Below are 144,179 nucleotides of genomic sequence, written 5' to 3'. Positions count from 1 at the left end.
CCAAAGTGGGGTCCTGTAACTGCACGGTACCAAACATACACCCAAATCTGGGTGCACTAGCCTAGAGGAAGTTTCTCCCTCATCTCCCTCATCTCCCTCAATCAAGGTCTGCAATGGGAATTATTCCTCTTGGTCCTCCCCCATCATGACCTATGGGGGAGAGATTTTCCCCTCCTCAGAGGTCAACTCAAGCTTGAGACCTGAAAGATGTATTTGTATTTTCTGCAATGTCACTATCAGTGACAGGCATCTCGACATTATGGGTGTGTGTTGCGGTTCCATAGTCCAATAAACACCTGGCAGTCACGCCCCACTATGATGTCATGTATCAGACTTCTTACCACCTCTTGTGTCACTGAGGTACAGCCATAGAAAACAGTCGCCGGAACCAGTGTCACCATGCTACCGGAGTCCAGTAGAGCCCTGGCAGGAAGGTGGTTCATCCACACTTCACACTCAAACCATCCCGCAGCCAGATCAAGATGAGTGTCACAAGCAAAAAAAATAAAAAAATAAATAAAATATATATATTTTTTAAAACGCCCCTGTCCCCAGTAGCTCGTGCTCAGAAGAAAACACACACGTAAGCCCCACCCACATATGTAAATGCAGTTCAAACTACACATGTGAGGTATCGCCACATAAAACATTTTCAAAGCGTCACCTATGGATATTTTTAAGTACCGAAGATTGGCGCCATTCCATGACTGTAAAAGCAAGACATGTTAGGTATCTATTTACTCGGCATAGCATCATCTTTCACATTATAAAAATATTGGGCTAACTTTAGACTCCATTCACACAGGGGCAACTTTGGATCCGACTTCAAGTCACCCCAAGTCGTCCCTAGTCGCCTCAAGTCGCGCTACATGTAAAAATCAATGTAAGTGAATGAGAGCCACCCGGGGCATGCTGGGACTGTGACGTCATAAGGGGTGGGGTCACAATGTGACATCGCCCAGTGACCATGCCCCATACTTATATAAGTCGCCGCGCACGTCGCACAAGACATTACAGCGGAAGAGAGCGCCGTGTCAACATCAGAAAAAGAAAGAAGAGAGAAGAGGGAAGAAAGATGGAAGAGGCCAGGCTCCTCCGCTAGTAAAAGAGCTGCAAGAAGTTAGCGGAGGAGCCCTGGAGAAGACGCCAGAGAGCGGGAGACGACGCCGGAGAGCGAGAGAAGAGGCCAGACACCAGGAGAAGAGGCTGAACAGAGCGGAGAAGTCAGTTCATTTAATAAATTACTTTAAAAACCTGTGTTGTGGTTTTTTTTATTGACACTTTTTTCCCCAGGTGAATGGGTAGGGGTAGCAGTTTGGGCTTGCATCTTCACAACTGGTGTAGTGCTGCGTTTATGGTGGAGGGAGTCGCAAGCCTTCCTGAAGACGTTAACAACGAAACATACGTCGGAGCGGTACTTGGTCACGCTATTCAACGCCACTCAACGAACGCAATTAGAGTGAACAAAACAGTTGAAATTCAGCTGTTCAAATTCTGCGCCATGTGAAAAAAAAAACGAATGAAAATAAACAATAAAAAGCAGCTCCCTAGAAAAGTGAGAGAAACACCTATAGAATGATAACAGTGATTAGGGGCGCTCTACGAAAAAACATTACCTACACCCCTAATTTACAAAAACTGTGGAAAAAATATTTAAGACAATAAATAATCACTAGAGTGAAAATATGCACATATAATGATAACATTCATTACCCTAAAAAAGTAATAATAGTGAACATTGGTGAACCACCATAGATAATTCAAATAATTAGCAAAGTAAAGTCCAAAATGACGTGTCTGTACAATAAATTCTGCTGATCCAGAATATGGTAAACAAATATTGATCGTGAGAAAACAGAATGTCGGGAAAAAGGCTTGCGACTCCCTCCACCATAAACGCAGCACTACACCAGTTGTGAAGATGCAAGTCCAAACTGCTTACCACCAGATCCGTTTGACCACTTTAATTAAAAAGTAAGTCAAATAACGCTTGTACAGGATAATGCCTGCTCATATGGATAGTGATGCAAATGACAGTAGCTGGTACGTCTCTCTTCACAGACTCAAGCGGCAAATGTGGAAGAATACAAAAAGATCCATAGCATAACACTGGCTTTAATAAAAAATACGTAAAAAAAACACAGACAGCCAAAAGGCCCCTTACATGGTTATGTGCCCGACCTGGCACTGGGACTACTCGCTCTGACCAAAAGACTCACTCTTCGAATCATAGAAGAGGTCCTTCTGCATTCGATATTAGCGTGCGTTCCAGGCCTGCCGACCAACGAACCAGAGGGCCAGAAGTGGCGTTGAATAGCGTGACCAAGTACCGCTCCGACGTACGTTTCGTTGTTAACGTCTTCAGGAAGCCTTTTTCAAGCCTTTTTCCCGACTTTCTGTTTTCTCACGATCAATATTTGTTTACCATATTCTGGATCAGCAGAATTTATTGTAGAGACACGTCATTTTGGACGTTACTTTGCTAATTATTTGAATTATCTATGGTGGTTCACCAATGTTCACTATTATTACTTTTTTAGGGTAATGAATGTTATCATTATATGTGCATATTTTCACTCTAGTGATTATTTATTGTCTTAAATATTTTTTACACAGTTTTTGTAAATTAGTGGTGTAGGTAATGTTTTTTCGTAGAGCGCCCCTAATCACTGTTATCATTCTATAGGTGTTTCTCTCACTTTTCTAGGGAGCTGCTTTTTATCGTCTATTTTCATTAGTTTTTTTTTTTTCACATGGCGCGGAATTTGAACAGCTGAATTTCAACTGTTTTGTTCACTGAATGGGTAGGGGTACTCATTCACATAGGGTGGGGGGGTCAGGATCTGGGGCCCCCTTATTAAAGGGGGCTCCCAGATTCCTATAAGCCCCCCGCCCGCAGACCCTGATAATCAACGGCCAGATGTTGTCGGGAAGAGGCCCTTGTCCTCATCAACGTGGGGACAAGGTGCTTTGGGGTGGGGGGGGCCACAGGGCGTCCCCTTCCCCAAAGCACCCACCCCCCGATGTTGAGGGCATGCGGCCTGGTGCGGTTCAGGAGGGGGGGGCTCGTTCATCACCACTCCCTTTCTTGACCGGCCAGGCTGTGTGCTCGGATAAGGGTCTGGTATGGATTTTGGGGGGACCCCCATACCGTTTTTCCGGCGAAGGGGGTTCCCCTTAAAATCCATACCAGTCCTAAGGGCCTGGTATGCTCCTGGAGGGGGAACCCATGCTGGTTTTTTTTTAAAAATTTGGTGTGGAGTTCCCCCTCTAGAGTTGATTATTCTCTGATTGGCCACGCCAAAGTCGCCTGGCCTGGGGCGACTTAAAGTCGTGTTGTAAGTCCCCTCAAGTCATTTTGAAGTCACTCCAAGTCGCGCTGTTATTCATACTCAAGTCGTGTCCAAGTTGCCTCCAAAAGTCACGCTTGAAGTCGTGTTGCCCCTGCGTGAAACGTTTTTTATTAAAAAAAAAAGGCGTTTGAAAAATTATTGCGCAAATACCATGTAAGATTAAAAGTTGCAATGACCGCCATTTTATTCCCTAGGGCATCTGCTAAAAAAACATATATAATATTTGGAGGTTCTGAGTAATTTTCTAGCAAAAAAATTATGATTTTTACATGTAGAAAAGAAATGCCAGAATAGGTCCGGTGCCTCACACAGAGCACTTTACTTGGAATTATTTATAAACTTTACATGTTATATATATTTTTAGCACGGACATTTCTAGATACTGGATTTATTGATGTTAATTGTATTCAAATATATAGCGCTAACGAGTGAATCTTGAACTATTGTGATTCATAAGATATAATTGTTACTAGGGTTATTTTTTGTCTGACTATAGATCTGTGTTTATCTCAAGCGCGTTTAAATCCACTTACTGTTGATTGACTCTCTACCTCTGTTAGAAGTCTAATCCAAGCATCGCCTACTCTTTTGATAAAATGATACTTTCTAAGATTAGTTTTGAAGTTTCCTCTTTCTAGTTTGAGTTCATGTCCCCTGTGTTGGCTGAAATATCACAGTAGAAGAAAATTTAAATGTAAAGTTATCGTTTGAATGAGAATGAGATTTCCACTTTAAAGCACAAACTTTTGTTTGAGATTATATTTATTTTAAGTTTTATTATCCAAGGACACATTGTTATATTTGTTTAATGTTTTTTTTATTATTGACATTTTGTTCTGGCAGTGCTATACACATTGTATTTAATATTTGTTTTCAGTGTGTGTTCACTATTTATGTATAACAATCACAACATGTATTATGTAGAAAAAAGTGCAAAAATTGTTTTCATGCTCTATACACATGAATATGTTCTTGATATGGATATGCGGGTGATTTCAGCTACAAAAGTTCTGATTTTGCCATCAATTAAATTTTGCCAAAGCTGAAACATACTGTACTTAACCTACTTAGTGAAAATTTGCTGGAAAAAAAAAGTTTTTTAAAAAATATATATTTATTTATTTCGTTACTATAGTTAGTTTCATTCATTTTTTTTTCTTTTTTTTGGGGGGGGGGGGGGGGGGGGGAGGCATGAAAGGTAGTTTATTTTTTCAGCTAGTGTTCTTTGTATTATTGTTTTTTATCTTTTGATCATTTTTTGTGCTTTCAATTTTATTCTGTTATTTTTACTTTTTTCATTATCTGTTTTTTTTTTTCTGGCTAAAAAGTAAAAAAAAAAAAAAAAAAAAAAATAATGAGGCTCATAAAAAGTTCATGTTTTGGCACTTGAAAAAAACAGTCCATTGGAGTCCATCACAAACCACCTTAATTTACCTTCTGTATTCACTCCAATGCATTTTGTCGAAATGGAGATATTTCACTAAGCTCTTTGGCTTTTTAGCTGAAATTTAGAGGAAATGAAAAATCTCAGTTATGCTAAACTCTAGTTACTGACAATCAGCAATCTGATGTCTGGGTGGATCTGTGCCATCCCTGGCAGCCCTGTGCCATGAGCCACAGCATATGTTGCCTATAAAGGAATTGAGGTTTCCAGCCATGTGTCTACCAGGAAACAAACAGATCCATTAGAAATATTAACCCTGCAGTAGTTTCATTTAAATTCTCTAAAACGACAAATGTTTTACATTCTCTGATGAAATATTTCCTAAAAATTACATGTTAAGTATTAAGCTTTTTTAACAACCTGGGTCCCCAGTGCAGTTTTAGAACAAGGCTCAGTGAGTATCTATTTAAAATAGCACAGGAAATTATCCACTCTTGGCGAAAGTTCAGTAACAGCTGGCATCCAGCACTAAACCCAGACACTAAATTGATCAATGTAATCACTTCTGGGTTGTAGTGATTAAAAAGTGAGATCATGGCACTTTCTTTGAGTACAAAGTCTGGGCAAGAGGCAGTCCACCCTTTCCTTGCAGCAATAGGTCACTGTTATAGTGATCTATTGCTGACTAGTGATGGCCGAACGGTTCGCCCGGCGGTCGTTTCGCGGCGAATTTCGGCTGTTCGCGGTCCGCCCGCTCGGCGGACTATTGGCGCAGTTCGCCCGGCGGACTTCCGTGTTTACTGTGTAAAAGAACTTTGACCTATGATGACACATCCATCATGGGGTATAGGACAGCCAATTGAGACATTACAGTACATGGACATGTGGACATTCCCCCTAACTTATAAATACACCCGATCCGGCGGCCATTTTACATTCTTTCTTCTGTCACTATAGGGAGAGGTTGCTGTGTGGAGCAGGGCAAGATTACAGTGACACAAATCGCTAGCTATTTAGTACACAAAAGTTCTTTTCAGGACTGGTATAGGTGTTAGGTGTAGTTCAGGATAGGCAATGCTGTGCTAGTGATTGTTGCAGCAGCCTGAGTGTCTTTTGTCAGTTTAGAGAAAGGGACAGGATGGTGTGTGCTGCAGGGACAGCCAGTTTAGTCATTAGCTGTTACTATCAGGTCCACAAAAGTTCTATTTCAATTATTGTTCCAGTAGCCTCTGTTTTGTCAGTTTATATAGGGACAGGCAGGAAGCAGTGTGTGAGGCAGAGAGGGTCAGTTTAATCAGTAGCTGTTACTATTAGTTCCACAAAGGTTCTTTTCAGGACTGGTATCAGTGGTATGGTAATAGGCTTGTACACGTATAATATTCTTTCTTCCATATATAGAAAGAATATTATACTTGACTGCTGCCCTTCTGCTGCAGTCTGCTAATCATTCACAACCCACTTGTTCCACAAAGCTCCTTATAAGGACTGGTAACTTGGTCTGTCTAGGGTGCTACAGTACATAGGGTTGAGTGAGGTACAGTCTGCCATTCCATAAGGACTGGTATAGGTCCACAGTACATAGGGTTGAGGTGCACTACTGCTGACCGCTGCCCTATACAGTCCTTCATCGGTATAGGGACTGACGTACAGACTGCTAATCACTCACACACAACCTACTTGGTTCACAAAGGTCCTTATAAGGACTGGTAAGGTATAGGGTACTACAGTACATAGGGTTGAGTGAGGTACAGTCTGCCATTCTATAAGGACTGGTATCGGTCCACAATACATAGGGTTGAGGTGCACTACTGCTGACCGCTGCCCTATACTGCAGCAGTCCTTCATCGGTATAGGGACTGACGTACAGTTTGCTAATCACTCACACACAACCTACTTGGTCCACAAAGGTCCTTATAAGGACTGGTAAGGTATAGGGTACTACAGTACATAGGGTTGAGTGAGGTACAGTCTGCCATTCTATAAGGACTGGTATTGGTCCACAATACATAGGGTTGAGGTGCACTACTGCTGACCACTGCCCTATACTGCAGCAGTCCTTCATCGGTATAGGGACTGACGTACAGTCTGCTAATCACTCACACACAACCTACTTGGTCCACAAAGGTCCTTATAAGGACTGGTAAGGTATAGGGTACTACAGTACATAGGGTTGAGTGAGGTACAGTCTGCCATTCTATAAGGACTGGTATCGGTCCACAATACATAGGGTTGAGGTGCACTACTGCTGACCGCTGCCCTATACTGCAGCAGTCCTTCATCGGTATAGGGACTGAGAGTTTTGTCACAGGGTCATTTAAAAAATGACAGGCAGAGGAAGAGGCAGGCCCTTCCGCAGGGGTGGTAGGGGTAGTGCAGGAGCAACAGGCTTGAGCCAAAGTGGGAAGTTGCAGAAGGTGTGTTCAATTACTTTAAAGGACGCACCAGACTTGGTTGAGTGGCTTGCTCAGCCTTACTCTTCTGCACCCTCCTCATCCTCTCGATCTGCACCCTCTTCTTCACTCTCTGCTATGTGCACCCCCAAGGACACTACCACCAACACCACCACCCACCACCACCACCACCACCACCACATACCTTCCGCTTGAGTCACAGGAATTATTTTCCGATCCATATCAAGACATTTCTGATGCGCAGCCACTCTTGGTATTGGATCAGAAAGAGGAGGCAGCAAAAACCGCTACTCAGCAGTCTGACGACAGTACCCAGATCAGCCCAAGGAGGAGGTTGGTCCCCGGTGTTGCTGCCTACTCCGAGATCTCTACTTATAGCGGTGGGGAAGGTGACGTTGATGATGACGTGTCTAGTGATGTCACGTGGGTGCCCACAAGAGAGGAAGAGGAGGGGAGTTCAAAGGGAGATATGGACCAGCAGATAGGGTGGAGAAGCAGACTGCAAATGTATCAGGAGCGAGTCATCGACCATGTACGGTCACATCTGGCGCTCCAAGGACACCGGCACATGGCTCCGCAGTGTGGGCTTTTTTTAAAATGTGTGCGCTGCTGACAATAGCGTTGCTATCTGCAATATTTGCAGTCAACGCATTAGTCGCGGTAAGCCCAACACTCACCTAGGAACGACCGCCTTAAGAAGGCACATGAGCAGCCATCACCGAGCCGAGTGGGAGCAACGGAACACACAAAGCCACACTTCAGGCTCCCACCGTCCAGCCTCGTCTTCTACTTCTCCTTCTCCTCTCTCCTCACAATTGTCCTCCACTCCACCTTCCATCACGCCAAGCTCACGTTTTTCTGCAAAAAGGCAGGCTTCCTTGGGCCTAATGTTCGAGCGTAAAAAAATGATGACGCCGGATAACCCTCTTGCCCAACGGTTGACGGCTGGCTTGTCAGAACTCATAGCCTGCCAACTACTGCCATATAAACTGGTGGACTCGGAGGCCTTTCGCAAATTTGTGGCTATTGGAACACCACAATGGAAGGTCCCAGGAAGGAAGTATTTCTCAGAGAAGGGCATCCCAGAGCTATATGGCCATGTTCAGCGGCAAGTGAATGTATCTCTGGCACACAGTGTCGGTGCCAAGATACATCTGACCACAGACACGTGGTCTAGCAAACACGAGCAGGGAAGGTGTATCATTTTTACTGCCCACTGGGTGAACCTTTTGACGGCCGTCAAGCATGTAACCCGTGGCACCCGTGTAGATTTGGTTTTACCGCCACGAATTGCATGCAGGCCTGACTCTTCTTCTCCTCCTCCTCCTACTCCATCCTCCTCCCTCTCCTCCTCAGCTGACTCCTCCTTTTCCGCTGCTAGCGTCTCTTCCGCTGCGCCGCCCAAGCTCCCCAGAACCTATTCGACATGCCAGGTGAGACGTTGCCATGCCGTGCTGCGTCTGTTGTGCCTGGAAGCCAAGAGCCACACTGGCCCGGCACTCTTTTCAGCTTTGCATTCACAGGCAGATCAGTGGCTAACACTGCTCAATTTGACAGTTGGTAAAGTGGTGTGTGACAACGGTGCCAATCTGCTTAGCGCATTGAAACAAGGCAAAATCACGCACGTGCCATGCATGGCACACGTCTTAAACTTGGTCGTGCAGCGATTCCTTGTCAAATACCCTGGGGTCCAGGACATCTTGCGGCAGGCAAGGAAAATCTCGGCCCATTTCAGAAGATCTTACACGGCCATGGCTCGCCTTGCTGACATTCAGCGGCAACACAATCTGCCGGTCAGACGTCTTATTTGCGATTGCCCGACGCGATGGAACTCAACCTTATATATGCTTGATAGGCTGCTCCAGCAGAAACATGCAGTTAACATCTACCTGTATGAACTCTGCTGCAGAACTGGTTCTGGGGAGCTGGGTTTTTTTTCACCGCGCCAGTGGCTGCTCATGCGCGACGCATGCAGACTTCTGCACCCATTTGAGGAGATCACCAAACTGGTCAGTCGCAGCCTTGGAGCCATCAGTGACATGGTACCTTATGCCTTCTTTATGGAGCATGCATTGTGTCGTGTCATTGATCAAGCTGTGGAGGAGCAGGAGCGGGAAGATGAGGAAGTCGCAATGCAGATGTGTTGGTGACTTCGGATATGAGGTAATTCTTTCAGTCGACCCATCGATAGGTGTCATCCGGATCCAGCATCAGGGAACGCCTAGACCATCAGGTGTCCGACTACATTGGGTTAACGGCCGATGTGGACGCTCTGAGGAGTGATGAACCCCTGGACTACTGGGTGGGCAGGCTTGACCTCTGGCCAGAGCTTGCCCAATTTGCAATCGAACTGTTGGCTTGACCCTCATCCAGTGTCCTGTCCGAAAGGACGTTCAGCGCAGCAGGGGGGATCATGACCGATAAGCGTACTCGCCTAGCTCACGACAGTGTTAACTACCTCACATTTCTAAAAATGAATGGATCTCGGAGGAATTCAACACATGTGACCAGTAGACCATATATATGTCTATAAACAATTTTTTTTAATCGAGCCCAGAGACCTTCTTTCTTCATTTGGCTCACTTCCTTGTCCAAAAAAAAGCACACCTTACTATATGCCCGTACCCTCCTCTTTGAAGAGGTTGAGCGGTGTCATATTTCTACTGGGGCTGCTTATTATGAGGGGCTCCCACCATTCCTGTGCTGTGCTGACATCCTCCTGGGGCTGTACCTCTGCTGTGCATATTTTGAGGTGCTCCCACCATCCCTGTGCTATGCTCATTATGAGGGGCTCCCACCATCCCTGTGCTGTGCTGACTTACTCCTGGGGCTGCTTATTATGAGGTGCTCCCACCATCCCTGTGCTATGCTGACATCCTCCTGGGGCTGCTTATTATGAGGGGCTCCCACCATCCCTGTGCTATGCTGACATCCTCCTGGGGCTGCTTATTATGAGGGGCTCCCACCATCCCTGTGCTATGCTCATTATGAGGGGCTCCCACCATCCCTGTGCTATGCTGACTTCCTCCTGGGGCTGCTTACGGTGCAGGTGTCAGTGCTGTATATCACGGTGCTGATGTCAATGCTCTCTGTCACGGTGCTGCTGTCAGTGCTGTATATCACGGTGCTGGTGTGAGTGCTTTTGTGCCTTCATGCGCTCCACAGTCCTGAATTGTCACAACAATTTCCCATATAAAAAAAGAATGCTTGTAGTTGTCGATCCCAGATTCACCTCATACATGTGTTATGTCATTGGCCATGTGGTGGGACTATGTTTGCACAGCTATTAATTATTTTGTGGCTGCAAATTTGACCTGTATGTTTGCGAAGTTCGCCTCCCATTGAAGTCAATGGGGCCCGCCGCGAACGTTCCGGTTTGCGAACTATCGGCCGCGTTCGCGGTCTGCGTTCGCGAAACGTCCCGTGGGAAGTTTGTCCATTACTATTGCTGACATCTGATGATGTTGATGACATTTGCTTTTACCGCGTAAGCACCTATGCATAAGTTAGTGAACTGGACTTTTAGCAATTGCAAACCAGTAAAAAGTCCTTGTTGAGTTAACAGATGCCTTCGCCAACCCAACTTGAGCTTACCCTAAGTTACACGAAAGCTCACCTAAAGTAACAGGTGAGCTTTACCATTCTGCTACATTACCTAAAAGGTGCACTAATGTGTTATCATCTAAATCAACAGACTTTGTTATTTTTTAATGTAAATATATGGGGGTGCGCATAGGCGTGTGCAGGCGGTAATCACTGTGCAATGCTGATTCCCCCTACTGGCCAGGCTTCCCTGTGTTGTGAACCTCAGTGCTGCTGTCTTCCCTCCTCTTCCATGGCTGCTGTGGGGATGTTTCAGGATGGAGAGTGGCGGAAGGGACTAATCAATATGCCATTTATCGGCCCCTTCCTTTTCAAAATGAACATATTTACATAAAATAAAATCAATAAATGGTTCTGCTCTCTAAGTGATGGCAAACGTAAAATACTATAAAGTGCTAAGTAACTATTTATAAAGTGCTAAGTGTTCATAAATAATAAACTCCAAAAGTGTTCAAATTCATGAATGATAAACTCCAGAAAACACAATATAAATGCAAAATGATAGTAAACAATCTAAAGTGCTGGGGGCTCAAAAATACATAGGTGATGAACTTCCAATGTACAGTATAGGTGCAAATAATACAAAGGAATAACATCCACATCAATGTTGTCCTAAACCAGATAAAGTGCTAGTGCCAAGAACAAAGGAATAAAGTCCAAAGTGGGCATAAGTCTTCAGACAAATTCTGGTGAATATAGTGCAGAAAAGTAAAGTGCTGGGTTCCAACTGACACTGTGTGAGTGTGATGATGTGTATTAGTGATTTTTTCTTCAGTGCAGTCACACCTCAGTGTGCAAATTAAGGTAAAAGTAGCCAGTGGCAATCTGGAAATCCAGGATCCTGCAGTAGGTCACCCTAATGCCCCATACACACGATCGGATTTTCCAACAACAAAACCGTGAATTTTTGTTCGAAGGATGTTGGCTCAAACTTGTCTTGCATACACACGGTCACACAAATGTTGGCCCAAAATTACGAACGTGAGAACGCGGTGATGTACAACAGGTACAACGAGCCGTAAAAAAGGAAGTTCAATAACCAGTGCGGCTCCTTCTGCTTGATTCAAAGCATGCGTGAACTTTAGTGCGACGGGCTTGTGTACACACGATTGGACTTTCCAAAAACAAGTTTTGTTGTCAGAAAATTTGAGAACCTGCTCTCAAACATTTGTGTGCGGAAATTCCAACAGCAAATGTTCGATGGAGCATACACACAGTCGGATTTTCTGACAACAAGCTCACATTGAACATTTCCCAATGGAAAGTCAGATCGTGTGTAAGCGGTGTAAGGATTTCTTATGGATGGCAATATCTATGGAACCTGGTGTCTTGGTGGATGCTTCTCATTAGAAGAATATATCTACTTAATGTAGGTCAGTAGTGGTGGAAATCCTCCCAGATGGGCACATCAATTATATGGAGAAAGAGAACAGGGGACTCAAATCATGACGTATATAAAACTGGGTATTTCTTTAATTACAGCCAAGATTGGTACTCACATAAAAGCAGATTTGTCAAAATAAAACAAAACGAGCAATGAGCTTGTGGCCTGGCGTCACTTCTGGTGCCTGCCTATTCCAACGCATATCGTCACGATCACGTGACTTCATCAGGGAATGAATACTAGCACTGGAAGTATCCTTATATAGGTTTAACATTGTATCGAAACGAGCGGCCATTTTCTTGTGGTCCTATGGTTGAAAATAGTATAGTGGACATTTTCTAGTAGATGTTCATTTCAGTCTACAGCTGTGGCCATTTTCTACCATAGGTAAACAAAGTGGCGGCCATTTTCCAACTGATCTTGGGATAAGGCAGCTGGCAAAAAACAGTACATTCTGAACCTAAAGCCAGGGGTGATGAGATAAAATAAAATAAAATAAAAATGTGAATCTGATGTTCCACGATGCTGAAAAAAAACGCGCGTCACACACAACTAGGTGATAACAAATGGGCTGTAGAAAAATGTTTTTAAACTATAAAAACATATCTCTCTGAAATATAGATGATAACAAACAATAGAGTGTTGGGGACACTGGAAATTATGTCAGTAACCCAATGAATTTCACATATACAAAAAATGTAATATGGCTAACTAGATATAGTATATAATCAGTATGATTAATAAGACAAGTAGGGATGTAAGAGAAACTATAGTGCCCTGTACACACGACCAGTTTTCCCATTGGATTAAACTCTGAAGGTTATTCCAATGGAGTTCTGACGGAATTCCACTGAACCTGTCTTGCGTACACATGATCACACCAAAGTCCGATCATCTAGAACGTGGTGACGTACAACACGTACGACAGGACTAGTAAGAGGAAGTTCAATACCCAGTAGCCAATAGCTTCAGTCTTGTACTTGCTTCAGAGCATGTGTAGTTTTTGGTCTGTCGGAACAGCATACAGACGAACAGTTTTCCCGACAGGAATTGGTTCCGTCGGAAATATTTAGAACATGTTCTATTTCTAGGTCCATCAGAATTTTCGATGTAAAAAGTCCGATAGGGCAGACACACGATCGGAATATACGATGAAAAGCTTCCGTCTGACTTTTTCTGTCGGACATTACGCTCATGTGTACGGGGCATAAGGAAGGTAAAAGAGGTATCATATACAAGAAAACGGGGGGCGATATATTAATAAAATGAATAAAATTTAAAATATGGACCAAGCTAACATAGATGGAGAGAGTAAAAATTATTAAAACGGTTTCTGGGTAATTAAAAATCACTAATAAAACAATTGAGGTAAAATTCGATGTTCAATCCCCGAGGTGCAAAAGTGTCCAATATAAAAATCCATTTGGAGTCTAACTGGCTAAGGGTCCTCACTTTATGACTGCCCCACCAGTGGGCTGTATGAGGTATTTACTGACAGAAAAAAAATGCTTTACTATCCAAAGTTAAAACAACAAGGATTTAATAGATGGAAAGATGAAATAATGACTGAAGGTCCGCTTTAAGTCCAAAATCAAACCGTTTCCAATTTTCATTGTGTGACATTAGCTGCAAGGGCCAACTGATGCTGAGGGACCCCCTAAGGACTTTTTAATTTTAATGGAAGTTTTTACACCTGGATTAGTCATTATAATCATGCCTAATCTTTCACGGTAATGAAAGATAAAGATTTAATCACTCATTACGCTACAGTAGGAACTGATGATATGAAGCAGCCTAGGTGAATTAACCATTACTGAACGACATTTGCTGCTTAGGGTCATGGAAGCTTGGTTATCTGTTCCCGTCTCAGTGCTCATTTACACAGAGATAATGACTAGGCACGAGGAAGCTCTCCGTCACACTGCGCTGCCCAGTGACCCCCTAATCAGTTCTTTTTTAAATAGATATAAATAGAAGGGGTCACCAAAAAGACTGTGGCCTGAAGAGGAAGGGGGTGTGTCAGAAACCATGCTGCATGTTACTTTTCTACTGGAGACAACACACCGCTACCACCCATGTTCCAGTGAATTGGTCCCAGTGTATGTAAATCCTAACAATACACTTCTGTTACTCACTGAAACTCTGGAAGACCAGGCCATTTTTTTTTTTTTTTTTGCTATTGTGTTACTTTAACTGAAAATTGCGTGGTAGTTCAAAGCTGTACACAAATAAAGCATATGTCCTTTTTTTCCCCCACAAATAGAGATTTCTTTGGTACTTGATCACCTCCATGTTTGTTTGTTTTTTTTGCGCTAAATGACAATTTAAAAAAAAAAATTTTTTTCATTTCTGCTATAAAACATATCCAAAAAAATAAATAAAATCGAATTTCTTCTGTAATTTAGGCCAATATGTATTCTGCTGCATATATTTAGTAGAAAAAGACCCCAATAAGCGTATATTGATTGTTCTGCGCAAAGGTTATAGCATCTCCAATCTATGGGATAGATTTATGGATTTTTTTTTCGTTCTTTTTTTAATTTTTTTTTTTTTTACTAGTAATGGCGGTGATCAGTGGCATCACTAGGGGGTGGCTACTGCGGCTATAGCCCCGAATCTGGGGCCCATAGCCTTGAGTCTCTAAGGCAGGGGTCAGCAACCCATGGCCCTCGGGCTACACCCGGCCTGCGGACATTTTCGCAGCTGTCCTCTTAATTGGACAGCAGCAAGCGGCCTGTATCACAGGGCTGGATGGAGGCGGGAACTGCTGGCATTAACTTTTTACAATCCTAGCAACCAATCACCAGCCTGTTAATGTGAAAAGTTAACTTCAATAGTTCCCGCCCCCATTCAGCCCCGTGATGCCGATCTATGCTGCTCTGCTTGCGATACACCTGTGTAAGGTAGGAGAGTTCTACCTACCTTGTGGGGTGCAGGGGACAGAGGACACTACAGTGGGGGGGGGTGTGGGGCACAGAGGACACTACATTGGGGAGGGGGTGCAGGGGACAGAGGACAGAGGACACTACAGTGGGGGGTGCAGGGGACAGAGGACACTACAGTGGGGAGTGCAGGGGACAGAGGGCACTACAGTGTAGGAGGTTCAGGGGACAGAGGGCACTACAGTGGGGGTGCAGTGCTGGGCACTGGTGAGGCTGCATCCCTGGGCACTGGTGAGGCTACATTGCTGGGCACTGGTGAGGCTGCATTGCTGGGCACTGGTGAGGCTGAATTCCTGGGCACTGGTGAGGCTGAGATGTGGTCACAGTTGAGGCTGCATTGCTGGGCATTGGTGAGGCTACATTGGTGGGCACTGGTGAGGCTGCATTCCTGGGGACCCTGATGTAAGGGGGGCTCTCTGGGGACCCTAATGTAAGTAGGGAGGCTCTCCTGGGACCCTGATGTATGTGGGGGGCTCTCTGGGGGGGAGTAGAAAAAGCCAGCTTTCAGCTGCTGCAGAGAGAGCCATACAGGGGATTGGTTCCAGTAATTGCCCCCCTGCCACATTGATCACCCTCCGTGTCCACATCCGAATCACTCTGCTGTCTGATCCCCCCTGCTGGCCCGAGCCCCATACAGGAGGACTGGTGCTACCCCCTTATCTATAGCCCTGCATGGAGATAGTATTGAATCTAGCATTGAGTATAGAAGAAATACTCCCTGTGGCCGCACATCAAACCGATCCCATTAATCTGTAATGTGTGGCAACCTCTACCTGGGCTCCAACCAGGCCCCTCCCATTTAGCTCCACCCCTCAAAGCTTATTGATGATTAATTTCTTCTATACTCAGTGAGGGTAGGAGCTGGAACAACCTCCCTCCCAAGCCAGCACTCACAGCAGTGGATACCAAGGACTTGAACCACTGCTAAAGCCTTAGTGGCTCACATACCAGGTCTGTTTGGGTCACATTGGATCTAGCATGAGTAGAAGAGGAGCGAGTATACAGGGGGAAAAAATAAAGATCTTTGTGCCACAGTAACAGAATGAATCGATCAGCAGCTGCAGCCACAAAGCCATTCATTATGTGCCCATTTAAAAGTACTGAGATCTGGTCTTTCATCTTTTCCTGTTGTAAGGGGAAGGGGAGGCGTCAATACTGTAACTAGTACCATGTGATTACTGTGCTGTCCAATCACAGTAATCACATGGTGCCCAGTCCCTTGGGTTGTCTAGGTACAGAATAATGGTAGCCCTCAAAGGGCTAGTTGTAGTTGGGGTGTGCTATGTACAGATTGCAGTGTTGAAGAGTGTGTTATATACAGAGTGCAGAGTTCAGGAGTGTGTTATGTGCAAATTGCAGAGTTCAAAAGTGTGTTATGTACATTGTGTAGAGTTCAGGACTCAGGAGTGTATTATGTACAGAGTGCAGAGTTCAGGAGTGTCTTATGTACAGAGTGCAGAGTTCAGGAGTGTCTTATGTACAGAGTGCAGTGTTCAGGAATGTGTTATGTACAGAGTGCACAGTTCAGGAGTGTCTTATGTACAGAGTGAACAGTTCAGGAGTGTCTTATGTACAGATTGCAGAGTTCAGGAATGTGTTATGTACAGAGTGCAGAGTTCAGGAGTGTCTTATGTACAGATTGCAGAGTTCAGGAATGTGTTATGTACAGAGTGTTGAGTTCAGGAGTGTCTTATGTACAGAGTGCAGAGTTCAGGAGTGTGTTATGTGCAGAGTGCACAGTTCAGCAGTGTCTTATGTACACAGTGCAGAGCAGGGGCGGCTCTAGGATTTGTGAGGCCTTAGGCGAAACTTACACATGAGGCCCCAATCACGCCCATAATGGGAAAAAAATTCAAGCAATAAAAATGGCTGCAAAAAGATGCACAGATCTAGCACACAGTTCATCGGCACCACTTCCAGGGCACCCTCCTCACCCATCAGACATATGCAGCCATTAAAACATCTGAGGCCCACCAAGGTGGCAACCCCTCTAAGAATTTCCTGTGTCTTGGGAGAATGGGGAAGGGATGTCACTGAGCCATTCCCCATCCGCAGAGGAAGTAGAGTGGGGGGATCCCAGCACAGCGCAGGGGGAGCAAGAGAGGGGATGGGAGACAGAGAGGAGGGGAGAGAGAGGGGAGGGGGAGGGAGAGATTTTGAGAGATAGGGGGAGGGAAAGAGAGAGAGGGAGGGGAGTGAGAGGGGAGGGAGAGTGGGTGACCGAGAGGGAGGCAGAGAGGGGGAGAGGGGGATGAGAGAGGGGGGCAGAGAAAGGGTGCACAAAAGGGGGAGAGAGAGGTGGAGAGAGGAGAGGAGGGGAGGGGGAGAGAGAGGGAGGAGAGAGAGGGAGGGGTAGAGAAAGGGTGTGCAAAAGGGGTAGAGAGAGGGAGGGGAGAGAGGGAGAAAGAGGGAAGGTAGAGAGGGAGAGAGAGAAGGAAGGGAGGAGGGAGGGAGGGAAGGGAGGAGAGAGGGAGGGAGGAGAGAGGAAGGGAGGAGAGAGGAAGGGAGGAGAGAGGAAGGGAAGGAGGAGAGAGGAAGGGAGGGAGGGAAGGGAGAGAAGGGAGAGAGGGAGGGAGGGAGAGAGGCAGAGAGAAGGGAGGAGAGAGAGAGAGAAGGGAGGAGAGAGAGAAAGAGAGAGAGAGAAGGGAGGAGAGAGAGAGGGAAGGGAGGAGAGAGGGAGGGAAGGGAGGAGAGAGGGAAGGAAGAGAGAGAGGGAAGGAAGGGAGGAGAGAGGGAAGGAAGGGAGGAGAGGGAGGGAAGGAGAGAAGAGAGGGAGGGAAGGAGAGAAGCGAGGGAGGGAAGGATAGAAGAGAGGGAGGGAATAAGAGAAGAGAGGGAGGGAAGGAGAGAAGAGAGGGAGGGAAGAGAAAACAGAGGGAGGGAAGGGAGAAGAGAGGGAGAGAGGGAGGGAGGGAGAGAGAGGGAAGGAAGGGAGGGGATAGAGAGAGGGAAGGAAGGGAGGAGAGAGAGAGAGAGAAGGAAGGGAGGGGAGAGAGAGATGGAGGGGAGGAAGGGAAGGGAGAGAGAGAGGGAAGGAAGGGAGGGGAGAGAGAGGGAAGGAAGGGAGGGGAGAGAGGGAGGGAAGGGAGAAGAGAGGGAAGGGGGAGAGGGAGGGAAGGAAGGGAGAGAGGGAAGGAAGGGAGAGAGGGAAGGGATGGGGAGAGAGGGAGGGAAGCGGAGGGAGAGAGGGAGGTAAGGAAGGGAGAGAGGGAGGGAGATAGGGAGAGAAGGGAGCAAAGGGAGCGAGGGAGAGAAGGGAGGGAGGGAGAGAGGGAAGGGAGGGAAGGGAAGGGGGAGAGAGCGAGGGAAGGGAGAGAGCGAGGGAGGGGAGAGAGCGAGGGAGGGGAGAAAGCGAGGGAAGGGAGAAAGCGAGGGAAGGGAGAAAGCGAGGGAAGGGGGAGAGGGAGAGAGAGAGGGAGGGAAGGGAGAGAGGGAAGGAAGGGAGAGAGAGAGGGGTGGGAAGGGGTAAGAGAGAGGACTGTGGTGAGAGAGAGAGAGAGAGAGAGAGAGAGGGGGGGGAGAGAGAGGGGGAGAGAGAGGGGGAGGGAGAGAGAGGGGGAGGGAGGGAGAGAGGGGAGAGAGGGTAAGAGAGAGAGGGGGAGAGAGAGAAAGATAGAGGGGGAGAGAGGGGGTAAGAGAGAGAGAGGGGAGGTGAGAAAGAAGGGGGTGAGAGAAAGGGGGCGAGACAGATCTAGAGATCTGTCCCTGTCTGCAGCCCCTAGGGGGGCAAAGAGCAGGGAGGAGCTGCAGAGTGCTGGGGGGTGGGGATCGGAGAGTGCTGGGGATGGGGACTGGAGAGTGCTGGGGACCAGAGAATGCTGGGGGTGGGGGGCGGAGAGTGCTGGAGGCCAGAGAGTACTGGGGGGTGAGGGGTGGAGAGTGCTGGGGGCCAGAGAGTGCTGGGGGGTGGGGGCCAGAGAGTGCTGGGGGGTGGGGGCAGAGAGTGCTGGGGGCCAGAGAGTACTGGGGGGCAGAGAGTGCTGGAGGCAAAAGAGTACTAGGGGTGGGGGGCGGAGAGTGATGGGGGCCAGAGAGTGCTGGGGGCGGGGGCCGGAGAGTGCTGGGGACCAGAGAGTGCTGAGGGCTGGGGGCCAGAGAGTGCTGGGGGGTGGGGGCCAGAGAGTGCTGGGGGTGGAGAGTGCTGGGGGTGGAGGGTGGAGAGTGCTGGGGGTAAGAGAGAGCTAGGGGGTGTGGGGTGGAGAGTGCTGGGGGCCAGAGAGCACCGCAGGGGGTGTAGGGTGGAGACTGCTGGGGGCCAGATAGTGCTATGGGTGGGGGGTGGAGAGTGCTGGGGAGGAGCTAAGCTTAAGAGGGGAGGCCAAAAGAATTGGAGAGCAGGGGTGCTGGCGAAATGGGGGTGGAGCCAGGGAGGACAAGAATGGGCTGGAGAGCAGGAGGGGCGGAGCCAGGGAGCAAAGGGAGGGGCTGAAGAGCAGGAGGCGTGGAGAAAGGGAGTACAAAGGAGGGACGGAGCCAGGGAGCACAAGGAGGGGCTGGAGAGCAGGAGGGGTGCAGCCAGTGAGCACACGGAGGGGCTGGAGAGCAGGAGGGGCGGGGCCAGGGAGCGCACGGAGGGGCGGAGCCAAGGAGCACAAGGAGGGGTTGGAGAGTACGGGGGATGCAGAAAAAGTTAGATAGGAGGAGCAGTGGGGAGGCTGCACATAGATAGTGGAATTGATTTTTCCATATTCCTCCATGCAACCGCTGAATGATCACTTCTCCTCCTCTCCTCCCTGCAGACATTCAGCGGCTGTATGGAGTAATATGGAAAAATCAATTCCACTATGTGCAGTCTCCCCACCGCTCCTCCTATTCAGGCACACAGGGAAGGATGCTCACCTTTGCTCTGGTCGGCAGCATAAGAGTTCCTTCCTCTTCACACTGATGGTGGGACTATCCAGCTGGGTAGTTTTTCAGCAACCCACTCCAGAACCAAATAGGAGGCAGGTGCGGAGGAGAGGTCTGGCACAAGAGAGAAGCTCAAGTGAGGGTCCCACATGGACATGCCGCCCTCATGCCTCATGCCGTCTGTCATCCAGCCGCTGCGCCACCTAGAGGCCTCTACTGTCCCGCTCCCCGCACTTGCTGCCACCGGATTGATCACAGGCAAATTAGTCGATTGCAAGGCCCCTGAGACTGCGGGGCCTTAGGCAATCGCCTAATTTGCCTAATTAGAGAGCCGCCTCTGGTGCAGAGTTCAGGAATGTGTTATGTACCGATTGCAGAGTTCAGGAATGTGTTATGTACAGAGTGCAGAGTTCAGCAGTGTCTTATGTACAGATTGCAGAGTTCAGGAATGTGTTATGTACAGAGTGCAGAGTTCAGGAGTGTCTTATGTAGAGAGTGCAGAGTTCAGGATTGTCTTATTTACAGAGTGCAGAGTTCAGGAATGTGTTATGTACAGAGTGCACAGTTCAGGAGTGTCTTATGTGCAGAGTGCAGAGTTCAGGATTGTCTTATTTACAGAGTGCAGAGTTCAGGAATGTGTTATGTACAGAGTGCACAGTTCAGGAGTGTCTTATGTACAGAGTGCACAGTTTAGGAGTGTCTTATGTACAGATTGCAGAGTTCAGGAATGTGTTATGTACAGAGTGCAGAGTGCAGGAGTGTCTTATGTACAGATTGCAGAGTTCAGGAATATGTTATGTACAGAGTGCAGAGTTCAGGAGTGTCTTATGTACAGAGTGCAGAGTTCAGGAGTGTGTTATGTGCAGAGTTTAGGAGTGTGTCATGTACAGAGAGCAGAGTCCCGGATAACGCAATGTACTGAGTGCACATGGCAATTGTTTATAATACAAAGTGATTTAGCAAATAACTGTTATCCAGATATGGTTTATATCCATTTTCAAAGAAGAATGCATTTTTAAAGCCCCCCCCCCCCTCGCCCTGTTAAATATTATTGCCAGAATAATATGGAGACCTCAGATGCGGACACCAAGACCTGAGCCGTTGATGGACATTCTTTTAAGCCACCAGCATTAATTGCTTTTGCTTTGGCTCAGCAGCCTGTGTTGTTGACAGTATGTCAAGAGGCTTAACTGAATTCTTTAAATTATTAATTTTCTCTTCCTATTAACAAACATTATCGCAGGTACTTAAGCTTTTAGAGCAGGTGTTTCATTGCGTTAATGCTGCCATCCGGCATTTGCGTCTGTAATGCCATTTAAAGAACCAACACTGTTCTTATTTCTTTAAAGCCGAATTCCAGGCAGCTACATACACAGATAGAATATATATAAATTGTCAGCTTATCCTGCCAAAGAATTTCTATTTCTGTCTATCCAGTCCTAAGATTTACAAAGCCTAATCACACAGCACAGCCAGGTGTATGATACTACCTAAAGTGACAGAACCTCCACCCCAAGCATCTGCCTGGACAGGTGGCAGACTGATGAGGTCATCTCTCTGCTCACTGTACTCTCTCTACCTATCAGCATGTAATAATGTATTATATACAGAGCTGCATAATGTTTCTTTTACATCTGCCTGGAGTTCAGCTGCAGTTAGAATCAGTGCAAAGAGGCCAAACTGCGCACTCCCCCCTTTCCTTCAGGGTTAAGGTCAGGACACCCCCATCCTTGCACCCAGGGCAGCCGCCTCTTCTGCCCACTCCATGTCCTGGCCCTGATCAGAATTGAACCTTCAGATACATACATGGAAAGCATCCATACCCAGAAAGCACTGGTCAGAATATTATGGTCCCCCCATTCTCTTTTGTTGGTAATCCTATACTTTGAAAACTCCTTTTGGTTTACCTGGTTGTGGTTTCCAAAAGCTATTCCCAAGTGCACCATCTCCTCACTGCCATTTCCTTGCTGTGTCTTCTATAGTGACGGCTGAATGCATCAAAGTGTCTGACCTAACAAGGCCCATAAACTTCTGATGTATCAACATCAAACAATGGTTTCATAGACATCAAGAGGTAAGCAGTGCTCTCAGATGCTATTTGGTGTTCTTCATCTTGAAGGGAACATTGGTAATTAGTTTTCTAAGCCAACTGGGTTTGGACTCAAGTCTCATAGACTCAAAATCCATCAGTAATACATTGTGGAAATTGTGTGTATTGTCAGAAAATTCGGAACAGCAGATGCAATAGTGTCAGTGGTCCACCATAGGCTGCTCTTTAGCTCCCTTGTCACCTCCACCCATTCTCTCCTCCAGGACTTCTCCCAAAACCCATTCTCCCATCCTATGAAATTCCCTACCCCAATTAGTCCAACTATTTCCTACTCTGTCCACTTTTAAGTAATCCCTAAATACCTTGCCTCCACCTAACAACTGTACTTTTATTTTCTCCATCAGCTCACCCCCCCCCCCCCCACAGTTGTTACCCTTTGCCCTTTGTATCGCTTGACCCTCCCTTTTAGATTGTAAGCTCTAACAAACAGAGCCCCTGATTCCTCCTGTACAGAACTGTATTGTAACTGTACTGTCTGACCTTGGTTGTAAAGTGCAGCGCAAACCATTGGCGCGATATAAATCCTTATAATAATAATAATAATATAGCCAGAATCATACAGTAGAACTATGGCCAGGCCTTTCAAATATATTGTTTAAAGTATTCTTATCAAACAGTGAATAACCTTCAAAACATGGCCTTACTGACCCCTGTAGCTGCATGCACTCTGGAGCAATTCATCCTCAAAATTAATAAGAGAAGCAGTGATGTCCTTCATATCAGTCTCTTCCCTCCTTCCTGTGCACTTGCGCTGTGTTTACATTGGAGAGTAGAAGGCTGCCAGGCTGCAGAACCCAGTCACAAGTGTGACATTTGTTACCCTTGTAGTTTTGCCACTGGTGTCAGTAGTTTTTTATAATTTTTTTTACCATTCTATTTTATTTGACGTTTTACATATTTTTTAGGACCCCCATTTGAGAGCTTTGGTGAATTATCAGGAGTCTAAACAGATGTCTCACTTTTGAGATAAAGCACTTTTGAGACAGAGGTTGAGGACAAATTCATCAAATTGGTACCGAATCACTGATCCATTAAGACAAGGATGGGACAGGTCAGTGACAGATTTACCAGCCCCTTCCCTGCTCTCATCCTGACAGATCCCCCACAGCAGCCGGTGAGTGTCGGGAAGGGGAAACCTGGCAGCTCTGTGAGATGGGGCCAGGGAAACACCCTGGTGGAAGCAACAGGACAGGGATAGGGAGGTGACAGGAGCGGCTTCTGGAGGAGCAGCCACTGAATGTCTGTGGGAGGTAGAGGAGGAGAAGAAGGCATTCAGCAGCTAAATAAAATAATATATAAAATTCCCCTACATACCACTGCGCCTCTATCCAGGTGTACAGGGGGGCCACGCAAGCACCTGGAGCATGGGGCCAGGTCGCAATGGCAACCCCTGCGACCCCTGTATGTACACCCCTGGATGCTGGTGTTATCTAACCCAGAAGAATGAGAGTGTCTTGCAGTGAAATACTATGAAGTACTACGATGAATAGAAATACTGTGGATTAAAGGTGAATATTGTAACATAAGCTGCTTTTTCTCATCTGTCTGTGGACTTATCTACTGCTTGTTAATCACGTGTAAATATTTGAATATCCAGAGGCTGGTAAAGTCCTATTTTAAAGGAAATTTATACTGTTTTACCCTCCGATCCGTTGCCCAAAAATGCACTGCATTTGCAATCTGCCTTTGGGGTGGCGTTAACAATGTACCCAATGCACCCACAGCAGATCACAAAGGCGTTTTTATATTTTAATAGTTCTTTATTGAGATTTTGCATATACAAGTAATTAAGACAGTGTGTTGGCTACAAAACAGAAGTTCCGTCTGGAGTATAAACCACATTAGAATCAAACTAATTTGGCAGTTATAGGTCTTGAGCAAGGGCAACTCTGTGTAAAATATCCTTTCAGTCTCTTTTAGTTAGGTAAATATTTCATATAATTTTCTTAAATTTATTCTTTTGCAGCAATCAGGTGGTGAGTGCAAGTCTGGCTGAGATAGTTGGTTTTCCTGCTGTGCTGAACAAACCTGAATAGCAAGATTTTCAGTTTTAATGTGTATTTCCACTTTTGCAGCTAAATTGGGATGACATTTACGTTATCATTGTTACATAAATCTAATCACATAGCATAAATTTAAAAACAATTTGCGGCTTACATTTTATTTGCCCTTTTCTGAAAACTCCAAAACTGCAGCTTCCTATGCTAGTGTTGTCACGTATCTAATAAAAAGATCCCATCCCCCAAATTCTCACTAACATCACATAGCGGGTGTGTTCCTGTTTCACAACTTTGTGAATTGATTTGCTTGCAGTTTTGTCAGTCACATAGGGCCAGCCCATTCACTTGAATGGGCTGCCCTATGTGCTTTCATGGCCTGCAAAGAAGCTTCTGCTCCTTTTTCGGACATCGAGCTTCACACGATTTTGAAAAGCATGATTGCTGCGCGAAAACAAGCTATTTGAAATTGCAGGCAGGATTGCAGTAATTCCAAATTGCAAAGTGAGAATGCAGCCTTATCCTGCGTACACATGATCGGACTTTCCGGCGGACCAGAGTCCATCAGACAATTCAATCATGTGTGGGCTCCAGCTGACTTTTTCTTCCCAAAAGTCCAGCTGACCTAGAAATAAGACTGGCTTCAAATTTGTCCGCCGGACTCGGCTTTTAGCGGACAATCTGTTCATCTGTGTGCTAGTCCGACGGACTAAAACCGGCGCTAGGGCAGCTATCGGCTAAAGCTATGAACTTTCTTAAAACGTGCAAATAAAATGTATATATATACCGCGCTACCCCAATGTTAGCAGCCAGCACAAAAAGGTGTAAGTAAAATGCATATGTAAAGGGAAAAAGTGCAGCGCTAAATAAATCAATAATAAATAATACAGTAATTCAGTAACTCATACAAAAAAAAGTGACATATAGTGACATAAATAACACAGTCCAATGTGATTCACCAACTAAAATAAGAAATATTCTAAACTTGTGAAAAAAAGTCCAGAACCAATAAACGTTGTTCCAAAAAGTGTCCAAATAATTATGTGACATCAAAATATAAGTCACTATAAAACACAATAGTGGTTCCGTGAGAGTCCAACCCAATAAGCGATTCGTGCTGTCGGTGGTGGATCACGTTTGTCACTACTGGGTTGGACTCTCACGGAACCACTATTGTGTTTTATAGTCACTTATATTTTGATGTCACATATTCATTTGGACACTTTTTGGAACAACGTTTATTGGTTCTGGACTTTTTTTTACAAGTTTAGAATATTTCTTATTTTATTTGGTGATTCACATTGGATTATTTATGTCACTCTATGTCACTTTTTTTGTATGAGTTACTGGATTACTGGATTATTTATTATTGATTTATTTAGCGCTGTACTTTTTCCCTTTACATATGAACTTCCTTATTCTACATCATCACGCTAGAATCCGTCAGACTTTTGGAATGATCGTGTGTGGCCAAGTCCGTTGGTTTGAAAGTCCGGCGGACCTCAGCTGCAAAGTCCATCGGATTGTCCGCCGGACCAAGTCCGTCGAAAAGTGCGGTTGTGTGTACGCGCCATTAGCGTTAGCTAACACAAATGTGATTCACACACAAAAGAAAATCTAAATAAAACAAAACTAGTACAGCGCTCTATACTGTATATAGGCATAATCTGACAGATGTCCATATTCAACTTATGCCCTGTACACACGGTCGGACATTCCGACCACAAAATCCGTCGGATGAAAACTTGTGTTGCATACACACGGTCGCACAAAGTTGTTGATCATTCTGAACAAGGTGATGTCAAACACGTACGTCGGGAGTATAAACGGGGCAGTAGCCAATAGCTTTCGTCTCTTAGTTTATTCTGAGCATGCGTGGCACTTTGTCCATCGGAATTGTCTACACACGATCGGAATATATGCGATTGGATTTTGTTGTCAGAAAATTTTAGATCCTGCTCTCAAACTTTGTGCATTTATGGCATTTTTATTATTATTTTTTTTATTAGTAATAGCAGGGATTTGCGATTTTTAATGTGACTGCGACATTATGGAGGACACATCGGACACTTTTGACACTATTTTGGGACCATTGTCATTTATTCAGAGATCAGTGCTATAAAAATGCACTGATTACTTTGTAAATGACACTGGCAAGGAAGTGGTTAAACACTAGGGGGCGATCAAGGGTTTAAGTGTGTTCTAGAGAGTGATTATAACTGTGGGGGGAATTCCCTAACTAGAACATGGCAGAGATCACTGCTCCCGATGACAGGGAGCAGTGATCTCTGTCATGTCACAAGGCAGAATGGGGAAATGCCTTGTTTACATAGGCCCCCACAATGCCACGATTTAAAGGGGATGTACCTGTGCCCAGCTGTGCTATTGTGCTAACGTATATCGCACGATCGGAAATTCGGCCAGAAAAAGACCGATGACAGCTTTTCGTCGGAAAATGCAACCGTGTGTGTGCTCCATCGGACTTTTGCTGGCCGAATTTCTGCCAGCAAAAGATTGAGAGCATGTTCTCAATTTTTCCGACAGAAAAAGTTTCAATCGGAAATCGCGAACGTCTGTAGCAATTATGATGCGGAAAATTCCTATGCATGCTCAGAAATAATTTGACGCATGTTCGGAAGCATTAAACTTAATTTTCTCGGCTCGTCGTAGTGTTGTACGTCACCGCGTTCTTGACGGTCGAAAGTTCAGCGAACTTTTGTGTGAGTGTGTGTATGCAAGCCAAGCTTGAGGGGAATTCTGTCGGAAAACCATCATAGCTTTTTCCGACGAGAATTCCGATCGTGTGTACGCGGCATAAGAGTTTACTTCTGTATGTGGCCCCAAAGCATGCTTTATTATTTTCATAACCACTATGTACTGGATTCTCCACAGGAATATATGGAGAGTTCTCTTTCCCAGGGGCACAATAATTTGGTGTGTATATTCCTGAACTCTGTATGATGCAAATTGCTTGTAGAAATCGATATGACAATGACGACAGTATCAGCAAAAACTATATTTTATATGGGGATTTCGCCCTCTGGAAGCAACTGGTAGGTTGTGATCTGAGGTGCTCAGTTGGTGCTCTGAAACAGATAAATGGTTATGATAGTATAGAATAGTAAAAATTGTAATATGAAATGATAAAAAGGTCACAGTAAGCTACATGATAAATGATATTGTGAAAAGCATATCTCATGTAGAAGAGCAAATAGACCTCCTGATTAAGGACATTGAATAGGTTCATCAGATTGTGGGTGGGGCCTCACCCTGCACATTGGAATAACTTCCACATGTATGCACTCATCAAAATCCAGGACTGTGTTAGTGTGAAAGTCAAATATTATGGTGGTGCAGCATCTTAGAGATAAACCATACACTATGTGCTCTAGTTAATTGTATAGAGTTCCCCTGTAAGACATACCGTCCCATTTTACTACACATCCTTGCCATAGGTTGCATTTAGGAGGGATTCGCTGAGCCCGTGCCCTCTCCACCAGGGGTCCCATCGAGCAGCTAGTACAGACCTCATGCGTGCTTTCCAGTAACTCTTTTACTCTCCCATACCAGGCAACTAGGAATATGGGGTCTACGTACCGTGAGTTCGGACCCAATACTTTAGGGGAACCAGTCGCTAGGGAGAGACCGATCACTCACCCATTCACTACCAGAGGATCCCCCACCTTTGCCAGGTACCATGCTTCATGCCCAACTGCTGTTCATTCCCACCAGTTCAGGGTTACTCGTGGCAACTATGCTCCATCTCATCTTCCGAGTTATCCCTTTGTAGTGGCCTTCCTCCTCTACCCCTTGTGTGTGTTTCACAGGCCCTGTTCTTCTGATACACCAAATACCAACATGCACCCCTTAGAATAATTTCAGACCAGGCTCAAGACAGGTTTAAGTGCTTTACTGCAACTCTTGTAGTGCAAATAAGATAGTCACATCAAACATGTTTACAGAACCCTAACTATCTATCATGTGTTGCCTAGGTGTACCTTAACAGGAAGAGTCCTATGTGTGGAGGAGTCTTTGCAGGTGAAAAGTTTACATAGTTACATAGTAGGTGAGGTCGAAAAAAGACACAAGTTCATCAAGTCCAACCTATGTGTGTGATTATATGTCAGTATTACCTTGCATATCCCTGTATGTTGTGGTCGTTCAGGTGCTCATCTAATAGTTTCTTGAAACTATCGATGCCCCACTCTGAGACCACATCCTTGCCGCTCTTACAGTAAAGAACCCTCTAGGTAGTTTATGGTTAAACCACTTTTCTTCTAATTTTAATGAGTGGCCAAGAGTCTTGTTAAACTCCCTTCCGCAAAAACGTTTTATCCCTATTGTAGGGTCACCAGTATGGTATTTGTAAATTGAAATCATATCCCCTCTCAAGCGTCTCTTCTCCAGAGAGAATAAGTTCAGTGCTCGCAACCTTTCCTCATAACTAATATCCTTCAGACCCTTTGTACTCGCTCCATTTTCAGTACATCCTTCCTGAGGACTGGTGCCCAGAACTACACAGCATACTCTAGGTGCAGCCAGACCAGAGTCTTGTAGAGCAAGAGAATTATCGTTTTATCTGTGGAATGAATCCCCTTTTTAATGAATGCCAATATTTGGTTTGCTTTGTTAGCAGCAGCTTGGCATTCCAATGCTGAGCCTATCATCTGCTAGGACCCCCAGGCCCTTTTCCACCCTAGATTCCCCCAAAGGTTCTCCCCCCAGTGTATAGATTGCATTCATATTTTTGCCACCCAAATGCATTGTTTTACATTTTTCTACATTGAACCTCATTTGCCATGTAGTTGCCACCCCATTAATTTTTTCAGATCTTTTTGCAAGGTTTCCACATCCTGCGGAGAAGTTATTGCCCTCCTTAGCTTAGTATCGTCCGCAAATACAGAGATTGAACTGTTTACTCCATCCTCCAGGTCGTTTACGGACAGATTAAACAGGATTGGTCCCAGCACAGAACCCTGGAGGACCCCACTACCCACCCCTGCATGGCTCGACATCTTTCCTGGATATGGACCTCCTTGCTTCCCACATGGTCCTCTCTCTGAGCCTGGCTTTCCCCAATGTATATACAGTATATACCCTGCTCAGCATAAATGAGTACACCCCAACAGATTTGCCAGAAAACCTTTACTTTCCTTTCAGAATCTACATTTTCTGTGGGACACTATACCACAAAATACTCCCACAAATGCGGGCCATTGATTGCAACCAAGATTTGTTCATTCGCACACACAAAAAAGAATTTTTCCTAACAAATTCATTCAAGACCTTGCTGCAAAAATGAATACATACCAATGAAAGTCTTAAAAGTGAAGCTAAATTTTAGACACCAAAATCCTAATTAACATGAATTCAACTACAGGTGAGTCTAATTATTTATTAAACAGTTGTCCAGCAGACAGTTGATAATAAAGGGACATTACTTAACCTCCCTGGCGGTATGATTATTTCAGATTTTTGATGCTCAAAGCGGTACAATTCTTTTGCATAGAAATTTGGCATTTTATATTGCAGGCCTGTAATTCTTAGGAATACCACACTTAAATATGTCCAAACAAGAGTCTAGTAGACATCCCGGGTATGATATAGTTTGAAACACTAAATCATAAATTATAATATACAGTAATAAATAACTATAAATAATTATAACAAATAATAATATAATAATAATAAAAATTATTCAGTAACGCAATCAAATCAAAAACACTGAAATTTGCTCAGTTGCAGAATTATCGCTATCATTACTTTCAGTGTTTGATGACAGATTTCCCCACAAATTACTATCGCTCAATTCCACAAATGATTCTAATTTATTATCGCTGTTTTCTAGCTGGTCTATAATCGCTTTTGATGTAAAGGGATGGTTTTGCTTGCTATGGACAATCTCCAGTTTCCACAAAGAACAGTATTTATAATATAAAACTGCATGCAGGGCATTGGACAAACCACAAGACCACTAAGGACAAAAGGGATGTGAAATAATTTCATACAGTAATGTAATCTGTAAGATTACAATGTATTATGTGTGTTTCACTTTTTGAATTTAGCACTGTTCTCCATCCCCATGCTTCGCAATGCTCGCAGGGAATGGAGCTCGGCTCTGCGATAAATCGAACAGAGACACAGCCGCCGCACACAGTGGGAGGACATCGCAGGATCCTGAGGACAAGGTAAGTAAGCCGTACCCGGATACTGCGATGCGATACCAAGTGTGGCTCAGGGTTACCGCTTTTGGTACTGAAAATCCCCCTCGAGCCACACCCGGGAATACCATCAGGGCAGTTAATGAAAACCCTTCTCATTTCCTGCTGTTAGCAATGGCACCACATGCAAGAGAAATGTCACAAGGCCTGAGAAAGAAAATAATTTCTTTACACAAGAAAGGTGAAGGCTACAAGAAGATCAGCAAAGCTTTACTTATCAGTCAGAATAATGTAGCAAAAGTGATACAAAAATCTAACAAAGATTGAAATGCAACCATCTCACAGAGACGTCCAGGCTGTCAATGGAAGTTAACACCTTGACAGAAGCATTTTCTCATGAGAAGGGTTGAAGAAAATCGCCATGCAAATACACTGCGGTTAGCTAAAGAAGTAGAAAACCAAACTGGGGTGATTTCTTCCTGTGACACAATATGGCGTACGCTGCAGTAGAATGGCATGCATGGGTGTCGTCCATGAAGGAAGTTTCTCCTAAAGCCCATATACGAAAAAGCCTGCCTAGAATTTGCTAGGGCCCATGCTGAAAAAGAAGAAGACTACTGGGACTCTGTACTCTGGAGTGTTGAGACCAAGATAAATGTTTTTGGAACTGATGGCTTCAAAACTGTATGGCATCGCAAAGGTGAGGAGTATAAAGAAAAATACATGGTGCCTACAGTGAAACATGATGGTGGCAGTGTCGTTCTGCAGGGCTGCATGAGTGCTGGTGTCATTGAACTGCATTTCATTGATGGCATCATGAATTCACAGATGTCCTGCTCTACTATCACTCCGTGCCCTTGGTGGTCGTGCACTTTTCTAACATGACAATAAACCAAAACACACATTTAAGGCCACTGCATTTCTGAAGAACAAGGTGAAAGGGATTCAAGTGTGGGCAAGTATGTCTCCTGACCTGAACCCAATCGAGCATCTATGGGGAATTCTGAAGAGACAAGTTGAGCATTACTCTCCATCCAGCATCCAGGCCCTAAAAAAGGTTGTTTATGAAGAATGGAAAAAGGTATATGTTGCAATATAACTTGTTCATTCCATGCCTAGAAGACTTGGTGCTGTCCTTACAAATCATAGAGGTCATACAAAATACTAGATGTAGTCGTTTTTGTTGTGGGGTGTATTCATTTTTGCATCCACTAATTAAAAAAAAATGAAGATTTTATCATTTAAGTTTATATTATTGACCTTCCTTTCATGCAAAGAGCTAAATAAATATTCTATAAAACTCAGTTTTGTCAACATTTTGGAAATTGTTCTTGTGTTCATTGAGATATTGATTAAAATCGTACTTTTAAAAAGGGATGTAGTCATCTATTCTGAGCACAATATATATACTGTATATATATATATATATATATATATATATATATATATATATATATATATATAATCAGTGTGGAGAGCAGAACAAAAAAGCCTGGGAAACCGGCAGATCCCAGTTTAACCCTCTCCCGACCTGAGTAGACTAGAACTAACTATAACAATAATCCCATATAAATATGAACCTGCCTACACACTTGTCGCACAGACATAATAAAGAATTTTCAATGGTATTTTCTAACAGATCATAAAGTAGCAAAAAAGAGAGTTCACATACATTTTAACTGTCAGGTAAATTAAACTGGAATGGCTAAAATTAGCAAGCAATTGCCCTGCTCTTGGACCTCTCCTGTCTACTTTTGATTGCTGTTTACTTATGCTACCGACCTTGGCCTAGACTTTTGACCAAGATTCTGTTTATCGACTTGGTACTGCACTGCCTTCACCTTGCCAGTCTCTGCTTTTTCATGACCTAGATTCTGTCTACAATCTGAAACTTGGTGCTTCCTTGGTGCATTACCAGCTGTACTTCTGCACATCGCCCTGAGTTACAGGCACCAGTTTCAGTACCCATGCACTCGTGCCCTTCCATCGCTCTTGTAGTATTAATGTCTAGAAGAGGCCACCATTTTCCTCATACAGATGTAGGATAAACCCATCACATATGCTCCTGAAAACGGTCCAAAGCAAATGGGTGCCGTAGCAACTATGAGCTGGAAACCAGTGCCAGCACAAGTCAAAACATATATCGCCAGCACACCATGGATTGCCAACACGTTCAGTAAAGTGACATCACAGCAACGTTTCAGAGCCACACAGGTACCCTTCATCAGGCATGTGATGTGATCACTTTAGTAAATATTAGCCTGCTATTATGACGGTCCATGGCGTGCTGGCGATATAGGTTTCAATGAGGAAGGAAAAGTAGTCCCTGGAGCCGCACATCACACAAAACCCTCATGTAAAGCAGCCTCAGCCTAGATTCTGTCCAGGCCATTACCCCAACATGTTTTGCCCTCCCCCCATGGGAGCCTGAAGGGGCACCCTTAATTTCTTTGTATAGCGATATATGTTTTGATTTGTCCTCCTCATACAGCTACATGACATTTACTATTTTACCATGTTGGTATTTATTTATTTTGTGTGCAGTTGACTATAAAGCAAAAAAATAAAAGGTAAACTTGAATTTGACTCATGATCATCTCTGGAAATATAGAGTTAAATAACAATTACCATCAATTTTTTGCTAGGGCCAAGTATAGAAGTTCAGTCCTCTGCACACTGCTAGTACAGCTATAAATGTTTACTTGCATTAAAATGCCAAGTCTCTGTGCATTTAGGCAGTTGTATTGCTTCTGCACCGAAATCCACCGGGGACTCTCAGATTAGAACTGCTGAATATGGTGAATTGAGCTTTATACAGAAGGAGCAGTGTCCTTGCTTGATCTAAACCTGAAATGCCTGCACGGGGCAGATAGTGGAGTTTGACCTTGGAAAGTTTGGAAAGCCTTGAAAAATACTTATTTATATATGCATAGAAAGTGGATTGTGTTATTTGCAGGGAAATATGGCTGTCCACAAACTGGGGGAACCCTTATTAAGAATGATTGCCAGTAAGAGATTAGCACTGCTGACAACTACTGTCACTCTTAAGCCTGGTACACACTATGAGTTTTTTTTCGAGCAAAGAAAAACTGTTAACTCCGGTCGGAGCCACTGTACTAACTATGTGAGGTTAGTTCAGTGATCTCCCCTGCTAAGCTGTTGTGTTCTGACAGGGGGACAGCCTACTATTGGCTAAGAGCACTGATTGGGAATTGGTCAGCTGATGGTTTTCCACATGCTCATCCAACTGACCGACTTACCAATGGTCCAAATATCGGACGTTTTTTGTTAGGCCCATGTCTCCTGACATTCGGCCTGTGTGTACCAGGCTTTAGCCCAAATGCACACATGTGAATAGAGTGTTATCTTTTCTGTGGAGAAAAGGAATATGGTCATTGGCTTCCTGTTAGATTTTATGCATATGATAACAAGATCCTTTAACTCTTGTAGGCCTTTGTTCTCTCTTTGAGAGTTAAAAAGCTAAGAACTAAAGGCAAAACATTTCTCATTTTTGATATAACAAGGGAGGGTTGTAAACCTTGTCAGTTTATTTTTTTTGCCATCTGTTTCCAATTTGAGCGATTTCCTTTCATTTGGGTGGCACAGTGGTGTAGTGTTTAGCACTCTCACCTAGCAGTAAAAGGGGTCGCTGGTTCAAATCCTAACCATGACACTACCTGCCTGGAGTTTGCATGTTCTCCCTGTGTCTGTGTGGGTTTCCTCCGGGTACTCCGGTTTCCTCCAACACTCCAAAGACATGCTGGTAGGTTAATTGGCTTCTGTCCAAAATTGGCCCTAGTATATGAATGGGGACCTTGGATTGTGGGCTACTTGAGGGTAGGGACCGATGTGAGTGTATAGGGATTAGTGATGGACGAACTTCCGACGGGACGTTTCGCGAACGCGAAATGCGAACGGACCCAAACGTTCGCGAAACCGAACGTTCGCCGCGGGCCCCATTGACTTCAATGGGAGGCGAACTTTGCAAACCTTCATGTCGAATTTGCGGCCACGTGGTAATTATTAGGGGGTAAAACGTAGTCCCACCATCTGGACAATGACATAATACATGTATGAGGTGAATTTGGGATCGATAACTACAAGCATTTTTATTTTATTTGGGAAATTGTTCTAACAATTCAGGACTATGGAGCTAATGAAGGCAATGGAGGAGAGGGAAGGTCAGGGACCAGGGTAGGCAAAGAAGAGGGTGCAGGAGATGATCACCAGCAGCGTGACATACCGGAATGACACATGCACCGTGATAGAGGCATCTGACAGCAGCACCGTAATACAGAGCACTGACAGCAGCACCGTGACATACAGCGCTGACAGCAGCACCGTGACATACAGCGCTGACAGCAGCACCGTGACATACAGCGCTGACAGCAGCACCGTGACATACAGCGCTGACAGCAGCACCGTGACATACAGCGCTGACAGCAGCACCGTGACATACAGCGCTGACAGCAGCACCGTGACATACAGCGCTGACAGCAGCACCGTGACATACAGCGCTGACAGCAGCACCGTGACATACAGCGCTGACAGCAGCACCGTGACATACAGCGCTGACAGCAGCACCGTGACATACAGCGCTGACAGCAGCACCGTGACATACAGCGCTGACAGCAGCACCGTGACATACAGCACTGACAGCAGCACCGTAAGCAGCCCCAGGAGGAAGTCAGCACAGCACAGGGATGGTGTGATCCCCTCATAATAAGAACCCCCAGGAGGAAGTCAGCACAGCACAGGGATAGTGTGATCCCTTCATAATAAGAACCCCCAGGAGGAAGTCAGCACAGCACAGGGATATCATAAGCAGCCCCAGTAGAAATATGACACCGCTCAACCTCTTCAAAGAGGAGGGTAGGGGCATATAGTACGGTGTGCTTTTTTGGGTCAAGGAAGTGAGCCAAATGAATTAAGAAGGTCTGTGTGCTTGATTAAAAAAATAGTTTATAGACATATACATGGTCTACTGGTCACATGTGTTGAATTCCTCCGAGATCCATGCCTCATTCATTTTTAGAAATGTGAGGTAGTTAACACTGTGGTGAGCTAGGCGAGTACGCTTATCGGTCACAATCCCCCCTGCTGCGCTGAACGTCCTTTCGGACAGGACACTGGATGAGGGGCAAGCCAACAGTTCGATTGCAAATTGGGCAAGCTCTGGCCAGAGGTCAAGCCTGCCCACCCAGTAGTCTAGGGGTTCATCACTCCTCAGAGCGTCCACATCGGCCGTTAACCCAATGTAGTCGGACACCTGACGGTCTAGGCGTTCCCTGATGCTGGATCCGGATGACACCTGTCGATGGGTCGGCTGAAAGAATGACCTCATATCCGAAGTCACCAACACATCTTCAAACCGGCCTCTTCTTGCAGGCGCTGTTGGATTGGTACCCGCAAATCCTTCTCTGGGAGTGGGAATTGCTCCTCTGCCAGCGCACGCAAAAGCAGAATGCAGCATTTCTCGAAGCAAGGCCTGGAAGTGCTGCATTCTGACAGCCCTCTGCGACGGCGGTAACATTTCCGCCATTTTGTGTTTGTACCGGGGGTCTAAGTACGTTGCCACCCAGTACTGGTCCTTGACCCTCATGCTTTTTATACGGGGGTCCCTATTAAAACACTGGAGCATGAAGGCCCCCATTTGCACTAAAGTGGAAGCGGTGTGGTGGCCTGGCTCCTGCTCATCATCCAGGATAATGTCGTCCTCTTCATTCTCCTCTCCCCATCCTCGCACAACAGGGATCCCAGAAAGGTTTAAAGCATGCTCTTCTTGCTCCTGCTCATCCGCCCCGGCACCATCCTCCTCTGACTCCTCATCAGACTCCTGTTGTTGACTTGTCTCAGATAGAGTAGCCCCCCCTGGGAATTCATCCAGCATTGCGACTTCCTCATCTTCCCGCTCCTGCTCCTCCACAGCCTGATCAATGACACGACGCAATGCACGCTCCAGAAAGAAGGCATAAGGTACCATGTCACTGATGGCGCCATGGCTGCGACTGACCAGTTTGGTGATCTCCTCAAATGGCCGCAGAAGTCTGCATGTGTCGCGCATGAGCAGCCACTGGCGCGGTGAAAAAAAACCCAGCTCCCCAGAACCGTTTCTTTCGCAGAGTTCATACAGGTAGACGTTAACTGCACGTTTCTGCTGGAGCAGCCTATCAAGCATATAGAAGGTTGAGTTCCATCGCGTCGGGCAATCGCAAATAAGACGTCTGACCGGCAGATGGTGTCGCCGCTGAATGTCAGCAAGGCGAGCCATGGCCGTGTAAGATCTTCTGAAATGGGCCGAGATTTTCCTTGCCTGCCGCAAGATGTCCTGGACCCCAGGGTATTTGACAAGGAATCGCTGCACGACCAAGTTTAAGACGTGTGCCATGCACGGCACGTGCGTGATTTTGCCCTGTTTCAATGCGCTAAGCAGATTGGCACCGTTGTCACACACCACTTTACCAACTGTCAAATTGAGCGGTGTTAGCCACTCATCTGCCTGTGAACGCAAAGCTGAAAGGAGTGCCGGGCCAGTGTGGCTCTTTGCTTCCAGGCACAACAGACGCAGCACGGCATGGCAACGTCTCACCTGGCATGTGGAATAGGTTCTGGGGAGCTTGGGCGGTGCAGTGGAAGAGACGCTAGCAGCGGAAAAGGAGGAGGCAGCTGAGGAGGAGAGGGAGGAGGATGGAGTAGGAGGAGGAGAAGAAGAGTCAGGCCTGCATGCAATCCGTGGCGGTAAAACCAAATCTACACGGGTGCCACGGGTTACATGCTTGACGGCCGTCAGAAGGTTCACCCAGTGGGCAGTAAAACTGATATACCTTCCCTGCCCGTGTTTGCTAGACCACGTGTCTGTGGTCAGATGTATCTTGGCACCGACACTGTGTGCCAGAGATACATTCACTTGCCGCTGAACATGGCCATATAGCTCTGGGATGCCCTTCTCTGAGAAATACTTCCTTCCTGGGACCTTCCATTGTGGTGTTCCAATGGCCACAAATTTGCGAAAGGCCTCCGAGTCCACCAGTTTATATGGCAGTAGTTGGCGGGCTATGAGTTCTGACAAGCCAGCCGCCAACCGTTGGGCAAGAGGGTTATCCGGCATCATCATTTTTTTACGCTCAAACATTAGGCCCACGGAAGCCTGCCTTTTTGCAGAAAAATGTGAGCTTGGCGTGATGGAAGGTGGAGTGGAGGACAATTGTGAGGAGAGAGGAGAAGGAGAAGTAGAAGACGAGGCTGGACGGTGAGAGCCTGCAGTGTGGCTTTGTGTGTTCCGTTGCTCCCACTGGGCTCGGTGATGGCTGCTCATGTGCCTTCTTAAGGCGGTCGTCCCTAGGTGAGTATTGGGCTTACCGCGACTAACGCGTTGACTGCAAAGATTGCAGATGGCAACGCTATTGTCAGCAGCGGACACGTTAAAAAAAGCCCACACTGCGGAGCCATGTGCCGGTGTCCTGGGAGCGCCAGATGTGACCGTACATGGTCGATGACTCGCTCCTGATACATTTGCAGTCTGCTTTGTCCCTGCTGTGCAATGTAAGTCATTGCTGCTTCTCCTCCCTATCTGCTGGTCCATATCTCCCTCTGAACTCCCCTCCTCTTCCTCTCTTGTGGGCACCCACGTGACATCACTAGACACGTCATCATCAACGTCACCTTCCCCACCGCTATAAGTAGAGATCTCGGAGTAGGCAGCAACACCGGGGACCAACCTCCTCCTTGGGCTGATCTGGGTACTGGCGTCAGACTGCTGAGTAGCGCTTGTTGCTACCTCCTCTTCCTGATCCAATACCAAGAGTGGCTGCGCATCAGAAATGTCCTCTTGATATGGATCGGAAAATAATTCCAGTGACTCAAGCGGAAGGTATGTGGTGGTGGTGGTGGTGGTCGTGTTGTTGGTGGTAGTGTCTTTGGGGGTGCACATAGCAGAGAGTGAAGAAGAGGGTGCAGATCGAGAGGATGAGGAGGGTGCAGAAGAGTAAGGCTGAGCGAGCCACTCAACCAAGTCTGGTGCATCCTTTAAAGTAATTGAACGCACCTTCTGCAACTTCCCACTTTGGCTCAAGCCTGTTGCTCCTGCCCTACCCCTACCACCCCTGCGGAAGGGCCTGCCTCTTCCTCTGCATGTCATTTTTTAAATGACCCTGTGACAAAACTCTTAGTCCCTATACCGCTGAAGGACTGCTGCAGTATAGGTGAGCGGTCAGCAGTGGTGCACGTCAACCCTATCTATTGTGGACCTATAGCGGTCCTTACAGAACAGCAGACTGTACCGCACTCAAGCCTATGTACCGTAGCACCCTATACCAAGTTACCAGTCCTTATAAGAACTTTTGTGGAACAAGCAGGTTGTGTGTTAGTGATTAGCAGACTGTACGTCAGTCCCTATACCGCTGAAGGACTGCTGCAGTATAGGGCAGCGGTCAGCAGTGGTGCACGTCAACCCTATCTATTGTGGACCGATAGCGGTCCTTACAGAACAGCAGACTGTACCGCACTCAAGCCTATGTACCGTAGCACCCTATACCAAGTTACCAGTCCTTATAAGAACTTTTGTGGAACAAGCAGGTTGTGTGTTAGTGATTAGCAGACTGTACGTCAGTCCCTATACCGCTGAAGGACTGCTGCAGTATAGGTGAGCGGTCAGCAGTGGTGCACGTCAACCCTATCTATTGTGGACCGATAGCGGTCCTTACAGAACAGCAGACTGTACCGCACTCAAGCCTATGTACCGTAGCACCCTATACCAAGTTACCAGTCCTTATAAGAACTTTTGTGGAACAAGCAGGTTGTGTGTTAGTGATTAGCAGACTGTACGTCAGTCCCTATACCGCTGAAGGACTGCTGCAGTATAGGTGAGCGGTCAGCAGTGGTGCACGTCAACCCTATCTATTGTGGACCGATAGCGGTCCTTACAGAACAGCAGACTGTACCGCACTCAAGCCTATGTACCGTAGCACCCTATACCAAGTTACCAGTCCTTATAAGAACTTTTGTGGACCAAGCAGGTTGTGTATTAGTGTTTAGCAGACTGTACGTCAGTCCCTATACCGCTGAAGGACTGCTGCAGTATAGGGCAGCGGTCAGCAGTGGTGCACGTCAACCCTATCTATTGTGGACCGATAGCGGTCCTTACAGAACAGCAGACTGTACCGCACTCAAGCCTATGTACCGTAGCACCCTATACCAAGTTACCAGTCCTTATAAGAACTTTTGTGGAACAAGCAGGTTGTGTGTTAGTGATTAGCAGACTGTACGTCAGTCCCTATACCGCTGAAGGACTGCTGCAGTATAGGTGAGCGGTCAGCAGTGGTGCACGTCAACCCTATCTATTGTGGACCGATAGCGGTCCTTACAGAACAGCAGACTGTACCGCACTCAAGCCTATGTACCGTAGCACCCTATACCAAGTTACCAGTCCTTATAAGAACTTTTGTGGAACAAGCAGGTTGTGTGTTAGTGATTAGCAGACTGTACGTCAGTCCCTATACCGCTGAAGGACTGCTGCAGTATAGGTGAGCGGTCAGCAGTGGTGCACGTCAACCCTATCTATTGTGGACCGATAGCGGTCCTTACAGAACAGCAGACTGTACCGCACTCAAGCCTATGTACCGTAGCACCCTATACCAAGTTACCAGTCCTTATAAGAACTTTTGTGGACCAAGCAGGTTGTGTATTAGTGTTTAGCAGACTGTACGTCAGTCCCTATACCGCTGAAGGACTGCTGCAGTATAGGGCAGCGGTCAGCAGTGGTGCACGTCAACCCTATCTATTGTGGACCGATAGCGGTCCTTACAGAACAGCAGACTGTACCGCACTCAAGCCTATGTACCGTAGCACCCTATACCAAGTTACCAGTCCTTATAAGAACTTTTGTGGAACAAGCAGGTTGTGTGTTAGTGATTAGCAGACTGTACGTCAGTCCCTATACCGCTGAAGGACTGCTGCAGTATAGGGCAGCGGTCAGCAGTGGTGCACGTCAACCCTATCTATTGTGGACCGATAGCGGTCCTTACAGAACAGCAGACTGTACCGCACTCAAGCCTATGTACCGTAGCACCCTATACCAAGTTACCAGTCCTTATAAGAACTTTTGTGGAACAAGCAGGTTGTGTGTTAGTGATTAGCAGACTGTACGTCAGTCCCTATACCGCTGAAGGACTGCTGCAGTATAGGGCAGCGGTCAGCAGTGGTGCACGTCAACCCTATCTATTGTGGACCGATAGCGGTCCTTACAGAACAGCAGACTGTACCGCACTCAAGCCTATGTACCGTAGCACCCTATACCAAGTTACCAGTCCTTATAAGAACTTTTGTGGAACAAGCAGGTTGTGTGTTAGTGATTAGCAGACTGTACGTCAGTCCCTATACCGCTGAAGGACTGCTGCAGTATAGGGCAGCGGTCAGCAGTGGTGCACGTCAACCCTATCTATTGTGGACCGATAGCGGTCCTTACAGAACAGCAGACTGTACCGCACTCAAGCCTATGTACCGTAGCACCCTATACCAAGTTACCAGTCCTTATAAGAACTTTTGTGGAACAAGCAGGTTGTGTGTTAGTGATTAGCAGACTGTACGTCAGTCCCTATACCGCTGAAGGACTGCTGCAGTATAGGTGAGCGGTCAGCAGTGGTGCACGTCAACCCTATCTATTGTGGACCGATAGCGGTCCTTACAGAACAGCAGACTGTACCGCACTCAAGCCTATGTACCGTAGCACCCTATACCAAGTTACCAGTCCTTATAAGAACTTTTGTGGAACAAGCAGGTTGTGTGTTAGTGATTAGCAGACTGTACGTCAGTCCCTATACCGCTGAAGGACTGCTGCAGTATAGGTGAGCGGTCAGCAGTGGTGCACGTCAACCCTATCTATTGTGGACCGATAGCGGTCCTTACAGAACAGCAGACTGTACCGCACTCAAGCCTATGTACCGTAGCACCCTATACCAAGTTACCAGTCCTTATAAGAACTTTTGTGGACCAAGCAGGTTGTGTATTAGTGTTTAGCAGACTGTACGTCAGTCCCTATACCGCTGAAGGACTGCTGCAGTATAGGGCAGCGGTCAGCAGTGGTGCACGTCAACCCTATCTATTGTGGACCGATAGCGGTCCTTACAGAACAGCAGACTGTACCGCACTCAAGCCTATGTACCGTAGCACCCTATACCAAGTTACCAGTCCTTATAAGAACTTTTGTGGACCAAGCAGGTTGTGTATTAGTGTTTAGCAGACTGTACGTCAGTCCCTATACCGCTGAAGGACTGCTGCAGTATAGGGCAGCGGTCAGCAGTGGTGCACGTCAACCCTATCTATTGTGGACCGATAGCGGTCCTTACAGAACAGCAGACTGTACCGCACTCAAGCCTATGTACCGTAGCACCCTATACCAAGTTACCAGTCCTTATAAGAACTTTTGTGGAACAAGTGAGTTGTGAATGTTTAGCAGACTGCAGCAGAAGGGCAGCAGTCAAGTATAATATCCTTTCTATATTTGGAAGAAAGAATATTATACATGTACAAGCCTATTACTGTACCACTGATACCAGTCCTGAAAAGAACCTTTGTGGAACTAATAATAACAGCAAGTCTTTAAAATTACCCTCACTGCCTGACAACACTGCTTCCTTCCTGTCCCTATACAAATTGGCAAAAAAAGAGAACGATTAGTGGTTACTGGAACAGCTCTTTTGTGGACCTTGATAGTAACAGCTAATGATGATGATGATGATGATGATGATGAAAGACTAATCTGGCTGTCCCTGTAGCATACACCGTCCTTTCCCTTTCTCTAAACTAACAAAAGACACTCAGGCTGCTGCAAGAATCAGCAGCACAGCAAACCTATCAACACCTAACACCTATACCAGTCCTGAAAAGAACTTTTGTGTACCAAATAGCTAGTGGTTTATCTCTCCCTACTCCACACAGGAACCTGTCCCTATCTTAACAGAAGAAAGAATGTAAAATGGCCACCGGATCGGGTGTATTTATAGGTTAGGGGGAATGTACAAGTGTCCATGTGCTGTCATGTCTCAATTGGCTGTCCTGTATCACATGATAAACGTGTCACCAAAGGTTAAAGTTCTTGTATACATTAAACACGTAAGTCCGCCGCGGCGAACGACGGAAAAAGGCGTTCGAACGTGCGGACCGCGAATGTCGGAAATTCGCCGCGAAACGACCGCCGGGCGAACCGTTCGGCCATCACTAATAGGGATGGTTGTAGACACTCACTCAGGTTCTATGTAACTATTTCCTATCCCATAGTCAAAATAGGAAGTACAGTAAGAGAAAAGTGAGTAAATTCCTGATTGTCACCGGAAATAGAGTAGCCTTTGGAAAATCTCCCCATTATTCCTCTTCGAATGACAATAAAAAAGTTAGATTTTTCTTCACTTTCTCTCTTGGCGATGACAGTAACCAGGACAAATTGAGAGGGTGAATCTCCCTAATGGGGGCACAGAAGGGTATGGAAAAGTTAAAGGTGTTTTAATCCCTCTCTACTCTGTCCAAAACAAAAATAAAGTGTTGCCTTTAGTTATACTTTGTATAAGTAAAGTACTTTGTACTTTGCCTTTAGTTATAAAAAAGTTCCACTTATACAGTGGAACTTTAGTCATAAAATTGAATCCTGCCTGATCACTTCAGCCTGGCCCATGTTGCAGGTATAGCTATGTAAAAAATAAGTGTCTATACTGTTTAAAATCCAGTAATACCCTGTCTCACCCTGCACTACACATGTTCGGCCTCTACAAACTCGAGAGCAACTGACAGCCTTAAAGAGTAATTAAACCCCCCTATCCTTTACAGCCAAGGAAGCTGCTTCTGTTTGATCTGCAACTGCCATGGTGCTGTACATGTGCAGCAATGTAGTTTTGAACTTTAGCCAATATGTAATATTGCAATATAAGTATTGCAGAGATGATTATTTTACTTTTTCTGTTTTATCCCCTCCCTGCCAATTGGGTTAAACATTAGACTATATTGGTATACATTTCAGACATATATATTTTTTGCAGATTCGGTATGCATCCGCTCCTGAAAAAGTGGAGCGAATCTACAAAATGCATAGAGTTTATTTGGATGCAGTTTTACCCTTAAGATATGGCTTACTCCATTTATACTATATTATGTAAATGAAAAAAGTGCCTGATATGTCCTTATTAGATAAGGTAATTAGAGAAAACAAGTAGAAGGGATGGGGATTATTACGGTGCCAAAACAACTCGTTCATAATTAGTATTAAAATGATACTACTTGTCTATTATATTATGTAACATTTTCAATTAAAATTTTTATTGATTCCTTTATACAGAGCATATATATATATGATAATATATATATTATCATATACTGTTATGTGCTACGTTGCTTACTTTATTACATGTATGAATTGTACAATGCATTTTGATGTATGTATTGTGACAGTATGCGAAGGGAGGTAATGGATAATCAGTATATTTCACCTCGCATGCGTTCTGTTGTAAGAGACTGAATCGGAATCTGGCCTGGGTTTTTCCAGCCTCTGTGGCAGGCTTGGTTCTGGTCCAGTTGTTGTGGCCCCCTTAACCCCTTCCCACCGAGCGTACGCAGATCTGCAGCCTCGGCTTTCGGGGGTTATACCCGCAGCTGCAGGCATCATCCCGGTACCGTTGTTTAGAGCAGGCAATTGGCTTTCCAGGGATAACAACCGATGCGGCTAAAAGCCGATCGGCTGTTATCCCGGAGGAGCGGGAGGGGACGTCGGAATCTGCGAAAATGGCGATCTGAATACCTTGAAGTGCAAACGAGTTATTTGGGGTTTTTTAGACCCCCGATCCCTCCAAAAAGAGTACCTGTCACCACCTATTACTGTCACAAGGGATGTTTACATTCCTTGTGACAGCAATAAAAATTATCAAAAATGTTTTGTTTTTTTAAAAACACAATTTAATAATATAAAAATAATATAAAAATAAATAAGAAAAACATTTTTTTAAAGCGCCCCCGTCTCCGCGAGCTCGCGCAGCAAGGAAAACGCATACGGAAGTCACGCTCGCATACGTAAATGGTGTTCAAATCCCACATGTGAGATATCGCCGCGATCGTCAGAACAGGAACAATAATTCTTGTACTAGACCTCCTCCGTAACTCTAATCTGGTAACCATAAAAAATGTTAAAGCGTCGCCTATGGAGATGTTTAGGTACCGTAGTTTGTCGCCAACCCACGAGTGCATGCAATTATAAAGCGTGACATGTTTGGTATCTATTTACTTGGCGTAACATCATCTTTCACATTATACAAAAAATTGGGCTAACTTAACTCTTTCTTTTTTTTTAAATGAATGAAAGTGTCTCTTTTCCCAAAAAGTTGCTTTTAAAACACTGCTGCACAAATACCGTGTGACATAAAATATTGTAACAATCACCATTTTATTCTCTAGATTCTCTGCTAAAAAAAAAATAATAATAATAATAATAATATATATATATATATATATATATATATATATATATATATATATATATATATATATATATATATATATATATATATATATATATATATATAATGTTTGGGGGCTTGGGGGCTCTAAGTCATTTTCTAGCAAAAAAATACGGATTTTAACTTGTAAACAACAAGTGTCAGAAATAGGCTTAGTCATGAAAGGGTTAAATGAGCAGGAAGAGAGCACAGGAAAGCTCTGGCCTGAGACTCAGAAGGGAATCTGAGAGGGAAAAAGAAAGTTTTGCTTTACCACATGTTTTGTGGGTGTCGGGGACCAGCTCCACACCGTATAGAGAGCAAGTCTGCTGTATAGTTTAGCGCCGGATGGCGAGGATTTGCTTTGCAATTGTTTTGTTTGCTTTCACTAATGTGCAAACCTTTGCTAAATAAACCTGGCAACCCGGTAGATTTTGAAGAATTTTCCTTCCCAGAAAAGGTGATCCCCATGAGCTAATCTCCCACAGTATATATATATATATATATATATATATATATATATATATATATATATCTATATAAAAACAATCCATATCCAGTATGTACACATTGTTATCTGCTGTGTTATGTGGCAATAAATATGCAAATATGGTCTGAGCATTTACTAAGTTGTTTGTCACAGTCCCCATATAAAGTCCCAAATCCCCTTTTGCTTTTATCTCCAGATTTAGGGATGGAGGCGTATAGTTACATAAATAAATAAAAGCTTTCATTCATATGGTGCTGTACATGTGATCAGGTTATAACACCAGCCATTTCATGGTTTGACAGTTTGGTTGAGGACACACGCAAACGTGACAGTTAGCATTCCTGGCTTTCCAGAAATGTAACTGTTTTTTGAAACCATTAAATCAATTGGTTTAGTTCTGCTTTATAATTTATTGCTGTTCAGGGGCTCTGGGCTTCAGCAAAATGGCAGCCTCCAACAAGAAGAAACAGGAACAATGCTGGAGGCAAATTACAGCACACACTCATTTTGGTAGCCTAATTATTAATATGGAATGTACAGTATATTCCTTGCTAAAGAACTTTATTTTGATCAAGTTGTTATGGGCAAAGTTCCATTTTAAAGTGGAACTAAACCCATTGATTTAACTGTTTCCCAAAACAGCTGCATTCAAGGCATGCCGTGAAGTATAACTGTCACGGATGGTTTTGCTGTCAACCCAACGGTGAAACAATGCAATGGGTAATAATGAGAGTACCTAATATACATATTCATGTGGATTAGTAGTTTGTGTTCCCAGAACACCAGATTTCGGTGGAATTAAAGCAGCCAAAGTTCCACCCAAAGATAAACTAAAAGAAAACCTAAAAATTATGTTTTGAAATACAGTGCCTTGAAAAAGTGTTCATACTCCTTGAAATGTTTTTTGTACATTTTGTCATGTTACATCCAAAAACGTAAATGTATTGTATTGGGATTTTATGTGAAAGACCAACACAAAGTGTCACATAATTGTGAAGTGGAAGGAAAATGTGATAAATGATTTTCACAATTTTTTACAAATAAATATCTGAAAAGTGGGCGTGCATTTGTATTCAGCCCCCTTTACTCTGATACCCCTAACTAAAATCTAGTGGAACCAATTTCCTTCAGAAGTCACCTAATTAGTAAATAGAGTCCAACTGTGTGTAATTTAATCTCAGTATAAATACAGCTATTCTGTGATGCCCTCAGAGGTTTGTTAGAGAACCTTTGTGAACAAACAGCGTCACCCACCAGACAGGTCAGGGATAAAGTTGTGGAGAAGTTTACAGCAGATTAGGTTATAACAAAATATCCCAAGCTTTGAACATCTCACAGAGCACTGGTCAATCCATCATCTGAAAATGGAAAGAGTATGGCACAACTAAAAACCTGCCAAGACATGGCCGTCCACCTAAACTGACAGACCGGACAAGGAGAGCATTATTTAGAGAAGCAGCAAGAGGCCCATGGTTACTCTGGGGGAGCTGCAGAGATTCACAGCTCAGGTGAGAGAATCTGTCCACGTCGTGCACTCCCCAAATCTGTCCTTTATGGAAGAGTGGCAAGAAGAAAGCCATTGTTGAAAGCAAGCCATAAGAAGTCCCATTTGCAGTTTGTTAGCAGACGTGGGGGACACAGCAAACGTGTGGAAGAAGGTGCTCTGGTCATATGAGACCAAAATGTAAACTTTTTTGACTAAAATAAAAATGCTATGTGTGGCAGAAAACTAACACTGCACATCACCCTTAACACATCATCCCCACCGTGAAACATGGTGGTGGCAGCATCATGTTGTGGGGATGCTTTTCTTCAGCAGGTACAGGGAAGTTGGTCAGAGTTGTAGACATCCCAACCTACAAAAACTCATTTCAGGGAGGTGGCAAACTCATTTCAGGGAGGTGGGCGTGGCTTAAACCATGCTACATATTGCGCATAGCTTAAATGGGGTGTGGTTTTATAGAGCCTGAGATGACTTACATGCAGAATGTAGTAATGTTAACACTTGGTCAGCACATCTGGAGTAAAGTCAAAGGATCCAGGACAGGTGTCGGTCAATGGAAAGCACAGTGGAAAGCTCTGAAAGAGACATGCCAGGGGAGCTGGATGTAGAGCCAGAGGGAGAGACTGTGGGAGTTTTGTGTCAAGTCGCTGCAGCCAGGATGGCGGGCAGGATTTGCAATCAGACTTTCTGGGATCAGTAGTCCATCTACATTTATTCTTCTCTATCATATCAATTGCTACCACAAAGGAGTACGGTGCCTGTCATGGACACTGGCTGCAAGGACCTTTTTCTGTCCACATTCACCCTGTTTTTTGGTATTGCTATATTAATCCTTTTTTTGTTACATTTTTGAGAGGCTGTTTTCTTGAATGTTAATTTTGAACAATACACAATCCTTGAAAGAACTAATCACATTGACCTGCGGAGATGGACTGTCTGGTCACCTAGGCTGCCTTAAGTGCTGGGTTAATTAACATGTTAATTGTGTAATTGTCTTTTAAGTTGTTGCTATAGGGGAGGGGGAGGGGTATCCATGAGTAGCCCTACCTCGTTATCTACCCCCTTGTGTAAAATGTGTATAAAAAGGCTGTATTCTGTCCAATAAATGATTTCTGATGTACTCTAGGACTGGTGTTGTCTAGTTCTTGGGGGTTCCTATAGCCGGATCCTTTGGACTCGTGCTCCAGGACTTAGGAAGCGGTATTACTGATGGAAACACTCAAGTGGAGTGTGGGGGATGTTCCGTCACAGTGCCTGCTTATCAGTTCCTCAGGCATTGAGCAGACGGAGAGCTGGAGGGTGGAGTCACGCCCTGGAGGAAGCTGACAAGTTCCAGCCAGCAGGAAACACCTGAAGATGGCGGGGGGTGGTCGGATGGTACCCACTTTACAGTGAATGCCTGACATGCAGGATCGAGCACTAGTAGACACTGGCGTTCGGTTGGAGATTCGTGGAGGACTCGCCTTGGTGATTGAAGGAGTGGAGCAGCTGTGCCTACTCTCTCCCAAGTGCCACATCCCAATGTTAGGAGTAACAGCTTGAGCCCAGTGCGGCCATTGTGGGGAGCCACTAACCTGGCTGGGACCTGTTCAGCAGGAGTCAAAGTACTATACAGTCAACCTGCTTTCAGGACTTTGTATGCCGCAGCTGCAGGAAACGCGGAGGGCCAGAGAGGGCCAGGGATCATCAGCCAGAGGCGGAGAGGTGTTGCGACCTGGCAACTCCCCTGCGAAGATCCTGGACATACGTGAGGAAGAGGATTCTGCCATGAACCCTGGCCTGACCAGGGGCCTGGTGACTGCATGTGCCAGTGTGTGGAAACCAGATGATATCCTTGAAGAGCTGGCCTGCTCTAATTCCCTTGCTATACCCACCTGGAAGGAGCCCATGCAAGAGGGAGAAGTGTCTCCAGGTGAGCTGGATGAAGTAAGCGAGGGCTGTGTCATTAATTGGGGTTCCCCCAGGAATACTGGAAAAATATGGGTCCTTGGAAAACTTGTTTGCCTGGTCGTCCCCCGAGGAGAGCTCCAGCGAGGAGTGGGATACAGGAGTCTCTATTCAGAGGCAGGGGAAGAACCTCATCCTCCAGTCTGGACCCCAGTCCCTTGCAGTAGACTCTTTTTAAGCAGACCTTCCACTACCCAGACCAGAGTGCCCAACTACAGGCAGTCGTTGGTAAAGGCCCAGGATGCTTGTGTCTTTCCCGGGAAAGGGAAGCCCAAGTAATTGCCAATGTTCTCTCGGTTCCAGAGAAAAATACAGAGAAGGGTTGCTCTGGAGTGGGGTCTAGACTTTCCATATGCCCTCTTTCAGATTATGGACATCATGGAGAACTCCCGGGGAGAGTGGGAGGATGACCTAATATGGGAGTTCATGCACGTCCCAAAGCCTTTAAGGATGCCAGAGAGTGATGCTTGGGTCCAGTTCAAGGACATTTGGGAGGAATGGAAGCTGGGACGTGCCATCTACAGAGACCAAGTCCTGGTTGTAAAGGTGGGTCGGCCTTCCAGGAGCCATTCGGTCCCAGTCAGGAGAAGGGGATAGCAGGAAGAGGTTGCCAGATCCCCACTGTGGTGTGTAAGGAGGACTGCTGGCTCTGCAGCCACCAAAGGAGCAGCCACAAGGACTACAAGAACAGGGCAGGGTCTGTGTGGTTTTCTTCACTGACACTTCTTTTACAGGGACAACCTTCACCTGCCATCCATTGAGCCTGATGGAAAGACTGTGATCAAGGACATTTGGGTGCACTGTCCCTGCCTACCTCTTTGCTGCCTGTTGTCCGAGAAGGGGCCCCTTCTTTTATGAGCAAAGGTTACAAGGTTTACACATATATGTTTGGTTATTGTTCTGTTTAGGGTTAAAATATATGTGGTAATATTGTAATGGATGCGATTAGAGTATCATGATAAAATGCCTATTTCAATAAATATATATGTGATTGCTACTGCTTATCATCTTTAACCTTACTCAAAGATAACTGTAAAGCTCACCCCTTCCTTATTGTGAAACTGAACTGCAAAGAGTTAAGAAGATCGTGCCTCCTTTCCAAAACTACACCCAAGACGCAACACCAATATTTTGGAAGGAAGTTACCCTAAACAGCTATGATCAATTGCTACCCCCTATATGGACATAAACCAGCTAAAAGCTTATACATTGTCACAATATTATGTTTTACATATGCCATGCCTTGTCTGATGCAAAAGTCCGGCTGCTATTATATAAGCCGTGAAAAGAGGAAACAATAAAGAAGAAGTAACTTTACACTGAACTGTTGTGCATCTCAGAGTGAACTACTTCAGTGTGCACACTCCATTACAAATTAGACCAGGGACAGACATAAAAGTCTGGACGGTCTGGTCCGATCCAAAACAATTTGAAGCCCAACGTGGTGTCACCTGTAGCAGAGGGGGGGTAGGGGGAGGTGTCAGATTGGGAGGTGTCATCCATAGCAGAGGGGCGGTAGACAAAGGGCGGTACCTAATTCCTAAGAACCAGATGCCATCATAGGTTGGTGGCTTTGACCCCTTTTCTGGCTTTTTATACACATATACAATATAACCATTTTGATTAGTTTCCTGTTCTGTTCACCCTTCTTCATGAATGGCTTTTGCAACTTTGAACCAAGCGTCTGTTGTAGGCAGCAGTCCGTGGTCTGACAACAAACCCCTTTTGAGTGCCACTCCCCCGGCTGCAGCCATCCACCCAAATGCATTGTGACCCCACACACTTTTGCCAATTCCTTTCCTTTTTTGACAGGATCCCTTCCCTCTCACTCTAGTACTAAGTCACAAGCCAGGCTACCCTCTTTGGGCTTCTCTAACTTCTGCCCCATCGTTAGCTATTGGAGAGTTTATGTGTCTGGGCTCAAGATTTGTATGATGGTTATATGAGGCTGTCTTGGACTCAAGGGTCCGACAATACTTCTGACCATCACCTGTCCCTCTTTCGGACCACCCTCCAATATATAAAGCTGCCTAGGAGGACTTAAAAGGACATATAGAGGACGAGAGAGAGAAAGAGAGGAACGTCTACAGTGCTCGACTATCATGCATGTCTCCTTGTATGCATCTTTCCAAAAAGTAGACTAGTCACAGTCTTGTCCACCTGAGGTGGCCGCAAGTAAGGGAGGCGAGTAATACGTGACCACTTATTACTCTCAACAAGACATAACAAATAAAATGAAATTCAATGCACCACTTCAAATGTCATTTGTGTTTCCCAGCACCATGCCCAAATTTCTCACTCTGTCTTTCTCCCCCTCTTCAAACTCTTCCGGTTGCTCAGGTAGTAATGGGCACCTTTCGGCTGCGTGTCCCCTTATCCTAGCTTCAGCTTCTATGACCTTCAATGACTTGTCAACACCAATCTTGACTGGGTAATGTACATTTAATCTGAATACCAACACACCTTTGATCTCCGCTAGCAGGGGTTTGTGGACTCGTGCACATGCCCCTTAAATCTGTTAGGGGCTGAAGTCTTGTCCAGACTCAATTCCTTTCCAACCCGATGGTGGTATCCTGGTCTCCTCAGCGCTAACCATCGATGATGCCTCAACACTATGTTCTATCCCCCTTCTATTATCCCTGAATGCAGAAGGTGAGGCTGGAATCCCAAAGGAGGTCTTGGATCGAGTCCCCCCCATGCCTGTGGTCTACAGGGCCTGAAGATATAGGAAACCTAAAAGTGCCACCAATCATGATGTAACTGAAGCCTGGGGCCCCCTTCCCCAGAAAGTCACAATATTCCTTGAGGCCAGCTCAATCTGCATCCATTTCAAAGCAAGTCGAGGCCCTTTTGTCAGATGGAGCTCTGGTACCCTGCACATCCCCGTGTAACACACCTTTGTTTCCAGTGAAGAAACGAACCGCAAAATTGTACAAGACCTCAGGGCCGTGAACGAACCTACTATACTAGAAACACCCATCGTGCCCAACCCACGCACCTTGCTGGCAGAAATACCACCCACAGCAAAATATTTTACAGTGGTGGGCCTAGCAAATGATTTCTTCGGTATCCCCCTCAACTCCCATTGCCAATTCCTGTTTGCTTTTACCCACGAGGGATGGGGCTATACCTGGACTGTTATGCCACAAGAGGCTCAGAACTCCCCCTCCCAATTCGCCAAAGCAATGGTCCTCATTCTGGACACCTGGATGAAATTACACCTGGACATTATACTCCTCCAGTATGTAGATGACCTCCTGCTCTGTGCAGATACCCTTGGAGACGCCTCAATCTTCTCCGAAAGTCTCCTCCACTACCTAGCCAAGCAAGAATGCAAGGCCTCGACGCAAAAGGTTCAGTGGTGCAGAGAAAGGGTGGTTTTCCTAGGTCACTGCCTCTTCCAAGGCACTCGACATCTCACTGAAGAAAGAATTGCTGCAATCAGTGCCATCCCCTTGCCTCAAAGTCAAAAGCCCCTACATGATTTCCTAGGATTAATCTCCTATTATCGCTCCTGGATCCCAGGAGCCTCCCTCTTGATGCAACCTCCCTATGATGTCCTGAAATCTGATCCTGTCATGAAAAGGTCCACCCGTTGGTTGTTGATCTTTTGGATTGCAGTACCAGTGTCCACCAGCGGGTGTCTTCTAACACCCAGGGCCTGTAATAAGAGGACCTACCTCTTGGTGGCACTATTTGATCCCTGGACTGTAGTACCGGCGCTCACCAGCGGGTGTACTCCGGCAGTGTGGAGCAGACAGCATCTGCTCCGATCAGCTGTTACGTGAGGGTAATCATCAGTCTTATATATACCCGGCAAGCGCTAACATGCTTTGCCTTGGTATCTCTCTCTGCAAGTGCCCTGACCACTGGAACCTGAACCTGAACCTGAACCCTGAACCCTGCACCCTGCACCCTGAACCCTGAACCCTGAACCTGTACCCTGTATCTACCTGACCTGTCCCTTTCCATCCGTCCTTACCCATCGACTGATTCCCCGGTATATGACCTCGGCCTGGCTTTCATTGACGTCTCCGGTAGTTCCTATTTATTGTATATATATATTTCTTGCTGTTGTGGTTGGTTGTGCACTGTATGTTTTCACTTTCCTTTTATTTATAATAAACACTTGTTATTTCACGCATATTCGTTCTGGGTTTCCTCTGTGCAGTCCACACAGTCTGGTCTAATAATTCCCTGACAGTATACCAAGGCCATCCCTGACCAGACGTGGCTGCATTGAGGAACCATCCCGACCTGTTAGTCGGCAAATATGGATTTCAATGAAATCTCGTATTATTCTCTGCTGGCAGAAGAGGATGGTGAATATTGTCGCCAGCTTCTAAAAGGGTGGACTAGTGACCAGCTGATGGAGACCATCCGATCAGCTCATTCCCTGGTGGATCAGGGCTACATGTCATTTGAGGATGTGCAGCCCTTGATCCAGTTATGTGCAAAGCCAGCCCTGTCATGTTATCCCGAAGGAAGTGATGATTTTTCTCCCCCCTTCAATTTGGGCCAAATTGAATCTCTGGTATGGTTGTTAGAGGATGATCCAGCCTATTTCATGGAATGTTATTCCTCTTGTCCACGGCAGGTGTTGTCTGATTGCATCTATTCAGTGCAATCTCTGGTTAGTCAGGCTGTGTGTGAATCGGTGTTTGTTCAACCTGTACTACAAGCATGGTCAGATCTCCTGCGTTTAGCCAAGCCACAACCTTCCAGCCCTGTCATTAACCACCTGCCTTCCCAAGTAACTATCTCCCCATTGCCTACGGCAACCTCAGCTACAGCCCAGTCTACTCCACTTCCTACCAAATACTATTATCCTGTCACCAAGTGTTGCACCTATCCTGCCTTCAATCCACCTGCCTCTTCTCCTCCACCTGTAACAGTCCAACAAAACCCTCCTCCTGCCACTGTTCCTTGGTCTTCCTTTTGCCCAGATACTTTCTTTTCTTACAGCCCTGCACCTAACTACAAAGCTGCAGTGGCTAAGTCAAAAAAGAAACAAAAGTTCTTTCCGACCCGCACAATCCTGCCAGTAACCCAACCCGCCTCCGCACCAACCAACCCAGTCCCAGCCACCCAGCCTGACGTCCCAGTTTCTGCTACCCAGCCTGACGTCCCAGTTTCTGCTACCCAGCCTGACGTCCCAGTTTCTGCTACCCAGCCTGACGTCACAGTTTCCGCTACCCAGCCTGACGTCCCAGCTACCCAGCCTGACGTCCTGCTGCCTACCTTCCAGTCCAACGTGACAGCCTTCCAGTCTGATGTCTTGCTGCCTACCTTCCAGTCCAACATGACAGCCTTCCAGTCTCATGTTGTGCTGCCTGCCTTCCAGTCTGATGTCGTGCCGCCTGCCTTCCAGTCTGATGTCGTGCCGCCAGCCTTCCAGTCTGATGTCGTGCCGCCAGCCTTCCAGTCTGATGTCGTGCCGCCAGCCTTCCAGTCTGATGTCGTGCCGCCAGCCTTCCAGTCTGATGTCGTCCAGCCTGATGTCCTACTGTCCGCCTTCCAGTCCGACGTGCCAGCCTTCCAGTCTAATGTCGTGCTGCCAGCCTTCCAGTCTGATGTTGTGCCGCCAGCCTTCCAGTCTGATGTCGTGCCGCCAGCCTTCCAGTCTGATGTCGTGCCGCCAGCCTTCCAGTCTGATGTCGTGCCGCCAGCCTTCCAGTCTGATGTCGTCCAGCCTGATGTCCTACTGTCCGCCTTCCAGTCCGACGTGCCAGCCCGCCAGTCTGATGTCCTGCTGCCGGCTTGCCAGTCTGATGTGCCGGCTTGCCAGTCTGATGTGCCGGCTCGCCAGTCTGATGTGCTGGCTTGCCAAATTGATGTCCCTGCTTTCCAGCCTGATGTCCCTGCTTTCCAGCCTGATGTCCCTGCTTTCCAGCCTGATGTCCCTGTTTTCCGGTCTGACGTTCCAGCTTTCCGGTCTGACGTTCCAGCTTTCCGGTCTGACGTTCCAGCTTTCCGGTCTGACGTTCCAGCTTTCCAGCCTGATGTCTTTGCTTGCCAGCCTGATGTTCCAGCTTGCCAGCCTGATGTCTTTGCTTCCCAGCCTGATGTTCCAGCTTGCCAGCCTGATGTTTCTGCTTGCCAGCCTGATGTTTCTGCTAGCCAGCCTGATGTTTCTGCTAGCCAGCCTGATGTTTCTGCTTGCCAGCCTGATGTTCCAGCTTTCCAGCCTGATGTTCCAGCTTTCCAGCCTGATGTCTTTGCTTGCCAGCCTGATGTTCCAGCTTGCCAGCCTGATGTTTCTGCTTGCCAGCCTGATGTTTCTGCTAGCCAGTCTGATGTTTCTGCTTGCCAGCCTGATGTTCCAGCTTGCCAGCCTGATGTTCCAGCTTGCCAGCCTGATGTCTTTGCTTGCCAGCCTGATGTCTTTGCTTCCCAGCCTGATGTTCCAGCTTGCCAGCCTGATGTTTCTGCTTGCCAGCCTGATGTTTCTGTTTGCCAGCCTGATGTTTCTGCTTGCCAGCCTGATGTTCCTGCTTTCCAGCCTGATGTTCCAGCTTTCCAGCCTGATGTCTTTGCTTGCCAGCCTGATGTTCCAGCTTGCCAGCCTGATGTTTCTGCTTGCCAGCCTGATGTTTCTGCTAGCCAGTCTGATGTTTCTGCTTGCCAGCCTGATGTTCCAGCTTGCCAGCCTGATGTTCCAGCTTGCCAGCCTGATGTCTTTGCTTGCCAGCCTGATGTCTTTGCTTGCCAGCCTGATGTCTTTGCTTCCCAGCCTGATGTTCCAGCTTGCCAGCCTGATGTTTCTGCTTGCCAGCCTGATGTTTCTGCTTGCCAGCCTGATGTTTCTGTTTGCCAGCCTGATGTTTCTGCTTGCCAGCCTGATGTTCCTGCTTTCCAGCCTGATGTTCCAGCTTTCCAGCCTGATGTCTTTGCTTGCCAGCCTGATGTCTTTGCTTGCCAGCCTGATGTCTCTGCCTCCCAGTCTGATGTGCCCGCTGTCTGCCCGGACGTGCCCGCTGTCTGCCCTGACGTGCCCGCTGTCTGCCCTGACATGCCCGCTGTCCGATTTTAAGTGCCCGGTACCCAGCTTGACGTGCCCTCATCCATGGTGTGGTTTGAGGCCATTAACCTGGGACAATTTCACCTAGTTGGAGCGTCCGGAGGCCGCTCCTTTGAGGGGGGGTACTGTCATGAAAAGGTCCACCCGTTGGTGGCGCTGTTGATCTTTTGGATTGCAGTACCAGTGTCCACCAGCGGGTGTCTTCTAACACCCAGGGCCTGTAATAAGAGGACCTACCTCTTGGTGGCACTATTTGATCCCTGGACTGTAGTACCGGCACTCACCAGCGGGTGTACTCCGGCAGTGTGGAGCAGACAGCATCTGCTCCGATCAGCTGTTACGTGAGGGTAATCATCAGTCTTATATATACCCGGCAAGCGCTAACATGCTTTGCCTTGGTATCTCTCTCTGCAAGTGCCCTGACCGCTGGAACCTGAACCTGAACCTGAACCCTGAACCCTGCACCCTGAACCTGTACCCTGTATCTACCTGACCTGTCCCTTTCCATCCGTCCTTACCCATCGACTGATTCCCCGGTATATGACCTCGGCCTGGCTTTCATTGACGTCTCCGGTAGTTCCTATTTATTGTATATATATATTTCTTGCTGTTGTGGTTGGTTGTGCACTGTATGTTTTCACTTTCCTTTTATTTATAATAAACACTTGTTATTTCACGCATATTCGTTCTGGGTTTCCTCTGTGCAGTCCACACAGTCTGGTCTAATAATTCCCTGACAGATCCTTTCCTTCTTTCCCCAAAGGCTATGAACAACTTTGAGGTTCTGAAAGAGATCCTCTCCGCGGCCCCTGCTTTGGGCCTCTCAGACTATGAGAAGACTTTCAAACTGTTTGTCTCAGAGAGACAAGGACATGTCACAGGAGTTTTGGCTCAGGCCTATGGCAACAGGCTCAAACCCATTGGTTATTACTCCTGCCAACTGGACTCAGTGGCCAGGGTGGGACCCTCCTGTCTTAGAGCCGTCTTTGCAGCCCAAGCTCTTCTGGACAAGACCTCGACCTCGTGCTGGGCCACCCTCTGATCCTCCTTGCCCCTCATGACATAACTGCCATATTGAACCAAATACAGCCTAAGCACCTGTCCTTAGCAAGAAACCTCAGACTCCAGTGTGCCTTGCTTCTCCTTGATAACATCACTCTCCTCCGATGTGATACCCTTAACCCATCCACTCTGCTTCCCCTTCTCGAGGGGGGAACCTTGGAGAATGAAGATCCCCATCTCACCACTCATGACTGCTTTGAAGTGATGAAAATGGAAACAAAACACCTACCGACAGTCAGTGAAACAGCCCTTGAGAATCCTGACTTGACAATTTTTGTGGATTATGCCAGGTATGCAGACAGAGTTGGACAGTACCACACAGGATATGCAGTCATCACCAAAGATACAGTTCTTCAGGCTTCAGCATTACCCTCCTCCATGTCTGCCCAGGAAGCAGAACTCCAGGCCCTGACTATGACATGGAAATTGGCAGAAGGAAAGAGATGACAATATTTATACAGATTCAAGATATGCCCTCGACGTTACCTGTGATTCTGGGGTCATCTGGAAAATCAGGGGGTTCCTAACAGCAGCAGGTACACCTGTAAAGCATAGATCAGCTATCAAGGACTTAATGGATGCCCTACTCTTCCCAGCACAGGTGGCTATATTTAAGGTGAAGGCACACGGCAAACTGAATTCCCAAGAAGCAGGAGGCAATAACCTGGCAGATACCGCTGCAAAACAAGCTGCAAATGGGATGCCAGAAGTAGTCAGCAGATAATGGATAATCCAATGGATACCCCTGAAGAAACTGTACAAACCACCATGAGTCTACAAAACCCTCCTGTAAACAGGACCCATCTCAAGGAGCAACAAGAGGCAGCTGACAAAGAAGAGAAAGAAGTGTGCATCAAGAAATGAGCTACAGAAACCAAAGAAATCATGGAATGAAACAAGAGACCATGTCTGCCACGATAAATGTTTCCTGCAGTGGTACAGTGGGCCCACGGTGCCTCTCACCTGTCAAAAACCTTGTTGAATGCCTTGATCAACAAATACTACTTGGCTCCAGGGATCATCCCACTTACCAACAACTTCTGCAAGTCATGCACCATCTGTGCTAAATGCAACCCAGGAGAAGGTACTTTTGAAGCATTTAGCAAAGGCCCGGTACCCCTTCCAGAGAATACAGATCGACCACATCCAGATGCCAAAAAGTGGCCAATACGAGTATGCATTAGTCATCATTGCCATGTTCTCCGGATGGCCCGAAGTCTATCCCGTCACCAACATGACAGAAAAACCACAGCTAAAAAACTTCTGACAGAAATCCTTTATCAGCAGCCATTGGCATGGGGAAAAAAAGCCAAGGTGCCCTTAGCCTGTCGTTGTGTCATTCTCACACAGGTACTCATTGACGACCCTCTGCTGCATGTGTAGCCACTGCAGCATTGCCAAATGGTTTACTGGCAGGTGGAAATCCCACTGAATTTCAGCCAACCGAGCACTGGCTGTGTAGGACCGCCTGAAATGGCTACAGACTCTTCTGGCCTGATTTAGCAGATCTTCCAAACCTGGATACCTATTTAAGGAACCACCAAATTGAGAACAAGTGCCAGGCATGGTACATGTGTCAACTTTCCCTGTCTAAGGGCGGACAGGAGGTTTGTGCCATTATCAAACAAGATAGGGACTGTAGGTTTGTTTTTAAGTTGGAACAGGTACATTTTTTAGGTGTAGCTTCAGCCAAAAAAAATATTTTTAAGCTTTTTGTATAGCATAGGGAAGGGTTAACACACCTGTAACGTTTGTTTTGCTGCCTGTGCCCTTGTTCAGAAGATTTCACCTCACTTTCTGTCCCAATGACAATTGGATTTAGAAAATTTTGGGTTGTTGTGGAAACAAGTCTTGATGATAAAGCATCAGTGGAGACACCTTTTTACCCATGATAACTCTTACAGGAGTGAATTTTCCCCTCCAAGGGGTAGATTTCCTATCACTTCCTGTTGTCTCCCTCCGTTTGTAAGTAGGAGTCGTTTGTAGGTCGGATGTTTGTAACTAGGGGACCGCCTGTATATCGTCCTTGACCATGCTTGCTGGACCACATGTCAGCAGTAACGTGGACTTTGCGGCTGACTGCGTTGCCCAAGGATGCCACAACATTGCCTTCCACGTGATGGTACAGAACTGGAATGGCCTCACGTGAAAAGAGATAGCGACTGGGAACCTGCGATTGTGGTATAGCCCATTCTGCAAATTCACAGAAGGGGGCAGAATCCACCAGATGCTAAGGCAGAAGTTGTAAAGCCAGCAGCTTTGACAAGCTTGCATTTAGACGTTGGACATGTGGGTGGCAGTGACTGTATTTTGTTTTTCGCTGCAGCAGATGGGGCAGAGAAATTTGCTGGCTATAGTATACAGCTGGTGGTGTGCTACTGGCTGGTGTGCTGCAAGGAGCTGGGACACCCTGCGCTAAACCATCATCCCTGTCAGTGGAGGCTGCTGAGAGGTCATGAGGTATAGCGGGGGTAGACTGAGGTGAGTAAGGAGGAACAGAGTTGCATCCCTTTTTTGTGGCTTTCGGGTGCTCTTGCCAATGGGCTGAATAGTGGGAGGTTAAATGCCTTGACAAGCATGTAGTACCCAAATGGCTGGTGTTTTTGCCACGCTTAATGTGCTTGAGACAAAGTTTGCAAATTGCAACAGTGTGATCAGCTGCATATGTGCTAAAAATGGCCCAGACAGCTGAGCTGTGGGAAGTGAGCCTGGAGATAACAGCTCCACAATGTGATGGCTTCGTCGTTGGGGTTGTGCCTCACCCTCACTTTCCTCCTCTGCTCTATCCCAAGTCACATCAGTGACCTTATCATCTCCTCCATCCTCATCATCACTGGCGACAACTTGGCAATACGCTGCAGCTGGGGGAACATGACTGCCAATTTGTGTACCAGTGTTCTCCCCTCTCTGTAGGCTCATGTTCCTACCTTCCTCAACCTCAGAACCAACATCCGAATCAAGTAATGGCTGTGCATTGTCGAGGAGCAAGTGGCTGATGCTGTGTTCAAATAACTCAGCTGACTCCTCCATGCCTGATGCCGGGGCAATGACAGGAATAGCTGTGGAGAATGAAGAACAATAAGCCACTCTGACAGCTGCAGTGGACTACGCACTAGTCTCTGGTGATGGAGGATAAAGAGGATGAGGATAGTTTAGTAAGCCAGTCCACCCCCTCCTCTGCATGCTGTGGCTGGATAGTGCAGGCAACATCACTAAACAGAGGAAATTATGCCCTGCCTGAGGACTAACCATGTCCATCTTTGCTTGTGGACACACAGGGGCGTAACTATAGGGGGTGCAGCAGTTGCGACCGCAACCAGGCCCTGTGATGCAGGGGGCCCATGCAGCCCCCTCTACTTATGGCCGGCAGCAGCATAGGCAGCTAGGGGTACCAGTGCACCCACACGGGTGGCTGGAGGTGGAGGGTGACTAGCAGAGCTCCATGCTCGACTATCGCACTGGCTGCTCTTTAGTTGTGCATTCCCTGCATGACCTGTGTCCTCAGCCGGCTCCTCAGAGTACCCCTCTCCTGCTCCATGCATTGCCGCTCATTGGCGATGTCTGTTCTCCCCAGCCAGAGTCCCGCCCCCTCCCGAGTCCGGCCCACACTGCACTGCATACTTCTCCCGGGTAAACAAACTTTAAGCACACAGATGCAGTGCAGCCCTATGAGACCCGGTTCCCCGGAGGACACTGCAGGCTTGTCTGCCAGCCCCCCTCCTCCCCCGTCATACACAGATGATGAAAGGTCTTTCTGGGAGATAATCAACATCCGCCTGGAAGAAAATCACCTGGCTTTTAGGAAAAAACTCAAGACCTTCCTCTTTTAGCAGATGATCAAAGCTCGCCACAGCGCCTAGAGGCGATTCAGTTCGCATTTTGCGCTATACAAGTATTTCATTCATTCATTCATTCATATGCTGATCGCCCGTCCAGCACACTGGATGGAGCCCAGGCTAACATGGATGAGTGCGCGGCCTACAGCTTGGTCATGGTGAGTGAGAGGACCCTATCCCCCACACACCATTACATACCCCCTCCATCTCCCCCTGGGCACAGGGACCTCTTCTCACGTGGTTACAGGGACCCCCACCTCCCCTGGGGACAGGGACCCCTTCTCACATGGGGGCAGTAACTTCATCTGCCCTGGAGAAAAGGACCTCATCTCTTCTGGGGACGGGGACCCCATCCTGCCTAGGGACAGTCCCCCAATGGGGCACCTAAAAATTAAAAAATACTGATACCAGTGGTGGAGCTACAAAGGTCATACCTGTGGTCATACCTACAAAGGTCATACCTGTGACCACGCCCTGAAGTTCCACCGCCGGACTCGGAGGGAAGGGCCGCCTTCATGGTTTTTGCATCGGGGCCCTGAAGGTTCTAGTTACGCCACTGTGGACACATATGCAGCTGGCCCCCTCACAGTGCCATGGGAATGTCTGCCTCTCCTCGTTGACCTCCCAGACAGGGATGAGTGGGGGGGGGTGCTTATTAACAAAATGTAATAAAGATGTGGAAAAGTGTACATGGATGCACTTTAAGCAATGGAAAGATGGAAAGTGGAGTTTGGTGCACTTTAACCCCAGTACTCACTACACATATTCCACTGACACACTACAATTTAATGCAGTAAAACTGCACTGACGCACTGCAATATACTGCGTTAAACGGGCACAACACACTCAAATATACTGCGTTAAACAGAATGTAATGCACTGCAATATGTTGCATTAAACATGCAGTAATGCACAGAAATATTCTGTGTTAAACACGCAGTAATGCACAGAAATATACTGCGTTAAATGTGCACTAATGCGCTGAAATGTACTGTGTTAAATGGCACGTAACGCACTGACATATACTGCCTTAAACTTGCAGTAATGAACAGAAATATACTGCTTTAAATAGCACGTAACGCACTGAAATACACTGCGTTAAACCTTCAGCAATGCACAGAAATATACTACGTTAAACGTGTAGTATAGCACTCAAATATATGTCATTAAATGCGCACTAACGCACTTAAATACACTGTGTTAAACGTGCAGTAATGCGCTGAATTATACTGTGATAAATGTGCACTAACGCACTGAAATGTACTGCGTTAAACGGCATGTAATACACTAAAATATACTGTCTTAAAATTGCAGTAATACACAGAAATATACTGCATTAAACATGCAGAATCACACTGAAATATACTGCATTAAACATGCACTAATGCACTGAAATATACTGTGTTAAACGGGATGTAAGCCACTGAAATATACTGGGGGTTATTTACTAACGACAAATCCACTTTGCACTACGAGCAGTGGTGGTTGGTGCTCCATTTTTTTAGGGGGGCGCAAAAAACCTACAACCAACCCCCCCCCCCACGTCACTTGCCGTGATGGGGCCTATAGACAGAAAGACAGAGGGATAGATTGGATAGGACAGACAGATAGACAAATAGACAGATATACATAAGATAGACATACAGACAGGTAGATATGCAGTTAAACAGATAAATAGATATACATAGATAGATATACAGACAGACGGACGGATGGACAGATAGATAGATAGATAGATATACAAATAGATAGGTAGATAGAGAGATAGATAGAGAGATAGACAGATAGATATACATACAGATAGATAGATAGATATACAGACAGACAGATAGATAGACATACAGATATACAGATAGACAGATATACATATAGATAGACAGACAGATAGAATAGATATACATATAGATAGATAGATATACAGATAGATATACAGACAGACAGATAGATAGATAAACAGATAGATATACAGACAGACAGATAGATAGATAGATAGATATACAGACAGATAGATAGATTTACATACAGATAGATAGATAGATAGATAGATAGATAGATAGATAGATAGATAGATAGATAGATAGATAGATAGATAGATAGATAGATAGATAGATAGATAGATAGATAGACATACAGATAGATAGATAGATAGATAGATAGATAGATAGATAGATAGATAGATAGATAGATAGATAGATAGATAGACATACAGATAGATAGATATACATACAGATAGATAGATAGATAGATAGATAGATATACATAGAGATAGATAGATAAACAGACAGACAGACAGATAGATATACAGATAGATAGATAGATAGATAGATAGATAGATAGATAGATAGATAGATAGATAGATAGATAGATAGATAGATAGATAGATAGATATACAGATAGATAGATAGATAGATAGATAGATAGATAGATAGATAGATAGATAGATAGATAGATAGATAGATAGATAGATAGATAGATAGATAATTAGACAGACAGACAGATAGATATACATATAGATAGATAGACAGACAGATAGATAAATATACAGATAGATAGATAGACAGACAGATATACATATAGATAGCTAGATAGATATACATACAGATAGATAGATAGAGAGAGAGGGTGAGAGGGAGAGAGAGAGAGAGAGAGAGAGAGAGAGAGAGAGAACACTGACACTTCCACCTAAACCGTCCCCCTCCACCCCCCTTCTCCATGGGAGCACAGCATCAGCACTTACCTTGATGACTATGTGCTCCTCTCCAGTGTTCTCCGCTCCTCTCCTGCAGTGTGCGCTACTCCTCTTACTTCCTGTTTCCTCTCTCGGGTGCAATGGGAGAGAGAAGACAGGAAGTGACATCTGAGTCAGATGTCAATCAAACTGCCCGGCCGTAGTAATACATACTACAGTGCCGGGGCGGAAACTACTCAGCGCTTCAGAAAGCGCCCCAAGGCGGGCTAAACGCCCGCAAATGAAGCGCCACGTCTGCAATCTCATGATTGAATTGATGTGGCGGTTCACATAGTGCACTGTGTCTGGCGCTCGAACACAGTGCACTTCCTTAAAGAACTTTTTTTTTAAAGGAGCAGTTTTAAACTTTTTTTTTTTTTTTACATTTTTTTTTTTTTGTGACTACACAGAAGGGGTGGCGGCGCCCGGGCGCCCCCTATGGACGGGCCGCCACTGACTACGAGTACAAACTACAAGTGCAAAGTGCACTTGAAATAGCACTGAAAGTGCACTTGGAAGTGCAGTCACTGTAGATCCGAGGGGGACATGCAAGGAAAATAAAAAACAGCATTTTAGCTTGCACATGTTTGGATAATAAAAGCAGCAGAATTTCCCCTCATTTCAGATCTACCCCTCAGATTTACAGCAACTGCACTTCCAAGTGCACTTTCAATGCAATTTCAAGTGCACTTGTAGTTTTCACTTGTAGTGCAAAGTGGATTTGCCTTTTGTAAATAACCCCCGTTGCGTTAAACGTGCAGTAGCACACAGAAATATACTGCGTTAAATGTGCACTAACGCACTGAAATATAATGCGTTAAATGGCACATAACGCACTGAAATATACTGTGTTAAACGTGCACTAATGCACTGAAATATACTACATCAAACGGCACATAACGCACTGAACTATATACTGCAGTAAACATGCCCTGACAAAATAAACTGACACTAATGTAAAAATAAATGGTCACTAGACTTACACTGACTGAACTATCACTAGATTCACTTTAAAGTGACACTTAAGTAAAATTGAATGGGCATACTACACTCACACTGATTGAAATATCCCTACATTCACACTAATGTAAAGATGAATGGTCACAGTACACTCACACTGAACTATCACTAGATTCACACTAAACTGATATTCTACAATGACAATAGAATCAGAATAGCACACTAACTCTCTAGTAGCACTGAATAGATCCCTGTTCTATCGCCAATATCACACTGCAAATGGCCGCTATTGAAAAAATACTTTTATAGTGTGGGGTGTGACTAACAACAATGAGCCATGATTGGATAAAGTCATCCTAACAGCATGCAATCATGGCTCTGATAGTGCTATGTGCTCTGACTGGGCAAAGCTTTCATTGCTTTAGCCAATCAGGGCTTCCAATGCACTGTGCAGCAGAGCAGTGCATTGTGGTGGTTCGGCGGGCTGAACAAATGGTCGAACGCCCCGATAATTCGGGTCTTCATCGAACGGGCGCCCATCCCTATTCACTGAATAAAACTAGAAAATTCTTATCACCATCACCCAGTTAGACCTACTCACATATTAAAAAAAAAAGGAGCTTTACAAATGACCAGAATCTTTAATAAGTGTAAATATGACTGAATTTGGAACCATTCCTAATTGTATATACATCAAATACAATCATCTGAAATGTCCAGAAGTAACCCAAGACCTTATAGGTATTCCATCCATCTTGAAGAAGGTAGGTCAATGCACGTAATTTCTACAGGTCACTAAGAGTGTCCGTGTTATTTTTCCCAGGTAATATTCTGTGCTGCTGGATGGTATAGATGGACCAGATAACAAAGGATTACTAGGCATTAATTGATTGTCTGTATTCTCTTATTGTAGGTAGGATGTAGAGCAGATATAGGACAGTCCCATATCTAATGGTAGGAGGACTTTTATCTCAGTCATTGGGCTCATAGCAGAATATACACTCAGAATTTTGTTCCTCTGCCGGTTCAACTTGTATAGTGACCGAATGGAAGGGGAAATTGTCAAAAACATTTTGTGTGACTTCATTCAAAATTCTTTTGGAGTCATCTGAAGATTCTGTGAAAAAAAAAAAGGATGGCTGGTTACATACTGCATATAAACATAAAAATATACTAGTTCCTAATAAAAGCCAAAATTTTAATATTTTTTTTTTGTTTGTTTTGATCCAACAGGGAATTGGTAAAAATGGGTAGAGCTTTTTTTGCTTTTTGTGTCCTGTTGGTAAGATATTCCCTCGTTTAGTGTCTCAAGATATAACATGAAGTAAAATAAAATCTCTTCAGTAAAGGAGATCCTCTCTAAAGTTGACCATAGATGGATCACAATCTGGCCAGTTCAGTAAGGACTGGCCAAATTTTGATCCCGCTATGGCTGTTCCTGCTAGACAGAAGTCAAACTAAAGATCAACTTTTTTTAAAAGCAATGTTGCAAATTTAAACAGTTATTTCTGTAGCAATTGTTCCAGTTATGCCCTGTACACAAGGTCGGACATTCCGACAACAAAATCCGTAGGATTTTGGCCCGAACTTGTCTTGCATACACACAGTCGCACAAAGTTGTCGGAAAATCCGATCTTTCAGAACGTGGTGACGTACAACACGTACGTCGAGACTATAAAGAGGGCAGTATCCAATAGCTTTTGTCTCGTAATTTATTCTGAGCATGCGTGGCACTTTGTCCGTCGGAATTGTCTACACACGATTTAAACGATCGGATTTTGTTGTCGGAAAATTCTGGTATAAATTAAAGTAACACAGTGCCATTTCACAAAAAAGCGTGGTCATGAAGGGGGGTAAACCTTCTGGTGGGCTAGTGGTTAATGAATACAAAGCTACATTAATTTGTGTCCTGCATGGAGCTTAACTTTAGCTTGCTAGTACACAGAGAAGAAATTGGAAATTCCACACAGATAAGGTCTATTGTGAGAATAGAAACTTCAGAGCAAGAGTGATAACTACAGTATTGAGCCCACAAAGTTTACTGGTAAGAAATAAGGTAGATCATAAGCTCAATAATAGCATGCAATGCAAAACTGCGGTTTCCAAAGCGAGCAAATTCATTTCTTGTATTAAGAGAGGTATGGACTTCAGAGAGAGAGATATCATTTTGCCCCTGTACAAATCATTAGTAAGGCCTCATCTGGAATATGCAGTTCAGTTTTTGGCACCGGTTCTCAGAAAGAATATCAGGGAACTGGAGAAAGTGCAGAGAAGGGCAACCAAACTGATAAGAAGCATGGAGGAACTCAGCTATGAGAAAAGATTAGAGGAACTGAATGTATTTACTCTTGAGAAGAGGCGATTAAGGGGGAATATGATCAACATGTATAAATATATAAGTGGTCCATATAGTGAACTTGGTGTTGAGTTATTCACTTTACGGTCAACAAAGAGGACAAGTGGGCACTCTTTACGTCCAGAAGAAAAGAGATTTAATCTCCAAATCAGGAAAGGTTTCTTCACAGTAAGGGCTCTTTCACGCGGCCGATCCGTTCAGGACGGCCTGTCAGTTTTTCAGGCGGACCTGAACGGATACTCCATAGACCTCTATGGAGTGTCGGATGTCAGTGGTGACATGTCCGCTGACATCCAACCTGCTCCGATCCAGAAAAGTGAGACGGAGGAAAAACCTACTTTTCCATCCGTCTGCGGATCGGATCGTGTGACGACGGACTCTGAGGTCCGTCGTCACCCGATCTCCCATAGGGGAGAGCGGCACTCTAACAGGTCAGTCCCTGTGCAGTGTGCAGAGACGGACCTGACATCTTCCTGCTCAGTGGCGATCAACGGAGCGATCCTTGCTGAGCAAGCGGATATCCACAGGGCAGATCATCACTGATCCGCCCCGTGTGAAAGAGCCCTAAGAGCTGTGAAAATGTGGAATAGACTCCCTCCAGAGGTGGTTCTAGCCAGCTCAGTAGATTGCTTTAAAAAAAGGCCTGGATTCTTTCCTAAATGTGCATTATATAATTGGGTACTAACTTTATAGGTAAAATTGATCCGGGGAAAATCTGATTGCCTCTCGAGGGATCAGGAAGGAATGCTGTAGCAAATTGGATCATGCTTTGCTGGGGTTTTTCACCTTCCTCTAGATCAACTGTGGGTAAAGGATTGTGTATATGGGATTGTATGATATTGTTTTTTATTATGATTGAAATAGATGGACTTGTGTCTTTTTTCAACCTGACTAACTATGTAACATGGCTGTCTTTATGGAAAACAAACTGAATGTGTTACATAAACCCCTTTACAGTCCGAATAAAGAAACAAGAATATTTAGCCTCTAATTTCCATATCAATTTATGCTGGGGTTTAGGACTCTGCTTGAGGTAATACATACAATTTATATTTACTCTCTTGGGTCTGACATATTTTATATGAATTTATTTCCACTTGACTGATTAGTATGCGCACAGAAATGAGGAGAAACATAACATGCTGATTATGCACCAAAGTTGTTCCCAGTTGACCAAGGACTGCTTTTCCTGCAACAGGAAAACTGTCCTAATTCCCAAATCTATGTTCTTTGATTTCTTTTTGCTACTGTTATATTTTAGTAACGTTTTGGTCACTTTTTTAATTATCCATTTGTGCCTGTTAAAGTGCAGACAAAGCCATTTTGAGAATTCAACCAGTCAGAGGCATGGTGGCCCAGTGGTGCTTGAGTATTGAGTAATACTGTCTTGTCCTGTACCTCTCATAATTCAGTAGACTCCGTCTAAGCTAGGTTTACATTTATACAAAAATGTATAAATGAACATGTTTTTGCAGGAAAAGGATGTGCATTTATTATTTTTTTCATATAGGAGCCTGCAAGGCATTGCACACATGATCCTTCAAATTCTTCCTCTAGCTCTCTGCCCGTACCTCTGTCTGGGCTATCAGCTGGATAGCTGGAGGAAAATTTCAATGGTATATGAGTGCACTGATTACTATACTCATTGTCAACTGAGAACTACAAGGTTGTCTGCAGTGGTGAGAATCAGGACATGTAGTTCATGCATTCACAGATCACGGTGAATAAATGACGCAGCTGCACCGCACCAATTATAAATGTGACAGCGGCTGCGGGGAAGAACTGAGGGTGGAGGAGAAGCATTTGGACCATGTTGCATGTTACACGCTAAGGTTAGGTTCACATCTCTGCAGCAAGGAAAAGCGTGCAAAATCGCACAGGTTTCTGACCCACAGAGAAATGCACTGCACTTTAGCAGACATGGGTGGCATCAATTGTTAATGGCACCTCTACACATTGGCAACCACAACTTTTCGGATGCGCCAAACTGCATCGTGTAACACATTTTGGACAATTTCATGCTCCCAACTTTGTGGGAACAGTTTGGGGATGTCCTGTTCCAACATGACTTCGCAGTGGTCACTGCCTGACTTCACAAATGCGCTTCTAGATGAATGGTCAAACATTCCCATAGACACACTCCTAAGCCTTTCCAGAAGAGTTGAAGCTGTTATAGCTGCAAAGGATGGGCCAACTCAATATTGAACCCTACGGACTAAGACTGGGATGCCATTAAAGTTCAGGTGCTTGTACAGGCCTAAATAGAGGTGTAACATGTAACATGGTGCAAAAGGTGAACTTTAAGCTGCTCAAACCCCTTTTAGCTAGTTCCTGATGAACCAGATGAAATTCACTTAGTGGATGGTCCTGTTGGCCAGTTGAAAAAAAATCAAAAGAGCCAGGTAAAAAATGGTTGGCAAAACGGTGGCTGCAGATGCAAGCAGAGTCTCCTGTACTGACTCCGCCTCCTAAAACTCACAAAGCAAGGACCATAAAGACATGGATGAGTGAGTTTGGGATGGAGGAGCTTTGACTGGCCTGACCTCAACCCAATAAAAAAAACCTTTGGAAAGAATTAGAATGGAGACTGCAAGCCAAGCCTTCTCTCCAACATCAGTGCCTGACCTCACAAATGCGCTTCTGAAAGAATAGTCTCCATAGACACTCCTAAACCTTGTGGACAGCCTTCCCAGAAGAGTTGAAGCTGTTATAGCTGCAAAGGGTGGACCAACTCAATATCGATAAAGGACTCAATATGGACTAAGACTGGGATGCCATTGATTGTAAAGCAGGTGCCCTAATACTTTTATTAATATAGTGTATATATTGCAGATTTCCATTCATTAGATGAAGGGGTTGCATTTGTTTTGTTCTTTCATTCATTTTGTTTTCACCTGGTAATCCTGTCTCTTCATATGTACACTCAATGTTCTACTGTATCTATAGAGAGCCATGGCTGCCACTCAGGTTAGACTTCAAACATGTCTACCTTTCTTTATCACCATTACATGGGGCTAGAGGAATAAGTAGTTTACATGTTTTTTGTATTCAGTTTCTGCCCACACAAATTGTTGAGGAAACTAAATTTTTAGTAGGATCAACAGGTATCTTCTATATTTGCTTAAAATGCTCTTAGTCTGAAAAATTAAAGCTAATGCAGCCAACACAACTAAGGACTTGAAATCGACAATATATATATATATAAAAAAAAAAAAAATTGTATATGTGTTTTGTTACTTTGTTAATCTAAAGCCCAACACACAAAATGTATGCATTGAAGCTTATCAGTCTTTAGATGTGGTGGCTGCAATATATTAAATTTTTGTTCTTGGGCTTAGTTGTGCTTTAACCCTTTAAAGTCCACATTTTTCAATGAGTTAGCATGACTCAAAATGTGCGCTACCAAACGGTGAAGCAGAACATTAAAGGGTTAAGCAACGATTATTCGTGTTCATTGCCAAAGTTTGTCTTTTTCCCCCATCAGACACTATAAAGCCTCAGGTTCACAATCTATATGAGTGATGGTTTGCTGTGTTCCAGGCAGCAGCAGACAGGTCACTCAGAACCCGAGGCATTGTTATTTCCTGATGGAAAGCTCCCGGGGCTGAGCGGCTGGTGGCAGCGGAGGAGCACGTTCTGATGAAAGCTGCTGAAGGATTGAATGACAGGTAAAGCCTTCAAATAAAAGAACATTAAAAAGTAGCTTTATTGCGCAACAATTGAACTTTTGTTCCCGGCACACAAACAGTTACTGACCTGTGGCAATATGGGCGGAGAGGATGACTTGATTCATTGTTAAAGCCAAGAGATGAAGGCTGTGGACTGATTTAACCCCATTCACAGTAAGAATACTCTGCTTCACAGCACTGTAATTAATCCCGCGAGGAACCCCTGTAAAACAGAATGATTTCCTGTTAGATGGGAGGTCGCCCTAAAGTCATCAATGAAACGTGGGAGATTGCAATCTCCAACCTCTCATTAGAGTTCTTAGAAATGAAGATTAAAGTCAGCTTTCAATCTATAGACTGTTCATTTGATGCACACAACAGGCACCCTTTCATGCATTGTGGACACCTCTGAGAGATAAACATACAGCGCTATAGTTGCGATCCCCAAGCCTATTGCAGTTTTGTTCAGCAGGACCATTAAAGTGGAACTAAACCTATGAATTTAACTGTTTCCCAAAACAGTTACATTCAAGGCATGCCGTGAACGATAACAGTAATAACGTGTACACACGACCGGACTTTCCGGCAGAAAGGGTCATCGGAATCATTTAATTGGATATTACGATCTTGTGTGGGCTGCAGCTGACTTTTTTCTTAAAAAATTGCGACGGACCTAGAAATAGAACACGTTTTAAATCTTTCTGACGGAATCAATTTCTATCGGGAAAACCATTCGTCTGTATGCTGGTCCGACGGACCAAATACGACACAAGGGCAGCTATTGGTTACTGGCTATTGAAATTCCTTTTCTAGTCATGTAGTAGGCCATCGCGTTAGAAACGAACAGACTTTGGTGTGATAGTGTGAGGACAAGTCCGTGTAGTCGGAACTCCATCGAAAATCTGTCGGAAAGACCATCAGAGTTTATTCTGACAGAAAGTCCGGTTGTGTGTACGTGGCATTACAGTTACTTGTGCTCTCAACTGACCTGTCAAGCCATCAAATAGCTGGTATCATAAATGATCACATTTTTGGAGGAATGGACACCATTTCCTATATAAACTTGATTTTATTGTAAATTTATATGCTATGAGGAAGGCTTTTGCCGAAACATGTTAGCGTTTTGATGTCATACTGCTGTTTGTGCTCAATAAAGATTTAAGAAGAAGCAATCGAGTTGCCGGAATTCTTTTTGCAATTTTAGTGTATGGGACACAATGGCCTGAACACCGTTATTCAGCTCATTATCCTATAAACATGCGGTAGAGCTTGGGTGAGTTTTTGTCTACACATGTGATCACATGTGCAGCACCATGGCAACTACAGTTTAAGCAGAGGCAAAGATGGCAGCTTCCTTGGCTGTGAAATATAGGAGGGTTTAGTTCAGATTTAAAGAGGACTTAGGCTCCATTCCCACTTGTACAACTCCAAAGTTGCTCCGACTTTGGAGTGCAACTTTGATGCAACTTGGATGCTACTTTTGCAACTGTTGCACAACTGTTGCATTGTATAACATTCAGGTATGACTTTAAGGCCCGGTTCACACTGGTGTGTCATGGATCCAACTTGTGAGAGCACAAGTCGGATGACATGTCAAATTAAATGTTTCCCTATGAGAGCCATCTTAACTGTTTCGGCACAAGTCGCTCCGACTTTAGAAAAGGTTCCTGCACTACTTTGGTCCAACTTTGGTATGACTTCAATGCCATAGAGTGTAAAAAGTCACATTAAAGCCCGATACACACTATCAGATTTTCTGCTGATTTTTGTCTTCAGATTGTAGTGCAAGGGCCTGCTTGATTGCATACAAATTGAAACTCCTAAGGTTTGACCTCATATTATATGGTTTTGGTAAATCTGAAGACAAAAATCTGTAGAAAATCTGATAGTGTGTATGGAGTTTAAGTTGGATAAAAGTTGGACTGCAGTTGAAGGGCAAAGTCGGATTGAAAGTCGTGCTACTTTCATGTCGGAACAGTGTGAATATAGCCTTATGTAACTTTTGAGGCTTAGCATTGTCTATGGCCCTCAAGTTGCATGGAAGTCGAACCAAAGTAGTGCATGAACTACTTTGAAGTTGCAGCAATTTTAAGCTGTACATATAGAAATTGTTATCATTGGAAAACATGAGAACAATTTGTCATGCAACTTTTATGTCTAAAGTTGCATGGCAAGCTGCATAAGGGTGAATGGAGCTAAAATGTTAGAAACTGACTTTGCTGTTCTTTTTTGCACACACAGCTCAAACATCTTCTTTCTTGCTGTCATGCACTGAAGCTGACTGTTTTCAGTGACTATCTGCAGGCTCTTACCTCTATGTTAAGCAGATGTTACCCCAGGGCCCAGGTGCCCTACATGTCATCACAGGTTCACAATCAATGGGGCAGTTTTGCATGTGCTGGCCTCTATTTATTATAGACAGTGCCTTGAAAAAGTATTCATATTCCTTAACATTTTCCATATTTTGTCATGTTACAACCAAAAACTTAAATTTATTTTATTGGGATTTTATGTGATAGAACAAGACAAAATGGCACATAATTGTGAAGTAGAAGGAAAATAATAAATGGTTTTTATTTTATTTTTTTACAAACAAATATCTGAAAAGTGTGCTGTGCATTTGTATTCAGCCCCCTTTAGGCCTTCAAAATATCTGTCAAATACAATACCCATTACCATGCTCAGTCCTGGGTGTGATAGGTCAGTGATCCCCTATTACTTCCATTCCTAACAATGTGCCTATGAGACCTAACTTGTGAGACGCAGAGACATTGACTAGTAGGATCAGTTCCTCTGCCTACCTCAGTTTCAGTCCCTTGGGCTGCTGTGTTAAAGTGACCCCATCACCAGGCAACAATAAAACTAAGCCAACCTCTAAAACAGGCATCACTAAATGGCAGACGGCAGTCCGGATCCAGACCTTTACAATGCCTTTGACTCCTTCCAGTTGTATATATTTTGGTATACCCCATGTGCATGTGTTTGTGAGGGGATTCTGTAATATTTCTTACCTTCCATTAGAACAATGAGAATATCTCGTAGAACGGTGACTGTTGTGGCCAAGACAAAAATGGAGAATATAAAAGTACAGATGGGATCAGCTATCTTATACTGAGGCTACAAAAAAAGGAAAAGACATAAAAAAAAATGAGATTCCTTTTCACATCCTGTGTCTTTTGTTTCATTCCCAACATCCCTAACCCTTAAAACCCTTAAAACTTTTTGCAGCCTACACGAACCTAATCCCCCTTCAAGTCCGACAGTATAACCCCATATTCACGGTATGTCCCATCTCCTCCAGGACAAGCCGCTCATTTGCTCAGGAGGACGATGACAAAGAAGGTTCTTAGCTAAAGGTAGGAAGGCCCTATATGACCCCAACTTTAATACAGCCCCTACTATCCTTGTTCTGTTCCCGTGCTGATATTTACATCGGCTGACAAACACTGGTAGATAATGAATGCATACTACAAACTAACTCAGAGATCAATACAGTGGATTGACTTAGTTACTGATTTGTACAGACCCTAGTGGTCTCTACATGCTGCACAAAGCTCTATCAACTAAAAAGAAAAAACCTCCCAAATGGGCCCGCTTTTGGTTAGGTAGTGGGTGAAGACTTGGTAAAAAGTAAAAGGGTCAGACTCATATTTCAGTTGTTGGCAAGTGCTGGACAGTTGTTATATTTTATTATATAGAGAATGTAATAGAATGCAAAAAAAAAAACAATAAGAGGGAGCATCCAAAAATGACAGGTAGACAAAACTAACAGGGAGACGGGATCGAAGTTGGTTATTATTGCACGTTAAAGTGATTGTAAATGATCACCTTGTAAAACAGCCCATTAAGTTTAAAATAGAAATGAAAGGCAACACATTTGTATATATATATAAAAACACATTCTAAATACCCTTTTTCCCCATTTTTTTAAGTGATCACATTCCCTCTGTTCTCAGCTGCATAAGAGCTGGGGGGAGGGGGGGCAGGGGAGAGAAGCAGCAGCACACTGATCTCCCCAATAAATGGCTTTGCGGGGGTGGGGGGTGGTGTCAGGACAAGTCTGATCATTTAGATCAATTAAAATGCAATTCCTTGCTAAAATCATCTCTTGTCGAGGTTACACACAACAACAAAACAAACAAACAAAAAAGGAAAAAATACCTTATGTAAATGCCTTATGCACATTCTCAAATTTTGGTTTGTCTATTTGGTCTCATTGGTTATGAGTATTGAGATAGCAGCAACCTCAGCTTATGCATTTTCCCAGTAACTCATGCGCCTGGACTTTTTTGGGTGTATGTGCTCTCATGCCTAGCGTGGTCAATTTTTAATAGGAAAGCAGATGGACTGGCTGGAACACTGGGGATTTCACACAACGGAAGCAATACAAAGAGAACTGGATACTACATGGTACAGCAGGCACATATCAGGAATATGTTCTGTTGGGGTAACATACACTTTAAGTTCATTGTTGTAGTACCCAAGATCTGTGAATCTAGGATATAACTAAATATCACTTCTGGGTGGAATTACCTTTTATGTAACTGGAGCAAAACTAACTTGTAGTTTTCTATATGTTTAATTAGTACAAATTGATATTAAAATGTTGGAAATGGAAATGTGAATTAGACAGAATACTAATTAAAGCAAACCTCTCATATCCTAATTAAAATACACAATTGTCTTTACTCTGAAGGACAGGTGGTTGACTTATTTTAACTTTCAGCCCTGAGATTATCTGACCTTGAAGTATATGATGAGCGCACTGATTAGCACGCTGATGCTCTGGAAGAGATCTCCGATGACATGGATGAAGGCTGCACGTATACTAGCATTAGTCTGAGGCTTGTAATCTGGTGCATTATGTTGATGCTGACCTCCAGTGTGGCTGTGACCATGTCCAGTGTCGGCGTGGCTGTGACCATGTCCAGTGCTGTGGAGGACCACAGCCAAACTGTTCAGATATAGAAAGATAAGTCACCATGTAATAAAGCTGGAATTTTCATTGTCAACCTTATTTTGTATGAACTTTTTTTTAACATCTTTAGCCTTCAAAACACATTTTGCATGAAAGAAGAGATACAGCTTGACAATTTATATTAATCAGGCAAACGCTTGTCTAGGAACTTTTACAGTAGAACATGTAAGTAGAATAATCAATGTGCCTGGTGAATCCCTCCTATTCAGCCACCCACCCAGTCTTGGCTCAGAGGAGGATGGGTAAAAGGGGGTAAAAACAGGGAGAGGTGGGGGAACAGGGAGGTGGGGGAGGAGAGGAAAAAGTGAAGAAGAGAAGGGGCTAAAGGGCAGGATAGAAGAGAAGGTTAAGCCTAGTTCACATGGCTAAAGGATTCGTCAACCTTCGGTCCTCAGACTTATAATAAAGACACAGAACTGAGTGATGTGGTTTAAATGGCCACAGCAGCCATTTTATTATCAAATGAATAAGAAACTAAAACAGAACAATTTTAACAATGCAACCACTAGAGGGTCTTTGGGTGTACTCAAGGCACACTTTATGACTATAAACGACCATATCCTCAGCCGCGCCCCATCCGACTCGAAGACGTTGTGACTTACATTTTAGACTTTTTAGACTTTCCCCCAGAGGACCTACCTCCTGGGAGAACCACCAACAACCAACCAGGTGGAAGTGCCATACCCTAGATGGGCCCCCAATTCTTTAACAATATGGTAAATCACTGACTCCCCAAAGACCCCCTGACCTGCAAACTGTTGTGACAAAATTCCAAATGTTCCAAAAAAATTTTTTTTATTATTAATAGAAAAATTTGTAGCACAAAAAAAACTGACCCCCCTGGACCCACCTTATCCGAAATTTGTAAGTACTACAAGTAGGCCACAAGCTACAGCTCCTCCTCTCCTCTGACGCCGATTAGAAAGCCACCCAGACTTTGCTCCAGGTTTTACTGACAAAAAAAAAAAGCTTTCCAACTTCAACCCGACCAGAAGTTAGTGAGAGCCTCCACCTTCTTTGGTCTGGCTGGATGAGTTCGCCCTACAGCCTTGTTTGGCCCTCTCACTACCTCAGTTTTGGGCCGCTGGAAGCTCTTGTAACTTTCTCATCTTCTCCAGTCCCTTCCAGATCATACCTTTTTCCACAGATCACCTGCTCCATTTATGGATCTCTGCCTAGGGGAAGGACCCATGCAGAAATCTCCCTCTTGCAGTATCCTTCTAGCCGTCACATCTTAGTAAGACCCTAATTACTTATACAAGTGGGAAAGAGATCTTAATATCACTTTATTGGAAGATCAAAAGAATCAAATACTTTATTTGCTCATAAAGAGTCGCTTTGTAGCAGATGTCCTGAAAGATTTTGACACATTGGTATCGGACGCCACCCGTCTTAGCATCAATGTTCCCCGGTCACAGCCCGGTATGTTGGCGATGCAACATGCAGCCTGGCTTCACATCTTCTGGGACTGCCTTAAGATCTGACCCATTTGGCAACAGTTTCTAGGGATTATACACAAACTTACAGACTTCTCTCTTTTTTTGACAATCCAGCTGCAGTGCTCCTTAACTAGACTCCTATGTCCAGTAAGAGATACCGCAAGTCATTGCTGAAGCATCTCCTGATTGCCGCTAGGGCATGTATCCCCCAGTATGTGGAAACAATCCCCACTCACTGTGTCACATTGGTTTGCCAGGGTGAACGACATCCAACAAATGGAGTGCCTGATGGCTGCAGTCAAGGACAGAACGGAAGAACATAATACACGACGGCTGTATTGGGACATGTTTCACTTTTACAATGCATATTTAGCCTACTCTTGACTTGGATCACTCATCTTGGGGCTAGATTCCTGGTTCCGTCTATTCCACTGTACCCCTATCCTCACTCTTCTCTGAGTCGCATTCTATCTTTTTTATTTTTTATTTGACACAGCAGGCTGAACAAAAAAAACTGAAGCGCTTGGGAGGAGATACTGTACTAACAATCCAATGTTAGAACAAAGAGCTCCCCACTAAACTATTGTGTTCTGACATGAGGATGGCCCCCCGGCCAGAACACACTGGTAAGCTCTCTCAGTCATTGGTGGAGAGTGCTGATCAGCTGACTTTTTTTGGTCATGGCCCTTCGACAAAAGCAGGATGATGAGTTGGCTTCTGCTGGCCAGTTTCTACTGAACTGGCTGAAACCACCCGATACTCAGCCCGTGTGTACGGCTTTAGGGAAGGCCCTTACCTCTGCCCCTTCTTGGAAGGGCATCATCCCCCTCTCATTTAACGCTGACTATACCATGATGGTACAACAGAAAGATAAAAAAAAGTGACTGCATACAGAATTCCACATTGTTTTACAGTACAAAATTATTCATTATCATTTGGTGTATGTACTTACAAACATGGGATGATGTATACTATAGAAAAGTAACTGAACTTACATAATATTTGCTCCAAGGGCACACGCTGATGTGATGAGCATCACTAACCCATCTATGTTGTAATCAGGATGAATAATTCTTTCACATGCCAAGTAAACCAGCACGCCTGTGACCACCCAGATGGAAATCATGGACATTAAGGCACCAACTATTTCTAAAATAAATAAAGACAAGTACTTGTAAAAAGCAGGTTATAGAAGCAGATTGTCTTGGCAGAAAATGTCAAAATGGGTGAGCACTGGATGAATATGGCCTTAGTGAGTTGGTCTGCAGGGGGGGGTTTGGGTCTAACACAGCAAAACCACTTAAACTGTAATTCCAGCCAAGGCACACGTTTTAAATATATTGGAGAAGGGTTAGAACCTCTGTCGGGGTTTTGTTGATTCCTGTATCCTTGTTTGTAGTTTTTTTTTCCCCAATTCCTATGTGGTGTGCGGGCTCCCCCTGTTTCCTGATTACTCAGGTATAGGGATGAGCTCAGGCATGTTTAGATCCTAGTCCACTTTTACTATCCCACCAAGAAGTTTCAACTGTGAACTGTCAACCATAGGTGGCCGAGGAAGTCCCCGCCCTGCAGACGAATGTATACAAGGAGCAGGTATACGCATGGCTGCTGGGCAGGGAATGCCTTGGTGGTCTGCAGTGACAGCTTCCTTGCGGGAGAACTCAGGCAGGGTTGGACTAGGATTAGAACTTGCATGGACTTATCCCTACTTAGAAGTGGTATCCACCATATAACACATGGGGCTTGGGGTTCCCTCCATTATTGCACTGGACTCAGGACCATTAGCAGCTGACATAGCCATTAAATCTGTGTTATGTATTTAGGAATACGGTTATAGAGAAGTGTTGTATTTATATAAAAATATTTATTTAAGCTATTTATTCTTTTTTTTTGTTTCATTATTTATAAAGCTACAGAAACGTATTCATTTGCATTCAATGATTTCTAATATGAACACTGACATAAATATTCATTGCATGTATTCAATACATAATACCTTGGTCAGATTTTTGTTTTTGTTTTTTTTGCTGTGTGCATTTTATTTGGGAGATTTCCCTTCACATCCTGTTCTGGGGATGCAATTGAAAGAATGGGGAAATCTCTGCCACGAGATAAAAGGATACAGGAGGGCCCTTCCTGTGGTAGCTTACAATATAAAATCAAAAAGTGATGGACAAGCGATACAAAAGGTAATATCTCTGAAGGATAAGCTGATGGAGAAAGTAAAAGTACAGGTTATGGCAGGATAGACATCTTGAAGATATGAGTTTTTACATTTTTTTACATTTTTTTTCACTTTCAGTCCCAATATGGATCCTCATTGGCACACAGACAGCAGTGTGTGATTGGGGATCTAAATCTTCCATAAGTTGATAATGAGCAGACCAGCCCTATTTTTTATAAGCTCTGGATTGTATGTACGGTAGATTAGACACAGCTGTGATTAATTATAACAGTCTGTATATAGTGAACTTCATTCTGCAAAGCTGAAAACTGATGTAGCTTATTGTGAAAAGGAGACAACAGCTCCACCTTCTGGCTATATAGAAGGTTAACGAATAGTATTATGCAATATAATATACAGTAGTAGTACTACATTTTTTTTCTGAACATGATAAACAAAGAAACAGAATATGTACCAACCCACTAAAGATTCTAGTTCATTAGAATTCCGTGATATCCACTACACTTCTACACTACAAGATCCCTACATTTGCCATCGGATAGGATTAAGCATATTGTCACACGAGACAATGGAGGTTATCCACTTTGCACTACAAGTGCAAACTACAAGTGCAAAGAGAACTTGAAATTGCACTTACATACATACATACACATATATATATATATATATATATATATATACACATATATATATATATATATATATATATATATATATATATAGTTACATAGTAAGTAAGGTTGAATAAAGACACCAGTCCATCTAGTTCAACCTGAGTGAGTGTCTTCAATTGTCCCTATCCCTGTACTTTGTGTCTCATTAAGATCAGCATCTATTATATCATTATTTATTTAAGGTACACATATAGCCAGGGCCGTCTTTAAGGCAGGGCAAAAGGGACAGCTGCCCTGGGCCCTGTCGTTGTGGGGCCCAAATCAGCTGCCTCATACTTGCCAACTATCCCAGTTTAAATTCCCTTGTCCCTTGAAGTTTTAGCCCCTTGCTGTGTCCCTTCAGTGTGAAGTGCTGCTACTAATGCTGCCCAGCTCTGCCCTATTGTTGTGTACAGATGCAGACCCTGTGTTTACATGTAAATAACCGGCATTCATATGTAAATTGCAGCAGCATCCATATGTAAATAGCTGCATCCGGCGGCATAGATATGTAAATAAAGGCAGAATTCATATGTATATCATGCCCCTTGCAGCGAGGAGATGATGTGCTGTAACCTCTAGCAACCAATCAGTGAGCCGCAATGTGTGCTGTAACCTCTAGCAACCAATCAGTGTGCAGTATTGCTGTACAGTAATCTCTAGCAAATAATCAAAAAGCAGAAATAATGTGCTGCAACATCTAACAAATAATCAGTGAGCCGTAATATGTGATGTAACCTCTAGCAACCAGTCAGTAAGGGTAATACTGGCAACCAATCGCAATCACTTCCTGATCTGATACAGTAAATGGATTTTAAGTCTAGCGGCTATTTATTGTATGTCTCAGGTGGAGAGCGAAAATCTATGAGGGGGCCCAAGAAAACATTTACCCAGGGTCAAATCAATATTAAAGACGGCCCTGCATATAGCGTTGTCCATTTACACAACGCTCCACACATACATCGCACACTCACATTGGTCTTGGTCCCTACCCTCAAGGAGCCCACAATCCAAGGTCCCCAACTCACATTACTTTACTAGGGCCAATTTTGAACAGAAGCCAATTAAACTACCAGCATGTCTTTTGGAGTTTTGGACTACTTGTACATCTGAGAACTAAGAATACCTGAAATACCTGTTTACATTACTTATTAACCTGTGTTCCCAGAACACCAAATTGATTGTCCCAAGGCAATTTTAGGCTGGATTCACACCTATGTATTTTTAGTGCTTTTTGAATTTTGCAGATTTGCACTACAGAACGTGTTCCATAGAAAACCATGTTAAATGGACTGTAGTGCAAATCTGCAAAATGCAAAAAGCATTAAAAATGCATAGGTGTGAATCCAGCCTTAAGAAGTGGGGCAGGTGAACCTGTATGATACGTTTTTGTCTCCCTTCATTAGGCTGGATTCACACCTATGCAGTTTTAGTGCTTTTTGCATTTTGCAGACTTGCACTGCAGTCCATTTAACATGGTTTCCTATGGAACACTAGGGGATGAGCCCGGCTTTCTCCTTTGTCGCCGCCATCCAGGGGTCTTCTTCCAACTTCAGGGGTCTTGTCCCGCTCTTCCCTTCTTCCAGGCCTCCACTATCTTCTTACAGCTCTTTTACTAGCGTTGGCCCGGTCTTGTCGCTGTCGCTTGTTGCTGTCGCCACCACTGCCTCCTTTTTCTTCTTCCTTCTGATGCTGACATGATGCTCTCTCCGGCCGTAATGGCAGGGACGTGTTGTGCGGCGACTTAAATAGGCATAAGGGGCGGGGTCACCGGGGATGTCACATGGTGGCCCCACACCTTATGATGTCACAGCCCCAGGACTGTGACGTCATAAGGGGCGTGGTCACCAAGTGACATCACCCGGTGACCCTGCCCCTTATCCCTATATATAAGGCGCTGCACAACGCGTCCCTGCCATTACGACCGGAGAGAGACATCGGAAAGAAGAAGAAGACAGCGACAAGTGACAGCAACAAGCCCCGGCCAATGCTAGTAAAAAAGCTGTAAGAAGATAGCGGAGGCCCGGAAGAAGAAACGAAGAGCGGAACAAGACCCCCAAAGTCGGAAGAATAACCCCGGACGGCGGTGGCGACAAGGGAGAAAGCCAGGCTCCACTACTAGTAAAAGAGCTAGCGGTAAAAGAGCAGAAGATAGAGGAGGAGCCCAGCGAGAAGACCCCCAAAGTCGGAGGAAGACCCCCGGAGCTGTCTAATAAAGTATTTAAAAAAACTGTGTTGTGTTTTTTTATTAACACTTTTTTCCCCGTTACCCTCTACCCTGCGTTAAGTTTAACTGAGTTACTTACATCACTGCCTATGGAACACGATCTGTAGTGCAAATCTGCAAAATGCAAAAAGCACAAAAAATGCATTGGTGTGAATCCAGCCTTATACACTTCAACCTTTAAACAGGTTTGATCTCTTAGGCTGGATTCACACCTATGCATTTTTTGTGCTTTTTGCATTTTGCAGATTTGCACTACAGAACGTGTTCCATAGGAAACAATGTTAAATAGACTATAGTGCAAATCTGCAAAATGCAAAAAGCACCAAAACTGCATTGTGAATCCAGCCCTCTGCCTGATTTACACCTATGCAGGTCGCAGCTTGCATATTCCAGGTGCATTTTGCGTTTTTCAATACACATTTTTTTATCCATTGAAGTCTGCGGAACCAAAAAACTGAAAAAAGTCCTTGGTCCTTTTCATAAATTGCACAGATGTGAACATGACCCATACAAAACCATGTTAAATGAACTGTAGTGTGTTTCTGCAAAACAAAAAATGCACTAAAAATTGCATAGGTGTAAACCAGGCCTTAGGCTGGATTCACACCTATGCATTTTTAGTGCTTTTTGCATTTTGCAGATTTGCAATACAGTCCATTTACCATGGTTTCCTATGGAACACGTTCTGTAGTGCAAATCTGCAAAATGCAAAAAACACTAAAAATGCATAGGTGTGAATCCAGCCTAAAGGTGTCTGGAAAAATTAATTTGGCTTTAGGTTAAATTTCACCCCATTGCTGTTTAGAGTGTACTATCCCTTTCCTGAAATATCTGTAATGGCTAACAGAGTAGTTGAATAAACATTCATATAAATTAGGCCATGGAGAGGCTATAAACCAAATAAAGTGGAACTAAACCCTCCAAGGAAGATGCCATATTCGCCCCTGTTTGATCTGCAGTTGCCGCAGTGCAGAAAATTTTATCAGTTATGACACTAGCCATTTGATGGCTTGACAGCTTGACTGGAAGTACAAGCAACTGTGATATTTATCATTCATTGCATGCTTTGAATGTATCTGTTTTAGAGACGCAGTTCAATTGATGGGTTTAGTTCCATTTTAATAAGGGATTCTAAAGCCTCATACACATGATCGGATTGTTGGCCAACAAAGCATCAGACTTTTGTCCGAAGGGCACGTGTCTGGATTTGGCACACAATTGTCTGCCAACAAACACGAGCGTAGTGACATACTACAAGGAATTTAAGCTCTTGAGTGCCACCCTTTGGGTACCTGCTGCTAATGTCTTGTTTGGTGAGCATTGATTTTGAGCATGCGTGTTTGTACTTTGGACTTTTGTGTGATGGACTTGTGTACACACGACTGGAAAATCTGACAACATTTGTTGGTGGAAAGTTGGCCAACAATTGTGTGATGGAGCGTACTAATATAGGCAAACAGTCTGTCATCTCCCATTTCTCTGCCGAAAATCCGATCGTGTGTCTGAGGCTTTACTGTTAGTTTTTTTTTTATATTTTCCCAGGCACACTGGAACATCTCTTTACAATCTACAGAAGAATGTTCCATTTTGGTCACACTTGTGCTTTTGCCGCTGGCAAAAACTTTCTCGCAACAGGATTGTCATGCAGGAGAGATATATCATGGGATCCTGCCAGCAACAGGGTCACAAATGTGATTTGGGACTCTCAGAAAAAGTAAACAGGATTTCAATGACCATATGCTCCATCCATGCATCTGGGGCGTAAGGCTGGATTCACACCTATGCATTTTTAGTGCTTTTTGCATTTTGAAGATTTGCACTACAGTCCATGTAACATGGTTTCCCATGGAACACGTTCTATAGTGCAAATCTGCAAAATGCAAAAAGCACAAAAAATGCATAGGTCTGAATCCAGCCTAAGGGAGAAGGACTGTGGTGGAGCTCAAGGATAAGATGTGTCAGCACCTCCAGGTCTTGGAAAGAGGTTAATCCTATCCATGGCCATGCTTACCTGCTCTGTACCAGCCATAAGTGAGTCTTTTTGTTGCTGGCTTTGAGGACAACCACAAAGAACCAATGCTGATCAGGAAACTGGACAGATCCACGAAGAGATGGGCTGCATCCGCCATCACTGCCAGGCTTCCCGCTATATAACCACCTAGAAATAAGGAGACATAATCAGTAGCTGGTTGAATCTGTTCTAGATCCATCAACAAGAGCCTACCTGATTGGATTCAAATGGAATAGATTGTTTTGTAATATATTCAACATTTTCCAAGACCCATACATTTTTTCTCATATGGTGTGCCACAAGCACCATGCTGTCTCTGCCTTCTTATATATATCTACATTGGGCATTAAATACCACAATGCATTGTTTCAGCTTTTACTAACATTATTGTCCACTTGACATAGTACTAACACTAATGTCTGTTCTCGTATATATACACTGTATATATCCCTATGGACCTGGGCAAATTTTACATTTCCACTACGGATCTGTATATTAGGCAATAACTTTGTTGCTGTGTAAGATGACAAAGTAATACATACAATGTTTTTTGGGGACAATCTAGGAATTCGTTTTATTTTAAATAAAAAAACAAAAACAAAGTTTTATTCAGTTTAAAATGACACTAACATTTTGCTTCTGGTACAAAGTTTACATTTTACACTAATAAATAACAAACAAAAATAAAAAAGTTGATAAAAAAGGGAAAAAATTATGGAAGAATAAAAAAAAAGGGAGGAAAGAGTCAATTGAGGTTGATTAGGCATAATAAGACTAATACTACTACTAATAATAATAATAATAAATAATAATCATAATAATATTAAGGCATAATAATACCAAGGCATAATAAGGAGTTAAATAAGAATATTTTTTTTTTAAATAATCATCTTTTTTTGTAGCACTTACCCCCGAAGGAGCTGCTGGTTTTGATTGGGCCTGCACTCTACCTAGGAACCCCACTGACTTGACTCAATACCCTTGGCACAGCTGTGGTGCAATGTAATATAGTGCAATGTAATATAGTGCAATATACAACAATGCAAAGTACCTGTATTGTACCCTCAAGATCCACTGGCTCCACCTGGTGATTAAAAACAGTACGCCACACAACTGGATACTTAACCAGACATATTGTTTACTGTAAAATATTTCAATAGGTGGTTACAGTAATTGTACCGCCATCCCGACGTAGGATGTCAGTAGAATATAAAATCAACAGACAAACACAATATGAAAGATATATATATATATATATATATTTATGTATCTAAACCTGGGAGCTCCCGCTACTTTAAAGTTATACGTGAGGCCTCACTTAAAGTACTCTCTCCCGTATCTTCTTTCTTCGCTAGCTAGAGATGACTCCTCTGATATTTGTAATCCAAAAGGTAGGTAAGAGTTAGCTTAAGGTACTCCAGGTATAACTCCAAGAACTTATACACAATGCTTGGGTACTAAAGTGAAGTAGGCCTCAAGCCTGCTCAATGTCAGTTGCTCTGTTACGCCTCTGTGGAACAACAGGTTCCAGTGAGGCCTGTAAGTGAGTCTAACTGTGTGCAGCAAATTAACAAATGGTGGTCCATAACTCGCTCACCGACTGGATCGGAGTTCTGGGTGATGACTTTGATCCAGCAACTGTAGCTTGCTTCTGTATCAGCTGTGCAGATGCTCTTTGTCACTTCGCTGACTGGATCTGGTCCTCCGATACTCCGATAAGCATCTCTGGGCCTCGTCAATCTGATCACCAGCTCTAGACTCCATCAAATCACCTTGCAAACAAGCAGGTTTGCAATCCGCGGTGACTGTCTGCAGCTGTCTCCCAGAAACCTCCTCACAGATCCACACAGGCAGGCAGCATGGTCTCAAAAGACCAAATATGGCCGCTACTGTCCCTTTTATACCCTACCCAGCAGCATATCAGAGTGTTCATGGGTAGGTCACACAGACTCCTGGGTAACAAAGGTCAAACCTTTTATCAAAACAAATAGTACTTCCTATGAAAGTGTTTTTGTGCTTCTGATCACCATATCTGTGCATTACCAGATTTTGTCAGTAAATGGCTCCAACACTGAGCCCTCGCAATGTCCGCAGATTTAACATTGACATATGCATAACCACGTTAATAAACAAATATGTCCCCGCAGTACATTTTTTTTTACCTTTATATATTCTTTACAGTGGTATTAGTCCCAAAAAATGTAATACTGTATATTGAAGCTTACCAATCCTTAGATGAAGTCGCTGCAATAGGAGGACAATAGGGGCACCTTTGGACAGCAGCATTGTTAGTAAGGGGGAAGGTAGTGTTACACTAGCAGATATAGATGGACTTGACTATAACAAATTAAAGTCGAACTTCAGCTAACACTTTATAAGCAGTTATAAACAACAGTTTTCTTTTCTTTTGAGATAAAAGTTTTACATAAATGAAGAACAAAAACCTGACAATTGTAAGCAACCCTGTCGGTGGTAAATTGTTTGCTTCACCCCTCTCTACTGCCACTTTTGATGGACAACTTGATCTGCTAAGAAGTCGAAAAATAACAGACTTACTGCCTGGATCACAAGGTGAAAATAAGGAAAAAGCATTAAAAAAAAGAAAACGAATGCAGCCACCACATCTAAGCCCCTGTACACACGGTCGGAGATTTCCACAACCAAATCCGTCGGATTTTGCCCGTTGGATTTTGTCCATCGGATCTTGTCCGAAAGTGTTGCATACACACGGTCGGACAAAGTTTGGCGAAAAATCCGATCTTTCAGAACGTGATGACATAATTTCGTTACGATGGGACTACATTCAGGCTAGTAGCCAATAGCTTTGATGTAGGAATTTGATCTGAGCATGCGTGGCACTTGGTCCGATCAAAATTCTCTACACATGATCGGAGTATGTCCGACCGGCCCAGTTGGTCGGGAAATATTTCCAACATGTTGGAAAATTCGGTCCGACGGATATTCCGACAGAATCAGTCCGATGCATACCACACACAGTCGGATTATCCGACGACACGGTCCGATAGGACACATTCCGACGGATTCTCCGACCGTCTGTACAAGGGCTAAGATTTGTCAAGCTGCTATTCTGGGCCTTTTCTGGCACTTTTTGTTCACATGTAACAATCAGTATTTTTTGCTAGAAAATTACTTTGAACCCCCAAACATTATATATTTTTTAAAGCAGAGGCCCTAGAGAATAAATTGTTGGGTTTTGCCATTTTTATGTCACAAGGTATTTGCACGGCGTTTTTTCAAACGCAATTTTTTGGGAAAAAATACACATATTTTAATCTTAACGCAAAAAAAGCACAATACATAACCCAATATTTTTATAAAATATAAAAAATGAAGTTACGCTGAGTAAATAGATACCAAACATGACACGTTTTAAAATTGCATACGCCTGTGCAACGGCGACAATTTTACTATTGTAAATTTTACGTAAATTTTACTATCTATAGGCAACATTTTAAAAGCCTTTACAGGTTACAACTTTAGATGTACAGAAGAGGTCTAGAATTACTGCCCATGATCTGACGTTCGCAGCAATACCACACATGTGTGGGACGATTGCTGTTTGCATGAGTTCAGGGCCAAAGTGAGTGTTTTTTTTTTTTTACGCTGTTGCTTTTATTTGTTATTTTTTTTAACACTTTTATTGCTGGCACAAGGAATGTAAACATCCGTGTGACAGCAATAAGGATGTGACAGCTCCTCTTTATGGAGAGATCTGGGGTCTATAAGACCCCAAACCCCGCCTCTACCCTTAAAGTAGAGGTCTAATCACTTATGCGTTTATTAAAAGTCAGCAGCTACAAAAACTGTAGCTGAAGACTTTTATTAAACACACACATACCTGTTCCATGATCCAGCGATGCACTCACCCCAGCTGTGTTCTCTCCGTGTCCTCCCGCGGCTGGCGCTGGCATCCCTACTATGAAACAGTTGCGGCTTCACAGCCGGGTGCTCGCTGCACATGTGCGAGCGGTGCTGCACTCTGTGACTGGTCCCAAAGTCTTCTAGGACCTGTCATGTGCTCCAGAAGACTTCAGGAGGGAGGGGAAGGAGACAAACACATACACAAGCAGGAGCTGGGGAGGAGGCCTTAAAGTGGAAGTTCCACTTTTGGTTGGAAATCTGCTTTAAAAGCATTTAAAACGCGAAGATTGGAGTTTTTGAATGCTTTTGCTTTTTCAAAACTGGTGCTGATCATTTCTGAGTAAACTGAAAGTGATGTCATGTCATCGCTTCCGGTTTACTATAGCGAACAGCTGATCAAAGCTAATCTCGGTTTTGTTCGGCTTTCCGTCCAGCCTGGTCGCTCGAGTTTCCTGGTGGGACGGGAGAGCCTGAGAGAGTCGCAGAAGGCGGCTTGTGGGGGGGGGGGGGGGGGGGCATCCCCTCCCACTGCTTTTAATAGAAGCTGAGTGGCTGGTGAGCTACTCCGGTTGCTATTACAAGAGGGCTGAAAAAGACTCTAAAAGACAGTACCGGATAACGCCGTATAACCACCGAAAGTTCAGCGATGTACCGGTACGTCGCTGGATGGGAAGTGGTTGAAACCGATTTAACTGATGTTTATGCAGATCAGGCGAAATAGTAAGTACTATAAAACATTACAGTGTTACTTTGTATTTAATAAATTACTAAATGTCTACAAAGCTCATTATACACAGGAGTAGCTTCATTTTGACAGCTGCTCCTGCTGTGTAATACAGAGCAATTCCTGGCTGTCATTTTCAAAGCCAGTAATTGCTGACAAGAGCGGCAGAGGGAGCAGTGGCAAGGAGAGAGGTACAGAGTGTAACAGAAAATTGCTTAAGTTTTTTTTTTAGAGGTATATTCCTCAAAATCCTCATGTGGAAGAGTAGAAATGGGTAAAGGGAATATTTCACGTCATCAGGAAGAGAAACCTGTTAGCCCCTGTACACACGGCCCCTGTACACACAGTCGGACATTCTGCCAACCAAATCCGTCGGATTTTGTCAGTCGGATTTTGCCTGTCGGATCTTGTCCGAAACTGTTGCATACAAACGGTCGGACTAAGTTGTCGAAAAATTCGATCATTCAGAACGTGATGACGTAATTTCGTTACGATGGGACTAGTAGCCAATAGCTTTGATGTAGGAATTTGATCTGAGCATGCGTGGCACTTGGTCCGATCAAAATTCTCTACACATGATCGGAGTATGTCCGATCGAACCAGTTTGTCGGAAAATATTTCCAACATGTTCGAAAATTGGGTCCGACGGATATTCCAACGGAATCAGTCCGATGCATACCACACACAGTCGGATTATCCGACAACGCGGTCCGATAGGACACATTCCGACGGATTCTCCGACCATGTGTACAAGGGCTAAGGCTACTTTCACACAGAAGGCAGTTTTCAGGCATTTTAGCACTAAAAATATTGCCTGCAAAGTACCTGAAAACTGCCTCTCATGCCTCCCCGGGCTTTCAAACTGGGGCGGTGCACTTGCAGGACAGTTTGCGACCGTTTTATACAGTGCTCCTAAACCACCCCTGCCCATTGAAATGAATGCCCAGAGCCTGCCTAGCTCCTGGAAAGTGCTTTCTAAAGCGCTGCAACGTGGTCCGTTTTAACCCCTTCTTCAGCCGCTAGCGTGGGTTAAAAGTGCTAGTGTTTTGCATAGAAATATGGCGTTTTATATAGTAGGCCAGTAATTTTTAAAGTGGTTGTAAATAGACAAAAAAAAAACCTGCAGGACAAAGCTGCTATGCAAACTAGCCCATTATGAAATACTCACCTTAGATCGAAGCCCCAACAGCAGTCCCCGTACACTGCTCCGGCCATCGACATCGCTCCCGCAGTAATTTCCGGGTATAGCAGGCTCCGGCACTGTGATTGGCCAGAGCTGCGATGATGTCACTCCCGCGTATGCGTGCAGGAGCCACCGGGTAACGGCATGTCAGCTCAAGCAAGGGCACGAACAAGCCATTGCTTCAGTGCGCATGTGCCAATAACATCGGCACATGCTGATACAAGTTTGAAACACGAAATTATAAATTATAATATAATAAATAACGATAAATAATTACCAAAAATAATACTATAATAATAATAACATTTATTTAATAATGTAATCAAATCAAGAACACTGACGTTTGCTCAGTTGCAGAATTGTCGCTGTCGTCACTTTCAGTGTCTGATGACAAATTTCCCCATGAATCACTAACGCTCAATTCTGAAAGTGTTCTAGTTTACTATTGCTGTTTTCTAGCTGCTCAAAAAAATGCTTTTGACGAAAAGGGACGCTTTTTGGATACCATGGAGATTTCCAAGTTTCCAGGCAGAAAGAACTGTATATATAATGTAAAACTGAATGTACGGCACCGGACAAAGCACTAGGGACAAAAGGGATGTGAATGATTTGATATAATAATGTAATCTTACAGATTACAGTAAATTTGGCGCTGGGATGCGCCCCTGTGCGCCACTTGCAGGGAACGGAGCCTGGCACACAGTACATCGGGTGGAGGACACAGCCCGTGGACACAACAGGAGGACATTGCAGCATCCTGGGGACATAGCAAGTAACTTTACCTGGATCCTGCAATGCAATCCCGAGTGTGGCTCGGGGTTACTGCTTTTGGTAGTGAAAATTCACCCCGAGCCACATTTAGGATTACCGCTAGAAAGGTTAAAATATTCTTTAGGCAGATAGTGACATCTGGGGATTTATTAAAGCCGGGAAAAAAAAACTTGTGAAAATAAGGCCCCTTTCACACGGGGGGCTGCGGCTGCGGTCCGACTGGCCAGCTGGGAATCTCCACGCTGATCCCCGCTGAGCAGGCGGATGACAGGTCTGTGTCCGCTCCGCTCATGAAGAGCAAACACAGACACAGACCGCTCTCCTCTATGGGTGGCCGGATGTAAAAGGTTCATCTGTCCATTTACACTCAACTGCCATTCGATTCGATCTGCTAGACGGAAGGGGAATGGATCCCCATCAGTCTCTTTTTGGGGGATCGGATTGGACTGAATATAGGCGGGTGTAAACTAACACATGTCCATTTACACACGTCGCTCCATAGAGAAGACTGGAGGTTCCTGTCAGGTCTGCCTGAAAAACTGACATGGGGACCCGATCAGAATGTTCTTGTGAAAGGGGCCTAACAGTGTATTTACAGAAAGTTGTGTTTAACCACTTGCTTACTGGGCACTTAAACCCCCCTGATGTCCAGACCAATTTTCAGCTTTCAGCGCTGATGCACTTTGAATGACAGTTGCGCGGTCATACAACACTGTACCCAAATTACATTTTTATCATTTTTTCCCCCCCAAATAGAGCTTTCTTTTGGTGGTATTTGATCAGCTCTGCAGTTTTTATTTTTTGTTAATTTTTTTTAAAAAGACCGAATTAAAAAAAAAATATTATATTTTTTTATATTTTGTTATAAAATTTTGCAAACAGGTCCTTTTTCTCCTTCATTGATGCATGCTGATGAGGTGACACTGATGGCCACCAATGGGTGGCAGTGATGGGCAATGATGGGTGGCAGTTATGGGCACTGATGGGTGGCAATTATGGGCACTGATGGGTGGCAATTATGGGCACTGATCAGCACTGGTTGGTTACACTGATAGGCAGTACTGCTAGGTGGCACTGATTGGCACCACTGGTGGGCACTGATAGGTGGCACTTGTGGGCATTGATAGGTGGCACTCATGGGCATTGATAGGTGGCACTGGCAGGGGGTACTGGCATGGACGTCCGCAGAACTTTTTTCGGGGGGGGGGCATCATTTTAGGGTCACCCATGCATAGGGTTGCCACCTATTGTTCAAGTCAAACCCGAACACTTTAGTGGAGCACGCCATTTTTTTTTATAGTATAAACTATACATATATTTTGTTATTAAATGACATTTCTAATCATATGATGTTAATAACAAGAGTCCCCCTTTACATCAAAGCCCACAGAGTTCCCCTTTTTACATCTGAACTCGCAGAGTTCCCTTTCACTGTAAGGGGGGGACTCTGCAGACTCTAATGTAAGGGAGAACTCTGGGGACTCTAACATAAGGGATGCTCTGGGAACACTGATGTAAGGAAGGACACTGAGAACTCTAATGTACGGAGAGCACTCTAATGTAAGGGGGAACATTGTGGCCTCTGGTTTAAAGGGGAACTCTGATGTAAGGGGTGCTCTGAGAACCCTGATTTACCTTAGTGTACTTACTCCGAGGCAGGAGAGAGAAGGGGGGAGACTTCAGTCACAGACAGGGATGGATGGTGAGCTCACTCACCCCTTGGCAGTCAGCATATCTCATCCAGATGTATCTGAGGCTGCTGAATTCAAATTTTTCCGGCCCCAACTTTCCTTTTCTGAGGAACAGCGCCAGGGATTGGAGTGTGGGCAGACCCAGAGGGGTAGGGGAGGGGGGAAGAGGTGCTGATCAAGCCCTCTCTCCTCTCCCGTCTGTGTGTTTCGGGGGGGGGGGGGGGGTTGGTGCTGGCTTTGAGCAGTGTGAAAGATTGTAACAGACACTTTCAGCTTAGACAACTGCAGCCAGCAACCCTGCTGGGAAGCCATAGTCCCGGACGCATGATTCCAAACCCAAACTGTCCGGGTGAATCGTGGACAGGTGGCAACCCTACCCATGCACCGCCCCTTTTTGACAATGTCACATTATCATGGTCAAAGCCTGCAGACGTAGTACAGTCGCTAGGATAAGTAATGGATAATGGCCAACAGGCCCTCTTACCAGACCCAGCAAAACTACAGCAGTGATCCCTCTGGCTGGACGATCGCTCACTCTGTGTTCCCCGAGGGTGACTCTGGTCAGTAGTGTAGCATGTCTGTACCCTGGCAGTGGCTCAGTCGTTCTCTCTGGTGGTGCTGGACAGTGTGGTTATCTATGGTGGTGGTGCTGGGCAGCATGGTTCTCTCTGGTAGCTCTGGGCAGCGTGGCTCTCCCTCTGGTGGTGCTGGGCAGTGTGGCTCTCCCTCTGGTGTCGCTGGGCAGCGTGGCTCTCCCTTTGGTGTCGCTGGGCAGCGTGGCTCTCCCTCTGGTGTCGCTGGGCAGCATGGCTCTCCCTCTGGTGGCGCTGGGCTGCTTGGCTCTCCCTCTGGTTTCTGTTTAGCACACTCCTCTCCTCATTCTTTGTCCTGTAGCACTCTCTCCCTCAGCTTTTTTAAAGGGTGCAGTCTCTCAATCTCTCTGTTGATCGAGCTGTAGCCTCCTTCCTGTGGAAAATGGGGCCAGCAATCTTTGGGGCTACATGTCCCATGATGCTCTCCTCTCCTACTCTCCTAGTTATGGCCAATAGGGAAGGAAAGGAGCGGGCAGGAAGCTGGGCAGGGAACCTGGTGAGAGCCGCCATCTCTTCTCCCTGACAGGAGAAAGGGAGGGTGAGCGGGGGAAACCTCTGATAGCCCGCAGCTCGCCTTTCACAGCGCCACTGATTTCTCTGCTGGACTGAGCAGGGAAAAGAGCCCAAAGTCACACTACACTGATGGGGGGGCTTGACAGCACCTTAATGGTGTCACTCCTCTGGTGGGTGGCACTCGGGTGCGGGCTGCCTGCACCCTGATAGCGACGCAACTGTGCAGAATTTAAGATCCAATCCCTGATCCTGGGGGGGCACTTGACCCCCCTTGCCCCTACCTGTGGACGCCCATGGATACTGGTGGCACAGATGAGGCAGAATTGCCCCTTCCTCTTCGGGACCAGTGTCCCTTGCACATAAGCCGGTGATCGGCTTTTTTTTCGCCTCACGTTGTCAGCGATTACTGAGCTTTTGTTTACATCATGTGATCAGCTGTCATTGGTTGACAGCTGATCATGTGGTAAGGGGCTGGGAATGACCCCTTACTCGGGTCTGTGATCACCCGAGTCTTAGTGACTCGGTGATCACAGCGTGCGCCGCGCGTGCAAAGGGGAGGCCCGCATGACGGCCTCCCGGAAATTCAGGTCCACGCTGTGGCCATCAGACGGCTATAGCGCGGATGCCAAGAGGTTAAAGTATATGTAAACCCTCACCTTGTAAAACAACCCATTCAGTTTAAAATGGAAATAAAAGGCAAAACATTTGCGAATACATATACAAAACATTATAAATACTTTTTTTTACCCTGTTTTAAAAGTGATCACACTCTCTAAGCTCCTTATGCAGCTGGAAACAGAGAGCTGGGGGAGGAGAAACAGCAGCACACTGAACATCCCAGTGAATGGCTGTGCAGGGGGGCATGTGAGCAGAGGTCTAAACAGTGGAGGAGGGCAGGCAGAGTTCCCAGCACAGCTAGAGAACTGGCCACGCTGTGCTTTCCTGCTTAGTGTGGTCAGTTTTTAATTGTAAAGCAGAAGGACTGGCAGAAACACCAGATATTTCACACAAAGGAAGCAATATAAAGAGAACAGGATCTTTTTTTCTACTAGTACATGGTACTGTAATGGATGTGATCATGAGTGTTATAAGTGAAATGCCTATTTCTGGTACTCTTATAGATATAAGTGCTTATCTTTCATTATCAACCTTAATCATACTCATTTAATCATAATTAAGATGTCTGCCAGCTTCTCCCTTCATGTGAAACGAAACTGCAAGGGTTAAAAGAAAGAGAGCAACATCAAAGAGAAGAATTGCGCCTGTTCTTGGCCACCATGACAGTACACCCAAGAGGAAGGGGGCTGGGAACAAGACTCTAATTTAGCTACCATAGCTTGCTTTTCCCTTTTTTAGACATGACCCAGCTAAAAAGCTTATCCTCTGTCCCAATAATGAATATGTATAATTTGTGGTTTGTACACGCTGTCTTTTATCTAATTTTTGATTTGATAGTAAGATATCCGGCTTATAGTATATCAGCCGGAGTTCAGGAAATAAAACGGAGAAGTCGCTATATACTGAACTACGTGTCAGTGTCCGACTTCAAGAGTCTGCACACTTTTATATTAAGGATTAGGGATGAGCCGAACACCCCCCGGTTCGGTTCGCACCAGAACTTGCGAACGGCCCCCACGTTCGTTACGAACGTTAGAACCCCATTGAAGTCTATGGGACTCGAACGTTCGAAATGGAAAGTGCTAATTTTAACGGCTAATATGCAAGATACTGTCCTAAAAAGGGTTTGGGGACCTGACTCCTGCCTCAGGGGACATGGGTCAATGCAAAAAAAAGTTTTAAAAACGGCCGTTTTGGCGGGAGCACTGATTTTAATGACGATTAAAGTGAAAAAAAAAAAAGTGAAATATTACTTTAAATATGGTGCCTGGGGGGTGTCTGTAGTATGCCTGTGAAATGCCACGTGTTTCCCGTGTTTAGAACAGTCCCTGCACAAAATGACATTTAACGGAAATAACACCATTTAAAACTGCTTGCGGTTTTAATGTTATATCTGGTTCCTGCAATATGGTTGAAAATCATTGAGAAACATGGCATGGGTAGCCCTCCCTGCCCATTACCAGCCTATTTGGGTCTTGTACGCATATTAAGGGGAACCCTGTACCCATATTAAAAAAAGGAAATGCGTGTGGCCCCCAGGCCCTATATACTCAGAACAGCAGTATACAGGCGGTGCAAACAAGACAGGGACTGTGTAGGTTTGTTGTGTTAAGTTGAATCTGTTTGTCATTTTCAACTGGTACATTTTTAAAGTGTAGCTCCAGTCAAAAAAACTATTTTTAAGCTTTTTGGAAAACATAGGGAAGGGTTATCACCCCTGTATAATTTGTTTTGCCATCCGTCTTTTTTCATCTCACTTGCTGCTGTCTCCTTCCGTTTGCAAGTAGGAGATGTTTGTAAGTTGGATGTTTGAAAGTAGGGGCCTGCCCTATATTATAGCGGTATGTACTGGGTACAGAGCACGCAGACAGCACGCATCTCCTAACACTACTGACTGCAAGCTCTATTATTAACCACTTGACCACTGGGCACTTAAACACCCTTAATAACCAGACCAATTTTCAGCTTTTGGTGCTCTCACATTTTGAATGACAATTACTCAGTCATGCAACACTGGACCTATATGAAATGTTTGTCCTTTTTTTCACACAAATAGAGCTTTCTTTTGGTGGTATTTAATCACCTCTCAGTTTTTTTATTTTTTGTGCTATAAAAGAAAAAAGACCGGAAATTCTGCGAAAAAATGATTTTTTCTTTGTTTCTGTTATAAAATTTAGCAGATTAGTAATTTTTTCTTCATAAATTTTTTTTTACTGGTTACATGTTTTGAGTTGCAGAGGAGGTCTAGGACTAGAATTATTGCTCTCGCTCTAACGTTCTCGGCAATACCTCACATGTGTGGTTTGAACACCGTTTTCATATGTGGGCGGGGCTTACGCATGCGTTCGCTTCTGCATGCGAGCACATGGGGACATGGGCGCTTTAATTTTTATTTTATTTTTTATTGTTCATTTTACTTTATTTATTTTAGTTTGACATTTTTTTCCCCAAAAATATATTTTTGATCACTTTTATTCCTATTACAAGGAATGTAAACATCCCTTGTAATAGGAATATGGGGTGACAGGTCCTCTTTACAGGCTGGGAAGCCTGAAATAAAAAATAAAAAAAAGATTCTGGCTTTGATCGTACTGGCGAGTTGGTAGAAGCACCGGAGGGCGGTGAGGGGTGGGGGGCGTCTATGGCTGGGTATTTCAGGGTATCACCGAGTATGGCTGGGTATCTCCGAGTATGGCTGGGTATGGCAATTTATGGCAGGGTATTGCAGAGTATTGGCGGGGTATTGGCGGGGTACTACAGAGTAATTGCAGGGTACTGCAGAGTATTGGGGAGTACTACAGAGTAATGGCAGGGTACTGCAGAGTAAAGGCAGGGTACTGCAGAGTAATGGGGGGTACTGCAGAGTAATGGCAGGGTACTGCAGAGTATGCACTGGTATTGCAGAGTATTGGCGGGGTATTGGCGGGGTATTGGCGGGGTACTACAGAGTAATAGCAGGGTACTGCAGAGTATTGGGGAGTACTACAGAGTAATGGCAGGGTACTGCAGAGTAAAGGCAGGGTACTGCAGAGTAATGGCAGGGTACTGCAGAGTAATGGCAGGGTACTGCACTGCAGAGTAATGGCGGGGTACTGCAGAGTAATGGCGGGGTACTGCAGAGTAATGGCGGGGTACTGCAGAGTAATGGCGGGTACTGCAGAGTAATGGCAGGGTACTGCAGAGTAATGGGGGTTACTGCAGAGTAATGGGGGGTACTGCAGAGTAAAGGCAGGGTACTGCAGAGTAATGGGGGGTACTGCAGAGTAATGGCAGGGTACTGCAGAGTATGCACTGGTATTGCAGAGTATTGGCAGGGAATTGAGGGGTTAAATTCGGTGAGCAGCGATGTGGGCACTGCAGATGCAGCCCACATCGCTGCTGACACCGATCTCTTTCCCCTCCGCTGTACCGATCGGACGGAGCGATCACATGGTAAACGGCCGCGACGAGCGGCCGTTTACCGTGATCCGTGAGGGGGGGGGCGCGCGAGAGCAGAATTCTGGGAGGCCGTTAATTAACGGCCTCTCAGAGTTAAACAACCGCCCTGAAGCCGTTAATCGGCAATGGGCGGTTGTTAAGTGGTTAAAGATAGATCACTAGCTAGCTATATAGGTGAGGTGAATATAGTGTAGTGGTGTATACTGCGGTCAGGGCACAGACAATAACCACTACACAAGAGCAAGATAGGAAATCAGCCAAAAACTATTGGTGTGTAACTGTGTTGAAGGTACACAGAACACACACTGCTTCAGATGCCAACACACTACACGAGGCCGCCTCAAAGGCGGCCTTATATAGTGTGGGGCGTGCACTACACAGCCTGAGCTATGATTGGCCACAGGCAGGATGCCTGTGGCCAATCATGCCTCTCCTCGCTGCTGGCGCTGCGATTGGCCAAGCATGCGGGGTCACAGTGCATGCTTGGCCAATCATGAGCCAGCAATGCACTGCGCCATCGCAGTGCATTGTGGTCCGCGCTCGCCATACGAATTTTGACGCGTACGGACCAAGAGTTCGGATTTCGCCGAACGCCCAAACAGCCAATGTTCGAGTCGAACGTACGTTCGACTCGAACACGAAGCTCATCCCTATTAAGGATTAATTTGGCCAGGGGGACAGAAACAAGATATCAAGCTTTTCTAGTTCGGATCCAAAACAGTAAAGCACACAAATATCAGGAATATGAAGTGTTGGGTTTCCATACTCGTTAAGGTAGGAATGCATTTTGTACTTACCAACAATTTCTGCCACAATAAATCCCAAGCAAATTACTGCTGCAATGTAAAGCTTCTTCCTGGCTATTTTATGTTCCTTCTGCCTGGCTTCTTGGGCTTTTGTATTATTGCTGTGACAATGGTATGTGATGACTGATGGGCGACAGTCCTCATCCTGATTTTTTTCTTTAGTAAACGTACCCGGGTCTCCACTGTATGAAATAAGAGGAGATTTCAGCAGTTAAAATGGAAACACACCCATGGCACTAAGATCAAACATTGTAAAAGCGGGAGCCTTCAGCCCTAATAGTTTTGGTGAATGAACCTAAAAGTAAGGGTTTATGTAAGAGATGAGGAGTAAGAATAGGGTCTGAATTATTCATTTTGTATTTAAAGTAGAACTATAGACAAAATGTTTTTTTTTTTTTTTTTGAATAGAGTAAGGGAGGGTCATAACCCCATTCAGATCATTTTCCCTTCACTTCCTGTCCCAGAACCAAACAGGAAGTGAGAGGAAATCCCTTGGGGACCCCCAGGTCACCAGAACTAATGTACCCATTGAAAGATTTCCCCTCTATTACTTTTCTGGGGATAACCCACAATTTGTGATTTTCCTATACTTTCACTCTGGGTGATAAGGGTAAACAGGACAAATAGAGAAAGTAAATCTCCCTAATGGGGACACAGACAGGGATAAAAACCCGACAGGTGTTCTAATCTCTCTCCAGTCTATCCGCAACTAAAAAAAAAAAAGTTTTGCCTTTAGTTGTAGTTTAATGTTAACCACTTGCCGGCCGCCTCCTGTACATATACGTTGGCAGTTTGAAGATGAATATCTCGGTAACGGAAGCAGCTGCTGCCACAACCGAGATACAGTGGTGTGAAAAAGTGTTTGCCCCCTTCCTCATTTCCTGTTCCTTTGCATGTTTGTCACACTTAAGTGTTTCGGAACATCAAACCAATTTAAACAATAGTCAAGGACAACACAAGTAAACACAAAATGCAATTTGTAAATGAGGGTGTTTATTATTAAAGGTGAAAAAAAATCCAAACATCATGGCCCTGTGTGAAAAAGTGATTGCCCCCTAAACCTAATAACTGGTTGGGCCACCCTTAGCAGCAACAACTGCAACCAAGCGTTTGCGATAACGTGCAATGAGGCTTTTACAGCGTCCTGGAGGAATTTTGGCCCACTCATCTTTGCAGAATTGTCCTAATTCAGTTACATTAGAGGGTTTTCGAGCATGAACGGCCTTTTTAAGGTCATACCACAACATCTCAATAGGATTCAGGTCAGGACTTTGGCTAGGCCACTCCAAAGTCTTCATTTTGTTTTTCTTCAGCCATTCGGTGGTGGACTTGCTGGTGTGTTTAGGATCATTGTCCTGCTGCAGAACCCAAATTCGTTTCAGCTTGAGTACACAAACAGATGGTCGGACATTCTCCTTCAGGATCTCTTGGTAGACAGCAGAATTCATAGTTCCTTTTATCACGGCAAGTCTTCCAGGTCCTGAAGCAGCAAAACAGCCCCAGACCATCACACTACCACCACCATATTTTACTGTTGGTATAATGTTCTTTTTATGAAATGCAGTGTTCCTTCTACGCCAGATATACTTGGACACACACCTTCCAAAGAGTTCCACTTTTGTCTCATCGGTCCACAGAATGTTGTCCCAAAAGTCTTGGGGATCATCAAGATGTGTTGTGGAGAAATTGAGACGAGCTTTGATGTTCTTTTTGCTCAGCAGTGGTTTTCTCCTTGGAACTCTGCCATGCAGGCCATTTTTGCCCAGTCTTTTCCTGATGGTGGAGGCATGAACGCTGACCTTAACTGAGGCAAGTGAGGCCTGCAGTTCCTTGGACGTTGTTGTGGGGTCTTTTGTGACCTCTTGGATGAGTCGTCGCTGCGCTCTTGGGGTAATTTTGGGCAGCCGGCCACTCCTGGGAAGGTTCACCACTGTTCCATGTCTTCGCCATTTGTGGATAATGGCTCTCACTGTGGTTCGCTGGATTCCCAAAGCTTTGGAAATGGCTTTATAACCCTTTCCAGACTGATAGATCTCAATTACTTTCTTTCTCAATTGTTCCTGAATTTCTTTGGGTCTCGGCATGATGTGTAGCTTTTAAGGATCTTCTGGTGGACCTTACTGTGTCAAGCAGCTCCTATTTAAGTGATGCCTTGATTGTGAACAGGTGTGGCAATAATCAGGCCTGGGTGTGGCTAGAGAAATTGAACTCAGGTGTGGACAACCACAGTTATAGTATGTTTTAACAAGGGGGGCAATCACTTTTTCACACAGGGCCATGATGGTTTGGATTTTTTTTCACCTTTAATAATAAACACCTTCATTTACAAATTGCATTTTGTGTTTACTTGTGTTGTCCTTGACTATTGTTTAAATTGGTTTGATGTTCCGAAACACTTAAGTGTGACAAACATGCAAAGGAACAGGAAATGAGGAAGGGGGCAAACACTTTTTCACACCACTGTAAACTCTCCAATAGCTAACGATGGGGCAGAAGTTAGAGAAGCCCAAAGAGGGTAGCCTGGCTTGTGACTTAGTACTAGAGTGAGAGGGAAGGGATCCTGTCAAAAAAGGAAAGGAATTGGCAAAAGTGTGTGGGGTCACAATGCATTTGGGTGGATGGCTGCAGCCGGGGGAGTGGCACTCAAAAGGGGTTTGTTGTCAGACCACGGACTGCTGCCTACAGCAGACGCTTGGTTCAAAGTTGCAAAAGCCATTCATGAAGAAGGGTGGACAGAACAGGAAACTAATCAAAATGGTTATATTGTATATGTGTATAAAAAGCCAGAAAAGGGGTCAAAGCCACCAACCTATGATGGCATTTGGTTCTCAGGAATTAGGTACCGCCCTTTGTCTACCGCCCCTCTGCTATGGATGACACCTCCCAATCCGACACCTCCCCCTATCCCCCCTCTGCTACAGGTGACACCACGTTGGGCATCAAATTGTTTTGGATCGGACCAAACCGTCCAGACTTTTATGTCTGCCCCTGGTCTAATTTGTAATGGAGTGTGCACACTGAAGTAGTTCACTCTGAGATGCACAACAGTTCAGTGTAAAGTTACTTCTTCTTTATTGTTTCCTCTTTTCACGGCTTATATAATAGCAGCTGGACTTTTCCATCAGACAAGGCATGTTTTGGATCGGACCAAACCGTCCAGACTTTTATGTCTGCCCCTGGTCTAATTTGTAATGGAGTGTGCACACTGAAGTAGTTCACTCTGAGATGCACAACAGTTCAGTGTAAAGTTACTTCTTCTTTATTGTTTCCTCTTTTCACGGCTTATATAATAGCAGCTGGACTTTTCCATCAGACAAGGCTGATGGAAAAGTCCAGCTGCTATTATATAAGCCGTGAAAAGAGGAAACAATAAAGAAGAAGTAACTTTACACTGAACTGTTGTGCATCTCAGAGTGAACTACTTCAGTGTGCACACTCCATTACAAATTAGACCAGGGGCAGACATAAAAGTCTGGACGGTTTGGTCCGATCCAAAACATAATATTGTGACAATGTATAAGCTTTTAGCTGGTTTATGTCCATATAGGGGGTAGCAATTGATCATAGCTGTTTAGGGTAACTTCCTTCCAAAATATTGGTGTTGCGTCTTGGGTGTAGTTTTGGAAAGGAGGCACGATCTTCTTAACTCTTTGCAGTTCAGTTTCACAATAAGGAAGGGGTGAGCTTTGCAGTTATCTTTGAGTAAGGTTAAAGATGATAAACAGTAGCAATCACATTTTTATTGAAATAGGCATTTTATCATGATACTCTAATCGCATCCATTACAATATTACCACATATATTTTAACCCTAAACAGAACAATAACCAAACATATATGTGTAAACCTTGTAACCTTTGCTCATAAAAGAAGGGGCCCCTTCTCGGAGAACAGGCAGCAAAGAGGTAGGCAGGGACAGTGCACCCAAATGTCCTTGATCACAGTCTTTCCATCAGGCTCAATGGATGGCAGGTGAAGGTAAAAGAAGTGTCAGTGAAGAAAACCACACAGACCCTGCCCTGTTCTTGTAGTCCTTGTGGCTGCTCATGGCCCTGTGTGAAAAAGTGATTGCCCCCCTTGTTAAAACATACTATAACTGTGGTTGTCCACACCTGAGTTCAATTTCTCTAGCCACACCCAGGCCTGATTATTGCCACACCTGTTCACAATCAAGGCATCACTTAAATAGGAGCTGCTTGACACAGTAAGGTCCACCAGAAGATCCTTAAAAGCTACACATCATGCCGAGACCCAAAGAAATTCAGGAACAATTGAGAAAGAAAGTAATTGAGATCTATCAGTCTGGAAAGGGTTATAAAGCCATTTCCAAAGCTTTGGGAATCCAGCGAACCACAGTGAGAGCCATTATCCACAAATGGCGAAGACATGGAACAGTGGTGAACCTTCCCAGGAGTGGCCGGCTGCCCAAAATTACCCCAAGAGCGCAGCGACGACTCATCCAAGAGGTCACAAAAGACCCCACAACAACGTCCAAGGAACTGCAGGCCTCACTTGCCTCAGTTAAGGTCAGCGTTTATGCCTCCACCATCAGGAAAAGACTGGGCAAAAATGGCCTGCATGGCAGAGTTCCAAGGAGAAAACCACTGCTGAGCAAAAAGAACATCAAAGCTCATCTCAATTTCTCCACAACACATCTTGATGATCCCCAAGACTTTTGGGACAACATTCTGTGGACCGATGAGACAAAAGTGGAACTCTTTGGAAGGTGTGTGTCCAAGTATATCTGGCGTAGAAGGAACACTGCATTTCATAAAAAGAACATTATACCAACAGTAAAATATGGTGGTGGTAGTGTGATGGTCTGGGGCTGTTTTGCTGCTTCAGGACCTGGAAGACTTGCCGTGATAAAAGGAACTATGAATTCTGCTGTCTACCAAGAGATCCTGAAGGAGAATGTCCGACCATCTGTTCGTGTACTCAAGCTGAAACGAACTTGGGTTCTGCAGCAGGACAATGATCCTAAACACACCAGCAAGTCCACCACCGAATGGCTGAAGAAAAACAAAATGAAGACTTTGGAGTGGCCTAGCCAAAGTCCTGACCTGAATCCTATTGAGATGTTGTGGTATGACCTTAAAAAGGCCGTTCATGCTCGAAAACCCTCTAATGTAACTGAATTAGGACAATTCTGCAAAGATGAGTGGGCCAAAATTCCTCCAGGACGCTGTAAAAGCCTCATTGCACGTTATCGCAAACGCTTGGTTGCAGTTGTTGCTGCTAAGGGTGGCCCAACCAGTTATTAGGTTTAGGGGGCAATCACTTTTTCACACAGGGCCATGATGGTTTGGATTTTTTTTCACCTTTAATAATAAACACCTTCATTTACAAATTGCATTTTGTGTTTACTTGTGTTGTCCTTGACTATTGTTTAAATTGGTTTGATGTTCCGAAACACTTAAGTGTGACAAACATGCAAAGGAACAGGAAATGAGGAAGGGGGCAAACACTTTTTCACACCACTGTATCCATCTTTTCAGGAGCCGGTCCTCTTCACGATAATGGTGATCTCCGCGGCGGATTCGCCACCCCCCTCCCGCCGCTCTCCCATGCCCTCCGCCACTTACCGGAGCCGTCGGTAGCAGCGGTGGCGATCGGGTCCTTTCACGTCCTTTGTATGGAGATGAGTGAGGCTAAGATGGCCCACACCCATCTCCATGTCATAGCAGGGCGGAAGCAACATCAAAACGTCACTTCCGCCCATAGCTCTTAAAGGCACATTTTTTCAATGTCATTTTTTCAAATGACAATTTTTTTTGTTTTTGTTTTTTTATTGCATTTTAGTCTAAATTTGAGATCTGAGGACTTTTTGACCCCAGAGCTCATATTTAAGAGGATCTGTCATGATTTTTTTCTATTATAAGGGATGTTTACATTCCTTGTAATAGGAATAAAAGTGATCCATTTTTTTTTTAAACAGTAAAAAAATAAATAAAATCAAGTAAAAAAATGTTAAAGCGCTCTGTCCCGACGATCTCGCGCACAGAAGCGAACGCATACATGAGTAGCGCCTGCATATGAAAACGATGGTCAAACCACACATGTGAGATGTCACCGCGATCCTTAGAGCGAGAGCAATAATTCTAGCCCTCCTCTGTAATGCAAAACATGCAACCTGTAGAATTTTTCAAACGTCGCCTATGGAGATTTTCGAGGGTAAAAGTTTGACACCATTCCGCGAGCGGGCACAATTTTGAAGCATGACATGTTGGGTATCAATTTACTCGGCGTAACATTATCTTTCATGATATAAAAAAATTCGACTAACTTTACTGTTGTCTTATTTTTTTTATTAAAAAACTTGTTTTTTTTTCCCCAAAAAAGTGCACTTGTGAGACCTCTGCGCAAATACAGTGTGAAAAAAAGTATTGCAATGACTGCAAATTTATTCTCTATGGCAGTGATGGCGAACCTTGGCACCCCAGATGTTTTGGAACTACATTTCCCATGATGCTCTACTACAGTGCATAGTGCCAGAGCATCATGGGAAATGTAGTTCCAAAACATCTGGGGTGCCAAGGTTCGCCATCACTGCTCTAGGGTGTAAAAACACTGCGTTCTACGCCAGTCCCGGAAGTAACAGGTGGAGGTTGAGAGCCGGACGGCTCGTATGTGTTCTTATGGCCATTTTTTTATCCGGATAATGTGAGTGTATATCTGATTATTTTATTAATAAATCTCAAAGGTTTTTGTGCTATGCGAGCATTCTCTTTCCTATATGTGAAACGGCTTATCGTTGTCTGATATCCCGCTGCTGAAAGTGAACGATCGTATTTCTGCCATCCTGAGTGTCAACCCTGGCGATTAATCTTTGCGCTTCTGGGTCCCATATAATAGGGACCTAGAGATCTGGTAAGCGGCTGGAAATCTTATTGGTGGTGGCATTTGCTATATTTCACAGCACTTTTCAAAGGGTGTGAGTTTGATTCTATCACTGAGATCCTGCTGACACGTCTGCATGAATTTCTTCAGTTTTGGACACTTTATATGGACTTTAATTAATTTTTTGGATTTAATGAGTTTATAATAATACATTTTTTATCAACAATTAATTAAATATCTTTTTTATATATTAATCAATTTATTAATTTTAGTAATACATTTAATTTTTGTTTTTTAATCATTTGCTTTAGCACAGCTCCTTATATTTTAGGAATTTTTGGTGTGGCGTTGTATAACGATTTGAGCTGCTGCTTAGGGGGAGGGACTTAGTAATAGCGCAGTTTTTTCTTTTTACTGTTAGAAAAAAAACAATATATGTTTGGGGGTTTTAAGTAATTTTCTAGCAAAAAAACCTGTTTTAAACGTGTAAACACCTAAATTCCAAAACTAGGCTAGTCCTTAAGAGGTTAAAGGCTAAGTTCACCTTTGTTCACTTTTCTTCTCTAAATTCCAGCTCCCCTATGTACCAATATAGCATTAATGATCTTATTTTGCAAAAATAAAACAGCTTCCATTAATAATGCATTTAATCACATTTAATATACTACACTCAGGTTGGTGCTTCCTGTGTCTCTCCCCCTTCCAGGTCATGAAAAAGCAGTGAAAGGTTACAAAACTGTCTATAGGATTACACAGCTCACAGCCATGTAAAGAATTTAAGCCAAGACATTTTGTTCTTTTTAAAAATACACATATTTTGACCTGCAAAAAATATGTTTTTTTTGTTTTTGTTAAAGGTGAACACAACCCCTGAAGACATCAGATGTAGACTGATGAAATGGCGTTGGGTAGTTTTTGAGATACGTTATTTCCAGTCAGCTGGAACGCAGGTGGAGCTCTAACCAGCGATTCCTATACAATACATGTTGATCCTTGTCTTTTTTTATGCAAGTGCAATATAGTAGACGTGTGCATTCGTTTTCGTCCGAATGCATTTTCGTTTGAATTTCAGGTATTTTCGTTATCGTTTTGACAAACAATAACGAAAGCGTAGAATCCGAAAAACGAAAAATCCGACATAAATAAATGCTTTATTTTCATTTTCGTTGTGACAACAGTTCGATATAGTATAAGAGATTCGACATGACTCTGACAATAACAATCTGTGTCTATTGAACTTGTATCATTAACAGTCCATTCACACAGGGGCAACACGACTTCCAGCGTGACTTTGGGAGGCAGCTTGGACATGATTTGAGTGTGAATCACAGCGCGACTTGGGGCGACTTACAACACGACTTTAAGTCACCCCCAGGCCAGGCGACATTAATAAAAAAAAAAAACAGCATGGGTTCCCCTTCAAGAGCATACCAGGACCTTCAGGCCTGGTATGGATATTAAGGGGAACCCCACGCCAAAAAAAAAGAAAAATGGCGTGGGGTCCCCCTCAAAATCCATACCAGGCCTTTCAGGTCTGGCATGGAATTTAAGGGGTACCCCGCACCAAAAAAATAAAAAATATGGCATGGGGGTCTCCCTCAAAATCCATACCAGACCCTTCAGGTCTGGCATGGATTTTAAGTGGAACCCCATGGCAAAAAAAATGGCGTGGGGGTCCCCCTCAAAATTCATACCAGACCCTTATCCGAGCATGCAACCCTGGCCAGTGGCTGCACGCAACCCTGGCCGGTGGTTGTGGGAGTCACCGTTATATAAGAACTGTCAGAAGAAGAGAAGCGTCACACAGCGGGAGCCTCCCATTGCGCGGAGCGGCCCGAGAACGAAGAAGAGATGCCGTGGAGGAAGATGCCAGACGAGAGCACCGGAGCAAGAAGAAGCGGATCGGAGGAAGAAGATAGAGGAAGAAGAAGATGGAGGAAGAAATTGAAGGATCAAGAAAGGAAGAAGGAAGAAGACCAGAAGAAAGAAGATGAAAGAAGACTTTAATAAAGGAATTGTCAAAAACTGTCTCTTGTGATTTTTAACACTTTTGTCACTTTTTTGGTGAAATGATAGGGTACCATTTCACACAGGGGGGGAGGCCGGGATCTGGGGGTCCCCTTGTTAAAGGGGGCTTCCAGATTCCGATAAGCCCCCCGCCCGCAGACCCCCACAACCACCGGCCAGGGTTGTGGGGATGAGGCCCTTGTCCTCATCAACATGGGGACAAGGTGCTTTGGGGGGACCCCAAAACATCCTCCCAATGTTGAGGGCATGTGGCCTGGTACGGTTCAGGAGGGGGGGCGCTCTCTGGTCCCCCCCTCTTTTCCTGTGGCCTGCCAGGTTGCGTGCTCGGATAGGGGCTTGGTATGGATTTTGTTCTAATCTCTCTCTAGTCTATTAAAAACTAAAAAACTAAAAAAAAAAAAGAAAAAAAAAAGTTTTGCCTTTAGTTGTAGTTTAATGTTAACCACTTGCCGACCACCTCCTGTACATATACTTCGGCAGTTTGAAGATTGATATCTCGGTTACAGAAGCAGCTGCTGCCACAACAATCTTTTCAGGAGCCGGTCCTCTTCACGATAATAGTGATCTCCACGGCAGATTCGCTGCTCTCCCATGCCTTCCGCCGCTTACCGGAGCTGTCGGTAGCAGCGGAGGCGATCGGGTACTTTCAGGTCCTTTGTATGGAGATGAGTGAGGCTAAGATGGCCCCCACCCGTCTCCATACCATAGCAGGGCGGAAGCGACGTCAAAACGTCACTTCTGCCCATAGCTCTTAAAGGCACATTTTTTCAATGTCATTTTTTCAAATGACAATTGTATTTTTTTATTGCATTTTAGTCTAAATATGAGATCTGAGGACTTTTTTACCACAGAACTCATATTTAAGTGGACCTGTCATTCTTTTTTTCTATTACAGGGGATGTTTACATTCCTTGTAATAGGAATAAAAGTGACTCATTTTTTTTTTTTTAAACAATAAAAAAAAATAAAAAAATCAAGGATTTTTTTTTAAAGCGCCCTGTCCCGACGAGCTCACGTGCAGAAGCAAACGCATACGTGAGTAGCGCCTGCATATGAAAACAGTGGTCAAACCACACATGTGAGGTGTCACCGCAATCGTTAGAGTGAGAGCAATAATTCTAGCCCTCCTCTGTAATGCAAAACATGCAACCTGTAGAATTTTTAAACGTCGCCTATGGAGATTTTTGAGAGTAAAAGTTTGACACCATTGCGCGAGCGGGTGCAATTTTGAAGCATGACATGTTGGGTATCAATTTACTCGGCGTAACATTATCTTTCACAATATAAAAAAAATTGGAGTAACTTTACTGTTGTCTTATTTTTTTATTAAAAAAAGTGATTTTTTCCCCAAAAAAGTGTGCTTGTAAGACCTCTGCCCAAATACAGTGTGAAAAAAAGTATTGCAATGACTGCAAATTTATTCTCTAGGGCGTTAGAAAAACACAGCGTTCTACGCCAGTCCCGGAAGAAACGGACGGTAGTTGAGAGCCGGACGGCTCGTATGTGTTCTTATGGCCATTTTTTTATCCGGATAATGTGAGTGTATATCTGTTTATTTTATTAAAAAATCTCATATCTGATATATCTGATATATCTGCTATCCCGCTGCTGAAAGTGAACGATCGTATTTCTGCCATCCTGAGTGTCAACCCTGGCGATTAATCTTTGCGCTTCTGGGTCCCATATAATAGGGACCTAGAGATCTGGTAAGCGGCTGGAAATCTTATTGGTGGTGGCATTTGCTATATCTCACGGCACAGGGTGTGAGTTTGATGCTATCACTGAGATCCTGCTGACACGTCTGCATGAATTTCTTCAGTTTTGGACACTTTATATGGACTTTAAAGGCCCGTACACACGGTCGGACTTTTTGACAACAAACATGCAAATTAGCTGTTTTGGAGCAACATCCGACTGTGTGTACGCTCCATCGGACAAACTTTTTCTGTTTTCATCGGACTTTTGTTGGCTCTGCGAACGGACAAACTTTTTGACAACAGAAGTCCGATGGAGCAAAGTCCTACCGTGTGTACGCAAAAGCATCGGACTTTTGTACAAGGTACAAACACGCATGCTCAGAACCATTGCAAACGATCAGACTACAATACAGAAGTTGACCAAAGGTGGCGCTGGAGTCATTGAACGTCCTCTTTTGAAGCGGCGTCAGTACGTTGTGACGTCATTACGTTCGTGTTTGTTGTCAAAAAGTCCGACCGTGTGTATGCAATACAAACTTGTGGACAACACACTTTGTACAAAAGTCCACGGAAAAGTTTGTACAAGTCCGACCGTGTGTATGGGGCTTTATACATTTTTTTTAATTTAATGAGTTTATAATAATTATTTTTTTATCACCAATTAATTAATATATTTTTTATGTATTAATCAATTCATTAATTGTAGTAATTCATTTAATTTTTGTTTTTTAATCATTTGCTTTAGCACAGCTCCTTATATTTTAGGAATTTTTGGTGTGGCGTTTTATAACGATTTGAGCTGCTGCTTAGGGGGTGGGACTTAGTAATAGCGCAGTTATTTTCTTTTTACTGTTAGAAAAAAAACAATATATGTTTGGGGGTTCTGAGTAATTTTCTAGCAAAAAAACCTGTTTTAAACGTTTTAAACACCTGAATTTCAAAACGAGGCTAGTCCTTAAGAGGTTAAAGGCTAAGTTCCCTTTGTTCACTTTTCTTCTCTAAATTCCAGCTCCCCTATGTACCAATATAGCATTAATGTTTTTATTTTGCACAAAATAAAACAGCTTTCCATTAATAATGCATTTAATCACATTTAATATACTACACTCAGGTTGGTGCTTCCTGTGTCTCTCCCCCTTCCAGGTCATGAAAAAGCAGTGAAAGGTTACAAAACTGTCTATAGGATTACACAGCTCACAGCCATGTAAAGAATTTAAGCCAAGACATTTTGTTCTTTTTAAAAATACACATATTTTGACCTGCAAAAAATATGTGCAATTATTTTTTTGTTTTTGTTAAAGGTGAACACAACCCCTGAAGACATCAGATATAGACTGACGAAATGGCGTTGGGTCGTTATTTCCGGTCAGCTGGAACGCAGGTGGAGCTCTAACCAGCGATTCCTATACAATACACGTTGATCCTTGTCTTTTTGATGTAAGTGCAATATAGTAGACGTGTGCATTCGTTTTCGTCCGAATGCATTTTCGTCCGAATTTCAGGTATTTTCGTTATCGTTTTCACAAACGATAAAGAAAGCGAAAAACGAAAGATCCGACGTAAATAAATGCTTTATTTTCATTTTCGTTGTGACAACAGTTCGATATAGTATAAGAGATTCGACATGACTCTGACAATAACAATCTGTGTCTATTGAACTTGTATCATTAACAGTCCATTCACACAGGGGCAACACGACTTCCAGCGTGACTTTGGGAGGCAACTTGGACATGATTTGAGTGTGAATCACAGCGTGACTTGGGGCGACTTACAACGCGACTTTAAGTCACCCCCAGGCCAGGCGACATTAATAAAAAAAAAAAACGGCATGGGTTCCCCTTCAGGAGCATACCACCGGCCTTCAAAAAATATGGCGTGGGGGTCCCCCTCAAAATTCATACCAGGCCCTTCAGGTCTGACATGGATTTTAAGGGGAACCCTGCGCCAAAAAAAGAATATGGCGTGGGGGGACCCCCTCAAAATCCATACCAGACCCTTATCCGAGCAAAATTTTGAAACAAAATATTTCAGTGTGCATATGTCTACAATACAGCCTTATTTTTAAATAAATGATTTGTATTACTGCACCATGAGAGTGTTTTTTCCTTTCCCTCTCTATATAGCAATACCGGAGCTTTGAATATGCTATCTATATAAATAGTGAATGGATGACAGCAGCGGTTTGGATTCATTCCTGTGACCTCATGTACAACATCTTGGATTTTCTGCCTTTTGGCTAAGATCAAGTGTAGTATCTGTTCTTATCAGTTGTCAGAGAAGGCGCTGTGCTGCTCCCATTGGGGAGGGCAGGCAAATCCAATGGTGTCATTGGACCTGGAAGGGCGGTTTCGGTAGTGACTATGCCGTTGTGTCCAACAGATACTGGGGGCCGGCCCATTGGTTGAGTCTGTGCCGTCTGGAAGGGTGCTCCTGGTGAGGATGGGTGCTGCATTGGGTCTGGCCAGAGGGTCGGGCCCCTAGCCTTCTGGCCTAGATTGGGGTAGTTCTAGCTCCAGTCAGTTGTTCAGGAGAGAACACCGGCTCCTCCTTTACGGGGGGGGGGGATGGGGGTGGGTGTTTGTATCTCCTAAATGTAATTAGATAGGCTTGATGGGAGCAAGGGTTGAGTCTTCATCCAAGGACTCTCCTCAAGCTGGCAGAACTCCAGGCCTTCCTGGCTGGGGTGGGGACCGCTCTGGCCTGGGCTGTTGGTCAGGGTTGTGACGAAAAGCCTGTGGTGAATGTTCCCCTGAAGTGGCAGCTCAGGGGTGGCAAACAATCACTGTGAGTGAGGGTCACATTGATTTATGGCACCATGGCACCGTTTGTCACTGTGTGATGAGTAGGGTGTGGGTCCTCGAGCTTAGCTTGAAAGTCTTGGGATGGGGGTGGACATGGCCTTTTGGCTTGGTTCACCCTCTCTCACGGGGTCTCCCTTTGGGGGAGCCCCGCTGAGTACTTGGGTGGGTCTGTTTCGGCAGACCCTCCAGAGAAAGGGGTCCGTCTGGTTCTGGCTAGATGGAACTAGTGAAGTACCTCAGTCCCCGTCAGGAGCTTAACGCCCTGGGGGATCAGGGTAAGGTCCTTCCTAGTGGAGGACAGTGTAACACCCGTTGTACGTTTTGTGTTTCACTCTTTATGTGTGCGCACTTTTTTTGGCACCGGGTGGAGTTTTTGGTTGTGATTCACACGCCACTGGCTTTTCAAAAAAAAAAAAAAACAAATCTTGGATTTTCCCATATGCCTAATTTGGCTCTAATAGGAGTCATTTAAGTCTGGTGAGTGCATTGTTTGTCTGCATGCGGGTGAAGAGGAGCCGTTCCTATACTCACTGAGGACGTTCATTCACGTGTGGGATTTTTTTTTTTTAACACAGGTAATGTTTATTGAATGAACTGTACATTACACTTGAAAATACAAAGTATAAATCTTAAATAGAAACACATTAAAACAGGGTATGCAAATTATTTTGGTATAATCACAGAAGTACATCCTAGGTAGGGAGTCTTCTCATTCAGTTGTTATCTGTTTACTTCAATGTAAGAACCAAATCAAAGACTAACATAGTCAGCAAGCTTCACAGGGATCCCTGTATCATATATAAAGAGGAATCAACCACACAGGACTATTGATTCCGAGTTCCAGGTTCTTTTTATAGGTAAGAGGAGGGGGGGGGGTAGGGTTGCCACTTTTTGTTCAAGTCAAACCCGAACACTTTAGCGGAGCACGCCAATTTTTTTTTTTTTTTTATAGTATAAACTATACATATATTTTGCTATTAAATTACATTTCTAATCATATGAAGTTAATAACAAGAGTCCCCCTTTACATCAGAGCCCACAGAGTTCCCCTTTTTACATCTGAACTTGCAGAGTTCCCTGTCAGTGTAAGGGGGGACTCTGCAGACTCTAACATAAGGGATACTCTGGGAATCCTGATGTAAGGGGGAACACTGATAACTCTGATGTACGGAGAGGACTCTAATGTAAGGGGGAACATTGTGGCCTCTGGTTTAAAGGGGAACTCTGATGTAAGGGGTGCTCTGAGAACCCTGATTTACCTTAGTGTACTCACTCAGAGGCAGGAGAGAGAAGGGGGGAGACTTCAGTCACAGACAGGGATGGATGGTGAGCTCACTCACCTCTTGGCAGTCAGCATATCTCATCCAGATGTATCTGAGGCTGCTGAATTCAAATTTTTCCGGCCCCAACTTTCCTTTTCTGAGGAACAGGGCCAGGGATTGGAGTGTGGGCAGACCCAGAGGGGTAGGGGTGGGGGGAAGAGGTGCTGATCGAGCCCTCTCTCCTCTCCCGTCTGTGTGTGTTTCAGGGGGGAGGGGGGGTAGTGCTGGCTTTGAGCAGTGTGAAAGAGTGTAACAGCCACTTTCAGCTTAGACAACTGCAGCCAGCAACCCTGCTGGGAAGCCATAGTCCAGTCTAAATAATGTGTCCGGGTCCCGGACGCATGATTCCAAACCCGAACTGTCCGGGTGAATCCTGGACAGGTGGCAACCCTAGGGGGGAGGGTGAAGCGAGGAGAAAGGAGAGAAGAAGGAAGAGAGGGTCACGTGTGGGATTTATACATGGACTTCACAATTTGTATGTATTTTTTACAATTCAAATGAAGATTTATTTGTTTATTCACTATGGGGATTTATGATATGTAATGTATGATATAAGAGCGTGGTTTATTTTTTTCTTTTCACAATGGTGAACTTATCCCTTAAAAGGATATGTAAAGGTTTGTTTAAAAAAATAAAAAAAAAATAAAAAAACAAACATGTCATACTTACCTCCTCTGTGCAGTCGGTTTTGCACAGAACAGCCACGATCCTCCTTTTCTGGGGGTCCCTCAGTGGTGCTCCTGGCTTCTCCTGTTCTTGAGAGCCCCGTTGGAGAGCCGCTCTCCCTCGGGGCACCCATGCGGGCTTGCTTCCATGTCCTGCTGCTGCGTCCATTGACACAGACAGCAGAATTCAGCCCCCCACCACCACATCATTGGATTTGATTGAAAGCAGTGGGAGCCAATTGCTGTGCTTCTATCCATCTATCCAATCAGGACCCAAGACACCAGCTTGAGCTGGTGTGCTCATCCCCATCGCTGGAAAGATCGGGTTCAGGTAAGTAAAAGAGGGGCTCTAGGGGGCTGCTGCATCACAGGAGGTTTTTCACTTTAATGCATAGAATGCATTAAAGCAGAGTTCCACCCAGAAATGGAGCTTCCACTGTTAGGTATTTGCTCCCACTTCTGGGGAAAATCGCTGCACATTGTGCGATCTACGCAATGTCCGGCAATTCCCCCCGCTGTCTTCTGGGAGACACACAGGTCCCAGAAGACAGCAGGGACCAATCAGAACGTGCATCTCAACTGTTGCATGCACAGTAGGGAACCAGGATTCTTCACAGCCTGGTTCCCTTACCAGGAATGGTGGCGGCAGCACCCGGTATCAGCTATGGTTGCCGACATTGCGGGCTCCCTGGACAGGTAAGTGTCCTTATATTAAAAGTCAGCAGCTACAGTATTTTTTTTCTGCCGGCGGAACTCCTTTTTAAGGTGAAAAAACAGGAGGGTTTACAAGCTTCAAATTTCATGGTTTCTGACGACTAGACACCGATTTTATCACCTTGAACTGAGGAAGTGGAAATTTAAAGCCACAAAATGCATTTTATTCAGTGAAATAAAGTAATTTAGTTTTACTAAAGTAGACAACTCATGCCTATCCTTTTAAAGTGGAAGTAAACTCCCCTATCATTTTCATTCACGGAAGCTGCCATCTTTGCCTCTGTTTAATCTTCAGCTGCCACTGTGCTGCACATGTGATCCGTTATGACACCAGCCATTGGGTGGTTTGACAGTTTGGTTGAGAGCACAACCAATGTGCAGTTAGCATTCCCGGCATGCCTTTTTTTGAAACTGTTTAAATCGATGGGTTTATTTCAACTTTAATAACCACATTGGGTGCCTCTGCCAAATCGAACTACCAACTGTTTTTTTTCCCCCCGCTGATTCTCCTTACCTGCAATGTACATGGGTCGGCTACAGGGAATTGTTTTTATTCTCAACAAAAGTGGAGTTACACTTTAAGATTCATATGTATTTTACTGACAGAAAAGCTTTTCCAGCCCAGACAGGTAAATAAACTCTCTTTGTGATAACTGCAATGAGAATCCTGTTAATACCTTTTGTTGCAGACATGCTTACTGCCGCTGCATTGTGTGATTGTAGCATCCATTGCACTGACCCTCCTAATAAGTATCCGAAACACTCTACAAAGGTAGGATTAGGAATATCAGTCTGACAAAGGGTGCGTAGAACAATAGCGCTTTTCTCCTTTGAAGCTGCAACACCTGGGCCTCTTTCCAAAGGGAAATTTTCTGATTTACAGTACCGTGAATAAATCACAATCAGGAAACAATGCAGAAGCAATCAGCTTTCATAATTAACATCCCGATAGTTCTCCGCAGTGTTGCAGGCTCACTCATTAAGAAATACAGATATGTAAAAAAGAGTGATGCGTACCATTATGCTTTTGAAAATGAGAAGACAAACATATTTCCTTTCAATTAGGACGGCAAAAAAAGACTGTAATGACGGCATTAATTTATTACACCTGGTTGCCAGGCAGGCCGTTGAGCTCCGGTACTTCCATTTAAAGCCAAGCTTAATGAGAACATTAATAAGATTACACAGCTTGGCTTCAGCTCTTTTACAGTCTGATCAATTAAAAGCCTACAAATAGTAAAGATAATATGACAGGGTCATCATTTTCACCTTCAAACGTCACCTCTGTATTATTAACTAGGTAACCCAGGGAAGTACCAGGGGCCTGGAATGGCCACCATTATATATGAACCATGCCAAGGTCTTAGTGATTAAATGGGCTATTTGAATAGTTACTTCCAAACTAGTTAGTTTCCAACCATTTAATACTGAATGAATGTAATAAATATTAAAGTGTTATAAATGGTACATATAGATCTATCTATCTATCTATCTATATATATATATATATATATATATATATATATATATATATATATATATATATATATATATATATATATATATACATAAATAAATATAATTTTATATATACTGTACACTATATTGTCAAAAGTATTGGGACACCTGCTGCACATGACCTTTAAGGGCATCCCAGTCTTAGTCCGTAGAGTTCAATATTGAGTTGGCCCACCCTTTGCAGCTATAACAGCTTCAACTCTTCTGGGAAGGCTTCTGCAAGGTTTAGGACTGTGTCTATGGGAATGTTTGACCGTTCTCCCAAAAGTACATTTGTGAGGTCAGGCACTGATGTGGACGAGAAGGCCTTACTGGCAGTCTCTGCTCTAATTCATCCCAAGGGTGTTCTATCGGGTTGAGGTCTGGACTCTGTGCAAGCCATTCAAGTTCTTACACCCTGAACTCACTCTTCCATGTCTTTATGGACCTTGCTTTGTGCACTGTTCCAAATTATTTGTTGGAGGGGGAATTATGGTTTGTAGTTGTTTTTCAGGGGCTGGGCTTGGCCTCTTAGTTCCAGTGAAGGGAACTCTTAAGGCGTCAGCATACCAAAAAATGTTGGACAATTTCATGGTCCCAACTTTGTGGGAACAGTTTGGGGATGGCCCCTTCCTGTTCCAACATGACTGCGCACCAGTGCAGAAACAAGGTCTATAAAGACATGGCTGAGCGAATTTGGGGTGGAGGAACTTAACTGGCCTGCACAGAGTCCTGACCGCAACTCAATAGAATATCTTTGGGATGAAAAGGAATGGAGACTGTGAGCCAGGCCTTCTCTCCCAACATCAGTGACTGACCTCACAAATGCGCTTCTAAAAGAATGGCCAAACATTTCCATAGACACACTCCTAAACCTTGTGGACAACCTTCCCAGAAGAGTTGAAGCTGTTATAACTGCAAAGGGAGGGCCAACTGAGTATTGAACCCTACGGACTAAGACTGGGATGGCATGAAAGTTCATGTGCGTGTAAAATACTTTGAACAATATAGTGTATAAATTATCAATATTAAAAATAAATGCATATTAAAATACAGTATATTAAAACCTAAACCAAAATCCAAAACTTTTTTCGCTTTGGAGGGAGGAAAGAGGCGCTGGGAAGTTTTAAACTGTTAAGAGTATTCAGAAGAAGTAAAATTTCAAACATGCTCAATAGCCCTGACAAGGTGGCTTCCAGACATCAAGGCTTCCCTTGATGGGCAACCAACAGTAACTCAAACCACAAAAATGCAGAAAGGAGTGCCAGACCAACACCAGATAAAAGAGTCCAAGATCATTTTAATTGTTGATGAAAAAAAGTCATATAAAAACAACCAATGCATTTCTGGGGCAATTGATAAGGGCACCCCTTATCAATGTGTCTTCCTTATTTTAAAAAAAGTTCATAATTCAGCAACCAAATCGTAAGATTGAACAGTTCAGCTTTAGACACAAGCAATCCCATGAAACCTTCTGAACAGAAGATCATTAAATCCTAGCAGTATTATAAATTCTACTGACCTTTAGAGAGGTACTGGGTTATCTAAATGTGGTCTAACAGGTCTGCCTGGTTATAAGCAATTTTAAATTGCTAATGGCTGACATGAGCAGTACTTAGCAAAGTCTGGGAAAGTTGAACACTGATAACCAGGTCACAAAACTAGCCATTAAAACATTCCAGTTCACAGCATCTATGTGATGACCAAGGCCCTGGTAAATAAACCTATTAGCAAAATACAGTATCTCTTACGCCAACAGCGTATATATAGCATCATAAATCTCCATTAGCAAAGGCTTTACGGCATGTTGTAAATATTTTTAAATCTTGATAACATAAAATTACATTGATAATGTGCATCCACTCAAATGTATAATAATTGTTATAATTCTAAGACCAAATATCCCTATAATACGAGGTGCAGATAATTCATATCATATTTGATGTCTATCAAATCTGAATTGTCAATAATGTATTGTCTATCAGACTCTAATGCCGCGTACACACGACCGGACTTTTCAATGGACTTGGTCCGGCGGACTGAATCCGACGGACAATTCGATCGTGTGTGGGCTCCAGCGGACTTTTTCTTCTCCTCGGTCCGGTGGACCTAGAAATAAAACTTGCTTCAAATCTGTCCGTCGAAATTGGCTTTCTATCAGACAATCCGGTCATCTGTGTGCTAGTCCGACGGACTAAACCCGACGCTAGGGCAGCTATTGGCTACTAGCTATGAACTTCCTTATTCTACGTCATCACGTTCGAATCCATCTGACTTTTGGAGTGATCGTGTGTGGCCAAGTCTGTTCGTTTGAAAGTCCGGGGGACCTCACCTGCAAAGTCCGTCTGATTGTCCGGCAGACCAAGTTCGTTGAAAAGTCCAGTCGTGTGTACGTGGCATTACACATGGTCAAATGAAAATATTTATACAGGCAGAAAACCTGACATTATGAGAGGGTCCCTTAAAAATATAAACACGTCAGCTCTCATATCTCACACCGCTAAGCTCTTCTGATTGGGTGGAGGCAGGCTCAGTGTCCCCCTTTAGAAGGTCCACACAAGGCTGATGGAATTAAGAGATAGAGCTCTCAGTTTTCCATTAAAACTATGCACAAATGCTAATGCCGCTTACACACGATCGGACTTTCCAACAACAAAACCGTGAATTTTTTTTCGAAGGTTGTTGGCTCCAACTTGTCTTGTATTCACACACGGTCACACAAATATTGGCCAACAATTATGAACGTAGTGACGTACTAGACGTACGTGATATCTCCATTACGATTGCTAGTTTTACAAGACCAAGCGCTTCCGGCTCGTCTTTGATTCCGAGCATGTGTGTCTGTACTTTGGACTTTTTTCCAATGAACTTATGTACACACGATCAGAAAAACCGACAACACACATTTGTTGGTGGAAAATTTGAGAACATGTTAGCCAACATTTGTTGGCGGAAAGTCCAACAACAATTGTCCAATGGAGCATATAGACGGTTGGACTTTCTGCCAACAGCCTGACATCCAATGAGCCCTGTAACATGAGAAGCGACTCCCGAACATCCTTTCAAAGGACCCACAAACCCAGAAGGAGGACCGGGTGAAGATGTAAGCCCTGTCAGACTCAGCAGTGACAGTGCGGCACTGGAGGGCTTCATTTTAAAGGGGAGTTCCAGGCTTTTTTTTGTTTATTAACCGGTTCCCGACCATCGCACGCCGATGTACGTCGGCAGAATGGCACGGGCAGGCATATTGGCGTACAGGTACATCCAATCTTCAATGCCACCCTGCCAGCGCGGGTATGCCCACGGCGATCGAGTCCGCGGGACCCGTGACCGGACTCACGGGGTCCCGACCAGCACGCGAGCGCGCTGCCGGCGGCGCGCTCGCGTGCTGGTCGGGACCCCGTGAGTCCGGTCACGGGTCCCGCGGACTCGATCGCCATGGGCATACCCGCGATCGTCTCAAGGGATGGCTGAATGGAGAAATGCCATTGTAAACAGCATTTCTCCATTCTGCCTAGCAACTAGTGACGCTGATCTCTGCTCCAATGGAGCAGAGATCAGTGTTCACTAAATGAAAGCCCAGCCCCCAATAGTTAGTAACACACCCCTAGGAACACTTAACCCCTACACTGCCACCCACTGGTTAACCCCTTCACTGCCAGTGTCATTTACACAGGAATCATTGCATTTATATAGCAGTGATCGCTGTATAAATGACAATGGTCCCAAAAATGTGTCAAAAATGTCCAATGTGTCCTCCATAATGCCGCAGTCACACTAAAAATCGCTGATCGCCGCCATTACTAGTAAAAAAAAAAAAAAATTAATAAAAATGCCATAAAACTATCCCCTATTTTGTAAAAACGCTATAACTTTTGCGCAAACCAATCAATAATCGCTTATTGCGATTTTTTTTTACCAAAAATATGTCGAAGAATACGTATCAGCCTAAACTGAGGGAAAAAAATTTTTTTATATATTTTTGGGAGATATTTATTATAACAAAAAGTAAAAAATAATGCTTTTTTCAAAATTGTCACTCTATTTTTGTTTATATCGCAAAAAAAAAAAAAAACGCAGGGGTGATCAAATACCACCAAAAGAAAGCTCTATTTGTGGGAAAAAAGGACGTCAATTTTGTTTGAGAGCCACGTCGCATGACTGCGCAATTGTCAGTTAAAGCGAAGCAGTGCCGAATCGCAAAAAGTGGTCTGGTCTTTGACCAGCAAAATGGTCCGGTCTGTAAGTGGTTAAAAGTCAGCAGCTACAAAAAGTTTAGCTGCTGACTTTTAATAAACAGACACTCACCTGTCCCACGGTCCAGCGTTGGGGCCGCACGGAGCTTCACTCCTCTCCCCCTCCTCCCTGCGGCGCCTCCATTGAAACTATGGGCACCCAGCCATGACTGCTTGCGGCTTCGAGGCTGGGCATGCACTGCGCATGCGCAATCTTCTGGGACCTGTGATGTGTCCCAGAAGATTGCAGAGAGGGAGAGGCTGCGGAGGAGTGGGGGGAGAGGAGGAGTCACCTAGGCAGCCCGTAGTCAGAAGCAGGAAATGGGAAAGGAAGTCCCACTCAAAACTAAGCACCGACCCCCCCCCCCCCCCCCAAAAAAATGACATGCCAAATGTGGCTTGTAAGGGGCCGAGGAGTGCTTAATGCGGAAGTTCCACTTTTGGAACTCATGGTATGCTAGTATAAGATACAAAATAGCACATTATGACATTGCCTTGCAGGAGGATTTTTTTTTCTTTTGTTTACTACCACTTTATAAAAATTCTTGGTCTTTGAAGAATGTTACCATATTTTTAAGTAAGAATAGCTGAAGCGGAATCTGTGAACAGTGGTTGCTTACATTAAACCACATGGTGATACTTAGACATGTGCAGATTGCAGAATGAAAAAAATAGTTTAGTTTCATTTTGATTTGGTAGTTACATAAACTCATTTAATTAAATTTGTTGAATTTTTTTTTATTCGTTTTCAAAATTTGTTTTGTTTATTCAAATTCAAATGGATTCCAATCTTCTGAATTCAGAAAATTCTAATACATTCAAATTGCATTTGTAAATTAAATCAAATTCCATTCAAAGTTGAATTTATTCTATTTGAAATTCGAATTTTGTTTCTATTTTATTCTGTTCTTTTACTTTCTATTTTATTTTGCTATGTTTTACTCTATTCTTTTCTATTCTATTCTTTAATTTTCTATTATATCCCTTTATTTTCTATTCTTATTTTTTTTATTTTGTATTCTGTTGTGTTTTACGCTATTATATTCTATTCTTTTATTTTCTATTCTATTCTTTTCTATTCTATTCCTTTATTTTCTATTCCATTTTATTCTCTTTGGAAATTAAAATTAGATCTGAAAACTATTTGAATTTGAAAACAATTTTAATTTAAAAATTATTAGAATTTGAAAAACTATTCAAACTTGAATTTTGGCCGAAATTTTTTTATTCGTTATTTCGGATTAGTTTAAATTCATTACTATTGTAATTTGGAAATTCGCATACATTCGAATTTTAGAATAATAAAAAATAAGTTCCAATTTCAATTTGGAACAAAACGAACCGCACATGTCTAGTGATACTATTGTGTTTGTGTGTGTGTTAAGCCTCATACGATTGGACTTTAAACAAACTTCCCCGTGGATTTCTGTACAAAGGGCGTTGGCCATGAACTTGTATTGCATACACACGGCAGGACTTTTTCAGCCAACTTTCACCAAATTACGTGGTTTTTCTGCTCTTTACCGCCACCAATTGGTCAACTTCTGTATTGTTGTCTGATCTTTTGCATTGGTTCTTCTGAGCATGCATGTTTTTACTTTGGACTAAAGTCCTATGGTTTTCTATACACACGATCAGACTTTGCTCCATCAGACTTTTGTTGCCGAAAAGTTTTTTTGCAAAGCAAACTTTTGTCTGATGAAAACCAAAAAAGTTTATCCGACGGAGTGTACACACGGTCGGATGTTGCCTTAAAACAGCTAATTTGCATGTTTGTTGTCAAAAAGTCCAAACGTGTGTATGGGCCTTTGGGGGTAAGTGACCCAAATGATGATCACATTCAGTCTTCTGCCACTTACAATGTTTTACTGTGAGCTGGAAAATCTCTGCGCAGGGTGAGACTGAGAGGACCATTGTCACAGGCATTACGGATATAAAACACAGGGGGTATCGATAAAGTTCTAATTGCATTGAAGCTGAAACCTAAAGATTGTGCTATATGTAGAAATACAATTGTAACCAGCATTACCAATCCTGCTTTCATTTGCTAACTGACCTTAAAGTCCAACTCGGGGAAAAGTCCTCCCTTGCAGTGAGACTGCACTTGCAATGCAAAGTTTGAGTTCTTCTTTAGTTTAGGGTTCATCAAAATCACTTTTATTTACCTAATCCTCCACTCCCCCCCCCCCAGCAAACTGCGCTCCACAGAGGGACTTTTCGACTTTTCTAGCAGCGCAGAGGAGAATATGGAAGCAGAGGAGAGGATCAGCTAAGAAAAACTGCTTTACTTGGTCCTCCTAGACATAAACCAGCAATTAACCCCTGGAGTGTGGCCAAAGCCCCACTGCAAAGGAGAACATTTATTTTTCTTGGAGTTAAGCTTTAATTTAAAATTGGAATATACTGATTCGATTTTTTAGGTTTAAAGAGACCACTAAAGCACAAGCTGTAGCTACAGGTTCCTGCTTACAGGCTGTATGTCAATCTAAGGCAGGTACACAGTGGCTAAGTGGTTCCACCTAGCAGCACTAGGGTTATCAGTTTGATTTCCCATCCATGACAATACTCCTGCCTGGAGTATGCATGTTTTCCCTGTGCCTGTGTGGGTTTCCTCCCACACGTTAAAGACATCTGGTAGGTAAATTGCCCCTGGTATATTGGATTGACTAGTGTCTTTTTCAACCATATTACCTACCTATGTAACTATGTGCATGTATGAATGTGAGTCAGGGACCTTAGATGGTAAGATCCTTAAGGGCAGGGACTGATGTGAATTTATAATAAATATGTAAAAAGTGCCAAGTTCACCTGGCGGGGACGCACTGTCCCTCTGCACGGGGTTCTCGGATCTTAATTGGATAGATTGATAGCAGCGGAGCTATTGGCTCCCACCACTGTTAATCAAATGCAATGACGCGGGCACCCGGGGGTGGGCCGAGTCATACATTCGGCAGCTATGGACACCGAATGATTTAATCGTCACAGCTGATCACGATGTAAACAGGAAAAGCCGATGATTGGCTTTTCTTCACTCAAGTTATAAGACAGGGGGGTCTGCGCTTATTGTTTATCAGAGCAGCCCCCCCTCGGATGCCCACACTGGACCACCAGGAAAGCCCCCAGGACTACAAGGGATGTGGGCAACATGTGGATGGCCAGGTATGTAGCCCATGGCCATCCACATGTGTAAATGACAGCCCAATCTGTGCCAATCAGTGCCCACAAATGGGCACGGACTGCCACCATCATGTACAAAATAAAATCAGTGATGCCCAGCAATGCCACCCATCAGTGTCATCAGTGCCACCTATCAGTGTCCAGCAGTGCCACCTATCAGTGTCCAGCAGTGCCACCTATCAGTGCCCATCCGTGCCCATCATTGTCCACCAGTGCCCATCCGTGCCACCTATTAGTGCCACCCATAAGTACCCATCAGTGCCACCCATAAGTACCCATCAGTGCCGCCTATGAGTGCCCATGAGTGCTGCCTATGCATGCCCATCAGTGCCACCTATGAGTGCCCATCAGTGCTGCATACCAGTGCCACCTATCAGTGCCCATCAGTGCCGCCAATCAGTGCCTGTCATTACCACCTCATTGGTGCCACCTCATCAGTTCCCATCAGTGCCACCTTATCAGTGCCCATCAGTGCAGCCATATCAGTGCCCGTCATTGAAGAAGAAAACTTACTTATTTACAAATAAAATTAAACAGAAACAAAGAAAAACGTGTTTTTTTTCAAAATTTTCGTTGTTTTTTTATTTGTTGAGCAAAAAAAAAAAATCGCAGATGTGATCAAATACCACCAAAAGAAAGCTCTATTTGTGGGAACAAAATGATAAAATAAATTTGTTTGGGTACAGTGTAGCATGACCACGCAATTGTCATTCAAATTGCTTCATTACATAGTGGGTTATATAGGCACCTCTGGTGATTGGACACTGGTTAACCCCCAATTAAGGAGAATTCCTCCCCTATATAACCCATCCCGTATGGGAGGCACCTCAGTTTTGTAGCAAAGCAATAAGAAACCACGCGGGAAGCCTGTGTCCCATGATGTACTCTCAAGAAAAGGATTTTACAGGTAAGCTGTACATAAAAATCCTATTTTCTTGACCATACATCACGGGACACAGGAGCTTCATTACATAGTGGGATGTCCCAAAGCAATGCTCAGTTTGAGGGGAGGGTGAAGGATTACATCTTGATTCAAATGGAATCCTGAAACTACCTTAGGTAGAAAGGACCTATTAGGACGCATTACTACCCGGTCCTTATGAATAATTAGATAAGGTTCCTTGCTGGAGAGAGCTGCTAGTTCTGACACTCTTCTAGCCGAGGATATGGCTACCAAGAAAACCAATTTTTTAGTCAAAAGAACTAACGAAGCCAGATGCAAAGGTTCAAATGGTTGCCCTTGCAATGCAGAGAGAACCAAATTCAGATCCCATGGGCATACCGGAGGTTTGACTGGCGGCCTTAACCGCATAGTCCCCTGGATGAAAGCCCGCACAAGGGAATGTGATGCAAGTGACTTCTGGAAAAACACTGGCAAGGCCGAAATCTGTACCTTGATAGTGCTTACAGCCAAATTCATTTCTAGGCCTGATTGGAGGAAAGCCAAGATCATGCTAATGACATACTTTCTAGGATGCCATCTCCTGGGTTCACACCAGGAAACATATGCCTTCCAGATCTTGTAGTAAATAAGCCTGGAGGCCGGCTTTCTGGCATTGACCAGAGTAGCAAGGACTGGCTCCGAAAGTCCTTGATCCCTCAGAATGTGGGTCTCAGCAGCCAAACCGTTAAACTCAGACTGTGTAAAGCAGGATGGTAAATTGGACCCTGTGAGAGCAGATCTGGCCGGAGAGGGAGGAGCCACGGCCTGCCTACTGCCAACTTCATGATCTCTGCGTACCAAGGACGCCTGGGCCAAGCCGGGGTTACCAAAAGAACCAACTTTGTTTCCCTCTTGACTCTTCCCAGGAACCGTGACAGAAGCGGGAATGGTAGGAAGGCATAAATTAGATTGTACTGATCCCAGGGAACTGTCAGAGCATCTGACCCCTGAGCAAGTACATCTCTTGTCCTTGACACAAATTTGTCCAGTTTCCTGTTGAATCTGGACGCAAACAGATCTACGTCCGGAGTGCCCCACTTGTGACATATGTTCCGAAATATGTCGGGGTGTAGAGCCCATTCTCCTGGGCATAACTGTTGGCGGCTTAGAAAGTTTGATTGCCAATTTTCCACTCCTGGAATGAAGACTGCAGAAAGGCATGGAACATGCCCTTCGGCCCAGGCAAGAATGCGATTCACCTCTTTTTGTGCAACCAGACTCCTGGTGACACCCTGGTGATTGATATAGGCCACAGCTGTGGCATTGTCGGACTGAACTCGAACAGGGAGACCCCATAGTCTGTAAGACCAGTTTATGAGAGCTATATAAACTGCCCGGATTTCTAAGGGCCGGTTCACACTGCGGGCGATGCGAGGCGACACCGACTTGCCTCGCCGCGACCTGCCGCGACCTCAGCGGCGATTTGCAAATGACTTCTGTATAGAAGTCAATGCAAGTCGCCCCGAGGTCGCCCAGAAGTAGTACAGGAACCTTTTTTCTGAGTCGGAGCGACTCGAGTCGCTCCTCTCAGAACGGTTCCATTGTACAGAACGGGGGCGACTTGTCAGATTGCGGCGAGGCAAGTCGTGTCGCCTCGCATCGCCCGCAGTGTGAACCGGCCCTAAAACATTTATGGGCAATAGCTTCTCGATCGCAGATCATTTCACCTGTGAGAACGTCTCCTCCAACACTGCTCCCCAGCCTGTCAGGCTGGCATCTGTAGTTATAATCTTCCATGGAAGAGGAAGAAAAGTTTTGCCTTTCAGCAGATTCTTGGTCTGTAACCACCAAACGAGACTCTTGCATGTCCCTGGGGATAGACACATAGGAAGGTCCAAGGCCTGGGGCTTCCTCTTCCAAGCCGCAAGCATGCATCTTTCCAAAGGCCTTGAGTGGAACTGGGCAAATGGAACGACCTCGAAGGAGGCAACCATTTTCCCTAACAGTCTCATACACAACCGAATGGGGAAAGATCTTCTGCCCAGAATTAGGCGCACCAGATCCCCTATAGCCATGGCTTTTGCTTTTAGCCTTGGTAGAAACACCCTGCCCTGAGCGGTGTCGATGACTATGCCCAGATACCCCAACCTGGTAGCAGGCTGTAGGGACGACTTTTCGAGATTTATAATCCAACCTAGGCGTTCCAGGTGTTCTAACGTTCTGGTAACACTGTGGTTCAAGAGCGCTACTGTTTTATCTATGAGAAGTAAATCGTCTAAATAAGCCATCACAGTTATACCCTGAGCTCTTAGGTTTGCCAAGAGAGGGTCTAGAATCTTTGTAAAGACTTGAGGAGCCGTAGCCGTGATGTATGATCAAGAAAGTTTAATTTTGGTCTCATCTGACCAGGGCAACTTCTTCCACATTTTTGCTGTGTCCCCCACATGGCTTCTCGCAAACTGTAAATGAGACTTCTTATGGATTTCTTTCATCAATTGCTTTGTTCTTGCCACTCTTCCATCAATGCCAGATTTGTGGAGAGCACGACTAATAGTTGTCCTGTGGACAGATTCTCCCACCTGACCTGTGGATCTCGGCAGCTCCTCCAGAGTTACCATGGGCCTCTTGGCTGCTTCTCTGATTAATACTCTCCTTGCCCGGCCTGTCAGTTTAGGTGGACGGCCATGTCTTGGTAGGTTCGCAGTTGTGCCATACTTTTTCCATTTTCAGATGATTGATTGAACAGTGCTCCATGAGATGTTCAAAGTTTGGGATATTTTGTTATACCCTAACCCTGCTTTAAACATCTCCATAACTTTATCCCTGACCTGTCAGGTGTGTTCCTTGGCCATCTCTAACAAACCATCAGTGCCACTTATCAGGGTCTATTAGTGCCACCCATCAGTGCCTCCTGATCAGTGCGCATCAGTGCTGCCTCATCAGTGCCACCTATCAGTGCCTCCTATCAGTGCCACCTATCAGTGCCCATCAGTGAAGCCTATCAGTGCCCATCAGTGCCACCTCATCAGTGCCCATCAGTAAAGGAGAAAAAAATACCTGTTTGCAAAAAATTTATAACAAAATATGAAAAACATTTTTATTTTTTTTCAATTTTTTCTTGTTTGATAAGCAAAAATAAAAATGACAGTGATAATTAAATACCACCAAAAGAAAGCTCTATTTGTGTAAAAAAGTGCTAAAAATTTATTTTGGGTACAGTTTATGACTGCAAAATTGTCATTCAAACAGTGACAGCTCTGAAAGCTGGAAATTGGCCGGGGCATGAAGGGGGTATAAGTGCCCAGTAAGCAAGTGGTTAAAGGATTTATTTTTTCCAATGTTGATCTCTAAGCCACATGAAAATACTTCCTCTGCGTTGTATGGTATTTATGTTACTTTTTTCTTTTTTTGTGCATTGGTACACATTCCAGTGCCCAGCACCCCATGCCTTTTTGTCAATAGTCTGCCTATTAGCCCAAAAAAATGGCTAAAATTGACTATCGGGATTAACCCCCCTAATATATTTCAATAGGATTCACTGCTGGATTTGGGTTTCTCAAAATTCAAACAGGATTTGCTGAACCCCTGGCTAATTGAGCCTGGGGAGATTTGCTTATTCCTAACCAGGTCCCATGTCTCACCATAGAGAGGGGTGGGTCTTTCTTTGAGTGCCCATGTTGCTACCTGGTGATGTTAGAACTTTCTATTGGCTGTCCATTGGCTTGGTCTTGGCAGTGTCCTCAAGACTCCAGCAGAAACATGATGATGTAAGTGGAGACAACAAGACCAGTCAGCGGCAGACCCAGCTTACAGCACTCAATACCCAGCCCCCTGTAACAGAGGAGGTGCCGCAGAAGGTCATCTGATGCCAGATTCAGGTGAGTTTAAAAGAGCTTTAAGAAAAATGGTGAATGGGTGGTAGGGCAATGAGTTGTTTTTTATTTTTGTCCAGAGACGGGCTTTAAATGAAACTAGGCATGATTTCATAAGATAAAGCAAAGCAAACAGAACCCACATTAACTTCAATGAACCAATCATGCATATTGAAATTTGAAAAAAAGAGCTTCTGTCTCACATGAATGGATGTTTTAATTGAGCACAGCTTCAATTCACACATAAATAAATCAGGTCTGTAGACTAGTTCAAGCTGAACGGCAGGCAGCTATAAAAGACACACATTAATGTAGCTCTATAATCATTACTGCACCATAAATGTATTTTTTAAGCTGCATGAAACCTTCAGTGCAATTGAGGTTTTACCTTTAGCTCTTGGTAACTAACTGTTCAACAGATATTTTTCCCTTCAATCTCCCACCAAAAAACATATTTGCATTTTGAAAAATCTCTAGGCTGTGTTCCCTGTCTGCTGCGCTTCATCCAAACTTCTGGTTGGGGAGCATGCACTTTGCAATTGTTATATGATGGTTTAGAACTACATATCCCATCATTCCTTGCCCACGTTGCGCCCTATGCACAATAAGGATCCCGGACCCACTGTACATCTGAGCCCTTAGCACAGCTCCTGAGCACATACAGAATGAGAAAAGGCAGTTAGAATCAGAAAACGCATGTCAGGGTGGCAAGGGAGACCCTACAGGGCAACAGAGCCACCATACTAGGCAGAGTTAGGTGGCCATACATGGATCCAAATTCAGCAGGTTATGAAATCTCCTGAACCAGATACATTTTAATCCATGTATGGGCAGGCTGGTTGTACACATTGATGTACACTCCAAAGACAATACCAGTGTATGGCACCGTTAAAATATGGATAGATGTGGCTGCCCCTTTATAAATGTAAATCAACATCTCTAAATATGTAAATAATAATTTCAAGGATGGCTCTCACATGTATACAACATAAACTAGTGAATAGCATGAATACAAAACTTAAATTGACTATGCAATGATAAATATGATAAAGAATTGGATAAAGTCCAATAATTGCTTCAGTGATTGGATTCTCTTAATCTTCACCGCTAGTGCTCAAATGGCGGATGTACAATCACCAGAGGTGTTTGACCCCTTGTTAGGTGGGCTGGACTGTGGTCATTGGAAGTAGAAAAGGTCCCAACGTCAGTGAGGGAAAAATTATGTTACATTGTTTATTTGAGTGCGGGTAATTGTGCCCCATCATTGGTGTCAGCAGGAGGAATAGTGCTCCATCACTGATGTCGGTGAAAGGAATAGTGCCTCCATCATTGGTGTCAGTGGGAGGAATAATGCTCCATCTTTGGTGTCAGTGGGAGGAATAATGCTCCATCATTGGTGTCAGTGGGAGGAATAATGCTCCATCATTGGTGTCAGTGGGAGGAATAATGCCCCATCATTGAAGTCAGTGGGCCGCATCATTGGTGCGGTTGTGAGAAATTGTGCCTCTTGATTGGTGTCAGTGGAGGAAATTATGCCCTACTCTTGGTATCAGTGGATGAAATAGTGCCCTGAGGGTTGGATAAAAGCAACCAAAGTGCTGCATCTGGCCCCCGGGACACAGTTTGGAGACATCCTTCGTGAGGACTGGTGAGCAAGTTATTGTGAAAGGCCAGAAAGCTAACACTTATTAAATTAATACATTTATACATAAGTATGTGTAATTATGTATAAAGAGAGGGCTGGTTTTGTTGTTGTAGTTTACAGAAATTATCAGAAAAAATATATGTGAAAAATTGTAAATCTGGTTTACTGGATTTTTTTAGTAGATGCTTGCAATTATTTGTGAATGCTTGGTATCTAATGTATTGGGCTTGCCTTTTCTGCTTTTTCAATTTTCTTCTTTTGCGTAAACAAGAAAAGTAAAACCCCATTTCTCCAAAAAACATCATAGTGTCTTAACAGAAATTTGAGTGAATATCTACAAAGCAGCCTCACTGTGCCCATCTAAGCAGCACCACTGTGCCCATCTAAGCAGCCTCAATGTGCCCATCTAAGTAGCCTCCCTTTGCCCATCTGCAGCCTCACTGTGCCAACAATGCAGCCTCATCTGTGCTCATCTGCAGCCTCACCAGTGCCTTGATTACACACAGCAGGTATCTTCCACTGTGTCATGGAGCTGAGGTCTGAACTCTGAACTTTTCGCCGACTGTCCACTCACTGTAACAAACATGTAGACTCCAGGCAGGTAGTGCCTACTACTAGCTGCTACATGTGATCCGCCATATTTTACATCACTGCTACAAACTCTACACCAATTTTATTTGGTGAAATAAAATAATTGAATGTTGCAGATAAAGGATAAGTTCTCCTTTGTACAAAAAATAATAGATGCATATTTTTTTGCAGGTAAAAAAAATGTGCATTTATTATTTTTTGCAGTAGGAGCCTGTAAAGAATTGCAACAGCGATCAGCAGATCTCTGATGCCACGCAGGTCTCCTGCACACTGTCAGTGTATCTGCTTATCTGTACGTGTAAGCCAATACTCCCTGACAGGAAGACTCAATGAACTACCACAGCACTCCACAGCAACATGATAGTTCATTGAGAACTACAAGCTGACAGCCACTAAGGATGTTGGGACCTGTAGTTCATTCATACACAAAGCTCTGCATATAAATGACGAGGCCGTGTGGGCGGAGCCCCACGTGGCTGCGCTGCTTTCAAAAAGTGACAGCTAGTACGAGAACTTCTCGAACTGCCACAGGGAGAACGGACAGCAGGCAGCGGCTGCAGCACTGGGAGTATGTTACATGTTCTACCCTAAAATCTGATGGAACATGTAAGATGTTCTCAAAGGTGAACTTATCCTCGGGCAGGCGAATCATGCCTATCCTTAGAACAACCACTTGGGGGACCTCTGCCAATCAGACCACCGATGACTTTTTTTGTGACTCCTCTTATCAATGGCCTACTACTGCTCGTTCTGAAGTAGTCACCTCCTTCCTGTTGTATTGCAGCCCTACTACACAGCCCTACTACACAGCAGGGATGGATGAACCACAAAAATGTCATTACTTTACCAATATTTTGTCAGGTAAAGAAGCTGCTTCATATATTTGTTTTTAGCTATTTGACCTAAAATCCAATTATGATCTAAGTGAAATCAACACCGTCTGCTCAGAGCAGAGTGCAGGACTGAGGCAGAAGGTGGAGCAAGACTTACGATTGTACCTTCTTACCATACAAGAGAGCAATGTTCTACAACATGCCATTACTAGAGAGCATTACTTAGAACTCACAAAAACTCCCTTTGTTATCCTAGCTCGGGGCCCACAGAAATGCATACACCAAGAGCACATACTGTGGATTTATTATTTGTTGAATATCATTTGCAGCAAATACCCAGAGGTCACAATTCGGACAATTTATTTTTTAAACAGCCTATTTCCAATCTTTAAAGGTACACATAAGGGGTAAATGTAGTATCTTCCAAGATGTTGCAAGATGGATTGAGTAATAGGACGGACAGCTACTGTATATTATTTACAGGTATTGGATTATAACCTGTGCTGATCCGAAATAAAATTCCTATGCAATTCTGTAACATGCATGATGCTGCAACACACAGCAATACATCATACACATGTTAGTGCGTTGCAGTGCAATTGTTTATATAGGTAATGTATCTGCATTGAAACCAAAGAATGGTTATGGAAGGCGCAGACTGTATGTTACATAGTTACATAGTTAGTCTAGTTGAAAAAAAGACACAAGTCCATCTAGTTAAACCAAAAAAAAAAAATATCATACAATCCCATATACCCAATCCTATACCCACAATATGTGGTGTGTTGTGTTACAAAAAAAAACTGTAACATCAGTGCATGTCCAATTTTCTCTCCATAGTGGTGTGTTAACACAATACAAGTTAACATGTGACAAAATGCACTTCACCACACCACAACAAATTGGAAAGGTGTGACTGGAGGTCATGAAATAAACAAATGGGCATCTCAAAAATGCAGTCCGACCACTAATGGGGACAGCCCTGTAACTGTATGGAACTAAAATAAGTTAATAAACCTTGTAAAAGAGCCGTAATGTGGGTTCCACAAGATTACAAAATTGAAATACTGCCTGGCACCCAGGGAACATCCATGACATCTCCTGCTAGGTGCCCCAGGTGCCAGGGCTGCTGACCCCCATTGTGCCAGTTAATATTGCCTCTGTGCTGCGCTGCCCGTGCACCACACTACTAGCTGCTATATTTGTTGTGGGTAACATTGCTCAGCCGGTCATAGTGGTATATGCATTTACCTGGACAGTGACTTGCAATAACCAATCAACCATAAGTTCTTGTGGGATAATTTACAGAGATCATGTTGACGCCAACACCATCTGTGGCTTCTGCCCCCAGCACTGCCCACAGCCATTGATACCTCCATCAACAGGAGAAGGATTCCTGCCCTTCTCTCTTGACTTAAGCCCCATACACAGGATCAGAAACTCTGCCAGCAAAAGTCGGATGTCAGCTTTTGGTCAGAAATTCCGACCGTGTGTATGCTCCACCTGACTTTTGCTGGCAGAATTCCTCCCGTCAGATTACATACAGTTAGAATCTCCTGTTTACTTGACTGCCTCTGCAATTGGAAGTCCTGTCTCCTGGGCCACCATTGAACCACTGTTCTGTCTATCATAGGAGATTCTCACTGTATGTAATCTGTCAGCGCTCACCCTGCCCCTCTCCCTGTCCCCTCTAGGCTGCAGATGGGCATCGATCAGGTTGCACTGATGGAAATGTTGAGGCTGCTGCATTGAATGCAATGATGAGGCTGCTGCATTGATGGCAGTGGTGAGGCTGCTGCATTGATGGCACTTGTGAGGCTGCCTATAGGCATTGATCAGGCTGCATTGATGGCAATGGTGAGGCTGCAGATGGGCACTGACCCTAATTTTGCTTCAAAGTTCCTTATTTAAAATTTAAGATTTTTTCCAGAAACGTCCCTCTTAAAATGAACGTGCGTGTTATACACCTGTGCGTGTATAAATACGGTAATAAAAATTGTATTAAAAAAATATATATATATGAAAATGAAAAAAAAGAAGCGAACGAGTAGTAAATAAGAAAAAAAATGGGGACACCCAGGCCAGGAACCTTCTCCTACGTCAGTGTTTCTCAACTCCAGTCCTCAAGGCACCCCAACAGGCCATGTTTTTAGGATTGCCGTTATTTTGCACGGGTGATTTAATCAGTTTCACTGCCTTAGTAATTCATTACCACCGTTTCATCTGTGGGAAATCCTGAAAACATGACCTGTTGGGGCGCCTTGAGGACTGGAGTTGAGAAACACTGTCCTACGTTAGATGAGAAGGTTAATTGCAGCGTAGTTAATTTTTTACAGCTTCTGACAACACAATGCCTACAGGGCAGGCCAGAAGCTTCAGCTAGTTGTCTAGCCTGAACAGTCAATATTTCATAGAATCCTAACTTCTGAAAGTGACCCCATTAGCCCTGGACCCAATGTAGTCAGCAATTATGTGGTTTGGGAGTTGCCTGTGAGCGCTGCCTGCGGTGGGCCTGAGTCCTGTGCTTTAAAAACCCCTTTCAGGGATCAGAGAATTGAAGGCATGTTGCTCATCAGAGGAGATCCTATTGTCAGGTTCATATGCAGCACCTACTCAAACTGATGCATTTTGGGCTCCCTCTGGGCTCCAATGGCAGTAGATTGGACAGTTTACCCTTTTATCAGGGTTCTATTAGAATGAGCACACAATAGTGATCTTTGATATCCCAAATCCAGAAGCCCTTGCATAGGCATTTCAGGTTAAAAGACCTCATCTGCCATAGACTGCCTTCAGCAAAGGACCCCGAGTCTAAAGCGGAAGACAAGTCAAAACGAATTTTAAATATACTACCACCCCCATTCTTATCCTATTCTATCTACCCTTTAGAAGGAAAGATGCCTATACTTACCAATTCTGAAGTTGCTCCGGTCACATGATTGGGTCGCAGCACCAACTTCAGTGGTAGATGAAGGACAGTGGACAACAAATGTCCCACAGTAAACCTTTGGGTGACATCATCGCACAGGCAATGACACTTTATTAAAATCTGTCTCTGTACACAAAAAGAAGGCTGGTCTTATTCCGCTCCGCTTTCATAAGCTACAAACTGTTGGTATTATATTTTGAATTTGGCGCAGCTGTTGCGCCAAATGTAGAAGTGGAGCAAATGAGAACTATCTGAATTTGGCACACGAGTCACTGACAGAACCAAAACTGCAGATGCAGTTTTTTGCTTTAATCGCAAGATATTAACAAGAGCAATTAACGCCAAAAAATTGTCAGAGCAGCTTTATTGAATCCCCTCCAATATCTCTTATTTCCCCCACTCTCCACAGATAATATTGGTGCACAATCATGACATAAACATATCTAGCCATCCTAAAGGTCCGTACACAGGGTCAGAAAAATGTACAAAGAATACCGCTTTTTCAAAGTGATAATACAATAATCTACGGTAATCATTAGTACAGAGCTTTCATCCCAAATTATCCAAAGGGACAAACACAAACATTTTTCTAATATGATACCAGAGCATATGATTTTCGTTTAATCAGTACAGTTTTTGTCCAAAAATATAATACAAATGCAATACAACACATTGGGGGTTATTTACTAAAGGAAAATCCACTTTGCACTGCAAGTGCACTTGGAAGTAAAGTCGCTGTAGATCCGAGGGGGACATGCAAGGAAAATAAAAAACAGCATTTTAGCTTGCACATGATTGGATGATAAAATCAGCAGAACTTCCACTTATTGCAGATCTACCCCTTAGATTTAGAGCGACTGCACTTCCAAGTGCACTCTCAGTGCAATTTAAAGTGCACTTACAGTGATAGGTAGATTTGCCTTTTGTAAATAACCCCCATTATATCACTTCCAATTTATATTCTGTCATATGAGAATTTACATACTTTAGTAACCTCTTAATTTTCAATATGGAAACTAGCATGCATAAAAAAAAAAAAAAAAAAAAACAGATGATCGCTCTTTCGATAATTTTTTAAACCAAACATAATGAAAATCTATATGCTTGAAAATTGTAGTAAGAAATATTTTTTGTTCTACATTGCCCGCTGCGTTTTCCCTTTTTTTTTTTGTACATTTTCTACTATTTAAGTTATTTTCTACAATCATTTTTAGTTATGCATGTAGCTAACTTTAAAATTAACATTAATAATTCATTTATTTAGTCTGCAATATATAAACTAAAAAAAAACAAAAAAAAAACAAAACACTTCCTGGCTAACAAATCCAATGTACTATCTGCACCTAAGCAGATGTTAATATCTTACTTTGCAGCAAGCTTTGCTATGAATGTATTTAAAATCAACCAAAAGTGCCAAATATACAACACAACATCAGTTGTAGCTGAAAAAAAAGCATTTGTAAAACCAAAATAAAATCAATCTTATGCTGGTCATACATTATACAATTTTCTTCTATAGATTTCCTTTAGATTTACCAAAGCCATATAATATGAGGTCAAATCTAAACGCTTTCAATTTGTGTGCAATCAGGCAGGCCCTTGTACTACACAGTTGAAGGTAAATCTAAAGGAAATTGAATAAGAAAATTGTATGGTGTATGGCCAGCTTTACTTTCTTTCTTTCTTTCTTTCTTTCATCATGATAGATAGATAGATAGAACAAATGGCTACAAACTAACAACTATGTATAACTATATATAAATTATATATAAATATATATTTATAACGATGTATAAATAAATAAATATATATATATATATATATATATATATATATATATATATAGAACAAGTGTTTAAGGTGAAGTACACATGAACCAGATTTAGCAGTGCTGAGCAATCAGACCCTTCCTCAGGTCATATATAGAAAGAAAAATCAGATGGGATTGCTGCACTTAAAAATGTATTCAAAAATTTCAAATTACATTCAATGTCAAATACATAACGGTTATGGGCTATACAGATAACGCCCTTCTTCAGAGTAACACACATACTATAAATATGATCTTTACAAGCGTATTGCTACACTTCTATCTCAAATAGGATCAATCAATTAATCAATCATTCAATACCAATCAGGATAATTAACAAATAAGAAAAACATGTAGGCATTTTTGATTGATGATAGCGCCTGATGACTCGTGATACCATACATGCCTACATGTGTTTTTTTTTTTTGTATTTGTTAATTATCCTGATTGGTATTGAATGATTGAGTAATTGATTGAGCCTATATGATATAGAAGTGTATAAATAGCCTTGTAAAGATCATCATTATTGTATGTGTCTGGCTCTGAAGAAGGGGCGTTATCTGTATAGCTTGAAACCGTCATGCATTTGACACTGAATGGAATTTGAAATTTTCAAAAAAAAATTTAAGTGCAGCAATCCCATATGGTTTATATATATATATATATATATATATTGTGTGTAATTTAAAACTATACAGCTAAAAATATATATACTAGAGAGAGGGTAATAGAAAGCAAAAATGATGAACAATTTAGTAAATATCTGAAAACGATTGACTATACCCGCAACTACAAAACATTAGTTTTTAGAACTTTTTTTTTTTTTTTTTTTCATAAATACAAAATATAAAAAACACAAACAATTAAGAAAAATATCAGAAATAGTAAGTACGGTTTTGTTACCTGTGGCTAGTCAGCGAGTACATTTTGGTGGCTTTGTCGCTCACCAGGCAGGTTTTCTCCAAACCATTCATCTTTATTGTGAAATCGGTGAATCTTGGCTCCGGTATTATTCAGGCTAAAAATGCCAAATTGATGAAATGCACCATGTTTAGTAAATGTGTTCCTTGCTCTTGTGCACTTCTTCTCAAACCATAGAGAGGAGTGTAAGTAAGATCAGACCTGCCTACTACATACATTCTTCTCATACACAAGGAGCAGGTTTTTTTTTTTCAGATTCCGTTCAGAACAATAATGATGGGATGTGAGGATCAGGCTCAGAGCCCGGGAAGGGAGCACAATTAGAGCAGGCTTTGTTTGACCAGTGCAGTAGATTATTAGAAGTTCTTCTGCCTCATCGCACACAAAAAAAACCCCTTAGCTATGGAAAAATTAGCTTAATCTTAGGTCAATTTGTTAGATAATGTGTAACATGACTTAGTAGAGATGGATTAGAACACCTGTCAGTTTTTCTTGCTGTCTGCTCCCCCCCGTTAAGTTCATTTTGTCTTGTTTACCTATATAATTGAAAGTAAAGAAAATCAAAAAGTTTGGGTTGTCCCCAGAAAAGTAATAGAGGGTTAATCTTCCAATGGTGACACTAGCTCTGGTGACCTGGAAGTCCACAAGAGATCCACTTGCCACCCAGGCCAATTCTGACATTTCTCTCCTAAATTTAAAAATCATAATTTTTTTTTCCTTGAAATTTACATAGAACCCCCCAAATACATGCTTTTTTTTTTAGCATAGTCCCTAGAGAATAGAACGGCGGTTGTTGCAACTTTTTATCTACCAAGGTATTTGCGCAGCGATTTTTCAAACGCGTTTTTTTAGGAAAAAAAACAGTTTTCTGCCCATTTTTTTTGCATAATGTGAAAGATGAAGTTATGCCGAGTAAATAGGTGCCTAACATGTTAAGTTTCCAAACTGCACACGCTCGTGGAATGGTGCCAAACTTCAGTACTTAAAAATCACCATAGGCGACGCTTAAAATTCTAGAGATCTAGGGCTAGAATTATTGCTTTTGTAGACGTTATAACTTTTGCACAAACAAATCAATATACGCTTATTGCTATTTTTTGTACCAAAAATATGTAGCAGAATACATATTGGCCTAAACTGATGAAGAAATTAGTTTTTTTACTTTTTTTTAATATTTATTTTAGTAAAATAAAAAATATTGTTGTTTTTTTTTCAAAATTTTCGCTCTTTTTTTGTTTATAGCCCAAAAAAAACACTGCAGAGGTGCTCAAATACCACCAAAAGAAAGCTCTATTTGTGGGAAAAATTGACATAAATTGTGTTTGGGTACAGTGCCGCACGTCCGCGCAATTGTCAATTAAAGTGACACATTGTCATATTGCAGAAAATGGCCTGGTCATTAAGGAGGTAAATCATTCTGGGGCTGAAGTACTGAAGCATCATTAAAATCAATGCTCTTTTATAAACAATCTTTGGTACATGTCCCCTGGGGCAGTAGCCCAGCCCCTATACCCTTTTTATGACCAATAACTTGCATTTAAAGCCTTCACGTCAGATTGATCTTTCAAGTTTGGGTCACATAGATGGGGTTCGTGGTTCGGGTCCAAACTTTTGCGATGTTTGAGAGTTTTGGTGTGAACCGGGGAGTGTTCAGCCCATCTCCAGTGGTCTGTGCCTGATGTCTATTCGTCTGCATTATCCAGTTACTAAGTAAGGCAGCCCATAGACCAGCGAGTAGAAAGAAAAAAAAAACAGACTCGATTCCACTGAGCTAATGTATTGTGACAGTTAAGAGACTTCTCCACTGTAATTCCCTGTACACACGGTCGGACTTTCCGACGGAAAATGTGCGATCGGAGCGTATTGTCGGAAATTCCGATCGTGTGTGGGCTCCATCAGACTTTTTCCATCGGATCCAACGGATTTTGTTGTTGGAATGTCCGACCGTGTGTACAGGGCATAAGAATACTTTGATCAGCATTGAAGACTTTAACTTTCAGCTCTAATCAAGTGGAGAAAATACAACAGGGCAGTTGTACAGAAGTCGATCTGAAGTAATAGCCAGGATGTTTCCTTCCGCAAAGGTTTACTCAGAAGCATAGGCGTACACACAGCGTGTGCCCAGGTATAACCTAATCACCCTGTGTGTCGCAGATTCCCCCTGTTTAACCACTTAACGACCGCCGCATGCCATTGTACGTCATCACAATGGCATGTACAGGCACAAGCACGTACATGTACGTGCTTGCCTTCCAGCAGGTGGGGGGTCCGATCGCTGGATGCGGCGGTCCGGTTCGCTTCAGGAGCGATCCGGGATGAGGGGATGGCCGTTGGTTTCTAGCCATCCCCTCTCGATAGCTCCTGGCGAATGAGAAGCTTACTCCCACTGTGTATTGTTTACACAGGCAGGGAGGAAGTGATGTCATTCTCCTCGGGGCGGGCTTATTGACCGGACTACGAGGAGAGGAGACAGTAAGTCTGCACCAAACACTACACTGACACTAACTAACACACAGGCACACAAACCCCCCGATCACCCCCCGATCACCCCCCCGATCACCCCCCGATGTCCCCCCACCCCCCACCCCCGTCACAGTGACACTGATAGCAGTGATCATTTATTTACTGATCACTGCATTCAGTGTCAGTTGTAAAAGTAAAAAGTGTCAGGGCAGTTAGTGTTAGGTCCAGGGTAGCCCCCTACCACCCCCCAATAAAGATTTAACCCCCTGATTGCCCTTAGAGTTAACCCTTTCACCCCCTTTTGCCAGTGTTACCAAGCGATCATTTTTCTGATCGCTGCATTAGTGTCGCTAGTGTCGCTAGTGTCGCTAGGTAGCTAGTTATTTTTTTAGGTTCACCGCCAGGTTTTTATAGCGCTAGGTACCCCGATATACTACCCAATAATGGTTTTAACCCCCTGATTGCCCCTAGTTAACCCTTTCACCAGCGATCACAGTATAAGTGTCACTGGTGACGCTGGTTAGCCAGTTAGTTATTTAGGTTCCCCGTCAGGTTTTTATATAGCGCCAGGGACCCCATATAATACCTAATAAAAATTTGAACCTCCTGACTGCCCCTAGTTAACCCTTTCACCAGTGATCACCGTATAAGTGTTAAAGGTGACTCTGGTTAGTTAGTTTGCTTTTTATAGCATCAGGGCACCCACCATTTATTACCCAATAAAGGTTTAACCCCCCTGATCACCCGGCGGGTGATATTAATTAGGTTTTAGGGTCAGGGTCTGCATCGCCCCAGGCAGCGCTAGGTTAGTGCCAGTACCGCTAACACACACGCGCAAAGCATACACCTCCCGTAGTGGTATAGAATCTGAACAGATCAATATCTGATCTGATCAGATCTATACTAGCGTCCCCAGCAGTTTAGGGTTCCAAAAAACGCATTGTTAGCGGGATCAGCCCAGCTACCTGCTAGCACCTGCGTTTTGCCCGTCTGCCCAGCCCACCCAAGTGCAGTATCGATCGATCACTGTCACTTACAAAACACTAAACACATAACTGCAGCGATCGCAGAGTCAGGCCTGATCCCTGCGATTGCTAACAGTTTTTTTTGGTAGCGTTTTATATTTAAATCCGGAAGGCAGTGCTTGGTTTTCAGGGTCCAGTATGTGGCTAGGCTCCCAAAAAGTCCCCCACATGTGGTATCCCCGTACTCGGGAGAAGCAGCAGAATTTATTTTGGGGTGTAATTTGACTTATGCCCATAGCATGTGTGAGCAATATATCATTTAGTGACAACTTTGTGCAAAAAAAAAAAAAAAATTGTAATATTCCTGCAACTTGTGGCAAAATATTAAATATTTCATGGACTCAACATGCCTCTCAGTAAATAGCTTGGGGTGTCTACTATCCAAAATGGGGTCATTTGGGGGGGGTTTGTGTTATTTTGGCATTTTATGGCCTTCGATAGGTAGTGAGGAGTGAAATCAAAAATTTGCACCCTTAGAAATCCTGAAGGCAGTGATTGGTTTTCGGGGTGCCGTACGCGGCTAGACTCCCAAAAAGTCCCACACATGTGGTATCCTCGTACTCAGGAGAAGCAGCAGAATATATTTTGGGGTGCAATTCCACATATAACTATGGCATGTGTGAGCAATATATCATTTAGTGACAACTTTTTGTAAACTTTTTTTTTTTTTTTGTCATTATTCAATCACTTGGGACAAAAAAAAAATATTCAATGGGCTCAACATGCCTCTCAGAAATTTCCTTGGGGTGTCTACTTTCCAAAATGGGGTCATTTGGGGGGGTTTGTACTGCCCTGCCATTTTAGCACCTCAAGAAATGAGATAGGCAGTCATAAATTAAAAGCTGTGTAAATTCCAGAAAATGTACTCTAGTTTGTAGACGCTATAACTTTTGCGCAAACCAAAAAATATACGCTTATTGACATTTTTTTTACTAAAGACATGTGGCTGAATACATTTTGCCCTAATTGTATGACTAAAATTGAGTTTATTCGATTTTTCTTATAACAAAAAGTAGAAAATATATTTTTTTCTCAAAATTGTCGGTGTTTTTCCATTTATATCGCAAAAAATAAAAATCGCAGAGGCAATCAAATACCACCAAAAGAAAGCTCTATTTGTGGGAAGAAAAGGACGCAAATTTCGTTTGGGTACAACATTGCATGACCGCGCAATTACCAGTTAAAGCAGTGCAGTGCAAAATTGTAAAAAGACCTTTGGTCCTTAGGCTGTTAATTGGTCCGGGGCTGAAGTGGTTAAAGTGGGAGTCCGCCGGGACTCCACGTTTTTGTTTTTTTTTAAAAGCCAGCAGCTACAAATACTGCAGCTGCTGACTTTTAAAATAGTGACACTTACCTGTCCAGCGTGCCCGCGATGTCGGCACCCGAAGCCGATCTCTAGATCGTCTCTCGGGTCCTGCCGCCGCCATCTTGGGTATGGGAATCAGGAAATGGAGCCTTTCGGCTTCATTTCCCGGTTCCCTACTGCGCATGCGCGAGTCACGCTGCGCAATAAGGACGGTCTGCTGGGAAACACACAGATCCCAGAGGCAGCGGGGCACTTGCAGAAAGGGGCGGGCACTTGCGGAAAGGGGCGTAATCTCCGCCCCTTTCCGCAGAGAGCTATCCCGGAAGTGGGTGCAGATACCTGTACTGTACAGGTATCTGCACCCCCCTCCCCCCTGAAAGGTGCCAATTGTGGCGCCGGAGGGGGGGAGGGTTCCGATGAGCGAAAGGTCCACTTTAGGGTGGACCTCCACTTTAAATCCTTGATATTTTAGCAAAGGCTCCTAACGATGGCTTCTAAAAAAAATTAGTAAAATAATGTTTAAAAAAAATTGTAAAAAATAATAAAATAATAAAAATAAAGACTACTGACACCATCCACTGCCCTACTGACACATTTTACTGCCCTACTGATGCTGTCCGCTGCTCTACTGACACCCTCAATATATATACACATGCATATGTTTGAGCTTTAAGGTCCACACCCTAATGCAGTAGGCTGTGCACACCTATGCTGAGAAGAAGTGGTCTTGTGCATTATCTATGCAGGACACAGCAACAGGTTTGCTTTCAAAGCTGGTCCCCCAGTAGTGCATTCTCACTTTTGCTTTGCTGCTCGCCTCTCTGTTCAGCCGTAATGGATCAATGAAATTAGCAGGTACTTCCAGGCTGGAGGAGCAGGTAACTCACTCAACATGATGGTGTAGGTGCTTGGTGATTGGTTCAGCGTTATTACATAGGGACAGGGGGACAGGCAGCCATGTGTACATACAAGTGGCAGAACTACCAGGTTCACAAAGGTTGCATTTGTGACAGAGCACTAGCATTCCACCGCCATGAGGTTGCCCCGATTGCCCCAAGATGTCAGAAAGGAAGCCCACTGCAGGACATGTGAAAAGGTTCATACTGCTGACACTGCAAAGTTGTGCTACTTGCTTGCAACTTGCTTGTGATTTCCTTGCAGCTTGCTTGCGACTTTTGTGATTTAACATTGCAGTCTCACACTTAAATCATTAGTCCCAGAAAAGTAGTGCAGAAACCTTTTCTTTTGTCGCTGCCACTTGATTAACCAGTTCCTGAACGGCGCACGATGTATGTTGGCAGAATGGCACGGGCAGACAAACTGGCGCACACGCGTGCCGGTCGAGACCCCTGTGAGTGCAGTCGCGGGGATACCCGCGATCGTCCCATGGGGAGGCTGAACGGGGAGACACTGTGATTGGAGCAGAGATCAGTGTTCACTAGCACATAGCCCAGCCCCCCACAGTTAGTAACACGCCCCTAGGACACACTTAACCCCTACACTGCCACCCCCCGGTTAACCCCTTCACTGCCAGTGTCATTTACACAGGAATCGGTGCATTTGTATAGCACCGATTGCTGTATAAATGACAATGGTCCCAAAAATGTGTCAAAAATGTCCGATGTGTTCCCATAATGTCGCAGTCACAATAAAAATCGTTGATCTCCGCCATTACTAGTAAAAAAAAAAAATGCAACAATATGCAGAAGAATACGTATCGGCCTAAACTGAGGGAAAAAAAAAATGTGTTTTTTTATATATTTTTGGGGGATATTTATTATAGCAAAAAGTAAAACATAATTTTTTCAAAATTATAGCTCTATTTTTGTTTATAGCACAAAAAATAAAAACGGCAGGGGTGATCAAATACCACCAAAAGAAAGCTCTATTTGTGGGAAAAAAAGGACATCAATTTTGTTTGGGAGCACGACCGCGCAATTGTGTTAATTATTATGCATGGTGTAGCTTCTTTAGTAACTTGTTTTACCTTGTTTTTATCATGTCTGCTGACCAATTATGTATAGTTGTACTTTAAATGCTTAAAGAGGAAGTAAACCCTTCCAAACAACTTGGACCTATAGGTAAGCCTAGATTAAGGCTTACCTGTAGGTCCAAGCAATATCTCCTAAACCTATATGGTTTAGGAGATATTTGCCCGAAAATGGGCACCGCTGTCTACGGCGCAAGAATGGATTTGCCAAATTTGTCGACTCCCGTGCGCATGCGCGGGAGTGACGTCATCGCGGCTTCGCCGTATGGCAGCGGCGGAGCTGCGAGACGCGACTCCCGTGCGCATGCGCGGGAGTGACGTCATCGCGGTTGCGCCGCTGTGATTCGTCGGAGCTGCGAGACGCCACAAGCAACATGGATGCGGCGGACTACAGGGGACAGCGGCGACTTCGCTGGCTCCTGTGTCAGGTAAGTGACACATAATGAGCTACTATGCGATGCATAGTAGTCCATTATGCTTTACCTTTGCAGGGAAAAAAAGAGGAAGTAAACACATCAGGGTTTACTTCCTCTTTAACTTACTATGTAAATGATTGTCAATGCTTCTAGAATTTTGCATGTTCTGGTATTGCTCATACTTGGAATGTGGTTTTAGCTGTTTTGGGTGTTTTTTTTGTATTCTGAAATGATACAGTACTTGACAGTCATGTATCACCTTTGTCTTCTCAAAAAGACATTCCCAGCACTAATTAAGTAGAGCAGCTCTCTTTCTGCTCTTAAAGTGACATTTTACCCTGAGCAACCTAAAATACATACAGTATGGTTTTTACAAACTCATTTTGAACTGTAATTTCCACATCAGTGGCGGCTGGTGCTCCAATTTATTTTGGGCAGGGGGAGGCAAACAAATCACCCACCCCCTGTCCCCCTCCTCCCCACGGTCTGTCATTCAAACCCCCCACCCTCGTTCGGTCAGTCGATCGGCAAATCTCACACTTAACCCATCTAAGTTGCGGGCCTGTGTCTCCTCC

At 44.0% G+C, this 144,179-nt stretch overlaps 1 protein-coding gene and 1 pseudogene across 1 annotated transcript; one reads left to right on the top strand and one right to left on the bottom strand.

Moving 5' to 3' along the window:
* Positions 1-64,833: 64,833 nt before the first annotated feature.
* Positions 64,834-136,734, bottom strand: SLC30A8 (solute carrier family 30 member 8). Its single transcript, XM_077493244.1, has 8 exons — positions 136,387-136,734; positions 97,940-98,130; positions 83,730-83,876; positions 77,649-77,802; positions 74,980-75,190; positions 73,248-73,353; positions 70,325-70,459; positions 64,834-65,329 (listed from the first exon to the last, which is right to left on the bottom strand). The coding sequence occupies exons 1-8, from the start codon at positions 136,455-136,457 to the stop codon at positions 65,184-65,186; spliced, it is 1,161 nt and encodes a 386-aa protein (XP_077349370.1). The 5' UTR covers positions 136,458-136,734; the 3' UTR covers positions 64,834-65,183.
* On the top strand, positions 110,729-110,833 carry LOC143999800 (U2 spliceosomal RNA; annotated as a pseudogene).
* Positions 136,735-144,179: the final 7,445 nt, after the last annotated feature.

This window comes from Lithobates pipiens, unplaced genomic scaffold (genome assembly GCF_037356315.1).
Source record: "Lithobates pipiens isolate NorthernLeopardFrog02 unplaced genomic scaffold, aLitPip1_a1.2 Scaffold_19, whole genome shotgun sequence".
Lineage (NCBI taxonomy): Eukaryota > Metazoa > Chordata > Amphibia > Anura > Ranidae > Lithobates > Lithobates pipiens.
Note: the sequence above shows the minus strand (reverse complement) of the source record. Positions and strands in the feature narration are given on the sequence as shown.

Coding starts and splice junctions, on each gene's coding strand:
- SLC30A8 (XM_077493244.1), bottom strand. CDS start 136,457: ATGAATGGTTTGGAGAAAACCTGCCTGGTGAGCGACAAAGCCACCAAA. Junction 73,354..74,979: donor CGCTCATCATATACTTCAAG/GTCAGATAATCT, acceptor CTTTTTTTGTAG/CCTCAGTATAAGATAGCTGA. Junction 65,330..70,324: donor CTCCGCCCATATTGCCACAG/GTCAGTAACTGT, acceptor TTTTTTTCACAG/AATCTTCAGATGACTCCAAA.